Genomic DNA, 111770 nt, shown 5'->3' with positions numbered 1-111770 from the left:
GAACCGGTAAAAGCACAGGATACACACGGTTCTTTTACACAGTCCCAGCTCTAAAGTGAAGTCACCCTCAAAACAGAAGCAGAGCGGAGGCGGAGCAGTACGAGAGACTTTAAGAGAAGACTTTAAAGACCGATTGGGATCACGTGATAGAATAAAAATGTGAGCAAAATAAACAAAAAAAACAAAAATCCCATCGCTCCTAATCCAGTTCCACTCAAATATTTATTAGGTTTTACAATTTTCAAAAAAAAGAACAAAAAAACAACAAAAACTGAATATACGAACAGCCTTTTCCCACAACGCATAATGCTTTAGTGTCATTGGTCCAGAGGCGGGCCGTGTAAAACTATACGATTTCAACAGTACAATTAAAAACATACGCTGTATTACACTTCAAATATAATTTTTTGCGTTCAACCAGGTGAATTCAGGAAACCAGAGATAAAAATAGAACGTAATGTGAATTTCAATAGCTTCAAGATCATTTGTCACAACAGGCAGAGCTTTTTGTGGCTGGAGTTTCAACTATTTAAAAAAGAAACCAACACTATAATAGGAGTTTGACCCTTTGAACACAATGACGCGCTGCACAAAAAGATGAGCAAACAAACACACTCTTTTTGGTCGACTGATCGACCGGCAGGACGTGACTTTAGTCGACTACAGGCCTAAAGAGAATCTAAGCAGGAAATAAACACTAAGACTAAACTCCCTCCACAGCACTGAGGCACTTACAGAAGTTTAGTCTGAAGCTTTCACCTCCTCCACTTTTCTTCACAAGTTATTTTTGGACTAAATTACAGAGTGAGGCAGCAGCTGCTGAGGTGGACAGATGTTTTTAGACCACGACTGCATCAGGACGTCAGAGGAAAGCCACCATTTTGGTTTGAAATGACTAATATTACGCAGTATTTGTGTCGTTATTAGCTGTTAAATGTTATTTTTGTTCAAGTTCCTGACAATATCCAGCAACTTCGGCAGCTGTTTAGGTCACAGCCGATACAGAGGTTTTAAGGCCCCCCAGACCCTCCAATAAAGCACAACCATTCATTCCATTGTCTCTCTTCAGTGTGGCCAGCCTCAGGCACACCTGTGCAATATTCAAGAGCATCGTGATCTGCCCCAGCTGTGATGGATTATTGCTCAGTGAGACAGATTTGAGGGGAATGGGTTTTGTTTCATACCCTTTAGTTCTGCTCCCATTTTTAGGAGCTAAATCATTTATAACGGTTTATATGTTTGTAACCGCTCCATTGTGTCACATAAATGTTGTTTTTACTGGAAGAATGGCGGGCAAAGGCAAACAATGACGAGGAGTCGTCCAGGAAATCTCCGCTCTCAAAGACTTCAGAGTTTGTGCCGGAGGAAGTGAAGCAGCCGTTTGGAAAAGACAAGAATGTAAACACGAGGACGGGACGAGGAACAAGAACCTGCTACAGAAATATGTCCGATACATGAATCAGAAGATGCAGGTTTATAAGTAATACTGATGACAAAAAATATGTTTATGATTATTAATACTTTTTTAGATAATACATTTTTAGGGCTGCACGATATTGGAAAAACTTAAGTGAGATCTGGCTGTTAATTACTGACAATTTTACTTTTACTGATATTAAAAAGTGCAAACCTCAGTTTAAAAAGTAAAATGTACAACAAACAAAAATCAGATGTCCAGGATTTAGTTTGTTGCTTGTGTATTTTTTTTAATTTATTTTTTTAAATAGTATTCAGAAAATCTAAATAAAAAGAAACACAATCTCAACTCTGTAGTTTGATTTCATAGTCTATTTGACAATTTCAAAGTAAATAAATGAAACCGGTCATGGCAGAAAAGGTAAACCATGATGTGAATGGAAGGTTGTTTGGTCAAGCTCTGCAAAGTGAACCATAATTTGATTTATTCTCCAAAAAAGCAATAATATGTCAAATCAAATAATGATTGAATATAAAACACATGGTTTATCATAATTTGTCCTGAGCCTGGAGAGTTTTAGACATTCAATCAAACAAGAATAATTAATGTCTTTGATCTTGTGATACTTTTCATCTGAACATTCCTGTAGTTTTACTGCTTTGGAGAAATTCCTCCTGTGGCGGTTTGTGACACAGGAAATGAGAAGTCTGGAGCCTGCAGTAGTGACGCTGGCTCAGTGGCGCCCTCTGGTGGTAGGAGCAGGGACTGACTGAAGTCTGGGTTTGATTAAATGCAGATGTTTGAGGTTTCACACACAGGGACACGCCCGGGGACACGCCCGACTTTGAACTCGTAACACAAATATTCATGACACAATCTCAGGAAACAATCTTCCACTGAAAACTGTTGCTCCTGAATCTCAGTTCACTGGATCCTGGTTTATTCATTCATTTATTTGCAGAATGTGGAAATCAGTCACAACACCAAAGTTAGACAAAAGACACATTTTCCAGAAATAAAATATAAAAATGCCAATTTACGTAACGGGCAATTAGCTTAAATATTTTAGACTTTATGCACTTTACCATCACAGGCACTTTCCCTTTTTTATTTTAATATATTTTTAAATATACTGTATCCTATTTGTTGTTGTGACGTCATGTGGCACAGAACACATTTACCCCAGTGGAAAATACAGTTTATTCTACTCTTCTATTCTCTCAAGCCTAGTAAGTCAAAAGCCTCAGTTACAGGAAAAAGCAGGATTAACTCAAACATGCAGGAGTCAATCAAAATAAAACTGAGTAAAATAACCAGAGGAAACGCTGCAGTGACAATGTTAAAGGGTCATTAAAGTCTGTGTGATATGTCCCCTTTAATATCACAGACTTTTGAACTGGGCTTTGGGCCGAGGCGTTTAACATTCAAACGTTTATGAATGTTTTAACACAGTATTGACTAGTTTGCAGCACAACTAAGAAATGAAATCAACAGCTTCAAAATGTGAGAAAAAGAATAGACAGTAATTCAATCTTAAACTATGAAGTATCTCAAAAGACCTCGCTGAACTTGAACAGACACGAAAAACTCAAACCTGGGACTAAACTTGGACTAGACCAGAGCGAGGGTTGAACTATATAAACTCTAGTGATGTTAAGATTATTAGAATTTTTTTGTCTATTTACAATTTATATTGTGACCTAAATCTCTTATTGTAACCTAATAGACATTTTTCTTAAACTAAATTAAGACTTTTTACATTGAATTAAAATAAATGTTTTAGAAGTGAAATGTAGTCCTAAAAAGTATAACTAAATGTAAAGTGATATTTTTTCTTGCAGTTTATGTCAAATTGATGGTTCTAAAAGTGTGATTTCATTAAGCCGGTTATATAATGTGGAGCGGTAGGTAATGTGTGAAGAAAACAAGGAAAGAACATTTAGGATTTTATCGTTGTTTTGGCTGTGACATAATTGCAAACAATCGATAAATTATTATTATTACTTTGTTCAAACCAAAATGTGAACTCATGGCATCTTCACGACCCTTTATTAGCGTTTATGTGCAGCTTCTTGGCCCTTTTCTGCAAATGCTAATGTTGCACAAATAAAACCGATTACAATCCCGGATAACACCACACACATCCAGTCAACGTCACTAAAACCTGCAACACTCAGCTTTCCTTCAGCTTGTTCCGACTTGAACGTTGTGTAACAGCGGCAGTTGTTCGGTGCGTTGACACGGGCCGATGCACACGGCTCCACGCCCTGATCCGCACTGTCCCGGAGCGGTTTGTCCCCGAGCGGTTTGTCCCCGAGCGGTTTGTCCCCGAGCGGTTTGGTGGTTCTGAGCTGCAAACAGGATCACGTTTGATCTGGTTCAGAAATGTAGAAAATCTCCAGCTTTAGATCCTTCATGCAGAAATGCAGGAGTCGGTGCGTTCACCTGCTCGTCCTCTCATGCTGTGGGTCTTATTTTAGTCTCCAAAAAGCAGTTTGGAGGTTAGACTTTTAAAATAGTAACGGTAAAAAGGCGCTTTCTCTGTTGAAGTTTGTGGTTTGGTGATGAATGAACAATGTGGAAAGAGGAAAGCATGAATCAACTCATTTTCAGTAAAAACACAGCCTATCATTTATTTATTTATTTTTTAGTTTTTTTTGTTATTTTTCATTATTAAACATGGGGAAAAGTTGGATTTTTAAGTAAAGTTTTTAAAGTAGAATGTATAATGAATGATTTTTTATGCTTTTATTTGTTTGGTGATTTTAATGCATCTTCTCCCATTCTGTGTAAAGCACTGCGAATTACTTGTACCAACAAAAATTGTATTTTGGCCTAAATTTGACACAAAATTTGAGTACAGTCAAAATGTTAACAAAAACACTATTTTTTAAAAACAAGCAATATTTAAACAAAGTATTTCATTCACTTCACGACCAGTCAATGTGATTAAGTTTAGCTCTCAACGGTGACAAACTGCCAAGTGTTTATATTTCCACAATAGAAACCGCCTTAGACAAACAGAAAGGGAAAGTGTGTCTGTACAGTTGTGAAGTTGTAAAGTTGTTTCTTCACATGTTCACAACAAAAGAGATATTTGAAGCATCCTTCAGCCTCACTGTATAAAAAAACAACAACAGTAATTACAAATTCTAAACTGTCAATCATAACGAGCTGAGTCACGTCGACACAGTTCTGACCAATGAGTCTGACGCACGACCAAAATACGTCCGTGTGGTTTAAACGCAGCGGGACAGTCACTGGTCACATGGTGCAGCGACAAAGAGGACAAAGAACACTGTGGGGACGAGCAACGGAGCAACTGTGACCACGAAAATATTAATACTTAAATCGGTGTGAAGGATGAATATCAAACAAGACCCATAAAATAAAACATGATCAGTTTTGTTCCAGTGGAAATGACTTCTCCTGGAATTACCGGTCAGAAAAACATTTGCATGATACAACTTCAAATACAAACTTTCTCAAACTTGACCTGAACAGTTGGTTGTCCAAACTAAACAAAGGGCCAATTTATGTCATAGTTTTATATCATGACTAAACTGGGTGTGAAACCAACGACAAACCTCGCCTCGCCTAAAAATACAATCCACTCTATCTAGAGGTGTTGGCTAAATTAAAAAGACGTTAATATCGCTTCAATTGTGCTTCGGAAATATGCAAAATAAATAAATAAAATGATTTAAAAAAAAAGGACAAACGTCAAGAGTAGTCCCACACACAAAAGTATTGAGTGATATTCTGATGTGCGACGCTGAAACCTCAAACAAAACATCTACAGAGAGGTTTCAGCACATTCTTAGTGACAAAATCCACTGAATATTGTGAAAACTTAAAGCAAAAAATAAATAAGGATTCTGTCAATAACGCTGAGCCCACTGCACATCATACATCGTTTGTCAGGAATATATTAAAAAGAAACTGTAAAATATACAATTATCTGCTTTGGTCCACCAGCACTCAAAACAGTCATTATTAGAGGAAGTCTCTGCGTAAAGTCTCCTCCAAAGTCTCTGTGTAAAGTCTCCTCCAAAGTCTCCTCCAAAGTCTCTGCGGAAAGTCTCTGCGGAAAGTCTCTGCGGAAAGTCTCTGCGGAAAGTCTCTGCGGAAAGTCTCTGCGGAAAGTCTCTGCGGAAAGTCTCTGCGGAAAGTCTCTGCGGAAAGTCTCTGCGGAAAGTCTCTGCGGAAAGTCTCTGCGGAAAGTCTCTGCGGAAAGTCTCTGCGGAAAGTCTCTGCGGAAAGTCTCTGCGGAAAGTCTCTGCGGAAAGTCTCTGCGGAAAGTCTCTGCGGAAAGTCTCTGCGGAAAGTCTCTGCGGAAAGTCTCTGCGGAAAGTCTCTGCGGAAAGTCTCTGCGGAAAGTCTCTGCGGAAAGTCTCTGCGGAAAGTCTCTGCGGAAAGTCTCTGCGGAAAGTCTCCTCCTAGTCTCTGTGTAAGAAGTCTCCTCCTAGTCTCTGTGTAAGAAGTCTCCTCCTAGTCTCTGTGTAAGAAGTCTCCTCCTAGTCTCTCTGTAAGAAGTCTCCTCCTAGTCTCTCTGTAAGAAGTCTCCTCCTAGTCTCTCTGTAAGAAGTCTCCTCCTAGTCTCTCTGTAAGAAGTCTCCTCCTAGTCTCTCTGTAAGAAGTCTCCTCCTAGTCTCTCTGTAAGAAGTCTCCTCCTAGTCTCTCTGTAAGAAGTCTCCTCCTAGTCTCTCTGTAAGAAGTCTCCTCCTAGTCTCTCTGTAAGAAGTCTCCTCCTAGTCTCTCTGTAAGAAGTCTCCTCCTAGTCTCTCTGTAAGAAGTCTCCTCCTAGTCTCTCTGTAAGAAGTCTCCTCCTAGTCTCTCTGTAAGAAGTCTCCTCCTAGTCTCTCTGTAAGAAGTCTCCTCCTAGTCTCTCTGTAAGAAGTCTCCTCCTAGTCTCTCTGTAAGAAGTCTGCTTCTGGTCTTCTTCTAGTCTCTGTAAAGTCTGTATAGTCTTCTTCTAGTCTCTGTAAAGTCTGTATAGTCTTCTAGTCTCTGTAAAGTCTGTATAGTCTTCTTCTAGTCTCTGTAAAGTCTGTATAGTCTTCTTCTAGTCTCTGTAAAGTCTGTATAGTCTTCTTCTAGTCTCTGTAAAGTCTGTATAGTCTTCTACTAGTCTCTGTAAAGTCTGTATAGTCTTCTACTAGTCTCTGTAAAGTCTGTATAGTCTTCTTCTAGTCTCTGTAAAGTCTGTATAGTCTTCTTCTAGTCACTGCAAAGTCTGTATAGTCTTCTTCTAGTCTCTGTAAAGTCTGTATAGTCTTCTTCTAGTCTCTGTAAAGTCTGTATAGTCTCCTTCTAGTCTCTGTAAAGTCTGTATAGTCTCCTTCTAGTCTCTGTAAAGTCTGTATAGTCTCCTTCTAGTCTCTCTGTAAAGTCTCCTTCTAGTCTCTCTGTAAAGTCTCCTTCTAGTCTCTCTGTAAAGTCTCCTTCTAGTCTCTCTGTAAAGTCTCCTTCTAGTCTCTCTGTAAAGTCTCCTTCTAGTCTCTCTGTAAAGTCTCCTTCTAGTCTCTCTGTAAAGTCTCCTTCTAGTCTCTCTGTAAAGTCTCCTTCTAGTCTCTCTGTAAAGTCTCCTTCTAGTCTCTCTGTAAAGTCTCCTTCTAGTCTCTCTGTAAAGTCTCCTTCTAGTCTCTCTGTAAAGTCTCCTTCTAGTCTCTCTGTAAAGTCTCCTTCTAGTCTCTCTGTAAAGTCTCCTTCTAGTCTCTCTGTAAAGTCTCCTTCTAGTCTCTCTGTAAAGTCTCCTTCTAGTCTCTCTGTAAAGTCTCCTTCTAGTCTCTCTGTAAAGTCTCCTAGTCTCTCTGTAAAGTCTCCTAGTCTCTCTGTAAAGTCTTCTAGTCTCTCTGTAAAGTCTTCTTCTAGTCTCTCTGTAAAGTCTCCTTCCTCTGGGTCAAGTCTGAGCTGAAGCAGGAAGTGAGCCACATTAGTCCCGACTCGGTCGTCGTGCTGCTGCATTCTTCACATTTACAACACTTTCACGCTTCACTCAAACTCAAACTCTAAGACCGAACAAGAGGAGCCGAGAATTACAGAATCATTCAATATTCTCATTATCTAGGCAGGTCACGATTTCAAACGTTTATTGTGTGAAAAAACATTTATTTAATTCACGATTATTACCGAGACCAAACAGTGACATTTTCTGTCATTCTCGTGGTCCATGACACTGTTCCTCAAGTTTGTGACCTGCTTTACTAAACTGAACTTTCTGAAAAACTAAATTTGACATTTGACAAAAACTACCAGATTATAAAAAGTTCTTTACATTTAGGTCTATTTTTTGGGCTATACATTGAACTAAACATACTTTAATTTTGCTTTTAAAAATCTTTTGTGATTATTATTGATTATGATTATTTTTTACGATTATATTGTGACCTGAATAACACAATAATAATCATTATATTGCATAAAACGTAGGGCTGAACTCTGAAGGTTGTAATTTAATTTTTTATTAAAATGTACAAAATCCTCATATTCTTACTGAAATGAACATGAACAAGACTCGGAATCAGTGCCATTTAACACGGAAACATGGATAAACCCGTCAGCTTTTTGACCTCATGGAAGATTGTGGTAAAATGTGTTTTTTATTGCGTTCAAAAGCTGCGAGATATTTCACAATCAAATCGAGATTGTTCTTTGAAGAGAAACAATTAGCAAATTGTAAGGACGGTAATTATTTAAATCTTCTGCAAACGAAATATCCCGTTTTATCATGTGTAAAACCTAATCCTGTAGTTTAGAGCAAACATATTCTGAAATGTTTTGCAGTTATAGAAGATAGAGCTGACAACTTATCAAAACATAACTGCATTCTGTGGTTTGTGGAAAGTAAGATGCTTCAGAAACAGCAGCCTTTAAAATGTGCTCATCTCAATCTTAAATTGAGATTTCCATTAGATAATCATTAATCTCTTTGTTCCATTTGTATTCAAATCCAGCCACATACAATTAGTTAAGTCGATATTATGTTAACTGATAATCAACATTATTCTGCTCACAATTTTGCTTCTAAAATTGTCACAATTATGATTATTTTTAAATTAAATCCATGTCCAAAAAATGCAACTGAATATAAAGTACTCTGGTTGTTTTTAATCGCAGTCACTTTGTCGTTCAGAAATCCAGAATGTAGGAATAAAAACATGTTAGACAATGGGAATAAAAGACAATTAAAAGATTTGACTGTTTATTGGTCACGTTCTCATTCATTGTTAATCCTTTTTTCCTCACAATAAATCGTAAAATCTGATATTGTGACATCGCTACTTGCTGCACATCTGTGTGAGGCTACTGTAGGTCTAGAGAGCTTGTGCGATGCATTTCTTTAATCAAAATAAAGTCAATCCTAAATTCGATCTTGATGGTGAATAATTAATGCAGTGAAGGAAAGCGCTGTTGTGTCGATACTAACTCAGCGTGACGTGTTTATCTGCTGTAGATAACATTCTTCTGCAGGACTCAAACTGCACAACTCTGGGTTAATATTTAAACTCTACACATTACACTGGACACAGCCTATATTAGTGACAAGGCAAAGAGGTACTTCAGGATGTACTGCAGTTTGGAATTGGATAAATACCAATTTTCCATCATTTATGAGACAACACAAAATGGCTGCTGCATTTACAAACCATGAAACGCATGCACCGTGGAAACATTTGGAAAGTTAACAGTGTTGCTCATGTTAAAGCTGGGCTACCGGACATTTCCTTTGGTAAATGAGTCCATTTTGTATTTTCCCCCCTTAAGAGTACATTGTAAAAGCAGCAATTTGTGACAAAAATGAGAGAGGAAAGCTGTCTGAAGCTAATAATAAAGTATTTTAGGGCTTGTCAACCCAGAAATAAGAGCTGAAAGCAGCCCTCTGATTGGCTGCACTTGGGGCGGTCCATCAGAAAAAAGCTGTTCTGAAGACGAGCCTGCACCTGAAAATGTATGCCTGTAGATTTTTAATGATGTGCGGGTTTGTGAGCGCCAGGAACTGGTTAGACACATTTAAATACCTACTTCTGGCTTTGCTGTGTGAAAATTAGGAGCCTCAGCTTGAAGTAATAGCAGTTTGGAAACATGGAAACATTTCAAAACGTGCACAAGATTCAACCATGTCAGCTAAATCAGTGGAACTTAAAGTTAAACAACTCTTAATTTGGCTTTATAAGCGACACAAAAGCGTTTAATTTGTTTCCTTTCTTTTTTTTGTCATAAAAAGACAGTATCGCATACAAAAATATTTCACGTTACCAAATATATTAAAACATTTATAGAGCCAGGGTTTCTCAGGAGAGTTTGAGTCGACGTCGGCAAATGTTGCAAGGCTGGTTTTCCAGGTGGCGACAACGGACACGCCCCAAAAACACATATTTAACCATCACAGGGACTTACAAAGACGTTTAATAGGGTCAAAATGTTACGTAGTCCTGCTTTAAAGTCGTAATGGTACATGAAAAACATCCACATGTACCAAAAAACTAAAACTAAGCTACTGATATGACATTTGAGAATCTGCACCTTTAAATGCTCGAGCACAAGATAAAATAGCCAGTTATAGACAGTGTCTTACCAAACTAAAGCTCATGCAAACCTTCTAAATTCAAACCTAAGCAAATCTCCAAAAGAAACAAATGGGTTTATTGACTGAAGGGGCCGGTGGTGTGAAAACATCCATGATCGGACCCAGGCTTTTAGATAGCTGTCCGTCTTCCCGTATTTTGGACGGGGTATTTTGAAATGTGGACGGGCATTTTCGAGTGCAAGGAAGGGGTCATTTGTATTAAATCTTAGAGAAAAAGGGAATATTAATCATTAAATCGGACCGGGAAGCATTTGACGATAGTCCGCCATGACAGCTTACTGTTTACAAGTGAAAATTTGCATGTTGCGCGCTGATTGGTCGACGAAGTTTGTGCGTCTTGGCTTTGATTGGCTGCCGAGCCCTGGTCCGGAGAATACCGAACCTCCACGTTTTTCCACGCACTTTGACAGAATTTAATCGAAACCTCATTAAAAATTGACGAAGCTCACCGAAACTATTTAAGGTCTATCTAGATCGCTGTGCGGGCGCCGCCGCCCACGCAGAGCGCCGCCTGGCGTAAATTACAGCGCTCGTTTACGGCGCACGACATAACGTCAGACGGCGCATGGCTTTAAAAGCCCCACTTTATTTTCTAAAAACGGCAAAAAAAAACGCTGCGATACGCATATTGGCTTTCCATAACCTTTTTTTAATTCCATAAAAAAAAAGTAAGCCCCCTGGACAAAATTATTTGGACGGGATGTTTTCAAATCCTATCTAAAAGCCCGAGGGACCACGTATCCAACCCAAACGGAACTCAAAAGACGACATTGCAAAAGTAACTATTTAAGAAATGTTCTAGAAAACCATGCAAAAACGTGTGTAAAAAGCCAGATTAAACTCATGATTTACTTCTTCTGCTGGCTCTCTGCCTTATGATTGCTCGTCCCATAAAAACCTCGTAATCTGTTTATTTGTCTGCTCAAACACCTGTTTTCCCACCCGTTCCGCCGATTGGTCCGACTCTGTAAGTGAGAAACATTTGGATTTAACCAATCAGTGAAGTGTGAACTTTCAGAAGAATCAAATGCCTTTATTCTACCCCTTAAAACATACACATACAAATTGTGCATGAACCGTGACAAAAACTGATGGTGTCCTGAGCAAACCTCTTTACAAGATGGTAATTTGTTATATTAAATCGGACATTTTTGCAAGGTACATCTAAAAATACCTGGTTGAAAATCAAGGGACTAAACGATAAAATAAAAAAATATTTTTCTCTTCAACTAAGAAACGGTTACACTTGTACATCTTTCAAAAAGCCTAAGGACAATAAAACCAGGATTTAACAAGTTCAAATCCCCTATGAAACGGACCATAACTATAGGACATTTCTCAGTCTAAACCAGGTTTCAATTTCCTTTGTATTTGCCTCAGATCTGAGAAGAACAATTGGATTCTCTGTCTTAAAGTCAGTGCATTTCCTGTGATAAGTCACTCAGTCCATCTCAGTAACAGCGGACATAACTGGCAACGCGGACTAAACAGAGGCTCTAGTGTTCAACATGGCATCCCTGGAATTTAATCACGATCGCGATAGCTTCATGGCAAATATTTAACAGGAATTAAACCCAAGTCAGGACTCGCGCTTCACAGAGACAAACATTTGGGAACAAAATTACAAAGCCACATTTTAGCATATTTCTTGGGGAAACAAACATCTGATTATTGAAACGTTCAGGTCTGTTTTGGTCGTTTCCACAAAGGAACGCATGTAGAGCACACATGTTTGGCACTTTAAGATACGAGGCAGCTGGAAAGTTACAGTAACACCACAACACTTTTCCAGTCAAGCGGAAAAGATACAGCTGCATTTAGAATAGGTTAAATCCCCCAGATGAGGTCGTGACCAAGTCTAGCTCAAGATCCGGACAGGTTTTACCCAAGAGACATTGACACGTGTTGACTACGGAGGCCACAAAGTGCATCCTAATCTTAACCTAAAACGCTAAATACAGCACTAAAAATTCAGGGATAAAATGTTGCAAGTAATGTCATGATTAGGGCTGCAACGATCAACCGGAATAATCATGGAAACAAATAAAATAATGTTAGTTGTTATCTAGACTATATTATAAAACACATTCCAAAAGACCTTGTATAACCAAGACCGCGAGATTAAATCCAAATGGGAAAAATAATAAACAATTTCTGGGTTTTATCAATATTATACTTTATTATCTAGTAGCCTTCAGTCAGCACATTCACTTTTATCAGGTTAAAAGTGCATTAAAAAATATGAAAATACAATAGGAATAGACTTAAATGTTAAGATCATAGTGTTTACTAGAAATAAAAAATGAGAACGAAAAGGAAATAAATCATCTCACTAGTCAACTTGAAAAACATAAGAATTGCAGAGTACTGAACTACTGAAATAAATGGTTAGCTGCAGAGGTAGCCATGACGACTGGCCTGCATGGCACGCAGTAAGGAAAAAGGATTGGTTTCCATCGGTCTTTCTTAACAGACACATCTATCAGCAGAGTGCCACACACTAAGTACAGCTTCATCGTGAATCCTCAACCACAGTCTGCAGATTTAAACAGCCCAAATCTGGTTTCTCTTTGCAATTTATCACTTTTTCCGGTTCCAGCGGAGCCGCTTGGGACAGACACACTTCACGACTTCCTGAGAGTTCTTCTGAGCAGTTTGCAAAGTTAGAGGAAGAGCAGAGAAACTTTCCACACAAAGTAACACCTTATACAATATATATTTGGCTGTCAAGTTGTGCTTGGACTAGATAAAGCTAAATTACACAGGACTAGAAACAAAAAGTAAATTTTTTGCTTCACATGGTTTGAATTAGCAATAAAAAGTATTCTTGACGTAATGTCCTCAACTGTGTCCAGTCTAACAAAACTGTGAGCATTTCTAAAGGACCAACAAAGCAAGAACTTCAAAGCCGTCATACCGGATTTGTACCATGTTAAAACGTGACAAACAGAACATTTTAAACTCTTTGCAACAGTTCACATGTAACTCTGAATTAAGTTCTGTATCAATCTGGAAAGTCCCATGACAAATATTTACGAAAACAGCAGAGGTCGTGAAAGCAAACTGTGCTTTTCGCTGACTGGATTTACGTCTTTTAGGGTCGCCAGGTTTGTTTAGGCTCAAACCACAATGTGATTGGGCCACCACACAGTGGCTAGATGAATTCACGTCGTCGTCGTCGTCGTCGTCGTCGTCGTATGGCGGTTGGCATCCAATTGTTGCATTACCGCCAGACTTTATTCCTCAGACTTTTCGTAGTCCTCAGACTAGTTTATGTTTTACGCTATACCATAAAAAAAAAGAGCTTCACTGGGCTAGATGAAGTCACTGGGCTAGATGAAGTCACTGGGCTAGATGAAGTCACTGGGCTAGATGAAGTCACTGGGCTAGATGAAGTCACTGGGCTAGATGAAGTCACTGGGCTAGATGAAGTCACTGGGCTAGATGAAGTCACTGGGCTAGATGAAGTCACTGGGCTAGATGCAGTCACTGGGCTAGATGAAGTCACTGGGCTAGATGAAGTCACTGGGCTAGATGAAGTCACTGGGCTAGATGAAGTCACTGGGCTAGATGAAGTCACTGGGCTAGATGAAGTCACTGGGCTAGATGAAGTCACTGGGCTAGATGCAGTCACTGGGCTAGATGCAGTCACTGGGCTAGATGCAGTCACTGGGCTAGATGCAGTCACTGGGCTAGATGAAGTCACTGGGCTAGATGAAGTCACTGGGCTAGATGAAGTCACTGGGCTAGATGCAGTCACTGGGCTAGATGCAGTCACTGGGCTAGATGCAGTCACTGGGCTAGATGAAGTCACTGGGCTAGATGAAGTCACTGGGCTAGATGAAGTCACTGGGCTAGATGAAGTCACTGGGCTAGATGAAGTCACTGCCTTGAAAAAACGCTCTTACAGTGAGTGCCTCTCCAAAGACCTGACCTGTAACTTGGCCAGGCGACGTACTCTGCTGGAAACGAGTGGGTAGTGCGCCTTTTCACCGGACTCCGTGTCATCCAGGTTCATGAACATTTACACATTTAAAGCCTTTTTTTATTAAGAAACTGTGATATAGCAAAACATTTTATTCTTTGTGTTGTTGATTGATCTTCCTGGGCCCTAGAAAATGGCAGAGCAGAGCATTACGTGGTTCTGCTGCTGCTGGGTGTGTCGCACTGTCCAGAACTCTAAAAATAAATGTCTTGTCTTTTTCTGAGACTCTGAGGTGGAGCAACGGGAAACACATCCTAAACATACAATTACCCAGTGGGACGCAAAAGGAAAGTTTTCCGCAGGTTTAAGGGCAGATTTATCACAGTTTTTCGGATTGAGATTAACAAAGCACTAAAGACTATGTTTTTCCTCATTTTAGTGTTCAGTATTTGGCCTGTCATGAACACTGAATTAATACCAATGATCAAGTATTGGACTAAAATAAAATAAGGACAAAATAACACTCAGACTTAATTTGAAAATGGACCTTTTTGAAAGACTTTGGACTAAATGGAACTATTATTTTTGGACGATATGTAACGTAACTTTATTTTGTGTGACAAAAAAATAAATAAAAAAAAAGCAGCAGATCTTTTAATAAATGCTCTCATCCTTTGTTGAGTCATTGGTTCCAAAGTAGCCCTCGACCACGAATGATGCAACTGGAGTGTAATAGACATTTAGACACATTTTAAAACGGTTTAGGAAATATTGGTCTTTTTCTAAATCGTTCAAAATAAAAGAGACTTGGCTTTGATGGTCAGAAAGTGCAGTACGTCTTAAATCAGTTTAAAGTTGATAAATCCTATGAAGGTCAACAATTATCAAACAAACTGAGGTTATGTGAAATTATCTAATCTCAAGGTTCCACTCGTCTCTCAAACTATTATTTTCTTCATTAATCTGTTGTTTAGATCACAAAGGTCAGTGAATGGATATATATATATATATATACTGATGTGCAATTCCGTCGTATGTGCAATTGCTGTTGGAATTCATGTGCAATTCATGTGCAATTACTGTGAAATTCATGTGCAATCTATGTGCTGTCGTGACACATATTGATGTGCAATTACCGTCGGGATCACATGCAATGGTATTTATTTATTTATTTGTCTATGGGAGTTTTTATTTATTTATAGGAGATCTTCTACTGAAAGTGTTTTTCAGACTTCCTATAAGTGATCTGTTCTTCTGTATCTACCTGCGTTGCACCAATGAAATTTCCCCATGTGGGACAATAAAGGAATATCTTATCTTATCTTATCTTATCTTATAGAGTTGCTTGTCTACTTCATAGATCATGGTAAAAACCAGAGATGGAAAATATTTAGTCAATAATACGCTTACTTCAAAATAATATTACTCAAGTAGAAGTACAAAGTAGTAGTCCCAAAAATGTCTCAAGTAAGAGTAAAATAGAATTTGGGGAGTAACTGTCTGGACGCAACAACTGATATTTAATAATTTGAAGTTCCTACAATTGGAAGGAAAAACATGAAATAATAATCTGGTATTTTCAAAAGATATATACAACATTTTTAAGAAAACGTGCATCTGAAGGAGCCGTGCAAGAAACACAAATGTTGAATTTAGTATTGTCAGAATAAAAGCTTTTGTTACGTGTAGCTTTACTCAGAGTGAAGAAAAAACAAAACTTAAGCGTACAGATACAGACACTTTACTAAAGAAGCACTAAACACTACGACCAAGCACTAACAAATAAATACTGACGTAACCGAGTCAAAGTAAATAACACCTTTGATAAACACATCTCCAGTTTCATTTTGATAGAACTCTTGCTTTGTCCGAGTTATAAAACCTCTTTTCTCAACACATGGCATGTTTTGAAGTCTGTGTCCAGACACTTATACTATCACCAAATGAGCTGACAATCATCCCAATAATCAATTATGGTTTAAATCTCATAACTTGTTTCAGTCCTGCTCTGATCCAAATCATCACTGCCTGATCATGAATCTGTTCTAAAACTGTAAGAGCACAGGTCACATACGGTTCCTTTAAAAAAAAAAAAAAAAAATGCTTTCAAGAATGAATTGATGTGTTTGTACAAATGTTTAAACCTCACTGAATGTGATGGTGCCTTTAAGACTTACGGAAAAGCTGAAAATGTATATGTCCTACTGTATATGTGTATGTATTCTTATACTTATTTATGTTTTCTCTATACAGTTATGATGCTGCTTGGATTTTCTATCATATGAAGAAGTTATATTGCCATTTTGATTATTGAAATAAAAGTAATTAAAGTCCATATCACAGGTTCTCATGTTTTTCTAATTATGACTTAAGTGGTTGGTGGTGTAGCGCCTGCGGTAAACATTTATCACAGTTTTACTTCAGTTAATTTGCAGTTTGTGAAGAGATTTTGAAAAATAAAAGTTAAAAATTACAGGAAGTAAAGCAGAGAGCTCCGTGATGTCATCAATATGCGACAGGCCATTGAAAAAACACCTACAATTTACACTTTCTGACCGTTTAAAATAATAATTCAACAAACTAGAGTTGTTAAATGGTCTTATTGTTTGTAAAATCATAACTGATGTGTAATTTATATGGATTATGGCTTTTATTTACCGTCTGGTTGCAAGGTAACTATTGTTGAATTACCGCGGTCAAATTTGCTGCTTTGTCCAAACAGGAAGTACAATTATAAACTTTAGAAAAACTGTCAAACTGAGACAATTAGGCGAAAGGTTTGATCAAATCTGAAATATAAATTGCGTTCAGTACGTTTAAGTGAAATGCATAGTCTAAATTGTACTATAGACTTTTAAAAAAAATAAAAAAGCGCAAATACAGACTTCCAAACCATTCCCGTCCTTCACTTCCTGACTTTACATTTTTTTTTAAACATTTTTACTCCGGCCATTCTTGATAACAACTTTACTTCGAAAATGACACGTCAAAAAAAAAAAAACACTCCATCAACTTCAATCAGCTGCGTCACCATGGAAACTGAGCACGTGCGCGCGCGAGCCCAGGTGACGCGTTCATTGTGTGTCCGAATGCGAAACGCTGCGTAAAAAAAGCCACAGAAAGAGGAGAGAAAAGAGAGCATTGACGCGCTGGAAACTGCTGGACGGCCGCATGAAAAGCTCGCCCACACAAAACGCCCCGAAACGGCATTGTTTGTCGCGTTTCAACGGCAAAAACAATTGAAACGACAGCGCGCGCGGCTCGACAACAACACACGCGCCACGACGTACAAACACAGCGACGCAAAAAAACGGCGTGCAAAAAAAAACGTAAAGTGCGTGTTCAAAGTTTGCGTTCTTACTAACTTACCCCCCGATCCACAGAAGACGCCGACTCTTTCTTCCCGTGCTTTTTCCGGTGACTTTGACGCGATGAATCCGGGTGAATTCCGTAGAAAAAGGCAAAACGCACCGCGCTCCAAACTTGGCGGTGATGACACTGACAGCGCCTTAAAGTGTCGTGCGTGAAAAACGGGTTCTTTTTGACGTGACGTGAAGACGCGCGCGGGGTCAAAAAGCGCGACCCGGCGCTGCTGCTGCTGCTGCTGCGTTCACTGAGAGACGCGAGTGGAGGAATTCTGAAGGCTGGGGACAAAGAGCATGGGCGGACAAACAAAAAGAGAGGGGGGGGGAAAACAAAAACGCAGTGGATTTATGGACATGGGCGTGTATTGGCTCTGTGGGAATGTAACAAGAAAGACCACATTAAACGCGACGCACATGCTTTGAGTTTATATGGAAATGTGCCTGAAAAAGGAGTGAGTCATAGGAAGAGAACCTTGTGTTTGTCCTTCAATGGGGAAAGTCAATATGATGAAAACGTGTTGCATAAAGAGGTGGGAAGAGTAAAAATAACTCCAATAGGAAGGCAACTGCTACTCAAATAAGAATGCGATCCTCAATAATAAGGGAGATTATTCAGTGGCTGCAGCTTTGATAAATATAAAAGAAATGCCGTAAAACACAGTACCAGTCAGCCATATAAAAGCTTTAATAAACGTGGACAATAAAATAGACCCTATAGCGTTTTAAATTGGGCACAAACAATTACAGTAGATGTGCAAATAGTTCTGGGTCATTCAGAGAGTCTGGGGGCCATGTGGGGCTCTTTCCCATGATCCTCCACTGCATCACAGCTGAGAGTCCACAACACTGGCCTTTCTATAGCTATTAGTGCATCTTTGGAAGTAACATGATTTATAATTTGAAGTTCATATATTTGAATGGTTTAAACAAAACATAATGCACACAATCTGGTGTTTTCTAAGGAAGGAAGTTAGAAAAATCACAGGATATCTGAAGGATTGCAAGAGACACAAATAGTCACTTAATATTGTCATTATAAAGCTTTTGGTCACGTGTAAATGTATTCACAGTGAGAAGAGGAACCAAAACTATTACTCAAGTAAGAGACTGCACTAAGTCACTGATGGGGCTGTAATCAATTCACTCCTTTAGTCGATTAAGTCGTCGACACTTTTATTAGTCGACTATTTAATTTAGATTAGATTGATTTATACAGGACAACGGCAAAAAATGTATATGGAATGAGTTAAATGAAGATTTTGGAGTGAATATAAATCAATGACATAAAAATATACTGTTTGCTAGTACCTTTCTGTGTAGTTGTATTATTTTCAGTGCAAATTGGGTCGGATACGATACAAGATACTTTGTAGTTATGAAGTTGAGTTGTTGACTAATCGGTCAAGTCTCTGAAAATTGCAGTACAATTACGCTACAAAGTTATTCAAGTAAATGTAATTGAGTAAATGTATCGTATGCCAAAATAAAATCAGAATGGAAACTTTAACACACTTAAAAACACATATCACGTTTAACATTTAGCTTTAAAGTCACTAACATGGACTCTACAAGGACACAATGACAAGAAAGAAACGATGCATGGGACTGAACCACAAACCCTCTGGTTAATGCTAGATTTATTCAATGGGACACGATGCCAAAGTGCTTTGAATACCTTTAAGTGTGTGACAGATGCAGGTCATTGAACTTGACTCTAACTTTGTGTGATTAATACATGAAACAACTTTCCAAGCCCCAAAACACAAACGTTCAGAGGCTTCAGTAGTAGAGCAGTAGTTTACGAGTGTCTTTGAAGGCGGCTCAGGGCAAAGACACACACTCCTGTTTGTTTTGCTGTGAATACAAGGACACAGTCTGATATAATGCGTTCTCTGCTCTGACCCAATGTGATCTTTAACCTGTGAAATCTCAGGAAAATCTATCAGTTTGAACGTTTAAATGAGAGAAAATGCAGGTACAATAGTTCTCACCTTGGACTCTAACGTGAGTACTATTGTCTCTGCTTTTTCTCTCACTTGGGTTGGTTAGAGCATTGTGACTTCTAATTGTTATCTCACAGTACTCACTCATTTGATTAAAAGTATTGAGTTAGTAGTTGGGCATTGCATCTAATTTACCTGTAATTTAACGGACAAACCTTTACAAAAATGTCCATGACGTCCTTTATAATGAAATGAAACTACATCTTTACATAAATATGGCTTAAACTTGCATTTTGTAACATTTCTTTGTGACACCTTTGAAGGGCCAATGACAGGTTTTTGAGATTGTCTATTTTCTTTTGACTTTATTTGGTGTATTTATACCTGTTGTACATATAAATTATAGTTTTACACCAATCGAATAGGTGTTTGTAGAGAAAACGTTGAAAAATCTGTGGGAAAATGACACTATGGACACTCATTCCTGTCAAAGTTTGTGCAGAATTTACACAAAGAAACACACATTTTTTCACCCCCAAAACATTAATTAAACAAAACAAAGCTTTTATATATTCAAATTTTAGAATTTTTGACATTAGATGAGTTTTTGCCAAATCTTTGGTGGGTAATTTCGAAATTTCGATAATTTGTGAAATTATAAACCTAAAAACATTTTTTTATATTTGATCTTAACTGCATTTTACTTCAATAAGTCATCCGACCTGTCACTTGGAATGAGCGTCACTGGTGTGATGTCACTTCCTGTCATTTTCTACAGATTTTTCAACTTTTCTCCTCAAACAGCTGCTGGATTAGTGCAAAACTACCATTTATATTTACAACTAGTACAAATACACAAAATAAAGTAAAACATTATAAAACTACGAAAACCTGTTAGGCGCCCTAGAATCATTCTGAGGTTTAACCGAGCCGCCACACACTTATTCAACTTCAAAACTTTACATTAGGTCTGTATCATCCTGTTTTGTTTGTTATTGAGGTTAGATTGGTAGAAGATTTGTAAAAACTGCTGTAAAAATACTACTTACTTTGTGTCAATTCAGCAGAAAACCTGATGATCAACAAAAATTGGTAAAGTTATTTTTAGCCTTCATTTTGCCTTTTTTTTTTTACATAGAAATTGTCTTGATTTTGCCACATTTATGTCCCACCAGATAAAAAACAAACTGCACTTCCTCTCACACGTGAACCTGATCAGATCTTTGGCTTAATGCGATTAGATTAGATTTAGATTTAGTGCAGAGCGTGCGTTGAGCTGCAGGAAAACATTTGGGTTACAGATAATTCAATAACGTTTTTCAGATCAGCGGTTTGTCCTCGAGTCGACCGTGAACTGACAGTAAAGGTGTGTTATTAGAGAGGAGTTTGTTTTTACTCTGTTTGTCGTTTGGGGCGAGGCAAAGACACGCTGGACCGAACAAAGCAACACGTATGAGACGAGAAATGTGCAAAGCAACATTTAATCTGTATAATTGTCCTCATAATCTGCATTTGACCCGTCTTTGCCTCTGGGCAACAGAAACAATCAGCATTTTGTCTGCAACGTTTGACTTAATACGTTATTTTTCGGACTATAAGTTGCACCGGACTTTAAGTCACACCAGCCAAACAATGCATAATAGAAAAGAAAAAAACATATAAGTCGCACTGGAGTATAAGTATAAAAACGTTATCAGAATAGCCCATTTTTTAGGTTTTATAATTTCACTTCCTGTTTGTATATGATGACATCACACTAGGCAATTACTCAACAACCACTGGGCAAAAACTTATCTAATGAAAAAAATTTAATTTAACAAATAGAAATATGTGAGAGCGACTTTATTTTGTTGAATTAATGTTTAGAGAGTCAAAAAAGTAGTTTATTTTGTGTAAATTCTGTATAAACTTTGACCGGAATGAGCGTGATGTCACTTCCTGTCATTTTCGAGAGATTTCTCAACATTTTCTCCACAAACGTGACAGTTTGGTGTTAGGATTTTTACATCGGTTTCACAAATCAGGATGTCACAGTATCATTCATTCATTCCTCAATATTAAGTTCATCTTCAATGTTTGTTTTGCAAAGTCACAAATGATCCCAATGTCAATAATGAATTTGTTTACTGTAAAAACTAGTCTGCAATTTGGTTTTATTGTTTGCTCTGCGTTTATTGTTTTATTGTTTGCTCTGCGTTTACTGTTTTATTGTTTGCTCCTCGTTCTAATTCTCATCCTCCTTCTGCTTTGGTGAATACGATAGATTTGAACAGTTGTTTGAAGCTCTATATACTGTATTCAAACAGCTCTTTGTTTCCTCATTTAAAGTTCTTAATATTCGACAAATATTAGTACTTAACTTGACAAAAATGTATACTTTTAGTCAGCAAAAATATGACAAAAACGATGTCGAAAATATTTCAGTCGACGAAACTAAAACTGCTTGGAATGTTCCACAACATTAAACTTGTATGTCTGGCATTTATTACATTTCAGGTGTTTTTGTTATATATATAAAAAATCCATTGGAAAAACTTGCCTTCCACAGACGCGACCTGTCACCTGGGGCATTTTACGTAAAATGCCACACTGAGGAACATTACAGGCAAAAGGAAGACTCTGTGAAGACAAGTTACATTTTGAGATACAGAAATTGTGTTAGTATTGGCCTTTTTTCCAGCTCTGAAACAGTGAGACGTTTACATGATGAACTAAAGGATAACTAAAGCATCTGTGGGTCGTTTTGAGATTTATGTTTGAGTAAAAAGAAAATGAATTTAAAATCTCAGGCCTGCAGCAGAGATTACGGCGCTAAAGTCAGGGTTCATGTGGTTTTGTGTGACCTGCAAAAACAAGAGTCAGCAGCGTTAATATACAAATGCAAGAGTCAAACGCTTTCTTTACTTTCTTTCTTTTATCTCAGGCCCTTTAATGAGCAAGGAACATGTATTTGAAGGGAACAATTTGCACCTAAAGTAATTAAAAAATGCTTGAAATGGCTTGAAATGACAACGCAAACACATAGGTAGATTCACGGTATTTTGCGGATGCACATTGACATTAAAATCTCCCATTTTTTACCTTTTCACCGTATTTTGCTGTCATTTCCTCACCGATAAAAAGAAGATGCATTTGTTTCGCTTGCACATGTTTGAGGACTCCATTTTGTCTCACTCCACGTCGAGAGCTCAAAATGCCTGAATGAAACAGAAAATACAGGCGATCTGATTGTGATAATTCATTTAAATGCAAAAAACTAGGAATAAGCAATGACACGAGCGTGAAGCGGGCTGACTGAACGCTTCCTGCACAGATTTGATAAAGGTTTTGTGGAGCGAGGACAGCGTTATCTTCAGCAGGAGACATTTTTCTGCGCTGGCATCTCTGATAAACCGTAATATTTTAAGATTAGCACTTTCCTTGAGCGACCTCTTTCCGGAAAAATCTCAAAGTCTGAAGATCGTTTTCTAGTTCAAAAACGTTCCAATCAAACAGTTCTTGCTGAGTTCTTGCAGCTGAAGGTAGTTGTCATTTTCCAGCTTTAAAGGTGTAACTTTTCTGATATGCGATTTATACCCAGTTGGTTTTATGCATTAACAATTTAGCTTGATTTGAAAAGGGACAAATTTGAAAAACTGGAGTAAATGAGACGTTTCTGAACCTTTTGGAGAACAAACACTTGTCTGAACTCTTTGTGAAGCTGAGACTCTGTAGTTTTGCTTCTGTTTGTCTGATTTACATGGAGGAAAACCAGATTTCAAACAAGTAGATTGAGCGTTTGTTGGGTTTTGGCAATATCTTTTTCAAAGCTGATGCAGGTTTCACCAAAAATGGTCAGGGAACAAACTGGCCTTGAATCATCCCAGAATGGTTTATACTTTTCATCAAATGGTATGAAAAATGAAATAAATTAGGAAAAAAATCTGATTATGGTTTATTGTCTGCTGTGAGTCACTTACAAGGCCAGTAACAATCAGATAAACCAATAATTAGATCATGCACAGAATAAATATGATGATCTAAAAACATATGTCAGTCAATCTGTGGATTTATAAAGGAACTGTTGGATTTGGAAGACAAAGAACAATTCATTTCTAAGTAACTCTTTCACATCAGTTTGACCTTGTTTTTTTAATAAATTCCTGATCAAAAAACCTGCTCATATATGAACAATCAGAAATAAATCAGATTCCTCACATCAGATGGAACTGTTTACACACAATCTTAAATAAGACAAGTTAAAAAGTTATTGAATTAAGGTGTATTTATCTTTTTTCAATATATAATGAAATATACTTGTTTGTAATGCCAGAAAAAGTATACTATAATAACAAACATCCCAAGCAAAGCAATAGTTCCTCAGACAGTTCTGTTTGTGATCTATAATGAGAAAGATCTGAGCTTAAAGACATGAGAAGTTCTTTTCTTCACTCTTTTCTTGAAGTCAATGTTGTTTTTGCCTCATTCAAGTCCAAAAAAGAATCAAATCAGTGAGTGCGTCTCATCCTGATTGCTTCCAGCGCTTATGTAAAGTATTATGTCATCATTCTAGTTATCTATTGTCTTTCTGGCAGACAACCTGCTGATTTGACTTCCCGTCTTCTTCTGTTCCGCCACAGTTTTCTCCTTCTCCCGCAGCCACAATCAGAGCTTCCTGTGAGAGCAAAAGGAAGGAAGGAGATTTCTGCTGATCACACTCACTCTGGGTTTTATTCCTGTGGGAACAGCAAGTGTGTTTGGAGGATATAAAAGTGTATTTCAGAAACAAAAGTACCTTAGAAGTCCTAAAAAGGGACATGTTGCCTTTTAATTCATGACATAAACTAGATTGAACTGATATAAAGGCACCAGTTTCATCTTTGCACTACATTTTCCCTTTGTGCAGCTTTAATTATTTAGAGACAGATTCATTAGCATACATTTGGTTTTGTTTGAATCAGTACAAACATTACACTGTCAAAAAAGTATGAAAAGAGGGTCTGAGACTGAAAACGTACATTTTATCCACATTTTATTGCAACTTTTATACAAAATGTTAATCATTATTCACATAATTAATTACATTCTATTTGCTGCTGTTATAATACAAGCTTTAAAATGTCTTATAGTCCTATGTTAAATGGATACTACAATTGTAATATAAACTGGCAGCTGTAAACATCTGCAGACGCTTTATATCTCCGCTTTATGTGTCATTATAAAACACGTGTCATTATAAACATTACTGCATCGTGTCCTACCCTCGTCGCAAGCATTTTCAAGCAGCAAAAATAGATATTGAAATAAATAACACAAAAAAACAAAAAGTGTGAGCAATTTTTTCCAAACATTTTTATAAATAAGAATGAATTATATTATATCTCGTTTTTGTTTGAGAGAGTTTGTGGACATCAGTGACATCTAGTGACAGGAGTGCAAATTGCAAAAGAAAAAATCCCTTTCATAAACTATATCAAAAGCCTAATTTCAACAAAACTAAACTAAATCAGCCTTATTTCATGTAATATAAGTATGAAAATATTGTTATTGTTTTTTTTTCTTGCACATTGCGTCCTTAAATTAGTTCTTAACATGGGGCTTTCTAAGCGTTGTCAAAAGTAGAGAAAATGAGAAACTAATCAGTACAAAAACTAGTATCGAAACTATAGAATACGTTTAACAGGATAAAATCTGACTTTGAACAGTTTTAAAATTATGTTGAGCTTTTTCTGAATTACAGTAATGTTTAATAAAGAAAGTATTTTGTGAGAACGTTCCCGTCTATTGTCAAAGACCTAAACCTAGAAACAAGCTTTTATAACAATCATTGTGGAATCGAAATCAGTTGCGACAATTATTTATATATGTATATGTTTTCCAGATGACTCTTTGCTACTAATCGAGTTTGTACCAGTGGATTTCAGGATATTAACATCTCCAAAACAATTTAGAAAAGCGGCACACATTTGAGCAAATTTATTACAAGTGAGATGAAGTACTCAGTCTTGTTACTCTAGTAAAAAAAAGCGCATAAAAACATCTACTTCAGTAAAACACCAATTTTGACAACTGTTAGAGCTGTAAATGTAGCGATTTTGGTAAAGAATTGTGCAGATTTTTGGTCAACAGTAGCAATTCCAATCAATATTCATATTTTTGAGTGAATTTTCTCTCTGCATATGTTGTTTGCTTGAAGCTGGGACTTGAATTCAGATTGTTACTGTGAACGTGTCAAAGATGACTCCTTAAACAACATGAAAAGTACTTTCAACTTTTCAGTCCAGTTGAAAACATGTAGTGGAGTAAAGGTTCAAAGCATCCACTATAAAACATACTCAAAAAAGTAAAGTACAGATTGTTAAAAACTTTACTTATGGTGGGGAGACTGGGGAGGGTTGTAACACCGATCAGCAGCGGTGGAAGGAGTACTGCCTTCTGTTACTCCAGTAAAAGTATCACATATAAAAATCTATGTAAACGTATTTGACGGTAAAAAAGTATTTCACGTAGATTTTTGACAATTATTAAAGAGAGACAGTGGTTATCCTGACAAAGAATTGTCTTGATTTTATAACTAAATTCATTTCCTAATGTTTCCTTTATATATTTAATTACTAAAGGCCAGGATTCAAAGTCAAAACCTTTAGTCACCATGAACGTACTAAAAATCATACGAGATGCACTTTTCACAGTTACGAAGTAGAGTAGAAAGTACAGATACCTGCTCTCAAATGAAGTCAATCTAAAAGTGTTACAACCATTCCTCGTCTCCACTACTTTTACCTTTGTACATCGTTACTTTCCACCTCTGCAAGTGCGTGAAATTTACATGAACCAACCAAATATTTCCCATGTGTTCTGTCCGACAAGGAAAACCCTTCTCAAACGGGCCAAACCCCCATTAAGAGTCTGAGTATTTGCTTGGGCGTCAGCATTTCCCTCTTGCTGCTGGACACACTGAGCTCCAGGGTTCACATCTCGGCTCCTGGGGCCCCGTCCTCCTGGCCCGGGCTCATCTCCACGCTCAGCATCTCCTCTCCAGCTCGCCGCGGCGTCATGCGGATGATGAGGGAGCTGTCGGCGGTCTCGGCCACCGTGTCGTCGTGCTCCTCGGCCTTGAACACCGGGATGGGAGAGCGCCGGTGCATGGGTGAAGGCGGCGGGCGCGGCGGCAGAGCGGAGGAGGCCTGGGGGCAATAAGAGACACGCTAACTGTCAGATTTAAGGCTTCATTGGTAGATTAATCAAAATGTAATCAAGGTCAAGACTCAGTTGTGTCTTCTCATCGATGATATGCTCAGGTGGATTTTAACTTACAAGTCCTCAAACAATCCTCTGTCAGTACAAGCGTGTGATTTGGAGCCGAGTTCAGACTTTGGAGGAAGAAATTTGACTATTTTCATCTTGACTATGACTATTTATGTGTTAAACGGCAGTGATTAAAAGTAGAAAGCCATTTTTATTTTGTTTTTGAAAAGAAATGAATCAAAAATCAAGATCTCTCAATATAATGGATCCAAAAAATCTTGATACATTTTTTAAATTCATACAGCCCAGCCCAGTTTGTCCAAAGTAACAAAAAATAGATCCGTCAATTCACGCCTATCATAAGCTCGATCGTGTTCAAAGCGTTCTCGACACAATGGGATAGAGAGCGAACCAGGCGTAAAAACGGACAATGACTGACAGTGTTAATGTGGGCGGATTCCCTAGCCAGTGTGACAAAACAACCACCTCCATTACAAATTCGAACCATCCATGACCTTTTCAAGTTTTTCACATACCATTCTGGCCTCACAAAGCATTAATGTTTAGAATACGTGCCATTTAAACAATTATAATCCAGTGCAGGAACCAAAACAGTCCGAACAGACGAAGATGTCCCCGGATGGCTCAGTTTTAATTCCTACACCGGTTTGTTTGTCTGGCATCGGGGATCAAACCTAACGCTGACCACTCTGATTGGTTAGGACAACCTGCTAAACCACGTGTCAACCAATCCGAGCGCTCTCACCTCCTCGGCCTCGGCTGGTTTGTACGCGGCCTTGATCTTGGCGAAAGTGCCCTCGATGCCGGCCTGCTCGGTCACTTTCAGAGCCGCCTTGAACATTTTGGGCGTCTCGGGTCTGGCCGGGATCACCACCGCCGCCTCCTTGCCCTCCTTCTCGACCGGCTTTTTGTCCTTCGTCAGCATCTTCCTGCAAGACGAGAAAAGAGCAACGACACGGTTACGGTTTTCAACGTTCAGAAGTACGGAAAGTCAACAGTGTGAGCTTGTTAAACATTGTATTTATCGACATAAACAACAAAGATAAGTGAGAATCGTCCAGTATGAACTTAATCTAGTCCTGTTTTAATCTCTTACATTGTTTTACATTGTTTTTTCTTTTTGTGCAAATGTGTCAATGTCGTGATGATGGTGCTGCACTTCGCCTCGGTCCAGGTCAATGGATTTCAATCACTTTTTTTTTTTTTTTAATAGGTTAATAAATAAACTAATCATAATATAGGATCACATGTGAAATTAGTAGCTTTGAAAATGACAGGAGGAAAATGTATGGAGGCAGAAACAAAGACAAGGAGCAGAGTTCAAACAGAAAAAAAGAGACTATTTTCTGTGTTAAATGAGAAAAACAGGGACGTGTCTGACCTGATGCGATAGTGAAATGAAGAAGATGGTAACGTAAATGTGTATTTTACATGTCAAAGCTGACGTACGAGTTTGGAAACACTTAATGCTCGTTGCTGATAGGGATGTGTGGTACTGTGTGATGTTGTGTGATGTTGTGTGATGTTGTGTGATGTTGTGTGTGACATTATGAGTTGCTCTTAGTGGTGACTGGGTGTAATTGCATTGTACGATCCTGTAAACAAGTGAGTGCTGATGGAAACGACTGTAGTTATGTAGCAGTAATCTGATGCAGAACATCTTTTCTTTTTTTTGTCCCTTCAAATAAAAAAGACTAAACTAAACAAAAAAATGTATACTGACCGATCAATATGAGAAAAAGATCATGAATTTCTGTATCATTGAGTAGTGAACAAGAAGTCAATTTGTGTTTTTCATGTCCAATCTCTTATAAAAGGTTGAAAGCGTTTATGACAAATCTGCGTGTTTTCTAATTAAGTTAAGTGACATCATTTGACCTAATTACTCTTGCTTACGCTTTATGAGCAGCGTCAGCCTTTTAAACCACCATATGTTTCAAAGCTTCTTGCACCAGTGTTTCGCACTAAAGCTGACGGACTGACTGACGAAAACACAGCTTATTCACATGCTTTTATAGTTCAATTCTTTGTCCGTATTGTTCTAAAATAAAACCTCTATTTTACTTTACTGTATGTCAGAAGTATTTGCAACTACTACAACTATAACTATACCATTTCTACTACAGTTTCTTCAGTTTTATGTACATTTCAAGGTAGAATTGGTACAAACATACGAGATTGAAAGTAAAGTTCACATTTTTATAAATCGAGATATTCAGTTTAACTTCATTTATTCCAAAAATAGATTTCGATATACATTTAATGAAGACATACTTTTAATCATTGTCATTAAACGCAAAATAGTCTCTTTCCTGTTTAAACTGGCATTTCCTTGATTCATTACCTTTGTTGTCTTTCTATTTTGATTCTTTTATTGTAAAGTGTCATTAAGTGTCCAAAATAGCCTTTAAGTTTGATGTATTATTATTACTATTATCATTTATGATTAAAGTCTGTACTCGCTCCAAACCTCATGCTCATTGATTATTTGAAACAACTGGATCTTGATTCAATTGAAATCATATTGGTTGAAATATGCTAACAGAGAGTAAATTAAGGCATTACTACTACATATGAATTACAGATTAAACTGAAGATTTAAGATAAAATTGTCCCACCAAACCACACATTTTCTAGCATCACATAAAACATTATTGAACCACAGAAAGAGAAGGAGAAAAGCTGTGACTAACCTTCAGCTACGACTCCACCAACACAAAATACATGTCCGTTTAAGCCGCTACATCACGTCGCACACACGGGACGTCGAAGCTCTGACTGAAGCTAAAGTGGCTGAGCTGGGCTCCTGAGTCACTGGCCCGTCCTAGGACCACATTGGTCCGACCTGAGCAGATTAAGCCCACAGAGGCTAATCCTGACTGGGGCAGAGGTGAGATCAAGGACAGGACCAAGAACGGGACCAAGAACGGGACCAAGAACGGGACCAAGAACAGGACCAAGAACAGAACCAAGAACAGGACCAAGAACAGGACCAAGAACAGAACCAAGAACAGAACCAAGAACAGGGACAAGAACAGGACCAAGAACAGGACCAAGAACGGGACCAAGAACAGGACCAAGAACAGGGACAAGAACAGGACCAAGAACAGGACCAAGAACGGGACCAAGAACGGGACCAAGAACAGGACCAAGAACAGAACCAAGAACAGGACCAAGAACAGGACCAAGAACAGAACCAAGAACAGGACCAAGAACAGGGACAAGAACGGGATCAAGAACAGGGCCAAGAACAGGACCAAGAACAGGACCAAGAACAGGACCAAGAACAGGGCCAAGAACGGGATCAAGAACAGGACCAAGAACAGGGACAAGAACGGGATCAAGAACAGGGCCAAGAACAGGACCAAGAACAGGACCAAGAACAGGGCCAAGAACGGGATCAAGAACAGGACCAAGAACAGGGACAAGAACGGGATCAAGAACAGAACCAAGAACAGGACCAAGAACAGGACCAAGAACAGGGACAAGAACGGGATCAAGAACAGGGCCAAGAACAGGACAAGAACAGGACCAAGAACGGGACCAAGAACGGGACAAGAACAGGACCAAGAACGGGACCAAGAACGGGGCCAAGAACAGGACCAAGAACAGAACCAAGAACAGGACCAAGAACAGGACCAAGAACGGGACCAAGAACGGGACCAAGAACAGGACCAAGAACAGAACCAAGAACAGGACCAAGAACAGGACCAAGAACAGGGACAAGAACGGGATCAAGAACAGGGCCAAGAACAGGACCAAGAACAGGACCAAGAACAGGGACAAGAACGGGATCAAGAACAGAACCAAGAACAGGACCAAGAACAGGACCAAGAACAGGACCAAGAACAGGGCCAAGAACGGGATCAAGAACAGGACCAAGAACAGGGACAAGAACGGGATCAAGAACAGAACCAAGAACAGGACCAAGAACAGGACCAAGAACAGGGACAAGAACGGGATCAAGAACAGGGCCAAGAACAGGACAAGAACAGGACCAAGAACGGGACCAAGAACGGGACAAGAACAGGACCAAGAACGGGACCAAGAACGGGGCCAAGAACAGGACCAAGAACAGAACCAAGAACAGGACCAAGAACAGGACCAAGAACGGGACCAAGAACGGGACCAAGAACAGGACCAAGAACAGAACCAAGAACAGGACCAAGAACAGGACCAAGAACAGGGACAAGAACGGGATCAAGAACAGGGCCAAGAACAGGACAAGAACAGGACCAAGAACGGGACCAAGAACAGGACCAAGAACAGGACCAAGAAAGGAACCAAGAACAGGGACAAGAACGGGATCAAGAACAGGACCGAGAACAGGACAAGACGGGACCAAGAACAGGACAAGAACGGGACCAAGAACAGGACAAGAACAGGACCAAGAACAGGACCAAGAACAGGACCAAGAAAGGAACCAAGAACAGGGACAAGAACGGGATCAAGAACAGGGCCAAGAACAGGACCAAGAACAGGACCAAGAACAGGGACAAGAACGGGATCAAGAACAGAACCAAGAACAGGACCAAGAACAGGACCAAGAACAGGACCAAGAACAGGGACAAGAACGGGATCAAGAACAGGGCCAAGAACAGGACAAGAACAGGACCAAGAACGGGACCAAGAACGGGACAAGAACAGGACCAAGAACGGGACCAAGAACGGGACCAAGAACAGGACCAAGAACAGAACCAAGAACAGGACCAAGAACAGGACCAAGAACGGGACCAAGAACGGGACCAAGAACAGGACCAAGAACAGAACCAAGAACAGGACCAAGAACAGGACCAAGAACAGGGACAAGAACGGGATCAAGAACAGGGCCAAGAACAGGACAAGAACAGGACCAAGAACGGGACCAAGAACAGGACCAAGAACAGGACCAAGAAAGGAACCAAGAACAGGGACAAGAACGGGATCAAGAACAGGACCGAGAACAGGACAAGACGGGACCAAGAACAGGACAAGAACGGGACCAAGAACAGGACAAGAACAGGACCAAGAAGAGGACAAGAACAGGACCAAGAACAGGACAAGAACGGGACCAAGAACAGGACAAGAACGGGACCAAGAACGGGACAAGAACAGGACCAAGAACAGGACAAGAACAGGACCAAGAACGGGACAAGAACGGGACCGAGAACGGGACCAAGAACAGGACAAGAACAGGACCAAGAACAGGACAAGAACAGGACCAAGAACAGGACAAGAACAGGACCAAGAACAGGACAAGAACAGGACCAAGAACAGGACAAGAACGGGACCAAGAACAGGACAAGAACAGGACCAAGAACGGGACCAAGAACAGGGACAAGAACGGGATCAAGAACAGGACCGAGAACAGGACAAGACGGGACCAAGAACAGGACAAGAACGGGACCAAGAACAGGACAAGAACAGGACCAAGAACAGGACAAGGACGGGACCAAGAACAGGACAAGAACGGGACCAAGAACGGGACAAGAACAGGACCAAGAACAGGACAAGAACGGGACCAAGAACGGGACCAAGAACAGGACAAGAACAAAACCAAGAACGGGACCAAGAACGGGACAAGAACAGGACAAGAACAGGACAAGAACGGGACCAAGAACGGGACCAAGAACGGGACCAAGAACAGGACCAAGAACAGGACAAGAACGGGACAAAGAACGGGACCAAGAACAGGACAAGAACGGAACAAAGAACGGGACCAAGTACAGGACAAGAACAGGACAAGAACTGGACAAGAACTGGACAAGAACGGGACCAAGAACAGGACAAGAACAGGACCAAGAACAGGACAAGAACGGGACCAAGAACGGGACCAAGAACAGAACAAGAACAGGACCCAGAACAGGACAAGAACGGGACCAAGAACAGGACAAGAACAGGACCAAAACCAGGACAAGAACAGGACAAGAACTGGACCAAGACCAAGACCAAGACCAGGACCAAGAACAAAACCAAGACCAAGACCAAGACCAAGACCAAGACCAAGACCAAGACCAAGACCAAGACCAAGACCAAGACCAAGACCAAGACCAAGACCAAGACCAAGACCAAGAACAGGACACGACCAAGACCAACAAGAAACAACAGAAACGTCTAATTTAAATAAATATAAGATCATTATCTTATGATGGGGAGCAGGACCACACCCCTTTCACGCCCCTTCCTGCGGCTGCACTATTTAAGCATCCATTGTCACACACATCAGCATCATGACTTTGTGCCCCTCCCTCCAATCCCCTTTTAATCATTCTAATTATTCTAATGTATCTCCTATATGGGATTATGGAGGCCCGGGAGCCTACAGCCCTAATCGCCAGAAGCCCCAAAACTACATTCATTTCTGTACATTTGTGTTATTCATGTTTCCCTTGTGTCAATAAACACTTTGCATCGTAGCTGGGGTTGTGGTCCTTGCTAGTGAACGAGAGAACGGTAATAGCAGCAGTGTTCCTGTTGTTTATCTGGTTTTCTACAACTGTTTCCTTGATTTTATCTTTTTAAATGTCAGGTACAAACTACACATTGTGCAGAGTTGTAGACTTTTATGTTATTTTATGTTTCATGTTATTAGACTGTAGCAGTGTTTTGAGTTATTACAGTAGAAAATTCCTTTATTCACCCTTGACACTCTTTGACACATTTTTGGTCTTCACCCCCAAAATTACAAAAGTTGTGATGTCATCTGCATAACTTCTATTATGTCACCAGATTGTTAAAAAAAAAAGGTACTAAGATTAATCAAAAGTTCCAAATATATAACTATATTTGTATTGTGTGTATTACTTACATAAAATATACATATTATATTTGTTGCCAATACCCAGACTTTATTTTGTGTTTTAGCGCTGGGGAAAAAGCATAAGTGGGTGAAACATAAGTGGGTGTGGCTTCTGTGTGGGCATGGTTTTGGTGTAAGTGGGTGGGGCTCACTTGGCTTTCTTCCGGAGCAGCTTCTGGGACTCGGGGTAGTGGACCAGGATCTCGGCCAGGTCTTTCTTGTCCAGGATCATGAGGTTTGCAAAACCATGAGACTTCACGTTCGCAGTGCGTCGGTTTCCTCCACCGCCGGCGAGCAAACTGACCAATCAGAGAAGAGCAGGGTCAGAGGCCAATAATATAATATAATATAATATAGTTATAGTCGCAAGCCAATTATTCTACACTAACACAGCCTGCTAATTTACCTGTAGGACTGCAACGATTAATCAAATCGTAATCATATTTTGATAAATGTAATTTCATCAAAAAATTGCTGATCTTTAATCAACAGCAACAATTCAAATCAATGTCCTATTTTCTATATTTTTTTCTTTTTTGTTTGCTCAATGCTGGGGCTTGAACGAAAAAAACCTTCACGTAGGATGTCACCATGAACGTGCTACAAATATCAAAATCAAATGTAAAGTACTTTGTATGGTGTATAAAGTACAGACACTTTCTCTCTCTCAAAAAAAAGTTGTGAAGTAAAAGTAAAAAGTGTCCACCGTAAAAATCACTTGAGGAAAGTACCGATACACAAAGCTTTTACTGACAGATACTTCAGTTTTTCTAATTATAAGTTAGTTTGATAGGAAAGCACCTGTGGTAAATATTTATCATAGATTTTCTTCCGGTAAGTTGCAGTTCGCAAAGACATTTAGAAAAATTATTAGTATAAAATTACAGGAAGTACAGCTGAATCGGAATCCCTCTGTGATGTCATCAATGAGCGACGTGCCACTGAAAACGCAAAGACATTTTCCACTTAACTGACACTTTTGACAGTTTAAATGATCTTCAACAAAATCAAGGTGTTGATGTGGTATTATTGTGTGTCAAATCATAACTGTTGTGTCATTTATATGGATTTTGGCTGTTGTGGAATTACTTTTACGTCATACGTCCTACGTCTTTACAAAAATAGTCAAACTGAGACAAATAGGTAAAATGATTAATGAAATCTGAAATATAATTGTGTTCACTACGTTTTAGTGAAATGTGTGGTCCAGAGCCAAATTTACCAGAGGCCCGTGGTCTCTGGGCCGGGGGTGCGCCACCATTTTAACAGAATTTGGGGCCACACTAAATATCCCCAGCACTGGATCTGTTTCAAAAGGGACACAATAACGACTGCTATATTACATTTCTGTGGAAAAATAAAACACAAAATGCTTTACCAACATTTCTCCTGGTTCAGCACATCCTGTGCTGGTACTTCCACGTCTGAACCAGGACTAACCCAGAATCAAACCAGGCTAAACTACGTCCAAACATATTGTAAACCATAGGTACAGAATAAAACTGGTCACAGACTTAAAGTGCAGTGTCAGTCTCAGGCTCAGACCCTGGAGACAGAGCTGTGTCTGTGTCAGTGTTAATAGTTTAAGTGGATGAGTCCAGTCTCACCTGATCTCCCCGAACACAGAGCCGGCTCGGATCGTCACAAACACCGTGTTCAAGTCGGGACCCCCCACCACCTGCACCTCGCCCTGCTTTATGATGTACATCTCTCGCCCGATCTCGCCCTGTAAAACAAACAACACGCTGCTGTTTGGTCCGGCTTACGAGAGACATTTACCAGAGACTATTTATGTTCTTATTTGTGCGTATCTGTGGTTTTAGATTGTATGTAGGTGTTAATGCACTTGTATCATAACTTTAATGCATTTTCCAAATGTTTTTAAAGCGCTCTGAATTGCATTGCTCTGAAATACATTTAGATTTTTGATTACAAAGACATATGTAATGAACAGGGGTGGGATGAAACTTTATTTCTAATGCTTTTATAGCATTATAACATATTTCTTCTACATTATTTTCAGTAAAAGCTGAATCATTATTGCAGTTTTCAGCTGCCTAAAGTACCTAACCTATAGTGGTTCATGGAAAATTAAAGAAAAAAATATTTTTCAGAAGTACAGTATTGAGAGAACTTGTCGCACGAGATCTTGTCCTATATCTATATATATATTTATTTTATTAAAATATATATTTTGTTTTATTTATTGTAATGAATGATATAATAAATGTACAAGAGCTACAAGAGCACCACATCCAAATACAACAACTACACTCATGCATTGTTAGGTTTCTGTCCTAGTTTATTTTAGTTTGATAGCATTAATAATCTTTATTTGGATAGCACTAAACACTTTTACAAAGTGCTTCACAGTGCAATTAAAATCTCACTCAAGACCCAGTACAAGAAACATGCACAATAATCATCAAATTATTATTATTAATAACACTAATTTAAAAATAATAATAATAAAAAATAATAACATAATAATAATAATAATAATAAATCAAAGCAAATAAAAAAGTAGAAGTTAGACATAAGAATATCAAAAGCACAAAACATAATAAAGAATTTTAAATATTTATTAAAAGTGCAAGACAAGATTAAATTAGTTCTTTAGAGATGAGTAGGTTAGCCATTGTTTAGTTTTGATTTTGTCTCATTATTTGTGACATTTGAGGCATTTGTAAAGCGCCATTTGTGCACAAAATAATTCAAAGTGCTTTACACAACAGGAAAAGACACAAAACAGAAACAATAATTATAAAGTCATATAAAAAATCCCTTCAGTCGTTTGCACAGCCAAAGAGAACTGCACAAAGCAGAAAAGCCCATGTTTATCCCTGACCTCTGCCAGAACAGCTGCATTTCACCTTTAAAATGAAAAACGTGAATGATTTTGTACCTTTTTACACACAAAGTCTCCGGGGAGAAAGACCACAGACTTGAGCCTGGTGAGCATGTCGAACACCATCTGCCGGTCGCAGCCCTGACACAGAAACACGAGCAGAGCGTTAGCACAGCAGGAGGTGTAGCGTGTCCTGCCTCCATCAAACCCACTCTCCTACAAACTGCACCTATTAGCACCGGAAATAACATTAAGAACTGGGTCAGCACATGGACTCTGCAGTTCAAACTCATCAGACCAGTTCATCTCATGTAGTGCACCGACACCGGCCTCCAATACATGTATTTCTATTGCAATGTGGGATTTCATTTAGAAAAGCTGTGTTTTCTGTTGACATTATTATGGCCATACAGTGAATTACATTGACAATGACTTGATAAACAATGGAAAGCTTCTGTATCTCTATATGTCTGAAGTGGGCCTGGCTAATTAATCAAAACACCAATATTCAGTGATGTCTAATTGGTTGGGTTTTTTTTGTATCGAGAGGTCCAAAGCCAATACTAAATTAGATTATTTTTTGCATTAAATGGCACAGAATAAAAGTCTTTTTAGTTTATGTTCAAATCATTTCGAAATGTAATTAATTTCTGTTAAAAATTGATTTAAAAATTAAGATGGATCAATATGAAGTGAAAAATTTCCATTTTTCCAGCTGTAATCTGGTATCAAACGATAGAATCATGAGCCTGGATTGAAAATGTTAAAGTGTGATTAACTTTAAATTCAAGAAAGAATATAAAGACAGGACATTGATGAACTATGATAAAAAAAAAGAAACAAATTATGAAAAGTGTCAAGTTATTAACACCTAACAGTAACTGGAAATGTAAAGCTATATTTTGGAAGTGGGATTAAACAAATGACACTTCTTTTGAACATGTAAATTTACAGCTTTGTAGCCTAAGAACAGAAACCATTATTTTAGGGTTTATTTTATTTCTTTTGTACATCCAGACTTTTCAAACACATCATCAGCCAAAAAAAAAGTTGAAATACAGTGACTCAAGGCTTTTTTTAAAGAATAAAATGTATTATTGTAAGTATTTACATTTGTGTTTTAGAGTCCAGATAACGACTCCACAGTGTCTATCAGATTACATTTCATTTATATTAATTTCATTCATTACACATCAATTTAATTTAATACTTTAATTAAGCCACATTTTTTCTAATGTGGATGCACACTTATTAGTTAATATTTGAGTTTATTGTTGCTAATTTGCTAAATACATTGCTAAATTGATTGTATTCTGTTAAATTATAATGATTTGCCTCATTGCTACTTTGACTTAGTTACTTTGTTAATTTAGTAAGTACTGTAGACTTAGAAGTAAGTAAGTAAGTAAGTAAGTAAGTAAGTAAGTAAGTAAACATAGACACAAAGTGCTTTACAAAGTAGTAAAAATACAATTCACAATATAATAAAATATACAATATGCAGACAAATGTATTACTATTTATTATCCTAGATGTAATGTCGCCCCCGTGTGTTCAGTTGGGGTTAGTCCTTGTATTTAAACTCCTCTTTGTTTGATGATTTGTTTCTGTTGAGCCCAAACTTTGTATTTCAATTATTTTTTTGTCATTATTGAACAAAAGTAATTGTATTGAATTATCTTAGTAGTTACACCTGTGTTCCCTGCCTTTTTTTTCATTTTTAATTTGATTAATAGTCGACAGGTCACAATGAGCTGATAAATCATTGCAACCCTAATGGACATGGTGTAAACATTTGGTGTAACATAAACTTCTTTGACATGTTAACAAAGATGTAAATTCTAGATAAATTAGATTACTGTCGTGACACATATTCATGTGCAATTACTGTCGTGATCACATGCAATGGTATTTTTTTATTTTTATCTTTATTATTTTTCCCCTCCATCACTTGTTGTGAGTTTTTGTTTATAGGAGATCTTCTATTGAGAGTGTTTTTCAAACTTCCTATAAGTGATCTGTTCTTTTCTTCTGTATCTGCCTCTGTATCTACCTGCGTTGCATCAATGAAATTTCCCCTTGTGGTATAAATAAAGGACAATAAAGGAATATCTTATCTTATCTTAATGTTGAGGTTTCACCGTTTCTGACCTGAAACAAAGCGACTTTACTGACGATGCTGTAGTTCACGTCCACAGCCATGTCCAGTCTCATCTTCTCAGGAAGCTGAATCAACAACTCCTGCTCGTCTGAGAAAAAAAGAGAAGAAAGGTCATGATTTAAGGATAGCACAAATATTTGAATTTGATTTATTGATAAAACATCACAAAAATCAACACAACAATAATACAACCACACACAGAACAACAACAACCTCCCCCAATACAATTATTTGAAACATTTCCCATATACATTTATATGGTCATAACTAATAAGACCGTCTTATCTTTACCTAAGGCTGTTTAATGGTGAACGCTCTACAAACTGAGCTCCTGCCACCTCATAATTCAGACTTTTTGGGGGGTTTGTCACAGTATATATATATATATATATATATATATATATATATATATATATATATATATATAATACAGACTCATCACAGGACACATCACAGGACACATAAACATCAAACTGTGCTTAACACTTAAATGCATGTACATAACGTGTGTAGAAGCGCCCTCACCGAGCATGCCCTGGCTCATCCAGGTGTAGTCGTACCAGGTCTTGATGCGGTTCTGCACGTCTCGAGGGATCTTGTAGGACGTCATGTACTTGGTGGTGCTGTCCATGCAGGCGCGGTAGTAGTTTTCCCCCGCGGTCGCAGCGCCCACCACGTCTCTCATCTGAGACACAGCAACAATGGTCAGAGTCCGCTTGACCTGGACACGACTGACTGGCTTCATAGGTTTTAGTTTTATTGTCTTCATTATTAGCAGAAAAACTTAATTCGATTGTGGTATAATTTTGAGTCAACTGTTAAAAGGAGTCATATTGTACAATGTCAAATTCACTGTGTGTACTTTATCTTCTTTTTTTTATTTTTATAAAAAAATGCATAAAAAAACCAGAGAAACCAACAACAGACACAAATCCAAATAAAAAACGTCCAATAAAACAATAGAAACTAAATATGTCGGTGTAGTCCCTCATTCGTCCAGGCGTGTTCCATAGTAGAAAAAGCTTCAGTTGTAGTCATCTGGACTCAGTTAGAAAAAATAGACGTTTCGACTCTCATCCAAGAGACATTGTCAATAAAAGAATTTAGGTCGAGAACTCCGATATTTATACTATTCTGTGGTAAGTCCAGCCCATTGGGAGGAGCCTTCCTGAAGAGGAAAGAGTTGTTTGTTTCAACAGTTTTTCCGACAGGCCAGAGACATAATGGAAAGAAACACCCTTCCTTCTCTGTTCAGTTTCCCTGAGTCCAGATGACTACAACTGAAGCTTTTTCTATAATAGAAACTAAAGCACACGTAAATCCAAACAATTGTCCCATTTTGCCCACAGTCCGTCAAATTTGTCCCTTTTCAAATTGAGTCTGAACGTTGATTTTTTTTAATTTTCTGAATGTCCTGTACAAAGTTAGTCCAGTCAATGATTGTCGGTCCAATTCGTGTCATCCATTCTTTTTGTGAGAGCTTTTTGTGCTCCAGAGGTAACAGTTTATTGTGTCCATGGCAGGAGTTCTGAGGCCCAACTACATCATTCTGAATAACAAGGCGTCGAGACCTGCTGCGTGAGCGTGGCCTCAGATACAGACGTCTGACCGGTGAGTTTACTGACCGGTGTGTTTACTGACCTGACCGATCATGATGGAGAAGGCAAAAACACCCACAAAGTAGTTTATGAGCTGGAAGCAGATCTCGAACACTGTGGTGGGGTCGGGCAGTCCTCCGATTGTGATCAGAGTCTTCACAGCAAAGTAATAACAACGGATGTACCTAAGGGATTCAAAAAATATACTACGTCATTACAATTGCTAACACCTTTATTAGTTAAATATACTGGATCAACATAGGTTAGGAGGAAGAGATAGATACATAGCAAATATTTATGTAAATCTGTCAATTCAATATCATTTGTATTATTGTTATCATTTTTTAAAATGTATTTTACTTTTGTCAATCAACCTTTATTTAGTACAATACAATTAACAGTGCAAACAATAAAAAAAAAACTACAACAAAAAAACAAGTGTTACTGAGTGTAAAAAGCCAGTCTGAAAAAACTCAATGAACTCAATGACAAAAAATATATAAATAAGCAATCATTCACTAGCTTATAAACTAATAATTAAACTAGAAAATTGAACAGTTTGAGTTCATCTTTCTTTAGTGTCATATCTACTCATCCACCATTAATGGTTTTTCAAATAAATACGAATTTGCTCAAAGCCCCCGGGATAAAGCGGAAGAAGATGGATGGATGGATATTTTCTACTTTCTTACTTTATTTATTCAGCTATTAATTAGTATTTTTGTGATTATTTTTTTATTATTTGTCAGATTGAAGAGCACAACTGATGACAAAAAATCTGTCAAATAAATTCCCTTAATTTGAAATGATCCGAGATAAATGTGCTGCAGCATTGAATAGAAAGAAGATGGTTCAAAAACAGTATAAATGACAGATGTGAGACTCACGCGTTGCCTTTTCCGTTATAGACCCATTTAGTGGATCCCAGTCCTTCATAGTCTGAGCCCCAGTAAAACAGACAAGCGTTTATGTGCAGAGAGTAGAGCAGGTACGAGGAGGTCCGGATCACTCTGAAATACACACCAAATACACGTTTACATCACTGTGAAAATCAACTTCGACGAGCTTTGAACGTTGTTACAGCAGTGATTCCACATCATTCATTTAATCAAAGTTGTGCATGTTTGAGTGATTGTGTGGAGCTGTTTACGTACGAATATGGAGCATAAATGAGCCATACATTTGAAAAAGAACAAATTTCACTGATTTTGGGTTAAATATGGTGTTTATTTTGGACTTTGTGTGCCTGAATTTTCTTTTCTCTGGATTTCTTATTTCTTTCTTTTTTTAATTAAATCTCTCTGTTCTTGTTCCATTTCCACTTGTTCCATACAATTAATACAATTAATAGAAAATTTCCGTGCAACCCCCCCACTTGTCCAGAGGACGTACACCAATTTGAGGCCAGTGGGCGTAACGCCCTAAGACAGGGGTGGGCAATTATTTTCCTCCAAGGGCAGATGAAGAAGAGTCTCCCTGGAATAAAGCCAGTCGGACTCTGAAACAACAACAACTATTCTACGACAAGTCACAAAGACATATCATGACTTCATGGGCTTTGTAACACCAAAGCAATGGAAGGAGTACTTTTAAGGACTACGACGGAGTCTGAGACGGGAGATGGCGGAGGAGAGTGGATCGGTGGTCGAAGACGTTCTGGACGGTGTGGAGGAGCAGCCTTTTCTGGCTGCACGTGCCCGGAAACGTAAAAAGTCCCTTAGCTCGTCCGAGGGTTCTGGGAATGAGCAGCAGGATGAGGCTGAAGCTATTGATGTCCGGAGTGAGAGCAGAGACTGTAAGGTGATCATAAAGCTTGCACAGGATAGTGCATCCTTTAAGGAGTGGAATTCAGTGGCATTGTCAAAGAGCCTAACTGTAGCTGTGGGAGTGATCAAGAGTGCGAGTGTCCTTAGAGATGGCTCGCTGCTGGTCGTGTGCAAGGACGCGGCTCAGCAACGGAAGGCGATTGGAACTAAACGTCTGGGTGGAAAGGACATTCTTGTGTCTGATGCTGAAAGAAACACGGTCAGAGGAGTTATCGTAGGTGTCCCTACGGCGACGTCTGTGGATGAAGTTAAGGAGAATTTGACTGGAGCTACGGTGGTGGACGCTAGGCGGTTGAAGGTGACCCGGTCTGGGGTAAGATGTGACAGCTTGTCGGTAATGGTAACACTTGAAGGGAGGTGCCTGCCTAGTAAGGTGTTCATTGGGTTCATGTGCCATGACGTTAGGCCATATGTTCCACCGCCCCTGCGTTGCTTTAAGTGCCAGCGCTTTGGGCATATTGCAGCAGTCTGTAGAGGGAGGCAAAGATGTGGTAAATGTGCAGGAGATCACGAGTATGGGAAGTGTGACGTGGGAGCAAAACTGAAGTGCTGTAACTGTGGGGAAGAACATAGCTCTGCCTACGGGGGATGCAGGTTTAGCAAAAGAGCTGCTGAGGTGCATAAAATAAAGGTCTCTCAAGGTATATCCTATGCAGATGCAGTCAAGAAAGTTTCAAGTAACGAGTTTAGAGTAAATACAGAGAGAGGAGCCAGCGCTGCTCCCAGCCAGGGCGAAATGAGAAAGGCCAGCGTGGTTCCCAAGAAGTGTGAAGGTTTCAAGAGTGGAGGTCCCAAGTGTGCAGGTTCCAGAATTAATGAGAATACCCTGGTTGTGGATAGAGAGGATTTTGTACTCTTTATGGTGGATGTTGTAAACTGTGCTGCTCAGACTCAAAGCAGAACTGAAAGGATCAGGATCATTGCTAAAGCTGCAGGGAGATTCCTTGGAATAAAGGAGCTTGATTGGGCAAATATAGAAAACAGGCTAAAGGCGCTAAATGGGAGTCGGAGTGATGGGGGTCTGCTTTTGGGGAGTCAGGGTGATCAGAGTGACGAGATGGGGGTGGGGGTGGTCTCCTGTCCTCGTCCAGTCTCGTAGACGCACGGCTACCAAGCGGCGACATCAGTGGAAATATTAAAGCCTATAGAATGAAGCCTAAAGAATAAAGCTGTACGGTGGAAGCACCGAACGTCAAAGAAGGAGAGGAAGATGAAGAAGAGTCTCCCTGGAATAAAGCCGGTCGGTCTCTGAAACAACAACAACTATTCTAGTCACAAAGACATATCATGACCTCAAGGGCTTTGTAACACCAAAGCAATGGAAGGAGTACTTTTACGGACTACGACAGAGTCTGAGGACTACGACAAAGTCTGAGGAATAAAGTCTGGCGGTAATGCAACAATTGGATGCCAACCGCCATAAAACAACAACAACAACAACAACAACAACAACAACAACACTAACCCGAAGTCACTGGGATAGGCTCCAGTCACCCGCGACCCCAAAAGGGAACAAGTGGTAGAAAATGGATGGATGGATGGACAGAGTCTGAGACGTCTCATGTCCTCTTGGGCTTTGTCAAAGCACTGGAAGTCAAAGCACTGGAAGAAGAACTTTTAGGACTACAGGACAACAGGACAACAACAACAACAACACTTGGGTGCCAACCGCCATAAAACAACAACAACAACAATAACAACAACAGGTTGAAGCCAGTCGGACTCTAAAGGATACAACAACAAAGCATCTCATGACCTCATGGGCTTTGTAACACCAAAGCAATGGAAGGACTACGACAAAGTCTGAGGAATAAAGTCTGGCGGTAATGCAACACTCGGATGCCAACTCGAGATGGGGGTGGGGGTGGTCTCCTGTCCTCGTCCAGTCTCGTAGACGCACGGCTACCAAGCAGCGACATCAGTGGAAATATTAAAGCCTGTAGAATGAAGCCTAAAGAATAAAGCTGTACGGTGGAAGCACCGAACGTCAAAGAAGGAGAGGAAGATGAAGAAGAGTCTCCCTGGAATAAAGCCGGTTGTTGTCTGAAAAAGTGTGGGTCCTTGCGGGTCTGTGGGCAGGAACGCGTGGGAGGAAAGGGCCTTCGCCCGCATGAGGATTGGCCATACTGGACTCAATTGGTCACTGAGTAGGATAGGCAAACATCCGACCGGTCTGTGTGGTCACTGTCGGGTGCCAGAGACTGTCGAGCATGTGCTGATTTGCTGTGAGGCTTATGATAGGGAAAGGGCCGGGTTGGCCTTGTGGTTTCGGAATAATGGGCGGGAGTTCAATCTGCGGAACGTTCTGGCGATCCAGTCACAGGGTTTGTGTCAGGCTGTGGTTGCTTACTTATGTAGCACAGGGCTGGGTAAACGTTTATAGAGGTGGGGGGTGTTGGAGACTGAGCCGAGGATGAGGAGCAAGAGGATGTTCTAACGCGCTTGGACTTCATGGGCCTAGAAACGCCAAAGTGATGGAAGAAGGACTTCTAAAGGATAAAACGACAAAGACGTCCCATGACCTCATGGGCTTTGTAAAACAACAAAGACGTCCCATGATCTCATGGGCTTTGTACTTCCAAAGCACCGAACGTCAAAGAGGGCGAGGAAGGTGAAGAAGAGTCTCCCTGGAATAAAGCCGGTTGGTCTCTGACACAACAACTATTCTAGTCACAAAAACACATCATGACCTCATGGGCTTTGTAACGCCAAAGCGATGGGAGGAGTACTTTTACGGACTACGACAGAGTCTGAGGACTACGAAACGTCTGAGGAATAAAGTCTGGCGGTAATGCAACACTCGGATGCCAACCGCCATAAAACAACAACAACAACAACAACAACAACAACTATTCTAGTCACAAAGACATATCATGACCTCATGGGCTTTGTAACACCAAAGCAATGGAAGGAGTACTTTTACGGACTACGACAGAGTCTGAGGACTACGACAAAGTCTGAGGAATAAAGTCTGGCGGTAATGCAACACTTGGATGCCAACCGCCATAAAACAACAACAACAACAACAACAACCAACTGCCATAAAACATCATCATCATCATCATCATCATCATCAACAACAACAACAACAACAACAACAACAACAACAACAACAACAACAACAACAACTACAGGTTACTTCTGCCTTTGACCTGGTCTGACAACAGAATCTGTAAGTTCGAATCTACAATTTACCTTAATATGCATTAGACTTTTCTCTACTTATGATTTTATGTTTTTAACTGAAACATGGCTCGACAAAAACAGAAAAGATAGTTCTGATAGAATCTGCTCCACCTAACTTTTAGTTTGAATGTGAAACACGAGAAAACAAAAAAGGGGGTGGAGTCTGTGCTATCTTTAGAGATGAAATAATTACCTGCAGGTTGTCTTTTGGAGTGTTTTCATCATTTGAGTATGTATCCTTTAAAATGGAGCTAAAACAGTCTCCATCCATTCTCTTCATTGTTTTATACAAGCCTCCCCAGCACTGCCAAAGTTTTATTGATGATTTTACTGAGATGCTTTTAGTTGTATGCACAGACTTTGATGGTTTGGTCATTACATGTGATTTCAATGTGCATGTTGATAATATTAAATATTATTAATATTAAATATTATCAACATTCACAACTATTGCACATGCACAACTATTATCAACAAATTTTGTGACAGAAACGTTAAAGAGCTTGATGCTGTCCTTGAAACCGTCAGTCTTACTCAGCATGTGAGAGGCCCCACCCACAGCAGAGGGCACACTCTAATAAGTAAGTACATTTTATTTGTATTGCACCTTTCACAGACAGAAGTCACAAAGTGCTTCATAAAACACAGAATAATAATAAAAGCACAAAAAACTTACAGTGAGCAATACATATACAACAATATACCGTCAAATCAGTCCATAAAGCAAATGCAATTAAAAGGCTTGACTAAATAAAAAGGTTTTAAGCTGACCGTTAAAAGCAACAACAGCGATTGGCAAAATGTTCAGCTTTAAGACTTAAGTTGGTTCTGCCAAAGCTCGTTCATCAGGACCAGTCAGGCAGAAATATGGTCATAATATCAGGCAGCTCCTGGAAATCATTGATAATTACAATCTAGAGAATAAAAAGGGACTCATTTTTGTCACAGACCTACAAAAGGAATTTGATAAGATAAGTTTGGATTTTATTTATAAAAGCCTTCCTGTTATAATGTTGGTGATTCCCTGATAAAGTGGGTTGAAACACTGTATAATAGAACAAACTGTAGAATCATCAACAATGAATATATTTATCATATGATTCTATATATTTTAGGCCTAAAACAAGGCATTGTCCCCGTACTTATTCATTAATTGCAATGGAAATATTAGGTAATAAAGTAAGACTGAATAAGAATATTGAAGGACTTATCAAAAATAATATAGAAACAAAAATATCAATGTTTGCAGAATGATCTCATTTGCCCAAAACCTCATTGTTTAATAAATCTTCTAGATATTTTGGAAAACGTTTCACTGCACTCTGGACTAAAGCTTCATTATAGTAAATGTAAAATGCTTAGGATTGGTAGTTTAAAAGGAACAACATGTACTATGAACTGTAATTACCGATTGAGTGGACGGAGGGACCAGTAAATGTACTTGGTGTTGTTGTCTCAGAGAACCTTGAAGATCTATGTTTAGTAAATGATATTGATACATTTAGAAGGATTGACAAGATTTTTCAGTTATGGAAAGGAAAATCATTGACTCTTTATGAAAAAAGTGACTATTGTAAACTCTATAATTATTCCTCAGTTTATATACTTGTTTATGTCACTACCATCTCCATCGCAACATTTTTTTAAAGCCTTTGAACAGAAGATTTTTGATTTTATTTGGGATGGCAAGCCAGAAAAGATCAAAAGAGGGGTTTTGTACAGTGATTATAATTATGGAGGCTTAAAACTGCTCAATGGCTTTATATTTGTCTTTAAAGGCATCATTTATTCCTAAAGCTAATTTCAACACAGAGTGATATTTGTTGGAAAAAAGCCACATTCTTCCATTTTACATATGTGGACAAATGAATGAGAAATGCCTCATGAGCCATTCATGGTGGTGCTTCCAATTTCATAACCAGAAAAAAGAAATGACATTCTGCAACAGATTATTTGGTTGAATTCCAATATTGTAATAGAAGGAATGCCTTTCCTTTTGTAAACATGCTTGATATATTATATATTATTTTTGTAAACGATCTTCTAAATGAGAATGGGAAGGTTATGGAATATAATGAATTTAAAGGTCTGTATGGTGATGTCTGTTCATGTTACTCATAATCAAATAATCACAGCGCTGGGAAGAAAATGGAAGCACATAATTAATTATGGGACAAATAAACTTCTAGTTTGTAAACCATCAATTAAATCATCAAATTGGTTAAAAGGAATTAAAATAAACAAATATATATATACCACTTTTACTTAACATATAAACAAATAAAGATCATCCCATACAATACTTTCAGAAAGTGGGAGGACATATTCGACTGCCCCTTACCATGGGAACCGATTTTCAAACTCATTTATGAGACCACTGTCGAGGTCCAAAGTAGATTCTTTCAAATCAAAATGAAACACGGAAAATGTTAAAATTATGGAAAATATCAGAGGTCGATGAATGTCGTTTGTGTTGTTTGGAAATGGAGCTCACGGCACATGTGTTCTGGCACTGCCATATTGTGCCTTTATTTTGGATGCAAGTTGAGAAAATGTGTTTTGAGATTGGTTTTGTCCTCAATTTAGATTTTGCATCTACTCTGCTGGGAGATTTTAAACATTGTAAAGACTTGGATAATTTAATCATCTCATTGGGTAAACAGTTTGTTTATAAGGCTAAAAATAAGATAAGATAAGATAAGATAATCCTTTATTGTCCCACATGGGGAAATTCCATTGATGCAACGCAGGTAGACACAGAGGTAGATACAGAAGAAAAGAACAAATAACTTAGATTCTCACTTAATATTAATGGCTTATAAAAATATATCAGTAGATGTTTAACTTTAGAAGCGTTTATGGTTGAAACGGAGTGATTCAAAAAAATAAAAAATCTGCTATGCAATAAGTAAAAGGGTAGCAATATATAAATACACATATAAATAATTATGACAATAATCAAAATAGAAATTTTATAATAATCATCAATACCATAAACTAAATGAAAATAAAATATAAACAATTGTGATGGACAAAATACGGTTAAAAAAAAAATATAACAATGGATAATACTGTATAGAAAATATATTAATAATACATTTTTAAACATTTTTAAAGTAATTAATTAAAAATAATAATAATAATAATAATAAAACATAAATATAGCCGCAAGCGGCAATGATCGGCCCTCGCCACGCCGCCGCCACACCGCCGCCACGCCGCAAGAGGAGGGGGCGCTAACGCGCCCCAATTGTCCTTTTATCACGCCTACTGCTGAATCTGTGACGCTGTCACATGTTCTCCCCTTTGTTTTACCATCAAAAAGCAATTTTATTTTGAATTCTTGGCAAAATGTGCGGCTTTGCCGCACAGACACCGTGACTCTTTGAATGAAAATGTGGATAACTTTTGATGGTCCTGAAGATGAGTCTCACCAAATTTCAGGTTAATAGGGCTGACGCCCTGGGAGGAGTTTGTGAAAGTCTAAAGTGTAAACATGTTCTGGCCCCATTGGAATAACATGGGAGGTTTCGGTCATCGTTACGGCAACGCCATAACAATTATGACATGGGTCTCATTGACTTTTTTGATGGGGATGCTAAAATTGAGTTGTGTGTCAAATTTCATATAATTTCGCAAAACTAAACATTTAACCTCCATATAAAATCTGTAGGGGGCGCTGTGGCGCCAAATGAATTTATTTCACTTCAAGTAGGTTTAGGGCAAAGAGTTTAACAACTGATTCTAATTTGACGCAATTCGGACTTTATCTGCGCAAACGGCAGAAATTTTAAATATGGGAGATTTCTGAAATTTTAGTTACAGTTTGCGGCTTCGCCGCACAGAGACCGTGAGAGGTATCAATGTAATTTGGATAACTTTTGATGTCCCACTCCTCAGTAGCATTTTCACCAAATTTCAGCTTTTTAGGGCCAACGCCCTGGGAGGAGTTCGCAAAAGTACGACGTTTGGAAAGACTCCGAAGTCATGTTTAGCCATTTTTGAAGCAATATGGCCGACATTTGGTTCGGGGGACGGCGTTGCCGTAATAATATTTTTTACTTCTCTTGTCACCATCTACCTCTGCGCCAAATTTCATGATTCTACGATCAGATTTTTTTTGGGTCATTTCCCATCTCTCAATGCATTTTTGGTACATTTGGTGGCGCTGACGCGCCAATTTTTTTTATTTTAGAAAAGGGAAATAGCCAGAATGTAGAGAGGCACGATTTTTAGAGGTGTGCAAATTTTTGTGACTTTTCGTCAATGTTCACTGGGTGAAAAATAGGGGGGTTGGTCCCGAGAAGAAGAAGAAAGAAAGAAAGAAAGAAAGAAAGAATAATATTCCGATGCGAAAACAATGTTTCCCATTTTTCAAATATCATAAACTATACATTTTCGGAAAGCGCTCGCGCTTTCCTACCTCATGGTGTGGGTCCCTGGTCACTGACGGGTACTTTCGATAATTTTGAGTGGGCTCCGCCCACTTTGTGTTTTTGGCCCTCTATACAGTAATAATGTTCAATTTTTGCATTACATGCTTATATGCACGGAACATGCAAGAGATGGGGAACGTATTCGTGAGCTACTTAGCGCAAATGAGTGCTTTATATGGGGATGACGACCGCTTCGCGGTCGTCATCCCAATGTAAAGTGCTCGTTTAGTGCGAACTTTTGCACGGGCTTCGCCCGTTTACAACGGTAATGTTCCATTTTCCTACAACTAATTAGTATGCACGGGGCGTGCATGAGTGGAGGAGTGCGTTAGTGAGTGTTTGGAAGTGGGCGAGCGCTTCGCGCTCGATTTCGTGCGCACTACGTGCGCACTTTCGCAGCCGTGCTTCGCACGGCCTTACGAGATTAATAGGCCTCTCGCCAGCTTGTGGCGCTCGGGCCTAATAACACATGTTATCATGAATAAATAAAATCATTTTAGAAAGAAATATATGGCCTATTATTTATTTTTTTAGGTACAATGTATCATTGTTGGGGGTGCACGGTGGCAAAGGCGGTTAGCGCTCTTGCCTCCCAAGAAGGAGATCATGGGTTCGATTCCCTCTGCATGTTCTCCGTGTTACCGTGGGTTCTCTCCGGGTTCTCCAGCTTCCTCCCACCGTCCAAAGACATGCATGTGTTAGGTAAAAATTGGTAACTCTAAATTGGCCCTAGTGAATGAATGTGAGAGTGAACTGTCTGTAATGTCTATGTCTCTGTGTTGGCCCTGCGACAAGTTGGCCACTGTCCAGGGTGTAAGGCAAGGCAAGGCAAGTTTATTTGTAGAGCACATTTCATACACAAGGCAATTCAAAGTGCTTCACAGCAGGAAAAATGCATTCAAATCACAAAGAAATTACAGAAACAGAAATACAATAAAATTAATTAAATTCCAACTGATTTTCTAAACTAATAAAATCACAAACAAAAGAGAAGAGTGCAAAGAAAAAATCCTTTCAGTCATATGCGCAGCTAAACAAAACTGTTTTTAGCTTAGATTTGAACATTGTCAGAGTAGAAGCCTGTCTCACATCTTCAGGAAGACTGTTCCAGATTTTAGCTGCATAAAACTGAAACGCAGATTCCCCATGTTTAGTCCTGACTCTGGGCACCAGCAGGAGGCCGGTCCCTGAGGTCCTCAGAGTCCGAGATGGTTCATATGGCACTAACATATCCAAGATGTACTTTGGTGCTAGGCCATGGAGAGACTTGTACACAAGCAGAGCTGCTTTAAAGTCTATTCTCTGAGCCACAGGGAGCCAGTGCAGAGACCTGAGAACAGGACTAATGTGATCATACTTCCTGGTTCTAGTCAGGACCCGAGCAGCAGCGTTCTGGATGTACTGCAGCTGTTTTACAGCTCGTTTGGAGAGGCCAGTGAGCAGGCCGTTACAGTAGTCTAATCTACTGGAGACAAACGCATGGATAAGTCTCTCTAAATCTGGTTTTGACACTATATTTTTGATTTTGGCAATGTTTTTTAGATGGTAAAAAGCTGCTGATGTTATTGATTTGACGTGGCTATTAAAGTTCAAGTCTGAGTCCATTATTACCCCCAGATTTCTAATTTTGTTTGTAGGTTTTAGAGCGAGACTCTGGAGGTGACCGCTAACACTTTCTCTTTGTTTCTGTGGGCCAAAAACGATTATTTCAGTCTTGTCTGAGTTCAGCTGGAGAAAGTTGTTTTGCATCCACAAACTGATCTGTTGGATGCAGTGACAGAGTGAATCTACTGGTCCATAGTCACCTGCCGATAGTGAAACATAGATCTGAGTGTCGTCTGCATAATTGTGATAGGACACATTTTCACTGCGTATCAACTGACCTAACGGCAGCATGTAGAGGTTGAACAGAAGGGGACCCAGGACTGACCCTTGGGGCACTCCACAGGTCAGGGTCATGTGGTCTGAGACACAGCTACCAATTTCAACAAAGTACTTCCTGTCTTCCAGATAGGACCTTAACCAGTTTAGGGCAGTGCCAGTGATGCCCACCCAGTCCTCTAGTCTCTGTAAGAGGATCCCATGATCGACAGTGTCAAAAGCAGCACTCAGATCTAACAGAATTAAGACTGAGGCTTTGCCCGTGTCAGTGTTCAGGCGGATGTCATTTGTCACCTTGACAAGAGCAGTCTCAGTGCTGTGATGAGGTCTAAAACCTGACTGAAAAACATCAAATGAGTTGTTTATTAAGAGGAAATCTGTGAGCTGTTGGTAAACAACCTTTTCAAGGACTTTGCCCAAAAATGGCAGATTAGAGATGGGCCGGTAATGACTCAGTACTGCGGCATCAAGACTGCTCTTCTTTAGGAGAGGCTTTATGACCGCAGTTTTCAAAGACATTGGGAATGTTCCAGATTGAAGCGACATGTTAACTATGTGAGTGAATGGTGCTAACAAACTGTTCAGCACAGACTTTAGAAATCTGGTGGGTAACACATCAAGGCAGCATGTAGATGAACTCAGACTGGTGATGATCTCATGGACAGTTTTGTCAGTTACTGGTGCAAAGTGAGTTAGCTCTAAGTGTCTTGGTGGTTTTAGGGTAATTTTTTGCATTGTGGGATTTATAGCATTTTTAATGCCCTGAACTTTGTCATTAAAGAATAATGCAAACTCATTACACTTGGATGTGGAAATGAGTTCTAACGGCAGCTGAGCTGGAGGGTTTGTTAATCTGTTTACTGTGGCAAACAGGACACGCGAGTTGTTACTGCAGCTTCCAATTATTTCAGAAAAATACCTTTCCCTAGTTCTACATAAGATTAGGTTGTACATGTTCAGCTTTTCTTTGTAAATCTCTTTTTGAACCTGGAGCTTTGACTTGCGCCATTTCCGTTCGGCCCTGCGGCACTCCCTTTTCTGTGCCCTGACCGAATCATCATTTCTACACGGCGCCTTCTGCTTATTTTTAACCATTTTAGCCTTTATGGGGGCGATGGTGTCCAGAACATTCAAAACACTAGATGTAACAGAGTTCAACAAATCATTTACATTAGAACATGAGACATTTTCAAAGTTTATCATTTCCATAAACAGTGCACCTGTGCCATCACTTATGTGTCTCCTCTGAACAACTGCAGGACCAACCGGAGGTTGGGGAGAAACAGACAGGTCAAAGAAGACACAGAAATGATCAGACAGAGCAACATCGATCACATTAACATTTGAAATATTTACCCCCTTTGTAATTATGAGATCTAGAGTGTGTCCTTTGCTGTGGGTGGGGCCTCTCACATGCTGAGTAAGACTGAAGGTTTCAAGGACAGCATCAAGCTCTTTAGTGTTTTTGTCACAAACATTATCAACATGCACGTTGAAATCACCTGTAATGACCAAACCATCAAAGTCTGTGCATATGACTGAAAGCATCTCAGTAAAATCATCAATAAAACTTTGGCAGTGCTGGGGAGGCTTGTATAAAACAATGAAGAGAATGGATGGAGACCGTTTTAGCTCCATTTTAAAGGATACATACTCAAATGATGAAAACACCCCAAAAGACAACCTGCGGGTAATTATTTCATCTCTAAAGACAGCACAGACTCCACCCCCTTTTTTTTCTTCTCGTGTTTCAGATTCAAACTTAAAGTTGGGTGGAGCAGATTCTATCAGAACTACATTTCCTGTGTTTTTGTCAAGCCATGTTTCAGTTAAAAACATAAAATCAAGATTATAAGAAGAAATAAAATTATTAATTAAGAGAGATTTGTTACATAAGGATCTGACATTTAGCACAGCAAGTTTCAGACTAGTTTCAGTGGGACTGGGCTTTATCTTTTCACAGGGAATATGAATCACATTTCTCAGATTGGGCCTGACTCGCATTTTGTTTTTCCATCTGTGTGATGATGTGACTACAGAAATAGCACTAGGGGGGGCTCTTTTTACATAGGGCCCCGGGTTGGTTTGATTTTTAATGTGACAATAAGTCCCGGCAACGCTGAGACCCAGTGCATCCTAGCTATGGGAGATACCAGGTCGAGGTTGGATGGGTGGTGGGGCTTTTGTAGCCAAGGAGAGTTTGGGACCAGGTGAGAGGCGAGGGGGGATGGGTGGTGGGGCTTTTGTTGGTGTAGTCGGCATAGCCCTTGCTATATTGGGCGTGAGTGGAGCCATCTTAATGCCTGATTTGATCAAACTTTCAAAATGGCTGGGAAGGCCCATGGGTGAGAGTGGAGATGAGAAGGAGAATGATGAATCTTTAGTGGGAGTAGATGTTGCAGGGGGAACCCAGGGCTGGTGTGAAGGCAGGGGCGATGACAGGGATGTTGTTGGGCTTGTCACAGATGGGTCCAAGGCCTTTGAAGATTGTTCCTTTGCTGGAGGCGGTGGAGGTGAATGTGGAGCAGCTGGAGCTGAATCCTTTGCTGGTGGTGGTGGAGCAGCTGCTGATGAATCCTTTGGTGGAGGCTGAGGTTGTGGTGCTTTTGATGTTGAAACATTGGCTCGGTCTCTGGCTGAGGGAGCAGGAATTCTTCTCTCATTCCTCTCTTCTCTAACTATCTGCTCAGGACCCTGTCCAGGCCCAGTCCAATGCCTCAGAGCGTGGAGCAGGTTCTCTGTCAGCACCCTCACTCCACCTCTGCATAGATGGGGGCCATTTCTCTTAAACAGGTCCTCTCGTTTCCAGAATAGATAGAAGTTCTCAATGTAGTGTAGTCCTCTCGGGGGACACTCTTTGGACAGCCATGTGTTCAGCTGAAGAAGCCGGCTAAACTTGTTTATCCTCCTGTCGATGTTTGGAAGAGGTCCACTTATGAAAGTTTTGATTTCCATTTTATCAAGCACGTCGGATAACTTCAAGAAGTCTTTTTTCAAAACTTCAGTCTATTCCCGCCGCATGTCCACTGCACCCACGTGCACAATCAGCTGTTTAGCTCCTCCATGCTTAGCCATAATATTTGGAAGGAGTGATGTTATCTCAGAAACAGTGGCGCTTGGAAAAGAATGTGTGTTTATCTTTTCATGCGTCATGTGACTTATCGCGCCGTCCCCAACTAAAACAATCTTGATCCCCGCCTAAGGCCCGAAGTCACTGGGATAGGCTCCAGTCACCCGCGACCCCAAAAGGGAACAAGCGGTAGAAAATGGATGGATGGATGGATGGTATCATTGTTATTTACTTTTTTAGTTTTGTTTTTTTAGTTTTGTTTTTTTAGTTTATTGTTTTAGTTTGTTGTTGTTGTTGTCTTTTTGTGTGTAAATATGTGGTGAAGGTGGAATATTTTAGTTACATTTTAGTTTAGTTACACAGGGGCTGAAAAGGGAATCACACACATTAAACATAAAAAAAAAACATATTAATAACATTTCCACAGTTTGGCATCAGGAGCAATACTTTTTTTAAATACCTGCAAATCAACAGTCATCATCAGTTATGGAAAAAATAAACGCCAGACCAACAAATTTAGAACTCCCGCCTGCAATATCTGACTTGATTAATATCTCTTCTCCAAAGAAACCTCTCTCAAAAATACACAAAATCATTTCAAAGTCATCTCAGACCATAAGCCATCTCAGACCATAAGCCATCTCAGACCATAAGTCACCCACAATAAAATTTGTAAAAATATCTATCTTATGTCCAAAAATGCCAACTTACAATGGATACAATACAAAACACTTCACAAGCGTTTTTTTTTTGTTCTTATTGTCCTACGATTGTTACTATATTGTATTTGTAAATACATACAAAATATATATGTTTTCCTACTCAGCTGCAGTGTCTTGCCTTAAAATGTATCTAAACGCTTGACAGAATTGTAGTTTGGTCTGTAACACTGTCCTCGTTCTTGTGAAATCAATATAATCCTTTTATCTCAAAACGTTTGAAATAGACTTTTGTTTGTTCAAGGGAGTTCACAGCCACTTAAAACTCTTCAGTTTATCATTTAATAGTATTACTTAACATCTCTTTTTTTCTGTTCATAGCAGATCTACAAAGTCCAGCAACAGAATGGGGTTCACCTGTGACCAGTGTGGAAAGTCATGGCCCAATGCTTCCAGACTCAAAACACACTACAGAACTCACACTGGAGAAAAGCCCTACAAGTGTGACCAGTGTGAGAAGGAGTGTTCTACGTCAGGAAACTTAGTATCACACATGAGAATCCACACTGGAGAGAAACCATTTGAATGTGATCAGTGTGGGAATGCTTTCGCTATATCAAGCCATTTCAGATCTCACATGAGAATCCACACAAGACAAAGGCCCTACAAGTGTGACCAGTGTGAGAAGGAATTTAGAACATTTGGGGGTCTCTCCATCCACAACCGAACCCACACAGGAGAAAACCCATACAGATGTGACCAGTGTGAGAAGACATTTTCACAATTAAGCAACTTAATATCACACATGAGAATCCACACTGGAAATAAACCATTCAAATGTGAATACTGCAGTAAAACTTATAGACATGCATATTCCCTCAAGGAGCACCGTCGGATCCACACCGGAGAGAGATATGTCTGTGAAGTGTGTTGGAAGACTTTTACATCCAGGTTGAATCATCAGAGTCATATTAGACTTTGCCACGATAAAGAGAAAAGCTGCAGTTCTGACCAGTCCAGTTCTGACCAGTCCATTTCTGACCAGTCCAGTTCTGACCAGTCCAGTTCTGACCAGTCCGTTTCTGACCAGTCCAGTTCTGACCAGTCCAGTTCTGACCAGTCCAGTTCTGACCAGTCCGTTTCTGACCAGTCCAGTTCTGACCAGTCCAGTTCTGCTCATCTGAAGGTGCGTCGTCTTGAACAAACTAAAGGAGACGGAGCTGCTGAGTCTGGATCAAGTGAACCCAAAGTCAGACTCAAAAAGCTGGAGATCAGGCTTCAGAGAATCCAGACTGAGAAGAAAATACCAATGTAGTTCAACAAACTGGGCGTTTGTTAATGTTAGAGTTATGTTTTTATTTTATTGTATTTACAAATGTTTAGAAAAGATAGTCAGTTAGTTCTATTTTCTATGTTTTACACAGGTTATGTTGTTCTCTTCTGAAACATACCTAAAGTTATGTTATTTGTATCCATCATGTATGAGTTTGGTTGTCTTCATATGACATCACAATATTCTAAACTGTTCAGTCTTTAACTTTGAGGTAAATCAGAATTGTTTTTCTTTTAACTCTTAAAATGTAGATGTTTGGTCCTTTTATATATTTACTCTGTAATTACTATACCTTTCCAAAATAAACACAATGGCACACAATTCTGTGTTTTTCTGTCAGAAGTAACAGTTTTCTTTAAAAATGTGTGTTTTAGGATATGTTGTAATTGTTGGCCTTTTGTTGTGTTTCATGCCTTTGCAATATATTACCATAAACAATTGAATTTGACATTTTCTGAGCCAGTGTGACACATAAAAGATCCTAATGAAATTTGATTTGTTTGATTTAAATTGAACAGACAACATAACCTCAAATTAATATAGTTAAAATATAGAATACAGTTGTAATAAAGCAACATAGTCATAGTAGAAAAAGCTTCAGTTGTAGTCATCTGGACTCAGTTAGAAAAAATAGACATTTCGACTCTCATCCAAGAGTCATTGTCAATAAAAGAGGGTGAGTTTCTGTTGAAACAAACAACTCTTTCCTCTTCAGGAAGGCTCCGCCCAATGAGCGGGTCTTACCACAGAACAGTATTAATATCGGAGTTCTCGATCTAAATTCTTTTATTGACAATGACTCTTGGATGAGAGTCGAAACGTCTATTTTTTCTAACTGAGTCCAGATGACTACAACTGAAGCTTTTTCTACTATGGAACACGCCTGGACGAATGAGGGACTACACCGACAACATAATCATGTTTAACATTTTTAATTCACGTTTTAGATGCTGAAGTTCACAAACTCTATGTGACATAATATTAAGAACAATTTGATCATTTCTAAAGTGTCCTAGTGACACACGAGAGTCCACACTGGAAAGAAGCTTTACAGATTATTGTGTGATAGTTTTACTGTTATTTTATAACAAACGTAATTATTACAAATTATCAATTTAATTTAATTTATAACCAATTGTCTAATGGTGCTTTTTAAATAAATCTAAATGTTTTATTGCGCTATTAAAGGTTGATGAGAATATAAATGTTTGTTCTGATCAGAACATGGCACACTTAACTCTGACTTTCATCTGCATGAAAAAATGCTGCAATGTGATTGGCTGATACGCCCATCAGCAAAAACCTTTACGTTCCTCTCGCTCTTTTTTCTTATGAAGTCAAAGTAAAACACTCCTCAGACAATCTCTCCTCAAACTGTTCTCTCCTCAGACTGTTCTCTCTCTCCTCAGACTGTTCTCTCTCTCCTCAAACTGTTCTCTCCTCAGACTGTTCTCTCTCTCCTCAGACTGTTCTCTCTCTCCTCAAACTGTTCTCTCCTCAGACTGTTCTCTCTCTCCTCAGACTGTTCTCTCTCTCCTCAAACTGTTCTCTCCTCAGACTGTTCTCTCTCTCCTCAGACTGTCCTCTCTCTCCTCAGACTGTTCTCTCTCTCCTCAGACTGTTCTCTCTCTCCTCAGACTGTTCTCTCTCTCCTCAGACTGGTTTCTCTCTCCTCAGACTTGTTCCTTGTTCCTCCTGAACCTCCTGGGGGCGCTCTTCTCCGTCGTTGGGCTGGTCTTGTACTCTCTGGACCTGGCTCATGCGCCTGTTGCCTGGATATGTGACCGGACCGTGGACAGTGACCCCTGCAGGAGCGTGGACAGTGACCCCTGCAGGAGGGTGGACAGTGACCCCTGCAGGAGCGTGGACAGTGACCCCTGCAGGAGCGTGGACAGTGACCCCTGCAGGAGCGTGGAGCAGGAGCGTGGACAGTGACCCCTGCAGGAGCGTGGACAGTGACCCCTGCAGGAGCGTGGAGCAGGAGCGTGGACAGTGACCCCTGCAGGAGGGTGGCTGAAATCGCACAGGTCAGTCTCAACGTCCCCTGCTAGTTTTGTGCATCATTATATTTTGCAGACACATCCAGTACAAACTCAAGATGTGATTTATGTGACAGACGTGCTGACACTTCATCAAACACGAACTACAATCACATTTGTCATTCTTTCTAGTCCTCACAGGATGTTGTATTTCACAGATGTTGTACAATATAGACATCTTAAGTAATATACGATCTTGATGTGATAAAAGTCATTTTCACCAAGGTTAAACTGTACAGTGAGTTCATTGTTTCTGACACAGGGAAAAAGGCCTTTGCTTATTTTACTTCCCATAAATGTAACACCTTTCAAACAAACTGGAACCACTGGAGCTATTTCCTTTAAATAATCTGCTGATTGTCATTTCGAGTGGTAATGTCATGTTTGTATTGTTTTATATGTGTTTAATATGTTAATATGTGCTTCTGTTTTATATGAACAGCCGCTCATGAACAAAAAGAGAGTCTGGTGCTCTCATTTGATTTATTTAACTATTTTTTTTTGCATAACATGATTCAAAACTGAAATATAATCTTTTATTGTATTTTTGAGACGTTATTGGCACAGATTCACTGCCACTTCTCTGTCACTCGGCCCCAAAGGCAGCTACAGTTGCATTTTCTGTCTCTTTCACGTACAGAGCGTGAGCGCATGATGCAGTGTAATCATGTCAACGTGCTTGACTGTGAGCGGACAATACAAGAGCGGAGAGTTTAATATGTTTTTAGACGATGAGGGTCCACTAGAGTCTCTTCTGTTAAAGGTAAACTCTGATTTAAGTTAAGTTTGGGTTCGTTGTCCCTGGTTACCTGTAGATGTAGGCTTTCTTCATCACAGCCTCCATCCTGTCGTTGAACTCGCTGAAAACCATGTACTAAAAGACACAAATGAGCCGATGAGACTCTAAAACAGGTCGTTCAGTCACACGAGAAGCGCCGTTCGGGTTCTGACCTTGAGCAGTCGAGGGAAACGCAGCAGAGAGTTGACTCCGGTGAAGTAATACAATACCTCCATTGGAAACAAACTTATTACATCCATCTGAAAAGCAAAGACAAACAAAACAGTCAAGACTTTGAGCAGAGATTTAAGCAGCTTCTACTTCGATGCAAAGTTAGAGCTGTCATTTACAAAACATTTACTAGTCAAATACTGGTGTAAAAGTTTGAAAATAGAAGTAAAATATACAATAAATATATGTGAGAATTTGGATGCATACAAGGCAACAACTGTTATTCAATCAACTAGTAAAAGTCAATGTAATCCCTCATTCATCCAGTAGGGGTGCACGGCAGGATAGGTTTCCAAAGGTTTCTAATCACAGTGCAGTTTTTGTGATAAAACCAGAAAGTGGCTTATGTTTGAGAACACTTATAGCACAAAAAAACATTTTGAATTAAAGGCACAGTATGTGACTTTTTAGCCAAAAAAATTGGATGGTTTATTGCAATAAAAAAGTATAAAAACCTGCGTAAAAACCTTGCATTTCCACAAACTTGACTCGTACTTGGACTGAATGAGCCTCCTGCTACTTGTTTCCATGGAAATGTTGTTCCTTTATCTATAATATTCCACAGTATGGCATTAAGCATATATATCTCCTTGAAAAATGGCTTTAACTCTCCATTTCCAGTGCACTGAGGGTGACTTTCCACCTTCAGAAAGTGACATACTGGGCCTTTAAATTCATTGGTGATGGTTTAAATGACCACGTTGTGCGCATTACAAATTTAATTAAAGTTAGAGTCATTTAAAAACCTCTTTACATAAAATCCTGTGCCACTTTTACCTTGAACCGCTCCGTGGTCATGTAGTGTTCCCTCATGTCCTTCTTGTCACACTGCGAACACAAACAGACATAAAGTGTGTATTTAAACGGTTTGACGTCACACTTCGCGCACTCTGACGTCACGCACCACGATGTCGCCGGCCCGGACAAACTGCAGTCGCGGCTGGAACACCAGGATGTCCAGGATGTAGATGAAGTCGCAGGAGTAGTCCGCGAGCAGCCACAGGTGGATGTTTTCGGGCGTCTGGTACGGGAAAGCCCAGCGCACCGGGATCAGCCACACGTTCCAGTTCCACGCCGCCACCACCAGGAACAGCCAGAAGACGTAGATCAGGTCTGAGGACAGGGAAGATGTGTCTCCAACAGCCTTAAAGAGCGTGTGTCTGCTCCAAAACACTACTAACTTTTTAACATTGTTGAAAACTTTTTTATTAAGCTGTGAAAATGATCTATTTTTACATGACATTTCAATATAATATAATACATCTTTTCATCTGTTTTTTTACTAAGTTTTGACAAGAAAAATAATGCAAAAAAGGGTTGGTTAAGACAATATTGGAAAAAGAATATTTTTAAAGATGAAACATTATTTTAAAATTTCAAATGCAGTAGTCACACTAAAAAAAACACAAATTAACTAATTATTTGGTTATCTTTTTGGCCATGTAAATTAATTAAAATGTCACACACAAAGTGGAACATTTTAACCATTTTTAAATTCAATTTGACTTGATATTGTTTTCTTTTTAATTTATGTAGGTTATGCTATCTATTAAGAGATACAAACTACATTATTATTACGTTCATAGTTGTAAATGAATAGTTGAAACATACATTTTAAACTTTATTTGCAATAATGAATAACTTAACTTAGATGCTCTTGATATCATTTTACCTTCTCCGGTCTCTACGAGTCAAATATTAACGGTGTCTTAATCAAAAAAGTGTGATAAAGATGTGTTTTTGATGAGCACGTTAACGCACCAGTGAAAGGGTCGATGCTGGAGGGGAAACGGTACTCGAGTACAGCCCGGAGCCAGTCGGGCATCGGCGGAGGTTTGGGGATGGGCACTTTGATCGGCTGCCCCCAAAGCTCAATCTCAAACTCCATCCATTTGTCCTCCTCCTCCTCCTCGTCTTCACCAGCAGGGGGCGTGTCGTTCTTCTCCTCACCAGCTGGAGGCGGGGGCGGGGGCGGAGGGGGCGGGGCTTTGGCAGGAGCTGAATGAGGTAAAAAACACCTTATACCATATACATTGATGACCATTAGAATAATTATTTCTATTCATTATGAAAGTAATAGTTATTTTTGCATTTAAACTGATAACTTTGTCTTAAAGCATATGTGACGTGCACGGATTTCTGATGTAATATCATTGTGTTGAAAATAAATAAAGAATAAGTCTTTTGCTGCTTTTACACAGAGTTAAGTCTTTTGCAGCTTTAACACAGAGTTAAGTCTTTTGCAGCTTTAACACAGAGTTAAGTCTTTTGCAGCTTTTACACAGAGTTAAGTCTTTTGCAGCTTTAACACAGAGTTAAGTCTTTTGCAGCTTTTACACAGAGTTAAGTCTTTTGCAGCTTTAACACAGAGTTAAGTCTTTTGCAGCTTTAACACAGAGTTAAGTCTTTTGCAGCTTTTACACAGAGTTAAGTCTTTTGCAGCTTTAACACAGAGTTAAGTCTTTTGCAGCTTTAACACAGAGTTAAGTCTTTTGCAGCTTTTACACAGAGTTAAGTCTTTTGCAGCTTTAACACAGAGTTAAGTCTTTTGCAGCTTTAACACAGAGTTAAGTCTTTTGCAGCTTTAACACAGAGTTAAGTCTTTTGCAGCTTTAACACAGAGTTAAGTCTTTTGCAGCTTTAACACAGAGTTAAGTCTTTTGCAGCTTTAACACAGAGTAAAGTCTTTCACTCACAGCCTTGAGGACTTTCCTCCTCAGACTCATCAGGATCCACCAGTTTTTCCTTCTTTGTCTCAGTTCGATCCTTGAAAAGTCGCACCAGTTCATTCAGACGCTCCTGGACCACCACACTCCCGATGCTGGCGGCAGAGGCAGGGCGCCCCCTGCAGGACACACCACACACTGAGGGCATTCTATCTGAGCTTTTTAATGTTGAGAATTGTTCTCCTTTTAAATGTATAAATATGGCCTTAAATAATAAGTGATTTGTGTGATCTTACTCTTCATCTGCACTGAGCAGGTCGCCTTGACCACCCCAGGGCTTCAGCTGCTCCTCCTCCTCTTCAGACATCGGCGGTTCCCCTGTCAGACTGAGGAAAGGAACAATTATTTAATCATAATAAATGAAGAAAAATGATAGCCCTAGTTTAAGTCGTACACATTGTGATTACCTTAGTCCGACCGCTCTGGGAACAGTCAAGGTGCAAGTCTCCTCTTCTGGAATCACGATTTCAGGAATGTTCAAAGTTCTTTTTTGGCCCGAGTCCAGATCCACGTGGTCCACCTTAAGCGCCGGGGTCTTCATGAGACCACCTGAGACAGAGGCGGGCAGAGTGTCTACATTAGAGCCTATCGTGCAGGTCCTTTTGAAGATATGTTAGATATAAATGTCACTTGTAAAAACGCTACTTAAAGAACTGTTTAAAATGAAAATGGATGTAAACTTTCAAATACGAGTTTATGGTCATATTTTTGCACTTTTGTGATTCATTTTACAGACACTTCACATTTGCCTGATAATTAAACCTGAACTAACACATTTAAAGACACGTTTTAACACATTTCTGTAAGATTTACATAATATCTTTATCTGAAAAATAAAAAACAAATACAAATAAAAGTGAATATTTCCACAATGATTTCACATTTCCAGCGTTCAAAAGCACAGCACAAGCTCTTACACTTAGTCACTAGAACTACTACTGAAGATCACCTGAGCGTTGTTGAGCAGTCTCTTGATGGAAGCAATGCATGATGGGAGCAGTGCGGGTCAGCGTTCAGGGTGTGTTTTTGGAAAAGGAGAGGAAGCTGTGCGTAATGTGTGAGTCAAAGGGGTTTTTTGCAATTCGATTTGTTTGAAAAGTATGTTTCTGTTCAGCGTGCACATTGTAAACGACTGCAATATGAACTAATACAAGAATCAAAAGCCTTTCAGAACGTGTTTGTAAAGGTCTAAACTACAGCGACAACTGGATTTTTCTGCTAAACCAAAGTATATTTTGTTTGATTGAAATTATATTACCTAAATAATTGCAAATTTTGATCATTTGGCCAACTCAAATTTCGATTGTGCAGTCCCAGTATTATTGTGAGAACAAACTTCAATTTAATTAAGGATTATTCACAATTACTGCAAAGGAAATGCTGAATAAAAATGTTACTCTTCCTCTATTTTGTGACCGGCTTTACCAAATGAACTTTCTGAAAGACTAAATTAAATCAAGGCGAGATGCTGCAGGTGAACGCTGCTATCAATTTGAAACTTCTTGTGTCGTTTACTGACATAAATGTAAGAAGAAGAAAAAAATTACACATTTTTTAATCATGTCAAGTTTTCTAATAGAAATCATTTTAATTGCACATATTTGGGAAAGTTAAATCTAAAAAATGGACAGAGCCAAGCTTAAATGTCTTGCTTGTTTGTTTATGAATTTCTTATTTGTTTTTTGAATAAACGATCTGACTGAAAATTTGCCTAAAAATCTCAATTTTGCCTCATTTTTAAAACTTAAAACGATAATAAATCAGGCTTGAAAATAAGTATCAACAAATCCTTCAGTACGATCTTTCAAGATCTTGTTAAGTTCAAGTTTGTAAAGTTTGGTGCTGCTTTAAGGGCTATTTTTTACATTTCTGTGAGGGGAAAAAAGCATTTAGAGAAAACAGCCTTTGAAGTTACAATGTCCCAGAGAAATCAATGATTGAAGTGGATTCAATGAAAGAGGTAAAGACTGTATAGTTTAGTAGTTCCACATGAAAGCTTAAAAGTGTAGATAGCAAACTCACAAAAATTACAAAAAAATTACCGGTAGACAGTTTTCTCTGCAGTACCTCGCCTTAAAGTGACAAAAACAGTCAGATAAAAAGTACTTTTAGATAAAAATATTTGACTATAGATTAGAATTTGCTTCTAAAATTTTCACTTTTTGTTTTTACCATTATATTGGGACCTGATAATCTTAACATCCCTTTATAAAATGAACAAAAATAGAACAAAATTGTAAAGCGACTGACTTTAAGACTAACGCACCAATAATCTAATCATTATTCAAGTATTATATGGGGGATTGTTGTAGTCCATTTTTTTGGCACTTTTACAATATTAAACCCTGAAATTCAACATAATCTAAAACTGTATAAATAAATATCTGAAATCCGAGTTGATTTTAAGGCTATTTCTGTGTCGTTTGGGCAGATGTTTGCGACGGTTCGTTTGTCTCGTTTGCGTCGCTCTCTTGACTTCGCCCGGCCGTCTGAAAGTGTGTGTTAAGGCCTTTGATTTTGCTCAGGAGGCTCATGCAGTACTGTTGCGCCTGCTTGGGTAGTTCTGCCATTTCCTGGGCGAGCAGGGCGAGCTCTGGGGGCAGGGTGGGCAGGGTGGGCCGGGACAGCGTCGGGGGGGTCAGGTAGTTGTCGTGCATTAGCTTCTTGCAGCTTTCCAAGTATTCAGCGGCCAAAGGGAAACGGAGCATGAAAGTCTGGAAGGGCGAGCAGATAGCGGGGGCTGGGGAGAAAAGCACAGGCAGACAGATCATAATAATAATCATATAACAAAGACAGGCCTGTCGCATAATTCTGTGCAATTTAACATGTTTGCTTTTTTCAAGAAACAAAAAAAGGCCAGAGAAAAAATCACCAAAAAACACGCACAAAATCCAAAATAAATGTCAAAGTTGGTCTATGTTGGTCAAATCTGTTCAATTTCAAGTCAAAGTGCCTCTTGGACAACTCCATGAGCTAAAATGTAGTTAAGATAAATATAGCATAGTTTATTGCATGTCCTCCCTTCTCTCTCATCCCCATTTCATACTCTCTTTTCCTGTCTAATAAAGCCTGCGGGCAAAAAAAAAAGAACAAAAAAAAGATAAATATATTTCAAATTGTATCCTGGAGCACATATGTGCCGGTGCGCCGGAAATGCCGGACCATGTCGGCCTCGGTGAAACTGAGGAAAACAGTGTTTTAGTTTTTTCCCCCAAATTTGTGATTTTCGTTTTTTTGCATTAACCAAGAAGCAAAACTATGAACCTAAAATATTATTTTAGGTTCATAGTTTTACTTCCTGGTTGTGATTGATGACACTAGGAAATTACCTAGCAACCATCAGGCTAAAACTCATCTAATGTCATCATTTTTAGAGGGTCCAAAAAGGTGTTTCTTTCATTTAAATTTTGCACAATCTCACCTGGTGTGATGTCACTTGTTGTTTTTTTCTACAGATTTTTCCACTCATTCTCCACAAACAGTGAGTTAATTGGTGAAAAAACTATTATTTATATTTACAGCCGGTTTAAATTCACAAAATAAAGTCAAAACTAGAACATCATAAAAACATGTCAGACATGTTAAGTCCAAACGTGATAACTTGAATCTCTTACTTCCACATGCTGTTTCCTCTGTTGTCGCTGTTGGAGCCTGAGAAAGAAAAACAAAAAATGTTCATAAATACAGTAAACACTCCTCCCATTGGTCAGCCTCAGTGGAATTGCTAATGCGTGTGATGACTGATGACTTTAGTTAGAAGATACTACGTTTACATGAATCATAGTCAAATCAAAATAGTGACGTTGGCCTCGCCCGGTTTATTGTAAAGAAAATAGAAAATAATAGTGGGATTACTTTACACCACTGACAATCTACAGCAGGAGAATCCCCGTGAACCTGTTGATAAATGTAAAGTAGTTTTAAATGAGCGATAAAAACACTCAAATGTTCTCGTACTATAGAAAATAATAAATAAAATAATAAAAAAAACATTCCCACAAGTGCAAATAAAAAGTACATACGATAAATACTGAGGTCCAAAAAGTAAGCTAAAATACATCTGTAAATGTCATAGTTGAGGTTCAACTATTGCACAAAATATGAATGAATCTCAAAATTACAATACACTCTGGACTAAATGGTGCCTAATTTCACTTTTTTTTCTTTTGAAACATTGGATGTCTTGTTTTCTTTAATTTGATTAATCATAGACAACATACTTGATACTAGAGATATCACAATTATTAGGTCAATCGATAAGCGTGATTAATCAGGTCACAATATAATCCTAAAAACCAAAAAATTATAATTGTGACAATTTTTGAAACAAAATTAAGTATCTTTAGTTCAATCTAGCGTCCAAAAAACACTAACATTTTATATTGTGACATTCGTACTTGATACTAAATTTGCAAATCTCCAAAACAACAATTTCATTATTATTATTTTTCCCCTCCATGTATATTTTCCTCCTCCAGTTACATCTATCATGTCTAAACACGGCCTCGCCTGGTCTGTGTCGGTGGGCGGAGCTTCTGTGACTTGCGGCTCAGGCTGTTGTGTGATCGGTTCAGACTCTCGCCGCTCTGTGATTGGCTCCCGCTGCTGCGCTCCGTCTTGCGCCTCCGCAGCTCCGTTTCCAGCAGTGACCGGCTCCGAGGAGGGAGTGGCTTCCTTCGGGGCGGGGTCCTCTCCGTCAGCGTCGGCGGCAGGACAAACGTCAACGAGAGATCTGCAGAAGAAGGGAATAAATGGCTTTTTGAACCGTGAGGAGGCTTCACTCTGATATTGAACCGTGATGGGACAGCTTTTCGGATTCATCAAGCACAGGTCAAATCAGTCTCATTAATATCTAAAAAAAAGATATCTTTAAAGGACACACATTATGCATTATTTGTGTCGTTATTTGCCTTTAAACATGCTCACGAGTACCTCTGCTTTGTTATAAAGTACTGTATGTATTGAAAAGAACACATGACTTTCTAGTCAGGCGTTCCCTCTTCAGGATTTGATGTTAGCACTCCATCTACTGGCAGCAGAGGGAATTAACACAGGCCGACATGGCAGAAACGCTCAGAACAAGTCAAGTGAGGATTTGTGAAGTTGAAATAAAAGCACAGGAGACTGGGAAATCTGGGAACTTTGAAGTTTGAGAGGACCTTGCAAACAGGACGAACGCAACCACCGTCAATGAGGCTAAATATAACTCCAGATGTGTTTCTGAAGAGGAAACAATGGTTAAACAGCGATCAAAAAGGTCAATTTGGCGTAACGTGTCTGTTGAAGGCTGTTTCCTGAACTACAGCGAGGGAACAGTTCTTTTAAAGTACACTACGTCACTTTTCTGGTGGATGATCCGTCATCTGCTCATCTGGAATGGAAATATTATTGCATTTTCCAACGTGTAGCATTAAACACATCTCCACAGAAACAAGCAGAAGGCGCTGCTACCAAGCCAAGTTACAGTATTTTTTTTTTTTTTAGCAACTTAATAATGTGAAGGTCAATCATCACTGCAACGTAATAGTTTGTAACTTTTTTATAATCTTTACATCTTTTAGCATCTTAAATCTATATATATCAATATCCATATTATTATTCTAGTGAGTGAGAAACATGTTTTACCTTTTAATGGTCGCTCTGATACAGTGAAACATTGAGAAAAAGCAACACAAACACAGTTAAAGTGAAACTGCAGATGCAAACACTTCCCACGATCCATTCGTTCTGCATTTAACTGTTGAAAAGTATCGACAAACACTAACAAATAGCAGAAATCTATAAACACTTGAAACTATTTGAATTAAGCAAGCTCTAAATCTATCTACAGAGTCAAAAATTATATTTAAGTAAACTTACCCATACTTTAATAAAATAAAAGTCAAGTAGAAACAAAAAGTAGTGATGCAAATTACACAAATAAGAGTAAAGAAAGTGCTCCATGACTGGACAGAGCATCTGATTTATGATTTGAAATGTAGGTGTTTCTAAAGAATAAAGCACAGAAAGGAACAGTGCATGTTATTTAATATAGTCAACAAAAAGATTGAGAGGAGTGATTTTTTACTCAAGTACAGTTACATTAAAATAAATAAAACTCACATACAAGACAACATTATGATGTGATACACTTAGAAGTAGTGGTGGGTGATATAAAAAAAAACTATATTAATTTATCTTTGATGATGACATGTAGACAATATATAGACCTTTCATCAGTAATTAGCATTGCACAAATATTGTAAGGACTGAAAAACTAACCACAAATTAGTGATGGGTGGATTGATACTAATTATAGATATATAGACACAATGTGCAAAAATATCTAAAAATTCTCAAAATAAAATGCAGTTTGAACATGAATATTAATTTATGTATTTATTTATTTTTGCAGTAAATTGTTAATATTTTAGATTTTATGAACACCAATATACATTTAATGTTTATATTAGTTCAAAGTGGGGGGAATTATTTATAGTAGAGGAGTTTCAATGCATTTCAATACAACAATACTTGGTATTGGATTGAAATAAAAAATACTGGTATTGGCCATCACAAATATGTAGAAATACTATTTTACCTCCCTTGTTCAGCCATTTTAAGTTATTCAAATACTTGATGTTCTCCAAAACTATTACTGCGACACAGTGGTATTCAGGGTCTGAAGTGACGCGACACACTCGTTGCTACTGCCATCTTGAGGACAAAAGCTGCATGTTCACTGTGGGCGTAACCAACAAAAAGTCTCAAAACTTCTGGAACATCCTCAAAGACCCCGTTTGTCCAGAAATGTATGACTGTGGTCAGGAGGGACCAGTGGACAGAACTCACTCCAGACTGAGGCCAAGCTGTTTCAGGTCGTTAGCATGAAACGCTAATGCTAGTTTACATTACTGCATGGCTATGATAATAAACTTTAGCCTACTTTCAGACAGTATTAAAAAGCCTAATTTCCAACTGTCTGGGTGTATTTTAGGATCAGACACAAAGTCTGTGCTCTTGAAAGCTTTGAGGACGTGTCCGGTGCAGAGGGGACGAGGAAGAGCTGCTTTTAAGTGTCAGTGACTCGCCGCTGTAGATAAGGATCAAAGTCCAGAACTTCTGTCTTCTTCAAGTATCAGCCCTTTTCATGATCAGTTTTATGCTGTTTTTCATGACAATCTAACAGAGACCACAGCATGTGGCGACGTCTTCAAAATGGAGACAACAACAAATAAGTCACGTGACTCAAACCCATAGATACATTTTTCAATATTCCTCCCACCTCTACTTAGAAGTACAATTTGTCCAAAGTAAATGCGACTCATTACTACCCGCCTCCGAACATCTAGAGCGTTTCCATTCATATTTTTGCATCTAATGATGAAGCAGCTGTCTGGTCTTACTGATCCACAGTTTTCTGCTCTTTGGTTAAATCAACGCTGTCGTCACTGTCCTCCTTCAGTGTTTGTAACCTGGATATTTGAACACAGACACTACAGTTAATCTACTATAAACAATGTCAGCCATAATAAAATATCACGGGTGCTTGCATTTGATGGGAGCAATTTAAGATACATTCGAGGCAGCAAAAGCGTCACACTTTTTTAGGAAAACTACTGTAGAGCAGCAACAAGTCAAAAACAAATGCAGATATTTGAAGCTTAATCAGGGTTTACCAGCAGGTGGCAGTATAACAAAGCTATGGAACAAATGAATCAGACCTAACCAAGAAAAAAACTTGACTACAATAAAATGACTATGACATGGGGATCTTGAATTCAAAAGCAAAGCATATTTTCCTCAGAAAGTATTAATAGATAAATCAATAAATGAAAGCACAAAGTTGATCCTATGGGACTTACTCAGGGTCCTCCTCATTCTCTTCCTCTTGGATGTTGGGCAACCTGAACAAACAATTCAGATGTAGTGGTATTACTAGTAAGTAATAGTGACAGTTTGGATGTTAATCACTGCACGTGCCTCAAGAACAATATCTGGTAAAATCTATAAAAAGAAAAAAAATAATTATACAAACATTGGTTTCGGAACTAAACATTTTAAAGGACAAATATTCTACATGATTTGTAGTTTTATTTGTCTTTAAACATGCTCTTTAGTACCTTTACGTTGGCATTTCACAAAAAAACATACACATGTATCTCCTAAGGCTGTGGCAGAGTAATGGAGCTCTATCTACTGGCCCAATTTTAAAATCAACAGTGTTTGTTAATAAGATAAGATAAGATAAGATAATGCAGCTCTTTGCCAATTCCCTGGTCTCAGCAGTTGCAATGATCGTGATTTGACGGCAGAAATGCACAGAATGAGTCTGGGGATAATATATGGACTTAAAAAACAGCAGTGAAAATTCTGTAAGCCACGTCACAGATCGAGAAAACGTGAGTCATCGAGGAGATTCAGAAGAGTGTTGTTGACGAGGGAGGAATATCTAACCTGGATTCATCAAACTAGTGTGAATGAAGCTTAATGCTACTCCAGGTTTGTTTTTCATGAGGGAACAATGTTAGAACAGGGTTAAAAGCTCAATTCTGCATGAAGTGTCCTTTAAATAATGGTTTCGATTTAAAGCAAGTTTTTAAAAAGATGAATTGGCTTCTAAAAGTCTTTTATAAATTCACTTTCAACACTTGGTGGCAACAATCCACAACAGGTTCTCCGTTTACCGCACGTCACTACCATACAAGATGTCACAATATCACATTTTAGAGTTACGGTTTTATGATTATTGAAGATCGTTGACATCTCAACTCTGAAATCCTTAACTTATAAACACATCACAATTCTTCTACAATGTGACCAGCTTTATTTTCTCAATGATATGATAAGTAAATGTGACAGACAAAAAGCACTTTACATTTAAGTGCATTTTGTAGTGTAGATGGAATTGAAAAGTGGTTTTGTTGTTTGTTCTTACATTACACTGTCACGTTTATCGATAAACCCAATCATCTTGACATCTCTATCACACACAGATTATTAAGGAACGATGCGTAAAGTCAACAGCAGCATGTGAATACTCAACATTTCTCCAGAAACGTTTAATACATACATTGTTTATATTTGGAGCAAACATAATGATATATACCAGGGTTAAATTATTTATAGTAGAGGATTTGGTTTTGATATCATGATACTTGTATCACTCGGTATCGGATCGAATCAAAAGTCACTGGTCACTACCCATCACCACCTGAGCCACTGTAAACTGTGAAACTATTTATGCCAGGCTTAAAGTGTTTATGTCAGGTTAGACTACACATTTCACTAAATCACTAAAACACAATTATATTTCAGATTTATTACACATTTTGCCCATTTGTCCCCAGTTTGTCAATTTTTGTAAAGTTTAAAATTGTACTTCCTGGTTGGGCATGAGCACAAACATGACACGGATAAAGGTAATTGCACAACTGTTACTTAGCAACCAGACTGTGAACAAGCCAAAATCCATATAAATTCCGCAACAGTTATGATTTGACAATAAATATGACCTGATGACACCTTTATTTTGTTGAATGGTCGTTTAAACTGTCAGAAAATAGTGTATGTCGTGTGTTAGTTGTGTTTTCCAATACCACGTCGCACATTGATGACATCACAGAGGGATTCAGCTCTCCCTGTCATTTTGTTTCTATTTTTGCAAATGTTTCACAAATTGCAACTTCACAGATGTAAAACTAGGTGCTGTCCCATCAAACTAAGTCATAATTATAAAAACATGAGAACCCGTCACATAGACTTTAAGGTGGAAGGTCTGCCATTTGCTTGTCTCCATGGAGATACATTGCCTGGAATGTTCCACAGTATTGACACAAGCAGACGACTCCATCAGGCCAAGTCACAGGTCTGATGTTTGGAAAAGCAAACCCGCTCAGATGTTTGGATGCACTGAAAAAGCCCCAACGCGGAACATTCCAGGCAGTCCGTGGAGACGAGCGGGTGGCGGCGCCCTCACCTGGTTATAAATGTAAACTACTCACTGTTCGGGCGGTTCGGGGATGGAGTCGATGATGATTTTGGCGGCCTGCTCCATCTCCAGTTGTCTCACGGCTTCTTCTGCGGCTTTGAGGGCGACTTCCTCTGCAACTCGAGCCTCGGCCAGACGCTCCACCTGCAGCCTGACGCACGTTTGGAATGGCAATTATGTTCTTCCTCGTGTGTTCAGATCGTAAGAGAACATTTCCATCTCTTTAAAGCTTTATTATTCATATTTGTGAGCTGCCATGTTCAAGTACTTTCCCTTGTGGACTAATACAGTTATAGGTTTAATAGAACAGTGAGTGTGTAGTGGAGCATAATGTTTCTCTCTTAAAGTTAGTGTTCATGTTCTTGTAAATCCCTCTACTCGGTTCAACAGTGTAAATGTAAAACGCTCTCACCTCTCCTCCATCTGGTCCAGCGCTGCCTCCTCCGTTTCCTTCACACTGTCCGTCAGATCATTCGGCTGCTCGGTTTGGGCCTCAGACTGAACACAACGACGATAGGTCAGGTTTATCACTGCTACTCCAGACCAAGGCTACGGACTCTGCACTTGGGTTTCCTCCACATGTTCAGGATGGGTTCAACTCAGAGTTCAAAGTGCCCTTCAGTCTAATTTATGTACCGTCTGCAGTTTAAAACCACATTGGAGAACATGTGCAAAAAGCTCAGGGTGCAGAGTAAATCAAAGCATCAACCAAAAGTCAAGTTTTGGAGACTCAGAACATCTTCATTTTAGCTTCAGGAGTTTGACCATGTTGTATGCAAAAAGGTGGCATCTGCAATATTCAAAACATAAAACCAAATCATTACAAATTAAAAGCAGGAGGCATCCAAATGAAAGAAAGAGGGAACACAAATACTAAAGTATTTAGTCTTGTCTTTCAAATTTGTTAATTTTTAAGTTGAGTCCAAATGTGATTTTGGTGCATTTTGTGTCTTTTCCTCTGCTGCCAGAATTATGTTCCAAAGATATCTATTTATTGTGTCCATGGCAGGGGTTTTGAGGCCCAAACACATGAAACTGGGAGTCAAAAACTCTCTGTAGCGCTTTGTTAATATCTGTCCAATATTTTTGTGCAATGACATTTCCAGAACTCATGATCATTGACCACAATTTCTCCAACGTTTAACATTTCCCTTCATTCATTTTCTACTTCCAATCAAGGGTAAAACACATGTTGCAAAGCTGTTTTTCCACAATAAAAAAAATGCAAATTCAAATCTGCTTGTTATAGTGAAATATCACTGTGAACTTCTTCAGTTTGGAATAGGAAATCAATGAACAATTTTCTATTATCAAGCCAGTTTGGATCAATATTGTGGTTTATAACACAATCTAAAGTACTTATCCAAGTATGGGGCAGTTTATTACTGAACACCATCTTTAAAAGACACACAGTAATATTTACCGTTGGTTGCTTGGCTTCTTGCTTTTCATTGTTTTGCTCGAGATCCTCCAAAACCAGGTCGTTTTTGGCCTGGCTGCTGTTCACTGCTGCCACAGTAAAGACAAAGGATTTTACAGCACATAAAAACAGTGAACGAGTCTCATAGTTCTGCACAGTTTGGTGTGTGTCTGTGAGATTGGCTAAGCTTGACCTAAAATAGAGGAAAAAGAAGCCTGTTCAGATGGAAACTGATTCATAACATCATGTATAGTATGAGAAAAGGTCTTGTGTTATTAGTGGATGGAAGTAAAATGCAAATAAAGCTCTACATCTAAATAGTACAATTACTTGAATGAGGAATGTGCACGCTTTAGCTGCAAATGAGAGCGAAGTGTGATAAAGTGACTCAAACCAAGGCTCAGGTTTAGTGGTATTTTCTCAATGAAAGATGGATTTCATGGCTTTGACCACAAATAAGTACAAGTTATAGAAGTACAAGATGTATTTATTTTTAATTTCCAATGAGAAGATTGGTTTTGTGATTTCACTTTACAAATGATAGATTGTTCAATTACATTTTTAAATTTTCTCTCATATATTGCAGCCTATTCCCATTTGAATTTAATCATTAGATAATATGGCACATGTTTGTAAAATGTACCAGCACCAAGACATCGAGTTGTAAACAGTAATCACCGAGAAAAACACCGGGAAAAGGAAATCTGTCGCTTATAAAACAGATCAGACCAGTAATCCATTGCATTTTAAGTTACACATTTTGCATTAGATAAATCACGTTGGCTATAAAACTGCTGCAGTTCTGAAAAACAAACTCTTAAATAGCCTTATAGCACCAACCGAGTGAGCAGAGTTTGACAAACGCTGGCAGCATTATTGTTAAACATGCAGAAGTATCCAGACAAAGAACAAAGATTAGTGAAGTTACAGCGTGAAAAAGCTTCGAATATATAAATAAAGTCAAAATATTTCAAACTGTTTTGCATCTACTGGCAGCAAATTGAATTAAATAGCTATTTCATCATTATTTACAATAGAAAAACAAGGTATTTTGCAAAGAAGTGCTTGAAATCTGTCATTCAATTCCACCAAAATGTTCAGTTATACACTTTAAACAAGTGGTCTCCCCGTCTAAAGTATCAATACAAATGTCTTCTTTTGACTGCGTTAAACAAAACAAATACAATCGTTTTCTGTCGGCGAGCACGTCTTTCACGTTCATCGTTTAGATCATTTGAATAACTAAACTCTGCGTTGATACGAAGTCAGCTCTAAAGGTTAAAAAGTCTAGTCTTGGGCTCGCTGCGGCTCAGGGCGGTGCCAGCGGGGGGCGCTCTATCCACCTTTTCCCCCTGAAACACAGAGAGAAGAGGGTTAGAGCCCGCCCCCGACTGACACCGGCCAATCAGCTGCAGCTGCACTGGAAAAAAACACAATTTTGAATACGATAATATGTCTTATAAGTCACATTTATCTTGATTTGAGTTAATTTTGACATTCTTAAAAGATAATTTGTAAGTTTAGCTATAGTTTCAAGTGCAGTCGCATTTCTTTTCTAATTTTTCTAAGAAAAAACTTGTCTTTTTAGTATTTTATCTATATTTTATGCTTGTTCCATTTGCTTACTTTAACATACTAAAAAGAAGAAAAATACTACTTATTTAAAACACTTATTCAGATTTTTTTTTTTTTTTTTTACCCATGGTGAAACCAATCAACGAATCGCTCGTCTGAAAAGCATCATCGACCAATCTCTCAATGTCTCATCAACAAATATGTAAAGATAATAAAAATAGGAGCAAAAAACACCTGCTCAATTCTCATGAAATAATCGACTGTAGTACCCGTTTAAAAAGGTACTTTAAGAGTAAAAAGTATTTTGTGTAGTGCAGTAGAAAGTACATACATACGTACATACTGTCAGATGTAGTGAAGTAAAAAGTATCCACTGTAAAATGAATTAAGTAAAGAACAGATACCTAAAATCAAGTGTCTCAGTGCACATTTTGAATCATATTACGTTCATTATCACTCTGAATATCCATTTTATACTTGATAATGTGTACTAAAGTATGTGCATTGGTTTGTTACTCACTGTTTTGTCCGTTGTCGCCATCGTTTTCCTGTAAATAACAAAAGTAAGAAAACACATTTCCTTAATTTCAAAACGACAATACATCCAATCATAAGATCCTGAAATAATGTTGACGCGATGCACTTTAAACTGAAGTAACTCACGGCTTTGAGAACCGGCTGAGGCAGCATTCGTCCGATCCCGTTGACAATCCAGCCGACCATGCTGAAAGAACACAAACGCTGCAATAATGTGGCAAATCAAACACGTCACGAGTTGGATTGAAACACCTACTTCGTCTGCTGCTCCGCTGAGGGTCTGGAGGAAACACCAAACATAAGGTCAGGGGTGAAAAATATTCTTAAAAAATCTTTGAAAAATTCGAGGAAAAATCAATGTGGCCTTAAACTGATTTACACGTGTTATTTATGAGTACAGATGATGCAAGTTACAAGTCAAGTTTGTGGAGAAACGAGCCCTTTAACAGCAAGAGTGCATGTTTTTCCACGTTTTTTCAGCATTATAAAAAGACCTGTAATTAAGTAATTGTGTTTATTTAAGATTGGGCTGAAATCTTACATAGTGGGGCTATAATTAAGACATGTTATTCTTTTGTTAGATTTAGTTACACTTGAGGATTTGACTTTTGTGCTTTGGACGTCTTATAAATGGCAATATTGACCCAAAACAAGTAAGGAATTCTATTAAAGTTGAGACTTCAGGACTATGTATTTGGGCCTCAGGCCTCAGGACTCCTGACATGGACGCTGTAAATGGATACCTCTGGAACATACTTCTGACTGCAGCGAAAAAGACCAGTACAAAAAATGGATGACACAAACTTTTGACTTTTGAAACTATTGACATTATAATGGACATAAGAAAAGTTGAAAAATTGACGTTCGGGACATTAATGTTGGACAATCTTTGCCGTGATTTTTATTTTTATTGTACAAGGGTGTTATTATTTTTTATTATTTTTTGTGCGTCATATTGTTTTCTTTCTTTTTTTTCCTGTTCTGTTATTTAAAAAGAAAAACTATGAAGCAAATATATATATATATATATTTTTTTAAGTTAAATGCTCAATTGTTAAAAGACAATTTTGCATGAAATGTTGTGAGAACAAAATACAAATCGTGAGAATTTTCTAAACAAGTGATATAATTTTAATTTATGCATTAAAAGAAAGTAAAACCTGTTGAACTTGTTAAGTAAATGTAAAAGTGTTAAGGAAATGTAAGTCTTACGTCTCGTCTGGTTGTGGAGCTGGAGGAGGCGGAGCTTCAACTGCAAACATCACAAACAAATCACAGAGCGGTAATTGTTAATCTAATGCTGGTAGAGTTCTATTTTGGCAGGACAAAAATAAATAAATATAATTTAAAATCCCCGTTTGGCCAATTGTTCTGTCATGTTTGTAGGTTTTAGTAATACTCATGAACAGAGGAGGGAAATGTAAAGACACAACCAGATAAAAAGATACATTCTGGCTGGTGAAATGACAAATCGTCTGGTAATGTTTGAAAGGGACAGAGACAAAAGTCATAAACAGGTTAACAGGTCGTGACCTTTAGGTGCAGGAGGAGGCTCGTTCTCTGCCTTCGCCCTCAGATGCTCCGGCTGAGGCACCACTTTCCCAATGCCGGACTTTATCCACTCGATCATACTGGAAAAAACAAACACGGACGACAAACTTATTAAAAATATATATAATAATACTGAGCTGACTGAGGTTAAGGCGCGGTCACACTCAGAGTTATTCATTTAAATCAGAAGTTATGTCCAGTTAAGACAGTTTCTCTCAGTTTCCCCAAATACTTTTCCTCTTCTTTCTTTATTTCTTGAATTTCTTGGACTTCTACATAAGTAATATTTTGCAGTAAAGTTACTCTTACTCTGACTATAATAATGTTTAGATGTTTATTGTCCCCTCCTTAAAACACAGCTTTTAGTCGAGTAAAGCATGTTTTCCTCATACAGTCTTTTTATAAAACAGTTCATTTAGACCCAGAAGAAACAAAAATGGTTGTAACTTCTTTAATCAGAATATGAAGCTTCAAACACAACTACAATTCATATTTTCCGTCTTACCTCGTGTGATTCTCTTTTTCCTCAGCACTTGTTTTTACTTCCACAGTCGTAGGTGCAGCTAAACACAGTTACATGGTCAAATACCTCTCAAAATACTGTGATAATCTATACAATTGTTGGAAGAGTTGTCTTTTTTTTTTTTGTATTTTCAATGTCCAGTAACACGCTGCTGTTTGTTTCTGAAGATAAAAGTGCCTCTGACAAGTTTTTACGATGTTCTAATTTTGACTTTATTTGGTGCATTTATACCTGTTGTACATATAAATGATAGTTTTACACCAATCGAGTAGGTATTTGTGGAGAAGTGACATCAAACTAGGGATTTACGCAAAGAAACATAATTTTTGAATTTCTAAACATTAATTCAACAAAATAAAGTCGCTCAGATATATTTTTATGTCAAAAAAAAAAAATGACAGTAGACAGTGTTTCTGGGTAATTTCCTTGTCTAATGTCATCAATTATAAACAGGAAGTGAAATTATAAACCTAAAAAATTTGCTTTTCTGCGTTAACATTTTCATAATTTTTAGCAAAATTAAAAATAAATTTCTCTTGACTGTATTTTAGTTAAACGAGTCGTCCGACCTGTAGGGGGCACATTGAGCTTTTGCCTTCAGTGGGTCTTGTATATGTGTCCAGTTTGTCCAAATAATACAATTAGATACATTTTAAAAACCAAAGAAAAAACAACTACAGTAAATGTTGACTTCGACTAAATTTACCACTACTATCTTTTTCCGTCATATCAATAATTTTCAATCAAAACTACTCTTTTCCATCATGTCACAGTTACATTTGCAAACGTTCATATTTCCATCACGTTTAATGTTTTTTGTTCACCTGGGGCAGTGGCCGGTCGAACCTGCGGCGGCTTTTCCGGAGGAGACTCTTTGTTTTTCAGTTCAGGATGAGGGACTACTTTCTCTAAACCCTGCGAGATCCAGGCGATCATCCCTTTACTGTCCAAGAGAGAGAGAAACAGGTTTTTAAACACAAATGTACACGTTTAATGTTCGAGCAACTGAAGCATGCAAACTTTAAAAAGCTAAAGCACAACTATTTGGCAGAGCATTTAGTAAATCAGCAAGCAAACTTTATTGCCTAGATTAATATGGGGAATAAAGAGCGGTCAAATCTCGTATTTGGTGGCAATGGGTATAAATATTGATAGTGCTTGTACTATTTCACCTTTAGTTGCTCCCTACTGCCCCCTGCTGTGAATCTGCTGCTGCCATTGAGCCGCTGCAGTTTGAAAAGCTCTGTGATGCTAATGTTGCTAACGTCAATACAGAGCTAACGTCAGCGAAAGCAAAAATTCACCCTCAGACGATGCTTTACAAACTGTAAATGTAATAACGCTGTCCAGAATAGTACATTAACATAATTGTATCTGTATTTCAGTTGATTTGAGCATTTTCCTGGTTTGTATTATATGTTTTGAGTCGTTAATGTGCATAAACTATAATCCACTGCTCATAGTTTTTCTGATTTGACAAGTGGAACAAAGAAACTCAGAGAAAACATCTGATTTTTGAGGTTTGGCAACAAGCTTTGTACAAATTATACACAATTTGGAAACCGACTGTCTCTGTAAGTGAGACTTTTAATTCACTTTTTGCCCCGAAACAGGTGAAAATAAAGAAATAACGCAAACATGTCTCCCTAAAGTGTGCAGCAGCTCGCTATGAAGCAGGATTCAACACTCTTCTCATTACTCACTCGTCGTCGGGGTTATTGCTATTTACAGGGGGGAAAAGACACAGGTTTTGTCACTAATCCAGTTTCTGCAAAAAGTTAAAGTGCACAACAACAACAACAACAACAACAACAACAACAACAACAACAACAACAACAACAAAAGCACACACACAATGCAAGTAGAAGTAGTGACCCAAAGGAATCGCTCACACTCTCAAACATAAAGGTTTTTAACACGATAATTACCTTTGTGGTGGACTTTCCTCCTGTTATGACACGAAATACAATAAAACAACATTAATACTATAAAATAAAGGAATGATTCAACGTGTTGTACAAGGAGTAAACACTGGCCTGACCTTGTTGGCAGAGTGGTTAGCATTTGCAGGTTGAGGCATCGCGTTACTGATCCAAGACAACACGGCTGTCCCGGGCCTGAGAAAACATTTTTTAATCACAAATGATCACAAATGAGTGATAATTTGATAGAATGAGACAATTCATATTATTATATTTTGATTTGATTTTTCTCCAATGAAACATCCCAAAAACCTACAAATTTTCACTAACTCACTGTCATTATTTGGTCCTAAATTGAGACCATTTTATTTTTCTTGATGTGAACTTGGTTTGGTCTTGTTCAAGTTTTTATTTAGTTCAGGTTTAGCTTTAGATTTAGTCCTGGTTTAGTCCCAGTTCTGATGTGGTGAATGTCCAGTGTTTTGTCTCGTGTTCAGTGAGTAAAGTTAACTATTTTATACGATATTTATGTTGAAACTGTGCGCTGACACAATGGTTAATCTGTATGTCTCAATGTCAGATAAAGAAACAAATACAAAGACAAATTAATTCGTGTAATTCTTTTTTCAAACTAAAATCAATCTATTCAAGCCTTTTATGAAACATTCTACAGCTGATTTGCACTTCACTTTCATTAGACTTTATAACTTTTGTGGTACTGACCTGCTTTCTTCGGCCGCTGTGCCGTCGTGGCTTTTGTCTGCGTTTGGAACTGGAAAACCACAGACGAGTTCAAATAATGAGCGACTTTACCGTGAACTGTTCAGTATGTGCGTCAGTTACCTTCATCTATGAATTTCACTTTCTTTTCCTGTTGAAGAAATAACAACAGTCAGTGGTTTAGTAAACATACAGTCTGGATGTCGTGGCCAATAACTGATTTACAAATACGATATTAAGACACAAATTAAGTAAAAGTTCACAAATTCACTTTTACAATGAACTGTGATGTTAAACAAGTTGGCCACTGTCCAGGATGTACCCTGCCTCAGGCCCGAAGTCACTGGGATAGGCTCCAGTCACCCGTGACCCCGAAAGGGAACAAGCGGTAGAAAATGGATGGATGGATGGATGTGATGTTAAACCTTTTATGGGACTTTGATCTGAGGATTATGTCCACGAGATCAAATGTTAGTGTTACGATTATTGAGAATAAACAACAGGATATAACGATTAGTCACGATTATTGACACTGTGACCAAACAACTGTAAGATCTTTAATTTTCTTTCTTTTTCCATTGTCTGACATGCTACTGTTCCTCAAGTTTATCTGTGACAAAAACAGCCGTATAAAGAAGTTATTTTCATTTAAGTCTAATTTTGGGATGCTAGAATGAACTAAAAAGACTTAATTTTGCCTCTAAAACTGTCCCAATAATTATTTTCTGGTTCTTACGATTATATTGTGATCTGAATAGTCCAACTAGTCCACGACAGTTAACAGCAGAGCTTATACTTGAATCATGTGTGGCACATATAAGCACATAATTCATGTCTCAGTCAAACTCTATCAACATAAAAAGTGCACAGAGACAAATCCACGACTAAATCAAGGCAAATTTAGACTGAACAAGGAAAACCATGAATAAATGTGCCTTTTTCAACGTTATACTTTCAAAAGCAGTACATTTCTGTCAGATGGAGGAGCAGCAGGAGCCTCTTCTTTTCCCTCGTGGTTTTTGGGCAGGTCCGGAGGCTGAGGCACCACTTTCACCACCCAGCTCAACATCCTGCAGCACAGACACACACACACACACACAGGAACGCACACAGACACACACAGACACACACAGACACACACAGGAACGCACACAGACACACACAGACACACAGACACACACACACACACACACACACACACACAGGAACGCACAAAGACACACACAGGAACACACAGACACACACAGAAACACACAAAGACACACACAGGAACACACACACACACACACACAGAAACACACACAGACACACACAGAAGCACACAGACACAGACACAGACACAGACACAGACACACACACACACACACACACACACACACACAGACAGACAGACAGACAGAGACACACAAAGACACACACAGGAACACACACACATACACACATACACACACACACACACACACACACACAGACAGAGACACACAAAGACACACACAGGAACACACACCCACACACCCACCCACACACACACACACACACACACAGACAGACACACACAGAAACACACAGACAGACAGACACACACACACACACACACACACATACACACACAAAGACACACACAGACAGAAACACACACAATTATGATTATACTGTCTTATTAGGATAAAGAAAGAAAAACAAATTGAAAAGCTTTTGAGTCTGTTTTCTGACAGTGTAGTTTCACAGGGGAGCTGCAGGGGGAGCTCTATCGCCAGAGTTACTTATAACCACACTCTACGCTTCCACTGAATAACACGCATGAGAAATACACTATGTTATGATGGAAAAGTGCAACAAATAGACAAATTGGAAAGAAAATGTACATGTCTAAAGCTTGTCTGGCTCTCGTGGGCCCAGTATTCGTCGCGTGGGATTTACCTCTTGTCTCAGCGGGTTTAAATGTTTATAACTTAAATATATTTAAGTTGTTTATAATAATTTATTATTATTATTATATATATATATTAATATATACAATGAAATTTCCCCCTGTTTGGACAATAAAGGAATATCTTATCTTATCTTATAACACACAGACACAGGGCTGTGGCTCTCAAACTTGTTACACCAAGTGCCGACCATGACCATATTTAGCTTTCACAGTAACATCACGACAAAGACTTAGAACAGGCCTAAAATGAACGAGTAAAATAAACATAATTGTGTCCAAACCTTGTCTAAAAGAAAAGCACGCTCTTTAATGGATGATTAAAAGTTTGGGAAGAATTGGACTAGTATTTGGCGACTAAATGGGATTTCTTATTTCAAATCAACAGCAAACAACGAAATGATCTTGTCACTAAAGAAAACAAATACATAAATGAAAGTAGGTAGAAGGTAAAATGAGCAGAATCCAGTCTGGTCCCAGTCCAGGGCCATAATCAGCACTTTCACTTTGGGTTAAACAGATAAAACTTTAAACATGGACAAATGTACGAGACTCAAATGTACGAGAATGTATGTGACTGAGTGACTTTTCATTTTACTTTCACTCTCTGGTTTTGTTCTGTTTATTTGTGTTTTTATTATATACAAAAAAGAGAAAATAGAAAAAGCATAAAACAAGTTATAAAAAATATTCTTGCATTGATTTGAATGATTTATGACATAACTCTAGTCAGAAAGTGTTCAATTATCTGTCATAGAGAAATGTGTCTCATATTTGACCCGACTTCAACGCGAATAAGATTAAAGGGGCTGTACCTGATTCTGAGCCATGAGTCAGGAACATGTTTTAGTTTGAACGCTTAGCCCCGCCCACTTTGTCTCTTTTGTCGCTGACATTGCACCAGAAACTAAGTCTAGGATATTATTCACTTATTATTGTGTAATTCTCCATTCTCCACCTACTTTGTGCTGTTTTAACCTCTTGACAATGCACAATGGGCCTGATCTTTTATTTATTTATTGTTTATTTGATATGACGGATACAAACTCAGCCATAACATGTGGTAACACTGGTGCCTATAAGGGCTTTGAACCGATCAGATTTCACTAAATGCAGCGTTAAATGAGTTCAACAACAATAAAAGCAATAAATACAGTGGACATGTCAATTGTTTTTCCATTAGTTGACACCCAACAAAATATTAAAGTAAAGCTGCAAGATTATTCCAATCACAATTTGAATGGAAGCAGACATTTCCCTCCACAGAACTAAATGTTATTCAGCATAAAAACTGCAAAACTCTCTTGTTTAGATCTGTGAAAACATTTTTCTGAAACACAGATGATTCTTTTCATTGGTTGATATTTCCACTTTTTTATTCTTTTTTAGCTGCTGAAGAACATTTATAATTTTAATGTATTTGTTAACCTTTATTTAACCAGGAAAGAACCCACTGAGGCTTTTTCAAGGGCAAAGTGCAAAATACAGTATAAAAACTTTTACGCATCTAGACTGAAAAGGAGACATAGTGTAAAAGATTAAAAAACAGAGCAACATTTAAAAGCACACTTCAGATCAGAACAAAGATACATTTAAATCAGGTACAGACCTTTTAATTAAACACAGCATTTTGATATAAAACGGTTACATTTAGAGCTGATGTGTTTACCTGAATTATAAACATATTCATTTATTTTGCGGTGATTTATTATGAAAAGTCAGAACATTTTCTCTGGCCGTTTTACTAAGTTCACAACCTCACATCCTTGTTGTTTAATAGATTAATTGTTTATTTAATCTTATAAATTTAGAATATGTAACAACAAACACAAAAACAGCACAAGAGATAAAAAACAAAATGAAAAGAGAGCAGGCACATAGAATCCATAGTAAACGTCCGATTTGGTGGAAGTTTATATATACATTTTATATTATTTAGCTGCAGTTTGAGATCAATTCCATTTATTATAATTCTAGTAGTCGAGTTTGAACATATTTTTAGACGACCCAGCACATGGCGGACCCACGGTGACCCTGGGCTGGGAATCACTGGAACCAGATTGTACATTCCATTACAAAGTTCTCATTTTGATGGTGAAAAGTGAAAGGCGTAAACACCGAGCAGGAGCCGGGTCTCACCGAGCTTGTCAGGCTGAGCTCATTTACAGATTGTGGCTAATCTAAGAGGCCTTTAAACAGTTTATCAGGCTCAAAGACCAAAGGATTTCCTCTCACCCAAAATGTCTAAATGAAAAACAAAGTTGGTTTATGGCTGTAATTATAATTAAAAAAACAAGTTAGCAGCAATCGACATGTGCAGCATCAACACTTTGTCCAGTGACTTAAAGCTGGACTATAAATAAAGACATTTAGGAGACTAGTGTGTCATCGGGAATGAACTATGTAAAGAATAAACTCTTTACTTTTGACCGCTACGTTTGGTTCAGTTCTTATTTCATTACATTTACGTGAAAGATGTGTATATAATAAATTAAAAACAACACAACTCATCGCTTAGGGTTAATCACGGCTTCTAAATAGACACACAATGATTCATATTGTTTTTTATAATGTAAAGGCAATTATTTAAAAATGTGTCCAATACAACTGACTGACTGATTTACAGCTACAACATTAAACATTAGACTTATAATGATAATGACAAAACATTTGGCAAAATGTATATGAAACTGAACTAATATTTAAGTTTTTTTGGTGCATCCACTTCACTGGTTTTGTTTTTTCTTTCGCTTAGTATAATATTATTTAATTTATTTTGTATTATTTAAAATCATTGGAAAAAATCCAACAACAACACATATTTAAATAAGAATAACGGATATAACCTTAGGCTGGATTAAACATTTATGACGACGTCCACAGTTACGGTGTTAAAATGTGTGAGAAACGATGACACAAATAACGGCTGAATCAAAATGTGGTGTGGGTGTGGTCTGAAAGAGGGTCCTACCTGAGTCCCGAGGGTCCAGCTGCCTCCCTCAAACCAGAGCTGAAGAGAAGACCAGTCCAGGCGCCGGGCCGGGATTACCGGGACTATAACCGGATTACAGCAGGACTGGAGGAGGGCAGAGACTCTAAACAAGAACAACCTCTGGCGCTCGGGACACTCGGCTCTAAACAAGAACAACCTCTGGAAAAGACAGAACCGAGACGAGAACATACTTCTGTCACAGCTTTATTCAGTTTAGTTCATAATCGAATGAACCCACTGAAACCACCACATTTGACATACAAGATGATTAAAATGGGTGTATTTTACATTAAGTTTGTGCAGGTTGTGGTTTAACAAAGACATTCTGATGTGTATTTATCATATTATCAATTATCACAGGTATTACAAATATTCTCGTATCATGACAATATAGTATTGTGTATCGTATCAACATTTATGGGACTATATTTTGACATATCGTTCAATAAATAACAGATGGAACTATTTGGGCTCGATAGATTTCGGCACGTATCACGGGCGCATTTCTTGTCCGATTTTTGTTATTCATTTTGTAGATATTGTTCGTCTGATTCTTGGCATTTCTTTCGGTATCGCTCCCTCGGGGCTTGTCGTTTTTGGCAGGATCCGTCGTCACTGTTGTTGGTGTTGTTGCTGTATTACTTTTAATGGCGTTGGCAGCGAACTGAAAAGGTGCATTTACAGCCACCGACTGTAGTTGTACGTCTTCAAAGTATGTGTTTTACGCTATAACTTAATAAAAAATTATACAAATCTATCAATATTGTTTATCATGATGTTTTTGGGATAAATATATTGCAGTTCAAATGTTGTTCTTGTTACAGGCTTATTAGAACCTGTGATTATCTAGAACGGCAACAAACGACTGTCAAACAATGGTTTCTACGGCACAATTTAAAGTATTATTACAAATAAAGGTTAAAATATGGTGACTGAAGGCTTTTATATAGAGAATATTTACAAGGAGTAATAATGATGAAAATCTGAAATGGTTTATCACTTACTTCATTATTACTTACTATTTTAATTTGATAATGTTGTAATAATTATGTTGTGTTCTAGAGTAAAGTCCAGATAATATATATATATTTTTATTTTTAAAAAAATTCTGAGCTTTATTTTCACAATCTATCTTTTATGCCAATCAACATAAAAGTAAAGAAGTAAAATTCAAACAAAAAACAAATACTGACAAAAAGTAACACAAAATATGACTATGGTATTTTTCATTCATTCATTCATTTTCTAAAGCTTGTTCCCTTTCGGGGTCGCGGGTGACTGGAGCCTATCCCAGTGACCTTGGGCCGATCGGTACCGATTGGTATTTTTTATTTATTATATTCTTTACTTTTGATACTTATAGTCAGAGTTGGTGGAGTAAACTCTGCTGAGTGCTGAGGCGGAGGCAGGAAGTGTCTGTAAACGAGGCTCCTCTCAGGCCCAGGATCAGCTCAGGTGTGGCTCAATCCTCTGTTTCGCTGACGCTCCCGACTTAACCTCGTTAGCGGCTAATCCCCCCGTCGGGCCCGGGCTAACCGCTTTTACCCGACTCAGAGCAAAGTGCTGAGAGAGAAACTGGCCCCAAACAAACACAACATGGCCCGACCGCGACAGCCGCCAAGAGTTTAGTGTTGAATATTTGGCATTTCGGCTACTGGCTTTAAATGTACAGTACAGGCTGATATCTTCTTACTCTGGAAAGACATCAAGCTTTATTTGAACTCTTCAGTGCACAGAGGGAAGTGCACATTGTGATTACACTGCTCCATTATAGATTAGTAGTAAAACAAGGTTATGGATATCTCAAAAATGATCCGTATATATATTATTTTTCCTTATTACTTTTATTATGCAGACAGTAACTGAGTTTGAAGTCGTTTTGAATTATATATTTTGAGTGAACATATCAGCCTAAAATGTCGTCAGCTCTGGGTTCTAAAAAAACTTTAAAGGTTCAATGTGTAACTTTTCCGTATGGCGGTACGACACCTGAGTGACTGAGGAATATTCAGGGCAAAGCGACATTTAAGAGAAACAAGTTGGCTTTTCCATCACTTTGCAAAGTTTGTTTCTTTGGGGCTCCAGTATAAAAAAAACATTTAATGTATTTTTGAAAAGTATGTAACCTAAACACAGTATCGGTGCATGGAAACTACATCATACATACATGTTTGTGTCATTGTGGTCAAGTCGTAATCGAATTTAAATGTCTACGTCTATAAATGTAGGATGAATAATGTCACAAAACATCAACTAAAATGTTTGTCAGTTCATTTTGGCCAATTTTCAAGCCCAATTTTTGTGAAAAGTTATTCAATTTGTATTATTTGTTTTCCCAAGTATATTGTTCTCAAATTGAGAGGGATGGCAATTTAAAAAAACAATCAGTCCAACTGTTTCCGTGACAACTGCTGGTGCAATGGTTGTGTGGACATAAAACCGTGTGATGTCACCAAGCTAAGAAGAACGCTAGGACGGCGGCCACGGCGTAGAACTTGGATACCAACTGCCATAAAACACCAAAGAAGAAGAAGTCTAAAGTCTCAGACGTACAACTACAGAACCAGAATGGGTTTATTCCCATTGTCAATGAACAGAATTCACAAACATAGGAACTTACATACAGACATACAACTACAATCAGCCTCAAACCGCCATTAAAAGCAACACAACAACAAAAAACAATGAATACGTCAAAAGAGAAACAAGTCGATGGCGGTAATGTAACACTTGGATACCAACTGCCATAAAACACCTCAGAAGAAGAAGAAGAAGAAGAAGAAGAAGAAGAAGAAGACGACAGTTAGACTCTTTTAACCACCGTTTTGGGACTCAATGCCAAAACTATTTCACAAACCGGTGGATCCGCGTTTAAAGAGTTCAGTGTTTCAAACCCTCATGAAGGAATGGACCGTGAGAGAGGCGTTTGAACACTCAACAAATGCACTTGATTCAGGAAATGCTGCTCATTTACAAGACAAAACCAGCTTTCATTTAGAGAATCCAATGCAATATTTCAAACCTGTGGATCCGGGCTTTAACAGTTTAATGATTTATTTCCTCGTGAATAAATATGCAAAGAAAGAAACCTCTAAAACCTCAACAAAGAAGCCTGATTCAGGAAAGGAATGTAAGGTTTGTGAGAAGAAAAGCAATAATCTAAGACCTACTTCTCATTTAGAAGGCAAGATCATGTGTCCATCAACTATTACCAAAATGGAGGATAAACATTTTTCTAAGTTAAATCAGATTCAAACTTTAGGTCCGGGTGATGAGGTAGAGACAATCCAAGAGTTTGAAGTGTTACAAAGCAAACTTGATCTCAAAGCTGTAAACCACACATTCTCTACCGCTTTGGACCAATCGCGTGTGGAACAAAGTGAGCCAAATCAGAGGTTTGCGGATGAGGTCGCCGAACTGAAGGCTTTGCTGCTGCCACATATCAATGAAAATAATGAACAGTTAAGCATTCTGAAGGCCAGGTTAGAGGAAATGACAGCTTTTCTTCTTTTCTTTTTTATTTGTTTTATTTATTTGTTGGTTTTATGAACAGGTATTAAACACAGAACACACCACAAAACGACCAGAGAGTGCAAATCAAAATATGAATACAAATGGACATGAAGTTAACATGAATACAAACAAAATCAAGGCACGGTTAAATTTAAATAACAGTCCTGAATGTCATGTTTTACTTTTATTATGTCTCTCCCACCTCCATCACTCCGGACCACATCCGGACCGGAACCTCCCGCCACAAGACCACTTTCTTTCCCTCATGAACTCTTAACTCCTGCCACAATTATTCAACCATTACTATTCACGCACTGTTCACTCTCTGCACTATTTCCGACCATCTGTAAAGGTTTGTGTACATTTCTGTGTACATACTGAGACCAAGTTTACTCATAGTATTTTATTAGTAAATTCTTAACTTATGCGTGCTTTCATGTCATGAGTTGCATAAATGTATTTCAATCTCAAGGCTATTTGGAGAAAATCAAATCAAAGCTGCTATTTAAAATAATGCAGAAGGAAATAAGACTATGGCATAAAGTGAAAAGGCAAAGGTTAGGTAACATCAAAGAGTACATTACATTTGCTTCCTCTTTCTGTCAAACTCAGTGTTTTAAATGAAGTCAATTATGATGTTTAGACAGTTTCTATATTAGCTTCTGTATATGTTATCCATATATTTTAAGGACCATTTCAATGAAGAGGGAGCAGTGCCATGGCATAAAGGGCAATAAAGGGCTTCATTTTACATTTAAGTTTTTAAAAATCTCCCTGTAGGTAAATGTATCTACAGTCTGCTGTATGGTGTATTTTTTAGAAAGTGTTTTTCGTATTTATAGGCAACGTCTGCAAAGACCACATGCTCATTCAAGATTGACCCCAAATGGGTGGTTGTTTAAACAGAATGAGATAAAGTTAAATGAATAAAACAGTGATAAGCTTCTCAGCTCTTGTCCTTGTTTGTTTTTGTTTATGATCTTAAATTTTGGAAAATGAAATAAGTACATCTGTTACTAACCACAAACTACCCAGTATTATATGAAAAAAGTTGCAGGTATACAGGCCACACATTTTAAAATATGAAATGTAACTTATTTGTAGAAAAAATTAATAACTATATACAACAATAACTATATAGAACAGGAACAAAAAGGACCATGGTCTGGAGAAGAGTGTGAGGGACACATTGAAGGAGAGGAAAAAGGAGTCTTATTTCCTGATTTTTCCAGATTCAAGTCAGTCACCACAGGGTGTGGTCCGCAGACGGGGTGGTCCGCAGACGGGGTGACCTCAGACGGGGTGTCCGCAGGCGGGGGTGTCCGCAGACAGGGTGGTCCGCAGACGGGGGTGGTCCGCAGACGGGGGAGGTCCGCAGACGGGGGTGGTCTGCAGACGGGGTGTTCCGCAGACAGGGTGTTCGCAGACGGGGTGGTCCGCAGACGGGGGTGGTCTGCAGACGGGGTGTCCGCAGACGGGGTGTCCGCAGACGGGGTGTCCGCAGACGGGGTGACCTCAGACGGGGTGTCCGCAGGCGGGGGTGTCCGCAGACGGGGGAGTTCGCAGACGGGGTGCTCCGCAGACGGGGTGGTCCGCAGACGGGGGTGGTCCGCAGACGGGGTGCTCCGCAGACGGGGTGGTCCGCAGACGGGGGTGGTCCGCAGACGGGGGTGGTCTGCAGACGGGGTGACCTCAGAAGGGGTGTCCGCAGACGGGGTGTCCGCAGACGGGGGTGTCCGCAGACGGGGTGGTCCGCAGACTGGGTGTCCGCAGATGGGGATGTCTGCAGGCAGACCCTCACCCTGACTGAGAACTCTATGAGAGGGGTGTAAATGTCACGTTGGACTTATGGCTATTGAAAGTTATTACAGAAAAGCCATGTAACTGAAAACAGTCTTAGGACCTTCCTATAGTTGCGGTGGACGTGCCGGGTCAGTCCAAATCATCTCACGGTCGTTACGCCTATTGGAGACCAGTGTACTATTGTCTCCGTGGGGAAGGGATTATTATATTATTTACTTGGATTTTTCATGTACCCCCTGCAGTACCCCGGCATACCCCTAGTGGTACGCGTACCCCCGGTTGGGAATCACTGCTCTAGACCACAGGTCCTGTAACTGAACATATACAATACATCTGCTGTACTGAATCGGTGGTTTACATGAATAGGTGGTTTACATGTAGAGGCACCATAAAATAACGCATTCCTAATGTGGTAATAACGCTTCCTAGCAGCAGTACCAAAAGTGGTTGCCAATGTCGCTGTTTCAACCTTGAAGCAGAGCACAATACTTCTCTTGTCCGGCCTAATGAAAACAAAAGTCGACGATTACTGTCTGGGTTAGGGCTTCTCTTTGGTCGGACTAAAACGCAGAACTCTCTACCCCCCCACGTTTGAATGGCCCTGCTCCAGTAGATTTGTATTATTTTCAATTTATGTCATTATCTTAAAGGTTGAATGGACTTTTGGCCCGAATCTGAGTCTTATTTCCTTGTGGCGTGGACTGACAATTAGTCCTGCCACGTATCAATCATAAAACGCACCTACCGCTCACCTGCAGCCGCGTGTGGCTCGTCCCCATGAGCAGCACGTTTCCGCGTGTCTAAGCGCATTGATCTATCATAATATAGTTCCCTCAGTGTACGGGACAAAATTAGGACGGAGATAGACAGTTCGAGCTAAATCATAAGAGACGTGAATCTACGGGAGACGAGAGATGCGATGCGACCTGTCGCGCTAATAAACAAACACGTGTGTGTTGTATCAGTCCACACGGGGGAGTGGCATGCGCACTTCCACCTGCGTTCTCAAATCGCCGAAAAATCGTCCATTGCGCCTTTAATTACTATGGCTGCAAGATTAATCACAATCAAAATTGAACGGTCGCAATTGGCAAATCGCAAAGGCTGCAATTGTTGTTGTGTCCTAAATTCCTCCACAAACGACTAAATATCCAGATTAATTCTAACATAAAAACTGCTGACTATAGTTTAGATATGTGCAAACGTGCTCTGAAGTAATCTTTTAGTAGTAAACAGCGGTTTCCTCTCAGGGCGACAGTGAAAAACAGATTAAACAATGTTCATAGGGACTTGGCAATGTCCCAGCATCCCATGTCCTTAGACAGGGAAGAGAATAATGAAGAAAATGTAAGAACTATTGGAGTAGATCGCGAAAGGAGAGAGTGAAAAAAATGGAGAGACTGTGATTGCGAAGAGACAGAGAACAGAGTGGTGAAGAATAGAGATTAGGTCTAAAAAATTAAGATCGAAATCACAGTTTGAATGAACGCAATTGGCAAATCGCAAAGAAGGCCATTTTTGAACATCATTTCCTCCATCAATGACAAACGATCCTGTTTTTGGACCGATATTGTATAAATTACTCCCTGTAGAACCTGTTTAGTCTCGTTTGGAGCCATGGAGCGCATGGTTACCGAGCGGTTGGATTACTTCTTGGAGAGTCAGGGTTTGCTTTCCGCGCACCAGAGTGGCTTCCGTAGGGGCAGGACTACCATGGATTCCGTGTTGTTTTTGGAATCTGATATCCAGCTGGCCAGGGCTCCGAAAGAAAAGGTTATTGCGGTGCTCTTTGATGTGGAGAAGGCGTACGATATGGTTTGGAAGGATGGGCTCCTCATTAAGTTGCGGAAGTGTGGTGTGAAGAGAAAACTGTTTAACTGGATTCGGCGTTTTCTATCTGGCCAGCGTATTCAAACCAGAGTGGGCGCAGCTTACTCTGGGGTCTGTGAGGTAGAGAATGGGATCCCGCAGGGGAGTGTGTGCAGCACTATCTTGTTCAATGTTATGTTTAAGGACATCTTTGATGACGTGGATGGATCTGTTGGGAGGGCTTTTAGGACCTCCCCTGTCTCGGCACTGCAGGTTGAGTTGGGAGAATTGCCGTTACGGCTCCGGAGGCTAGAACTTCTGTTGGCTTACTGGGTGAATGTGCAAGGTCATACAAGCTCGCACCCGGTAAGGGACTTTCTCAGGGTTGATGGCTGACAGTATGGTTTTTAGCCGGATAGGAAGTGCGAAAGCGCGGCTTGCTGGGGTTGGTGATCTACGTGTGAGCCCTTCGGTGGCTTTGTCTACTATAGCTCTTTGGAAGTTTGTCCTGGCTCCTGTTGATGTTAGCTTGCATAGCAAACTTAAAGGAAAAGGAGTCAATGGAAGGGCACCGCAGTTTGTTGTTGATCGATAGGCACTCAAATTATGTATTTATTTATACCGACGGTATTTTCACATCGGAACTCATAGCGAGTTGGCGTTGGAATGGGCGGAATCTGCATTAAAGTGTTACAGCATTGTGGTGGCCTCTGACAGCCTTTCTGCATTGCAAAGCTTTAAATCTGGGAAATCGGATTGCAGACAGGATGTGTTGAATGGCATCTTCTGTCTGATACTCTCCCTGTCCAGGAAGGATGTGAGGGTTTCCTTCATTTGGGTTCCTGCGCATGTGGGGGTGGATGGTGATGAAATGGCTGATTCACTGGCTAAACGTTCCCATCAATTGATGTGGCGGTTGAGTTAAGCAAATCTGAAATCAAGCCTATTATCAAGAGTCACGTGGTCGGCCTTTGGCAGGAATTTTGGAGCCACTGTGATACAGGATGGCATCTCTATCACATACAGGGTAGTGTTGGTCCTTGCGGGTCTATGGGCAGGAACGCGTGGGAGGAAAGGGCCTTTGCCCACATGAGGATTGGCCATACTGGACTCAATTGGTCACTGAGTAGGATAGGCAAACATCCGACCGGTCTGTGTGGTCACTGTCGGGTGCCAGAGACTGTTGAGCATGTGCTGATTTGCTGTGAGGCTTATGATAGGGAAAGGGCCGGGTTGGCCTTGTGGTTTCGGAATAATGGGCGGGAGCTCAATCTACGGAACGTTCTTGCAATCCAGTCACAGGGTTTGTGTGAGGCTGATTGTGAGGCATGGTTGGGTAAACGTTTATAGAGTTGGGGTGTGTTGGAGACTGAGCCGAGGATGAGGAGCAAGAGGATGTTCTAACACGCTTTGAACTCTTGGGCTTAGAAACACCAAAGTGATGGAAGAAGAACTTCTAAAGGATACAACAACAAAGTCTAAGGAAAACAACAACAACAACAACAACAACAACAACAACAAAGACATCTCGAACTTTTAAGGACTACGACAAAGTCTGAGGAATAAAGTCTGGCGGTAATGCAACACTCGGATGCCAACCGCCATAAAACAAGGAATAAAGTCTGTCGGTAATGTAACACTTGGATACCAACCGCCATAAAACAACAACAAGAATAAAGTCTAAAGAATAAAGTCTAAGACCTCGTGTACTTGTACCTGTGAGATTCAATAAAGCTTGTATATCACGTCACAGTCTGGCGGTAATGCAACACATTGGATGCCAACTGCCATAAAACAACAACAACAACAACAAGCAAGATCTGAGCCACCACTGCAGTCAATATGCTCAGGCCACATGAGAGAGAAACTGTTGAGGAACACCCACAGAGAGAGGTCAGTCACTCTGAGGTCCTGGGTACCTGATAAGGAGCGGACCAGGGTCCCGTCTGGAGTCAAGCCAGTCTGCTGGGAGCGTGAGAGAAAACATTGTCGACCTAATCCGCTGTTTTTGTGTGTTTTCCTCCCAGCAGCCCAGGCAACAGAAAGAAGCATCTGCCGCACCAGCACCTACGATCCAGCAGACACCAGCCAGTTCTAATTCTGATTCTGTGCGGATTCTCCTGATGGCGTTGGTGGCGTTGATGGCGTTGGTGGTGTTGGTGGCATTGGTGGCGTTGGTGGCGATGAAGTCTGTGACTTCTTTGACGTTTGAGGCATTTGAGGCGTCGCTGCTGGCGTTGGTGCTGGTGGTGCTGGCGGTGATGCTCGGTGATGTCGGTGATGTCGGTGATGTCGATGATGTCGATGAACATTGAGGAACACATTGTGCCGTTGGACTCTTGACACTTCTTAAACACTTGTCACTTTAACCATAATTTAATCACTCACTGCACTTTTTGCACTACATTTTAAAATTGTATTTTAATCTAATAGCCTATTCTTATTTTCATTTTTTTTTTTATCATATAGTAGATTTAAATTGTTTCTTTTTTTGACTTTTGATAGGTTTTATCACTGTTCATTATTGTATGTTGCACCGAATCACCAAAGCAAAAATTCTGTTCATTGACAATGGCAATAAACCTTTTCTGATTCTGTTCTGACCTGTGTGTCGGCGAGTCTCCTCATTCTCTTTACTTACCTGAACATATCAACGCTGTCCTGACCCGACACCCTGCGGTGATTGCTAACCAGTATCCAAATATTTTCATATATCACATTATTTCAGTCCTCACTGCAGATATGTGGGCCAGATTTGGATCATTTTCACCTACATATGCAATTTAAATGTTCTACAAACTCAATCACAGTCTGTTTAAACTGCAAATCTATCAGAGAGCAGTTCCCGTTTTGTGCTAATGTGTTCGAACAAAGCGTTATTTGCATTCTTAGGGATGTCACAATATCAAATTTTAGCATCATGATTATTGTGAGAACGTGATGAGCCAGGCGAAGCGACGTTCCCAGTGTCAAAACCTGCAGTTTTTCCTCAGGATTGGGACCAAGTTAATATGACTCAATTAGCCAATAGATTAAAAAAAAATGTTTCATCCAATTTATCTCTGATAAACTGCACTCACAAGACAACTATTTATACAGAAAAGAAACAGAAACAAAAAAAAAGTCATAAACTCATAGATGACTCCCAATTCGTCAGTAAACTCACTTACACTAATCAACTAAACATCTAAAGGCATACAGCCCTACTTCAAAGACATATTTAAGTATTTCTTATTATAATTCTTGCTATTATTATTTTTTAAACTCCAAAGTAAGCGCGGAAGTAGTTTACGCAAATAATAAGATGTCCAGAAAACAACAAAAATGTGTCTAAAACTCTGCAGCAGTTTCAGGCGTCGTTGGATTGTTGGCTGAACTTTCCGTACCTCTCCGATCTGATTTTGATAAAAAGTTCAGTTCAAAAGAAAACAAAATACGCGTGTGAACATGTTAAGACAGAAATATGAACCATGCATTTGAGAAGACGTTTGCCTTTGCCAGCGTCTGTGGACTCACCCCCGGCAGCGGTAAAGACAACACTAACGGAGGGAACGTGTTTTCAAAATGAGCCGCATTAAAACACCCACAAAGGCATAGCACATCCATTGAATACAGAAAATAGAGATTGTAAATGTACATATCTACAGTGTAGGTGCACTTTGTTTTTTAAAATCTGTTTTTATCATTTGTTATCATTATTTGTTGTAAACCAGGTTCAAGCCAGAACTAGGCCAAGTCTAAACTGTCCAGAAACCTAAACCTGTGATATTAGAGTTTTCGAGTACAGAATGTGGCCTGGGTAGACCTTATTAAGACCTTATTTAGATTAATTAGACCTTATTAATTGTCCTTTAATAGACCTATTAGAGCCAGAGCCTAGTCCAAGTTTAGAGAAGCCAGGATCAGGCTTTGCTTTGTCCAGTTTTAGTCCTGGTTCAGACCTGATTTAGACCTGATTTAAACCTTGTTTAGTTTTGGTTTAGACCTGGTATAGTCCTGGGGGGATGATGAGGAACCAGAAGTTCCCCAGTCTGGTTGTCCCAATCCGGGATACACTCTGGGGCCCTGGGCTGGTCCTTTTGGCTTTTTTGAGGGCCTGTTTGTGCCAAGACTTAGCCCAGAGTGTAGGGCTCTACTATGGGCTCACTAGACTGTGCGAGCCCCTGGGTCTCCTGGGGCTGGGGTCGGGGCCAGGGGCTGGAATTAGGGGCCGGAGCTAGGGGTTAGGGCTGAGGCTGAGGCCAAGGGCTGGAGCCAAGGGCTGGTGCCAGGGGCTGGAGCTAGAGGCTGGAGCTAGGGGTTAGGGCTGAGGCTGAGGCCAAGGGCTGGTGCCAGGGGCTGGAGCTAGAGGCTGGAGCTAGGGGTTAGGGCTGAGGCTGAGGCCAAGGGCTGGTGCCAGGGGCTGGAGCTAGAGGCTGGAACCAGGGGCGGGGGCAAGGGGCTGCAGCCAGGGGCCAGGGCCAGGGGCCTGAGCAGAGGGCTGGGGCAAGGGGCTGGAGCCAGGGGCTGGGGTCGGGGCTGAAGCCAGGGGCCGGGGCAAGGGCTGGAGCCAGGGGCCAGGAGCTGGAGCCAGGGGCCAGAAGCTGGAGCCAGGAGCTAGAGCCAGTGGCCAGGAGTTGGAGCCAGGGGCTGGTGCCAAGGGGTGGAGCCAGGGGCTGGGGACAGGGGCTGGGGACAGGGGCTGGAGCCAGGGGCTGGAGCCAGGGGCTGGGGCCAGGGGCTGGAGCTGGAGCCGTCCCCAAAAGGTGGCTGGTGTAGACATTTAGTCCAGAGAGGAGGGCTTTGATAGGCTTGACTCTGGGCCCTGTAGCCTGGTCCTTTTGGCCCTTTTGGAGCCAGGTGCGCCCTGATTTATTACCCCCAATAAGTGCTCTATATCAGGCTGTTCCCTGGTCTTTTTGGCCCTGTTGCGTCCAGGCCTACCCTGATTTCCCCCCAAAATGGTCCTCTATATCAGGCTAGCCCCCATTTGCCTATTTGGGCCAGTTTTGCCCTGATTATTAAAGCTGGTGGTTAATAGTACAGCTGGTTATTTATCAGCTGTCCCTGATTACAACGTCTGACCAAATGACGAGTACCACGTTGTTGGGTATGTAATGCTCTTTTATTTAGTTTTAATTTTACATTACATTATCAATGTATCCATCCTTCCTTGGGGCCAGGTTGTGGAGAAAGCAGCGTTAGCCATCCATGTCCAGGGTCTATAGCCATGTTCATCCAGTTTATTGGGACTATAATATTTGTGTGTTGATCCCCCTTGAAAGCTATTGTCATCTCATCTAAAGAAAGCTCCTTGAATGGATTGTAAACTACTGCAAATTTGGGATTAATCAAATCTATTATTGGACGGACTTTGAAAGGTTTATTATGCCCGGCTCGCCTGGTCTCACATAATCATTGTCGACAAGACAAGCAAAAGAATGAGTTCAAATCTGTTTCTTGACATTACATTCCCAAAACCAGGTGTTTGTGTGAGCCAAAATGTTCCCCGGTAATCCTCAATTTCAGCTTTCTCAACAAGGCCCATGGACAAATGCAATGCGAGGAAATCCTTCATTTCAGAAATCTTGAATGTGGCTTCAGAATCATTGGTGATATGCACTGGTATAAACATAATATATACATATATACATATCTGTTTGTCTCATCAGTAATGAAAGTCCAAAACTGAACAGTCAGAAAGAGTGACAGAATCTATTGGATTAGCATCTGTCAGATCCATCTCTTCTGTGTAGCCAACAGGCTCTTCAAACGGTTTGATCCACGCCTCAAAGACCTCAGCTTCTCTCAGCTTCCCTCAGCTTCTCTCAGCTTCTCTCAGCTTCTCTCAGCTTCTCCCAGCTTCCCTCAGCTTCCCTCAGCTTCCCTCAGCTTCTCTCAGCTTCCCTCAGCTTCCCTCAGCTTCCCTCAGCTTCTCTCAGCTTCTCTCAGCTTCTCTCAGCTTCTCTCAGCTTCTCTCAGCTTCTCTCAGCTTCCCTCAGCTTCTCTCAGCTTCCCTCAGCTTCCCTCAGCTTCCCTCAGCTTCCCTCAGCTTCTCTCAGCTTCTCTCAGCTTCTCTCAGCTTCTCTCAGCTTCCCTCAGCTTCTCTCAGCTTCTCTCAGCTTCCCTCAGCTTCCCTCAGCTTCTCTCAGCTTCCCTCAGCTTCTCTCAGCTTCTCTCAGCTTCCCTCAGCTTCCCTCAGCTTCTCTCAGCTTCCCTCAGCTTCTCTCAGCTTCCCTCAGCTTCTCTCAGCTTCTCTCAGCTTCTCTCAGCTTCTCTCAGCTTCCCTCAGCTTCTCTCAGCTTCCCTCAGCTTCCCTCAGCTTCCCTCAGCTTCTCTCAGCTTCCCTCAGCTTCCCTCAGCTTCCCTCAGCTTCTCTCAGCTTCTCTCAGCTTCTCTCAGCTTCCCTCAGCTTCTCTCAGCTTCCCTCAGCTTCCCTCAGCTTCTCTCAGCTTCCCTCAGCTTCCCTCAGCTTCCCTCAGCTTCTCTCAGCTTCTCTCAGCTTCTCTCAGCTTCCCTCAGCTTCCCTCAGCTTCTCTCAGCTTCCCTCAGCTTCTCTCAGCTTCCCTCAGCTTCTCTCAGCTTCCCTCAGCTTCTCTCAGCTTCTCTCAGCTTCTCTCAGCTTCTCTCAGCTTCCCTCAGCTTCTCTCAGCTTCCCTCAGCTTCCCTCAGCTTCCCTCAGCTTCTCTCAGCTTCCCTCAGCTTCCCTCAGCTTCCCTCAGCTTCTCTCAGCTTCTCTCAGCTTCTCTCAGCTTCTCTCAGCTTCTCTCAGCTGATCCCAGCTCTCATCACCACTTATGTCCGGGCAGGTTGTACTGCACCCCTTAAGTCCTCGCCTTGTTCTTTGTCTGTCCTTTGCACCTTTCTGTTTTGAATGTCCCTCATCTCCACTTGGACATTCATTGTCACTCTCGGGCAGATAATTTCCGTCAGAATCAGAATCTGCTGTATATTCCACCCTAGAGTCAACACGTGTGCTTCTTCCAGACATTTTTATGTATCTGTTTTATTACCGGAAATGACATGGCTAATAAAGGGATGTTACAAAAAAAAAACAATCTCTGAAATATTAATACAAAACATGCTTTATTACAGTATTTAGTTGTTTGTTGTTGGTTTTAAACCACAATTAGCATTTTCTGTCCAATCAGAGCAGCCGATGCAGTGCAGTTATGTGTGTTTGTGTGTTTAGAAAGAAGCAGAGACAGAGGTAAACTCAGAAATGTAAGGCACGTTTTTCTGTAGTACACAATTCATACAAAGTACTAAGTAATTCAACATGCTTTAAAGTTTACAGAAAATGAAAAGATACATTCAAATCACCATACAAACTAATAAAAACAAATGATCATGATGATATACTGTTTTTTATATTGCTACAATTACACTCAAGTACAAGCACAATTATTACAAATTATATGAACTCCATTGCAGTAGCGTGAGTATATTTAATTAGTCACTTTCCACCCCTGCGTTTGACAAATGAGCTAGAGGTGAACTCTTGTTTCCAGTATTCCCAGCGAGACCGGTCTGGCAGCTCGCTCCTCTGTCAGCGCAGACTATAAACTAAAATAAGTACCAGCCGAGGCCCGGGGCGTGTTTTCCTTTTGTTTCTGTCTATATGTACTTATTCTAATTCTGTACGTGTCAATCCCTCAAACACGGCTGCTCGACACACAACAGGGCAGGTAATGCACCACATATGATGAAATATTACAACTAAAGAATGTGCGGACAAAGGAAACTTTCAGAAAGGGTTCCCAGGCATCGAGCGCTGTAGTTCTGTAACTCATTGCGCTTTTGAAATGAATCAAGTGCAGAAAACAAAACAACTTGTCTTTGTTAGATAATGTAATCAGTTGATGCAGAAATTCACATTTTGGATTTGTTTTGGCGGATTTTGAGTCAAATAAATACACATTCTTCTTAAGCTCTTAAAAGTCAATTTAGCAACACAAATGTTTTGTTTTGTCTTTTAAATAAAGCCCCCTTTGCTTAATTGTCTGTGTCTAGTCTACATAAGGTAAGGTAAGTTTTAGTAAAGGTAAACCAGTTTATCCGAGGAAAACCCACACAGGCAAAGGAAGAACGTACAGTTTTTTTTTAAAAGTTTTAGGCTTGAAACACTGAATAATCCTACAGTGTTTACAGGTTATTGGTTCATGAGATTCTTACAGCTCTTGTTTGCACCTTTCATCTTGTTGTTGTTGTTGTTGTTGTTGTTGTTGTTTTATGGCGGTTGGCATCCAATTGTTGCATTACCGCCAGACTTCTATTCCTCAGACTTTTCGTAGTCCTCAGACTGTCGTAGTCCGTAAAAGTACTCCTTCCATTGCTTTGGTGTTACAAAGCCCATGAGGTCATGATATGTCTTTGTGACTAGAATAGTTGTTGTTGTTGTTGTTGTTGTTGTTTTATGGCGGTTGGCATCCGAGTGTTGCATTACCGCCAGACTTTATTCCTCAGACGTTTCGTAGTTGTTGTTGTTGTTGTTGTTGTTGTTTTATGGCGGTTGGCATCCGAGTGTTGCATTACCGCCAGACTTTATTCCTCAGACGTTTCGTAGTCCTCAGACTCTGTCGTAGTCCGCAAAAGCACTCCTCCCACTGCCCTGGCGCCACAAAGCCCATGAGGTCACGATGTGTCCCCGTGACCAGAATAGCCGTTGTGTCAGAGACCAACCGGCCCCACTCCAGGGAGACTCCTCTTCACCTTCCTCGCCCTCTCCGACGTTCGGTGCTTTGGAAGTACAAAGCCCATGAGATCATGGGACGTCTTTGTTGTTTTACAAAGCCCATGAGGTCATGGGACGTCTTTGTCGTTTTATCCTTTAGAAGTCCTTCTTCCATCACTTTGGCGTTTCTAGGCCCATGAAGTCCAAGCGCGTTAGAACATCCTCTTGCTCCTCATCCTCGGCTCAGTCTCCAACACCCCCCACCTCTATAAACGTTTACCCAGCCCTGTGCTACATAAGTAAGCAACCACAGCCTGACACAAACCCTGTGACTGGATCGCCAGAACGTTCCGCAGATTGAACTCCCGCCCATTATTCCGAAACCACAAGGCCAACCCGGCCCTTTCCCTATCATAAGCCTCACAGCAAATCAGCACATGCTCGACAGTCTCTGGCACCCGACAGTGACCACACAGACCGGTCGGATGTTTGCCTATCCTACTCAGTGACCAATTGAGTCCAGTATGGCCAATCCTCATGCGGGCGAAGGCCCTTTCCTCCCACGCGTTCCTGCCCATAGACCCGCAAGGACCCACACTACCCTGTATGTGATAGAGATGCCGTCCAGTAACACAGTGGCTCCAAAATTCCTGCCAAAGGCCGACCACATGACTCTTGATAACAGGCTTGATTTCAGATTTGCTTAACTCAACCGCCACATCAATTGATGGCCGCCGAAGGGAACGTTTAGCCAGTGCATCAGCCATTTCGTTACCATCCACCCCCACATGCGCAGGGACCCAAATGAAGGAAACCCTCACATCCTTCCTGGACAGGGAGAGCATCAGACAGAAGATGCCATTCAACACATCCTGTCTGCAATCCGATTTCCCAGATTTAATGCTTTGCAATGCAGAAAGGCTGTCAGAGGCCACCACAATGCCGCAACACTGCAAAGCAGATTCCGCCCATTCCAACGCCAACCGTATCGCTATAAGTTCCGACGTGAAAACAGAAAGGCGATCTGTCAACCTCTTCTTGACCGCTAGCCCCAGGTCAGGCACAAAATAAGCGGCGCCAGTACGCCCACTCTCAGGATCCCTAGACCCGTCGGTATAAATAAACACATCACCTGAGTGCTTATCGATGAGCGCTTGAACGGCAAACTGCGGTGCCCTCCCAGCGACTCCTCTAAGCTTGCCATGCAAGCTAACATCAACAGGAGCCGGGACAAACTTCCACGGAGCTATAGCAGACAAAGCCACCGACGGGCTCACACGCAGATCACCAACCCCCGCAAGCCGCGCCTTCGCATTTCCTACCTGGCTGAAAACCATACCGCCAGCCTCACTCTGCCCCCCATCAACCCTGAGAAAGTCCCTCACCGGGTGAGAGCTCGTATGACCTTGCACATTCACCCAGTAAGCCAACAGAAGTTCTAGCCTCCGGAGCCGTAACGGCAATTCCCCCAACTCAACCTGCAGCGCCGAGACAGGGGAGGTCCTAAAAGCCCTACAGCAGATGCGCAAGGCCTGGGCTTGCTCCACATCAAGCTTCTTTAAGTTAGTCTCAGCCGCAGACATGTAGGCTATACAGCCATAATCAATAGCCGCCCTCATGACGGCCCGATAAATACCCAGGAGCGACCTTCTGCTGGCCCCCCAGTCCTGGCCGGATAGACAACGAAGCAAGTTATTCACCCTTTTGCATTTACCACTGACCTCATCAATGTGCCGACGCCAACTAAGCCTCTCGTCAAAGGTGACCCCCAAGAACCTCACCTCCCTGACCTGTTCGAGCACCTGCCCATGCAGTCGAAGGGAGACGTCCCTATGCCCATTGAAGAAACAGATCACTTGAGACTTCCGTACGGACAGTTTAAACCCCCACTTCAGGGTCCACTGCTCCACCTGCTGTATTGCCCTTTGCAGTTTCGCCTCGTAAAACCGGAGATTCCTCCCTCTCACCCATAGAGCGCCATCGTCAGCATAAAGGCTCCTCCCAACAGACCCATCCACGTCGTCAAAGATGTCCTTAATCATAACATTGAACAAGATAGGGCTACACACACTCCCCTGCGGGATCCCATTCTCCACCCCATAGACCCCAGAGTAAGCAGCGCCCACTCTGGTTTGGATACGCCGGCCAGACAGAAAGCTCCGGACCCAGTTAAACAGTTTACCCTTCACACCACACTTCCGCAGCTTAATGAGGAGCCCATCCTTCCAAACCATATCGTACGCCTTCTCCACATCAAAGAGCACCGCAATAACCTTTTCTTTCTGAGCCCTGGCCAGCTGGATATCAGATTCCAAACACAACACGGAATCCATGGTGTTCCTGCCCCTACGGAAACCACTCTGGTGCGCGGGAAGCAAACCCTGACTCTCCAAGAAGTAATCCAACCGCTCGGTAACCATGCGCTCCATCGTTTTCCCGAGCTGCGACGTCAAGGCAATCGGCCTATAACTTGAAGGGTCAGACGCTGGCCTACCCGGCTTCAGAACCGGCACCACCGTAGACTGTTTCCACGCAGATGGAACACAACCTGAATCCCAAACACGGTTGAAAAGACCCAGGACTAGCCCAAGCGTGTCATCAGTCAAATGAGAGAGCATGTCATAGCACACCTCATCTTTACCCGGGGCTGTCTGTTTTGCCTTAGAAAGTGCTCTCCTTAGCTCAAACAAACTAAACGGAAGGTCAAGGTCATCTTGAGTCGAAGGCTGGTGCCCAATCAGCTCAGAATTCTGGGCCAAAGTACTCTCCCTGTAGTGCCTTTCCGCAGGTGAGAGATTGTCAGAGCTGTGCACCGACACAAAGGTGCTGGCCAACAGTTCAGCTTTGTCAACGTCGCTGACTGCTTCAACACCATTCAGTATTAGGACCGGGGTCCCATGACGGCGCTCAACCCCATGCATCCGCTTAATCATCCCCCAAACATCCCCGAGACGCGTTTCTCTCCCAATTTTGGAACAATACCGCCTCCAATAGGCACTCTTGGCCGTTCTCACAGTTTTCCGCACAACAGCGCGGGCCCTCTTGTAGTCAATGAGGGCACCCTCAGTGTGGGCAACCCTTAGCCGGCGAAACGCCGCATTTCTCGCCCTAACAGCATGACCACATGCTTCAGTCCACCACGGCACCCGCTTCCTATGTCCACTACCACCACTCTTAGGAATCGTGCCTACCGCTGACTGCGTGATGAGCGAGACAATTGCACTATTGAGATCATCCACCTGAGTCAATCCTCCTTCCTGCAGAACCTTAGAACCATCATCAGCTTTCCTCAGGAAAGCCCCCCAGTTCGCCCTTGCCAACTGCCACCTCTGGATCCTCGTCCCCCTGACCACACAGCTCCCAAAGCCAATCACGGTGCGGACTAGATAGTGATCGCTACCAAAAGAAAGATTACCAAGAACCTCCCAACTACAAACACCAGCTAACTCCTTGGACACAAGTGTAAGATCTATTGCACTTTCCGCACCGGTCCCCATATCATAGCGGGTCCCACCCCCATCATTCAGACAAACCAACTCCCTTTGATTGATAAAACCCTCTACCACCTGCCCATACCTATCGGTACCACTACCGCCCCACAAAGCGCTATGCACATTAAAATCCCCACACCACACGGCCTTTCCCCGAACATCCTTACCGATACTATGTAAGGACTCTAGCGTTAACTCACCACACGGATTATAAAGGTTAACCACAGTAACAGCTTCACCACCCAGCCAGACCCTCACCGCCAGGGCCTCCGGCGCTTTACTCACACTGACAACAACGTAATTTAGGTCATCTCGGACAAACACAGCCACACCTCCGCCTCTACCCTGCTCCCTATCATTCCTAACACACACATACCCTTGTATCCCAAAACCCCACCTAGGTCGTAACCAAGTCTCCTGCACGCACATAACGTGAGGCTTGTTCAACAAGGTAGAGACAAAATGCTTAAATTCCTGGCCATTAGCACGAAGACTACGCGCATTCCATTGCAAGACAACCACCGCCATTATGAGCCCCCGGAACCTGACGGCGCATCGGGAGCCCCCCCACTCCCACTGCCAGAATGGGGCAGGGCGCCCTCCCGCAGCGCATCCTCTATCTCCGTCCACTCGGGGCCCCCAGCTCCAAAGTACTTCCCTGCAGCCTTAGCGATGATCTTAGTCTTTTCGGATCTCTTCTTGGTTTGCCCAGTACAGTTAATCACTTCCACTATAAAGAGGAAGAAATCTTTCCTCTTCACAACCAGTACATCCTCCGCACCCACAGGGCCTCTGCCCGTGGAAGCCACACTCACAGGCATCCCAGTGGGGACCTCCCCCTGGCTGCGGGCAACGCTGCCCCCTCCCCTGTCGCCTAGGACACCAGCAGCACTGGCAGCCCCCACTGCATCCACCGTCACCTGACTACCAGACACCTTCTTGACCGCATCCGCGTAGGATATGCCTTGAGAGGCTCTAACTTTTTGCACCTCAGCAGCCCTCTTGCTGAACACGCATCCCCCGTAGGCAGAGCTATGCTCTCCCCCACAGTTACAGCACTTGAGTTTTGCTCCGTCGTCACACTTCCCATAGTCGTGGTCTCCTGCACATTTACCACACTTCTGCTTCCCTCTACAGACCGCTGCAATATGCCCAAAGCGCTGGCACTTGAAGCAACGCAGGGGTGGCAGAACATATGGGCGTACGCCATAGTTGTTGTTGTTTCAGAGACCAACCGGCTTTATTCCAGGGAGACTCTTCTTCATCTTCCTCTCCTTCTTTGACGTTCGGTGCTTCCACCGTACAGCTTTATTCTTCAGGCTTCATTCTATAGGCTTTAATATGTCCACTGATGTCGCTGCTTGGTAGCCGTGCGTCTACGAGACTGGACGAGGACAGGAGACCACCCCCACCCCCATCTCGTCACTCTGATCACCCTGACTCTCCCCAAAAGCAGACCCCCATCACTCCGACTCCCATTTAGCGCCTTTAGCCTGTTTTCTATATCTGCCCAATCAAGCTCCTTTGTTCCAAGGAATCTCCCTGCAGCTTTAGCAATGATCCTGATCCTTTCAGTTCTGCTTTGAGCCTGAGCAGCACAGTTTACAACATCCACCATAAAGAGTACAAAATCCTCTCTATCCACAACCAGGGTATTCTCATTAATTCTGGAACCTGCACACTTGGGACCTCCACTCTTGAAACCTTCACACTTCTTGGGAACCACGCTGGCCTTTCTCATTTCGCCCTGGCTGGGAGCAGCACTGGCTCCTCTCTCTGTATTTACTCTAAACTCGTTACTTGAAACTTTCTTGACTGCATCTGCATAGGATATACCTTGAGAGACCTTTATTTTATGCACCTCAGCAGCTCTTTTGCTAAACCTGCATCCCCCGTAGGCAGAGCTATGTTCTTCCCCACAGTTACAGCACTTCAGTTTTGCTCCCACGTCACACTTCCCATACTCGTGATCTCCTGCACATTTACCACATCTTTGCCTCCCTCTACAGACCGCTGCAATATGCCGAAAGCGCTGGCACTTAAAGCAACGCAGGGGCGGTGGAACATATGGCCTAACGTCATGGCACATGAACCCAATGAACACCTTACTAGGCAGGCACCTCCCTTCAAGTGTTACCATTACCGACAAGCTGTCACATCTTACCCCAGACCGGGTCACCTTCAACCGCCTAGCGTCCACCACCGTAGCTCCAGTCAAATTCTCCTTAACTTCATCCAAAGACGTCGCCGTAGGGACACCTACGATAACTCCTCTGACCGTGTTTCTTTCAGCATTAGACACAAGAATTTCCACCCAGACGTCTAGTTCCAATCACCTTCCGTTGCTGAGCCGCGTCCTTGCACACGACCAACAGCGAGCCATCTCTAAGGACACTCGCACTCTTGATCACTCCCACAGCTACAGTTAGGCTCTTTGACAATGCCACTGAATTCCACTCCTTAAAGGATGCACTATCCTGTGCAAGCTTTATGATCACCTTACAGTCTCTGCTCTCACTCCGGATATCAATAGCTTCAGCCTCATCCTGCTGCTCATTCCCAGAACCCTCGGACGAGCTAAGGGACTTTTTACGTTTCCGGGCACGTGCAGCCAGAAAAGGCTGCTCCTCCACGCCGTCCAGAACGTCTTCGACCACCGATCCACTCTCCTCCGCCATCTCCCGTCTCTCCAGACCGGAGACTAGCTCAAGTGTTGTTGTTGTTGTTGTTGTTGTTGTTTTATGGCGGTTGGCATCCGAGTGTTGCATTACCGCCAGACTTTATATCTTTCCTTATCTCTTTCAAACTATGTTCTATGAACCAGAAGCGGCGTTCTATCTTTGAACTTGTTCTGCTAAAGGTCAAAAAGCTAACTGAGCTTTGTGTTTCATGTTCAAGATAGTGCACGGTCACCTCAGCTCTCATCATTATTGTGGTAATGCCAATGGAAATCCCCACTTCAATCAAAACATCAGTCAGATATTTGTCCTGTAAGCCACGCCCTGTTTCCTCTCACTGATAAACCAAAGATGACTTGGCAAAATCTTTTTCTTAATACATTTTGTACTCTGTGCAAGTATAACTTTTTAGCCTCTGTGGAGAGTGTGCTCAGAGTCAGAATGCAGGTTTTTCAAGGTTCTGTTGGATAATAATGCTATAAAGTGATATAGATGCATTTAATGCCATACTGTGGAACGCTCCTCCGGTTACTCAGACCAAAACATAGATCTTGAGATGGCTCCCAGGGTGCATCACTTCTGCAATCACAGCTCGTGACAGGTTGCCCAAGCGACGCTGAAGGGTGGGTTAAATGCAGAGGAAAAATATTCCTATGGGGACAATAACATGTACCTTATACCATTTCCATGGAAACAAGTAGGGGCTTACACATGGCCAGAAAAGTTACTTGTTGCACCAATGCAAGATGTTATATCATTTTGTAGATAATGTGCAGTACTAATGATGATGATAGTAATATCAGTTTTAAACCAATATCTTATAAATGCATTGTTCCTCAAGGTTCAACCTTAGGCCCAATTCATTTTCATACTGTAGGTACTTTATAAGGATAGTTCAATTTGTATGCTTTTCAACTTGCTTTACATTATTTGTCCACCAGGTCTTGACAAGGCTCTGAACAAAGGACTATGTATCAAAGGTCTTACTCACTGTTAAAGTTAAAACAGGCAATTTGCAAAGTCGAGATGTTGAAAATGTGAGTAAATCTCACAATGTTAATACGCGGCCTACTTTACACCTTTTATTACATGTCCTCTTCTATGTATTCAGGTCAGGTCAAACCACAAAGGGAAACACAATGCATGCTTGATCACATATTTTAAATCATGTAGATCAGCAGATAACCTCTGACAGACCATTCACTCTAACGTTCATTCTCTTCGGCTGATTAACGTTTTCTGGTTCAGCTAAATATATTTATATTTTGGGGGGCAAACAGTGCTTAAACATATCATAATACACATGTTTTCCAAAATGACAGGATGCTAACATGTATCGGTTAAGCACTAATTCTATATATATTTGATTTATTTTTTGGGTGTTTTGTTTGGTCTAGTCCTAATTCTAATTAAGAGTTCATGTGTTCATCTCAGTATTGCATGGACTCAAATTTGACCTGAATCTAAATATACAGAATTTTACTATTTCATTTCTATTATTTATTTAGTCTAGTTAATAATGTCAAAAATGTGTGTGAATTTATATATACTCACAGCAATCTGAGGAAACATTCATCATGTTTATTAAAGTTACAAATACAGCATAAGGCAAATACAATAACATGACATAACATCTCTTTACATACAGATGTTCAACACTGAAAAGTTGATCTAAGTTTAAACAGAGAAATACGTCACATTTAAGGTGCTTCAAAACAATAAGACGTTCACATTATGCATAAGAAAATAAATAAACTATGTACAGTAAGTTTTTTCTTACATTATTATTCAAATTCATTTAATACCATGGTTAATATTGCACATAGTGCAAAGTACATAAAAATAAAGAGTATTTATTTTGTGCTTCAAATTGGAGATTTGGGCTCTCTGGCAAAGTGTCTGGCGGCGTCTTTATTTAGAGGTATAATTCTTACAGCAGTCTGTAAGTGCATTCAGAGTCCACATATTCAGAGGGCTGGAAATAGTAGATGAAGGTACAATTCTTAAAACTCTCTGGTTTGGTCGATAGTATTACTTGGTATCAGATCGAAACAAAATCTCTGGTATCATCTGTCACTGCCCTGTATTTTAAACACTTTTTTTTGTCTATAACTAAAACAAGTTCAAGTTACTTAAGGCCTAAAGTGTGATCGGCTCGGTGACTCACAGCCTCATGGGCAGAAACCAGCATTGTTACAGGTGCAAACATGTGCAGTCTTCACAGACCGGGCCAGACGTGCTCGGGTTTGAGGTAAACATAAGGAGAAAAAGACTCCATCCCAGGGTCGGCCCAGGTAGCAGGACTATAGTTGTCCTCTATGTTATCTTCATAGTGTTGTTCGTCATAGCTGGCCTGCTCGTCTTCATCAGAGCGCAGGCCGGTGCTGTCTCCCCGGACTCTTCCGTCCTCCTCGTCTCTCTCGCTCAGGCCGTTGTGGCACTGCCCGCAAACCCTCTGCCTCTTGGTCGGGTGGATGTGTCCGATCACCGCTCGCGTCTTGGAGCACACGCCGCAGACCAGGAAGCCACATTTCCTGCAGTGGTGGCGGCGGTGGGCCGCGGTGAACTTCCGGGAGCAGCGCATGCAGATGGCTGAGGTCTGGTCCGGGATCCAGGTGACCGCGAAGATGGAGTTGGCGCTGCGGCCGCTGGTCTGGAGAAGGCGGGCTTTCCACACCTCGAAGTGCTCCATCCAGGCCTGTTTCTCGTCCGGAGAGGCCGCAGACACGTAGAAGGACTTACGGGGAGTTTTGACCAACCACTGGTGCTTCATCTGAAAGCCATTCTCCAGGTCCTCCAACTCAATGTCCTCTGAAATGATAGATTTACAACAATGAAGATAGGTAGATAGCAAATTCTTCTGAAAACCAACACTGCCAATCAGATAAAGCACATCATATGACTTTTATCAGATTGGCATTTCTTTGGCTATTGTTCATTGTTCGTCACTTGTCACGCTCATTGAAAGCTACATTTTCAATTTTCATAATATTTCTATGATGGAGTCGGCCAAAACAATCACTTCAATGGGAACATCGCCAACTTCTCTGCCTCCGTATGATCATTTCAGATTTGTAACATTTCAGAGCAAGAGCTTGTTATGATTAAAGAAGTGAAATTGCAAAAATAATGACAATAAGTTGGTTGTAAACTGAGAATAAGGACATTGTGGAACCACCAACGTTTGATCGTTTCTGAAGCTCAAGTACCGTATGTAAAAGAGTTGCGCACGATTTCAAAGCTCACCTAGAGGGATGATCTTCTGCCTCTTGAACCAGCGTCCGTTGATGACGATGCTGCCGTAGACCAAAATGTCGTTAAACAGGAAAAAGGCTCTTGGCTGAGGTCCGCGGCGGCTCTGCTTCATCAGGCGTCCCTCTCCGATCAGAACTCTGCTGGGGTCCAGGAGACGCGCCCCGGTGGGTCCAAAAGACTTCTGCACCGCATAGATGCGCCTTTGGTTCTCCGCTATGAAGGAGATTTGCTGCGTCATTGTGGCTTAATGGAAATAAAGTCCAATAAAGTTATTCTGTGTTGTTGCTCTGACTGTGAGAAACGTTGTGGGCAGAAAAGAATGTAGCAGTGGCTTTTATGCACTTGGTGACGAAATGGGTTTTTCCTCTTAAAGCAGAACTGGTTTGGCATGACTCAGCGAGGCCCGCCTTTACAGAGAAAGAACGCAGGTGCACAAGAAAAACCAAGTGTACGTTTTTCCCGATAATTTAAAATGTTGTTGTGTCCTGTACATGATGTTTGTTTGACCTAATTATGCATGTCCCTCTTATTGGAGGTGACGGGGCAGTCCAAAATATATCAACAGACAAGATTCCCCCTGCCTCGAATGAATATGTATGTATGTACATTGAGACTTTTTTAAAACATTATCAACCAAATAAAGGGTGGAATATGCTGACTGAAGGCTTCTAGATAGAGAATATTGATGAATAATGACTTCAAAGAAAATCTGAAACTGTCTATTCTTTAATTAAAAATAGTAAAATATGTCTGTATAGTCTAGTCTACTATAGCAGTTATATTACATATATTATTTCAAAATAATATTATTTTAAAAAGTAATAGTTAGAATTACTCAATTATTTTTTGCAGCCTTAATGAAGACATAATAAAATTCACATGTTGCAGGTCGGTTGGTTTTGAATGTCCCTAAAGACGTGTAATGTCAAATGCATTGTAACTATATGGTGCTATAAGTTGCACGACATAAACACAAAACAATGGTTCTTTGATCTTATGTTCAGGGCACAAAATCGCGTCACCTAATTTCTAGTGGGTAATATCATTGGTAAAAGGACGCGAGGGAAACAAAGAAGACAATGAAGTGATGACATTCGAGACAGAAAAGGGCCAGGCGGCATCACACCGTGCATGAGGAGGATTGTCCCATAGGTTTGCCAATGTCTTTTAATAACCTATTTTTCCCCTTTGTTTCCTTAAACCCTTTGTTTGCTGTTGAATATCTGACTCTGACGCACTTCTCTGATTTGAAAACATTTGTTGAACATTATCCATTGTTTCTTCTTGTCTTGACAGTGAGTTACAGTTGAGTTACTTTGATTGACTAAGTGCAAAATAGAGTCAATATTTATCCATAAAATACAAGTTTATTCCTATGGTTCTGGTTAAT

The 111770-nt window shown here is 40.1% G+C and overlaps 3 protein-coding genes across 3 annotated transcripts; 1 reads left to right on the top strand and 2 right to left on the bottom strand.

Annotated features, from left to right (window-relative positions):
- The first annotated feature begins 12413 nt into the window (after positions 1-12413).
- On the top strand, positions 12414-13987 carry LOC140380732 (uncharacterized). Its single transcript, XM_072464639.1, has 3 exons — positions 12414-12439; positions 12607-12703; positions 13310-13987. Exons 1-3 carry the CDS (start codon positions 12414-12416, stop codon positions 13985-13987), a joined length of 801 nt encoding a protein of 266 aa, XP_072320740.1.
- An 11967-nt stretch (positions 13988-25954) lies between these two features.
- Positions 25955-85276, bottom strand: cngb1a (cyclic nucleotide gated channel subunit beta 1a). Its single transcript, XM_072464638.1, has 36 exons — positions 85158-85276; positions 81224-81326; positions 80380-80407; positions 80260-80308; positions 79656-79731; positions 79543-79562; positions 79318-79335; positions 78439-78557; positions 77597-77654; positions 77074-77171; positions 76753-76792; positions 75797-75820; positions 75667-75727; positions 75524-75551; positions 73420-73514; positions 72421-72500; positions 72022-72159; positions 69883-69924; positions 66521-66770; positions 62446-62645; positions 62275-62364; positions 62009-62157; positions 61074-61310; positions 60217-60425; positions 60090-60140; positions 59255-59341; positions 59113-59177; positions 40761-40883; positions 39917-40058; positions 38801-38960; positions 38266-38363; positions 36172-36255; positions 34874-34992; positions 33419-33565; positions 27234-27417; positions 25955-26406 (listed from the first exon to the last, which is right to left on the bottom strand). The coding sequence occupies exons 2-36, from the start codon at positions 81323-81325 to the stop codon at positions 26191-26193; spliced, it is 3687 nt and encodes a 1228-aa protein (XP_072320739.1). The 5' UTR covers position 81326; positions 85158-85276; the 3' UTR covers positions 25955-26190.
- Positions 85277-108656: 23380 nt separating this feature from the next.
- LOC140381434 (pleckstrin homology domain-containing family F member 2-like) lies at positions 108657-110674 on the bottom strand. Its single transcript, XM_072465499.1, has 2 exons — positions 110372-110674; positions 108657-109936 (listed from the first exon to the last, which is right to left on the bottom strand). The coding sequence occupies exons 1-2, from the start codon at positions 110616-110618 to the stop codon at positions 109344-109346; spliced, it is 840 nt and encodes a 279-aa protein (XP_072321600.1). The 5' UTR covers positions 110619-110674; the 3' UTR covers positions 108657-109343.
- Positions 110675-111770: the final 1096 nt, after the last annotated feature.

The sequence above is a fragment of the Eucyclogobius newberryi genome, unplaced genomic scaffold (assembly GCF_026437365.1).
Source record: "Eucyclogobius newberryi isolate DKJ021-1_F unplaced genomic scaffold, fEucNew1.0.hap1 SCAF_5, whole genome shotgun sequence".
Taxonomy (NCBI): Eukaryota; Metazoa; Chordata; class Actinopteri; order Gobiiformes; family Gobiidae; genus Eucyclogobius; species Eucyclogobius newberryi.
The sequence above is the reverse complement of the archived record's forward strand: the minus strand, read 5'-3'. Positions and strand labels throughout refer to the sequence as shown.

What these genes read in the sequence shown, in the direction of transcription:
- LOC140381434 (XM_072465499.1), bottom strand. Translation starts at nt 110,618, where the DNA reads ATGACGCAGCAAATCTCCTTCATAGCGGAGAACCAAAGGCGCATCTAT. An exon ending in GCAGAAGATCATCCCTCTAG is followed by an intron (nt 109,937 to 110,371) that starts GTGAGCTTTGAA and finishes CTATCATTTCAG; the next exon opens with AGGACATTGAGTTGGAGGAC.
- LOC140380732 (XM_072464639.1), top strand. Translation starts at nt 12,414, where the DNA reads ATGACGACTGGCCTGCATGGCACGCA. An exon ending in ACTGGCCTGCATGGCACGCA is followed by an intron (nt 12,440 to 12,606) that starts GTAAGGAAAAAG and finishes TTCCGGTTCCAG; the next exon opens with CGGAGCCGCTTGGGACAGAC. An exon ending in AGAGAAACTTTCCACACAAA is followed by an intron (nt 12,704 to 13,309) that starts GTAACACCTTAT and finishes ATAAAAAAAAAG; the next exon opens with AGCTTCACTGGGCTAGATGA.
- cngb1a (XM_072464638.1), bottom strand. Translation starts at nt 81,325, where the DNA reads ATGTTGAGCTGGGTGGTGAAAGTGGTGCCTCAGCCTCCGGACCTGCCC. An exon ending in AAGAAAGCCTACATCTACAG is followed by an intron (nt 40,884 to 59,112) that starts GTAACCAGGGAC and finishes TGTGTATTTCAG; the next exon opens with AGTGATCCGGACCTCCTCGT. An exon ending in GAGACTTTGTGTGTAAAAAG is followed by an intron (nt 34,993 to 36,171) that starts GTACAAAATCAT and finishes TTTGTTTTACAG; the next exon opens with GGCGAGATCGGGCGAGAGAT.